Source organism: Diadema antillarum, unplaced genomic scaffold (genome assembly GCF_040938485.1).
Source record: "Diadema antillarum isolate AM-2024a unplaced genomic scaffold, OU_Dant_1.0 seq00000463_RagTag, whole genome shotgun sequence".
Lineage (NCBI taxonomy): Eukaryota > Metazoa > Echinodermata > Echinoidea > Diadematoida > Diadematidae > Diadema > Diadema antillarum.
Window position 1 is genome coordinate 1,184,129 of NW_027271434.1, and position 144,179 is coordinate 1,328,307.

General features: G+C 37.6%; 8 protein-coding genes across 9 annotated transcripts in view; 4 read left to right on the forward strand and 4 right to left on the reverse strand.

Annotated features, from left to right (window-relative positions):
- Window positions 1–6,058: 6,058 nt before the first annotated feature.
- Window positions 6,059–12,334, reverse strand: LOC139733230 (peptidase inhibitor R3HDML-like). Its single transcript, XM_071644068.1, has 4 exons — window positions 12,077–12,334; window positions 9,161–9,397; window positions 7,621–7,730; window positions 6,059–6,167 (listed from the first exon to the last, which is right to left on the reverse strand). Exons 1-4 carry the CDS (start codon window positions 12,332–12,334, stop codon window positions 6,059–6,061), a joined length of 714 nt encoding a protein of 237 aa, XP_071500169.1.
- Window positions 12,335–15,508: 3,174 nt separating this feature from the next.
- LOC139733215 (ribosomal RNA processing protein 36 homolog) lies at window positions 15,509–29,902 on the reverse strand. 2 transcript variants are annotated; one of them, XM_071644054.1, is made up of 9 exons: window positions 29,863–29,902; window positions 27,087–27,102; window positions 26,009–26,069; window positions 25,297–25,377; window positions 23,797–23,863; window positions 20,965–21,069; window positions 20,028–20,102; window positions 16,840–16,957; window positions 15,509–16,254 (listed from the first exon to the last, which is right to left on the reverse strand). In XM_071644054.1, the coding sequence occupies exons 1-9, from the start codon at window positions 29,863–29,865 to the stop codon at window positions 16,109–16,111; spliced, it is 672 nt and encodes a 223-aa protein (XP_071500155.1). In that variant the 5' UTR covers window positions 29,866–29,902; the 3' UTR covers window positions 15,509–16,108. The 2 variants fall into 2 exon arrangements, with proteins under 2 accessions (XP_071500155.1, XP_071500154.1); XM_071644053.1 differs by lacking the exon at window positions 29,863–29,902 and having other exon boundaries at window positions 27,087–27,191.
- Window positions 29,903–30,137: 235 nt separating this feature from the next.
- LOC139733216 (N-alpha-acetyltransferase 40-like) lies at window positions 30,138–40,635 on the forward strand. The gene is made up of 8 exons (XM_071644055.1): window positions 30,138–30,321; window positions 33,082–33,126; window positions 34,078–34,184; window positions 34,687–34,782; window positions 35,390–35,551; window positions 36,988–37,071; window positions 37,644–37,721; window positions 40,155–40,635. The coding sequence occupies exons 1-8, from the start codon at window positions 30,316–30,318 to the stop codon at window positions 40,315–40,317; spliced, it is 741 nt and encodes a 246-aa protein (XP_071500156.1). The 5' UTR covers window positions 30,138–30,315; the 3' UTR covers window positions 40,318–40,635.
- A 6,135-nt stretch (window positions 40,636–46,770) lies between these two features.
- Window positions 46,771–51,305, forward strand: LOC139733217 (5-hydroxymethyl-dUMP N-hydrolase-like). The gene is made up of 5 exons (XM_071644056.1): window positions 46,771–46,802; window positions 48,828–49,022; window positions 49,424–49,480; window positions 50,365–50,475; window positions 51,076–51,305. The coding sequence occupies exons 2-5, from the start codon at window positions 48,872–48,874 to the stop codon at window positions 51,180–51,182; spliced, it is 426 nt and encodes a 141-aa protein (XP_071500157.1). The 5' UTR covers window positions 46,771–46,802; window positions 48,828–48,871; the 3' UTR covers window positions 51,183–51,305.
- An 8,822-nt stretch (window positions 51,306–60,127) lies between these two features.
- Window positions 60,128–87,964, reverse strand: LOC139733219 (MAPK/MAK/MRK overlapping kinase-like). The gene is made up of 13 exons (XM_071644057.1): window positions 87,837–87,964; window positions 86,598–86,712; window positions 83,463–83,552; window positions 79,610–79,680; window positions 78,617–78,695; window positions 77,622–77,670; window positions 75,653–75,738; window positions 73,767–73,859; window positions 72,751–72,852; window positions 71,358–71,534; window positions 63,793–63,946; window positions 61,757–61,963; window positions 60,128–60,565 (listed from the first exon to the last, which is right to left on the reverse strand). The coding sequence occupies exons 1-13, from the start codon at window positions 87,841–87,843 to the stop codon at window positions 60,482–60,484; spliced, it is 1,314 nt and encodes a 437-aa protein (XP_071500158.1). The 5' UTR covers window positions 87,844–87,964; the 3' UTR covers window positions 60,128–60,481.
- Window positions 87,965–105,287: 17,323 nt separating this feature from the next.
- LOC139733231 (coiled-coil domain-containing protein 42 homolog) lies at window positions 105,288–113,702 on the forward strand. The gene is made up of 9 exons (XM_071644069.1): window positions 105,288–105,483; window positions 106,352–106,397; window positions 107,299–107,475; window positions 108,115–108,272; window positions 109,084–109,166; window positions 109,618–109,787; window positions 111,659–111,769; window positions 112,807–112,923; window positions 113,577–113,702. The coding sequence occupies exons 1-9, from the start codon at window positions 105,383–105,385 to the stop codon at window positions 113,700–113,702; spliced, it is 1,089 nt and encodes a 362-aa protein (XP_071500170.1). The 5' UTR covers window positions 105,288–105,382.
- A 9,173-nt stretch (window positions 113,703–122,875) lies between these two features.
- On the reverse strand, window positions 122,876–130,990 carry LOC139733232 (uncharacterized). The gene is made up of 8 exons (XM_071644070.1): window positions 130,897–130,990; window positions 129,360–129,524; window positions 128,077–128,181; window positions 126,498–126,573; window positions 125,341–125,445; window positions 124,264–124,448; window positions 123,635–123,849; window positions 122,876–123,253 (listed from the first exon to the last, which is right to left on the reverse strand). Exons 1-8 carry the CDS (start codon window positions 130,988–130,990, stop codon window positions 122,876–122,878), a joined length of 1,323 nt encoding a protein of 440 aa, XP_071500171.1.
- Window positions 130,991–142,202: 11,212 nt separating this feature from the next.
- The window catches only part of LOC139733220 (radial spoke head protein 4 homolog A-like), an 8,161-nt gene continuing 6,184 nt past the window's right edge, over window positions 142,203–144,179 (forward strand). Inside the window, exons 1-3 of the mRNA XM_071644058.1 lie at window positions 142,203–142,251; window positions 142,408–142,822; window positions 143,815–143,876. Of these exons, the coding sequence (XP_071500159.1) occupies window positions 142,632–142,822; window positions 143,815–143,876 (253 nt within the window). The 5' untranslated portion in view covers window positions 142,203–142,251; window positions 142,408–142,631. The remainder of the gene's footprint in view (window positions 142,252–142,407; window positions 142,823–143,814; window positions 143,877–144,179) is intronic.

A 144,179-nucleotide genomic window follows, 5' to 3' on the forward strand; every position in this document is an offset into this window, starting at 1 on the left:
CTTTAACGTTTCTCTCCCCCCCCCCTTTAAATGACATGATGAAAACTTCATTATGAAATACACAATCGACGGAAGAAAATTGCCTTAGACTTACTGAAACACCAAGGGAAACAATCACTCGACCTTGGGACTTATAAAAGAAACACATAGAGCTTGTGTTTCACAGGTTTCTCAATGAAAATTGCCACGCATATAATATATATTGTTTTGTTTTTCTTTGTCTACATCAATGTAATTCTTGCACATTGAAATGGAAAAGTAAAAGTCATGAAGAGACTAGACACGAGGACAAGATATAAACACACTTGGGAAGAAATCAATTTTCTTAAAACGGGAGATTTTTGTGGATACACATTTTAAACCAAATCTTCTGCGTGAGTATGTATATGTATGTGTGTATGTATATGATTTATTATGTATGTATGTATGTATGTATGTATGTACGTATGTATGTGATATATGTATGTATGTGTCTGTTTGTCTGTGAAAATGAAATATCACCCTAAAATGTCTTTAGTTGATTTTCTTAACAGATCTGGAGCTCCCGCACAGGAATGAATGACGACTGTGTATAGACTGTCCCTCAGAAAGACGCATATTGCAACTCTGATGTTTATCAAATTAGATAATGGGATTTTTCGCTATCTATATTTCAGGTAGTCCAGCCGGTTTTCCAGCTCAAATTCGCATAGGGAGGAGAATGAGATCCAGTTTGATCACCCAACATTGTAGTTCGATAACGGTGTAAACAGCCGAGTGTCCAGTTTTGATCCTTAATAATTAAAAAATATAGGGTACCTATAATGTAGTATATCAGATAACATTGAAATTGATATGAACAATAGCTGAATAGCGTACAATTTTGTTGGAGGTAATTTGAAAATAGAGGCATAAATCAGTCTCGTTAAATTCAAAATTCATTATTTTTTAAGATAGAGGTTCAGATTTTGTTCTATTTTCAACCCTCTGTACAAAACAGCTTTGCACAGGGTGCAATATGTGTGTATGGGAGTTTGTGGTTAACACTCAGACAATGGCCAGGTTTGAAAGCTTTATCATTTATTCATGAGAAATTCCACTATCACAGTCTTTAGTCTTTATTCATCCTGAAATGTAGTGTATGCAACCACGTGGAAAAATACGCTTACTTTTTTGTGTGCATGCATTTTACCTTCCACCATGAATTCAGACCAGCAGTGCCCAGGGCAACCCATCATGAATCATTAATAAAGCATTCATGCGCCTTGGAGCAAGAGACCAGAAGCCTAGTCAGGAGAGCTCCGAAAAGGTGGTATTCATGTCCATTGTTCAGGGTCATTGTAAGCACTCATTCACATACTGTAATACATTGGTTCCTCTGTAAATTTCCAGTCAAAATCTGGAATTTAACTTTGAAATTAATCATGGATTTAATGAAACTGATTTATGTTTTCATATTCTTAATCATCTCTAACTAAAGTAGGCACTATTCAGCTGTTACTCATATCAATGACAGCATCATCTGATATAGTTTTCGAACTATCAAGGATCAGAAGTGAGAAATGCATTTCGGACACCAAGTATCATTGAAGTACATGTACATACATATACTCATAATATTCTGATCTCGACACTGCTGAGTGAGGGCGCCCCTCCGTATCCGGGTTGCCCGCATAAGCCAGTTCGTGTTTTTGTTTGTTTGTTTATTTGCTTGCTTTTTTGTTTTGTTTTTATTTTTGGTTTTTGCGCATTAGCAGAAAAAGGAGATAAATATTTTTGATGTGATGATTTTCTAGTAATTATTATAATAATTAGTGGTGCCTGCCAGTACATCCACCTGACAGCAAAAGTGGTACTTGGCAATATCAATAGAAATTCAATGCACAATGATAGAAATGAATGTTTTCCTCAAGTGTTAATTGACGGTTCATTGTGGTCACCTGGTTTACGCAAATCCATCCTTAGTTTAGATATAGTTGGTTTGATTGGATTATTAATTGATACTTCAGGTCAGCCTATGCCTTATGTTGCTTTGTGAACGAGTGAAGGGCGGGACCATCTACAGAGAAAGATATGTCAGTGTACCTGTGTGCGCATGAGCTAACTCCGAACTGGTTATTATGACGTAACACACCTGCCAAACGGACAGAAACACTTAGAGAATGTGTGAAAAGACAGCAAATGTCGATCACAAGAGGGTAAACGCAATGCTAGAACACTGAAAAATAATACAACCGTAAAGAAACGAAATACGTTTTGAAAAAGAAAATGGTAGTCACAATGCTAAAAATTTCCGCGAAGTTATTATCATTATTATCATTATTAGAAGTAATAGTAATAGTAGAAGTAGTAGTAGTAGTAGTAGTACTTTGATCACATTTTATTGTTGTTGGGTGTTTTTTTTTTGCGTGTGAACCTTTCAAAACTTTCACCCGAGACAACCATCAGATGAATGTAGGCGCTATCTATGTACTCTCTAATAAGTTCAATTTTGTTTTAAATGTGAAAAGTTCACCTGATTACAAATGAAAAGATTTAGTGCTGTGAAACAGAGCAGAGTTTACTAGATTTCTCCTAAGCTGTACATTATTACGACGTGCAAGTGATTAACAGAAGGCATTGTATGGACACTTGCAAGTTATTATAATCTTGATCAGTCCCACCGAGGGTACATTGCAATGTATTTTTATTAATCATATAGTACTTTAGCAGGGACTGATAGGGTCTAGATGATTTTATTAACAAAATTGATTTGGAAACTTTTTTTTGTGGGCGTATAAAAGTAGTAGTAAAGCAATAATTCTCAAACAATATAATATGCATGTATTTACATATTGTTTTGGTCACGAAAGTGATAATCAAGGTATTATACGCCAGCAAAAGTCAACATGCATTTGCATTGCACAGGTCTTACTAAGGCTTGCTAGCAATGAAATATGCAAATAGATTGGACATACAAAGGTTTGACAATTGCTCCAGAGCCCTTTAAAGAGCTCTGAATTACTTACAGACATGGCGCCCTCCTCTGGCAAAGTAACGGTCCGCATACAGTTCCGCAGTTCATCGAGATTAATCTGCTTTTCGGGCCCAGAGTTCCGCAAAATGAGTTTATTACCAGGATTAGGGAAACTCTCTAATTTATTAAAGAGAAAATGCCAACCAACAGAGCAGTTCAAGTTACCTTAAAACTGGCAAATACTATAGTATTGAAAAAGGAAAAAAAAAAACAATTTTCTAAAGTCTCCATGAAACTGTTTCATTCGTAACACACACGATCTTAGGCCAAGTAACCAAGTCGTCATCTTACATTTTTTTTTCTCTCTCTCACCACTCCCCCACCCCCTCTCTCTTCTCCTCTGTATCGCACACACACACACACACACACATACATACACACAAACACACAAACACGCATAAACACACACACACACACACACACACACACACACACACACACACATACCATAACACATAAGCACACATTCTCTCTCAGTTTCTATTTTTCTATCCAAAGCTGACTTTATGTCGATTGCCGAGTCATGTCGGACAGCTATAAAGTGGTTATAAAAGATGTACTCGCTTCTCCATTCATCGTTTCCCACTTAGAGAGGAATGGAACCCAAATAAAAATGTTACTTGGGTGAATGCAACAATATTAGTGATACACATCAGTGAAAATTTGAGGAAAATCGGATAATCCGTTAAAGAAGGTGGCATCAAAACTTTCAAAATTCGTAAATTTTACTAATGCGATTTGTTCTACTAATGTTGATGCATTCACTCATACATAATTTTTATGTACGTGTTTTAGTTTTATTCCCCTTTAAGCCTCCTAACCATGAATCTTGATATATGGTGCTTTTTGATTACATCTATCATGCTTGTCAATAATACACATGTATCAAACTTACAAAACCATGTGTGCACACTGACAGATAATTATTATGAAGCATTTTAATTCACAAAGAATCTGTGCAGCATGCAATAATGCATATGCCAACAAAATAGACAAAATAGACATGATATACCAATATCAATCCCTTATCCGATCTCTTCTTTTCTCTTTTATCAAAGATTATGCACCCTCCCCACCTCCACAGTATAATGATTATCCTCTCAGCGTAAGAGAGCGCCGGCATCTGTATTTCTTCTACAGCTTACATAGAACACAAGAGGAGTTAGTCAAAGAAATATGTATAACATTTGATGAGGAATGTCCTTAATAATGAGACCTTTCACTGCGTTACTAAAAGAAAACATAATGGACTTCAAGACATCCAAACTGTCTTATATAAATTTATTTGATTTTCTCAAACTTTCATAGGCCGGTTACATCGATTTTACATTATATCAATAGTACTCTTTCGTCGTTGACAAAAAAAGTCGTCGTTTAACATTATTTGCCTGACAGGATGATCGCCACCGAGCTCTATTCTTCTCATTCCGCGTCGTCTAGCCCACTGAAGAAAATAAAAACGAGGAAGAAACAAAGAGAGAGAGAGAGAGAGAGAGAGAGAGAGAGATTACAAAAGAAGTATTAATTGGGGGAATAATTTTTACTCTCCCTTACTCTTTGCCAAAATCAATGGAAAGAAAATAGGATTTTAAGCTGTTGTGAGCGGCTCTCAAACTCTGAATTGTTTCTTTTTTTCATAGATGTTTTGGCATCAATACAGTATTAAGAAGATGTTTCCCCTTTCTCATGGTTGATAGGAAATAATATACTTTAACGGGATAAGAGTCTGACTTAGAGTGTATGACAACAATATCATAATAATTATCCTGTGTCATCAACTAGAAATCTCATAATTAATATAAGAGCAAAATGACGCGTAAAACAAACTTTTAATAAAGACGAATAAGGAAGCATCGTAAAAATCAGAGACTCACTGCAAAACAAAAGGATAGGATAGATTATCCTCCATGCTCGAACATCTACCTTAGAAATAAGCAAGGAAACGTACACGGGGAGCTAATGTATCAATTAACAACGTTCACGTGTTTTATAAAAAGCTTTCCAAGATATTAACCCTTCCTGTGTCAGAGACATAGGAAAGTACGTACAACGCTTCTCTCTGCCGATCGGCAGATATATTTAAACAAATATGATGTTGTTGCTTGAAAAAGAAAAAGAAAAGAAGAGAGAAAAAATGGACCCTATCCAAAAAGAAAAAATATATATATGCCCCAGACAATACTGACATAAAATCAGACCATAATAAATCTTCAACAAATGCAACATTACTATTAGATATAAGAGATAATGTCTCGACGAGAGAGCTCATAAGAAATGTCTCCACGAGGAAGCTCATAAGAAATGTCTCCACGAGGAAGCTCATAAGAAATGTCTCCACGAGGAAGCTCATAAGAAATGTCTCCACGAGGGAGCTCATAAGAAATGTCTCCACGAGGAAGCTCATAAGAAATGTCTCCACGAGGAAGCTCATAAGAAATGTCTCCACGAGGAAGCTCATAAGAAATGTCTCCACGAGGAAGCTCATAAGAAAAATCTCCACGAGGGAGCTCATAAGAAATGAAAAAAAAAAAGAATCTTGTTTTATTTCATTCATAATGAGTGAACAGATTTATCAGCGGTCCCGTTGTGTCTCCGGATGGAAGCGGACAGTAAAGCAATTGCGCATGTCCCTGGAGACTCATTTTGTTTTCATTGTCGTCAACTAAATCGTCGTGGTCATTTTATAGTCACTGCTGTTGATAGTGTGGTATCTACGCCGCTTGAAGAGTGTTTGTAAAACTTGGAATTGTTTACCTTTTTATATATTCATAACTATCGCCGTTGAGATTGAACCATGATATTGATTGTCACCACAACATATCACATATTGTTTAACAAATCAATGAAGTCAATGAAATAATTACAGCGACCCGCGTGACGACGTAAAAATAATGTACCTTATACGACCAGCGAGACGACCTGTCAAGCTTATTATACAGTCAACGTTTGATTAAACTGCAAATTAACTCAATGACAACGAAGAACCAGCGGAGCTCACACAGAATCTTTGGGAACTTTGGAATCTCGTATAATAGGAAAAGGGTTAAGGAAGGCGAGAAGAATCTAACACTCACAGGTGCACAAGTTTGAGTCACATCCTCCCCCGTAGCCCCGGGGGCAGCTACTGCAAGGCGATCCGCTGATGTAGGGTTTGTTACCATTGAAGTTCCCTCTGCAAATGGACAATAGAAAAGCACGTTCAAAAAACAAACAAACAAACAAACAAAAACAAACAAACGAACAAACAAACAAAAAACACATTAGACATATATCTTATTGTCAAATTTTATCTCACTGCAAAAAGTCAAGTCGAACACACAAAGTCACGATGGTGTCTTTAGGATCGGACCAAAGTGTATAAAAACCATAAGATATGAAACATTTAAGATGCTTTCGCAAAACTGTGAAATCGGTTACTCTTTAGTAATATGGAAAGTTAAAGTCCCTTTATACGTTCTACGCATATAAATAAGTATTTAAGGCCCGGTCACACCGCCCGAACTTTGTTGGAGCGTTCATTGAACGGTAGGGAGAGGGGGCCGAATTTCGACAACGCTCGTCACCGCGCACAAAAGGGGGAAAATATCGAAAACACGGGCGTTGCCTTAGCGGTGCACCACTGAAGCAGACGTTGGTTTAACGGTAGCGAGCGTTGGTTTAGCGGTGACGCGAGCGTTGATAGAGCGGCGTTCTGCGTATGCGGGCGTTGGCTCGGCGGGGGTTTAAAGTTGGTTTAGCGGCATACCGCTTTTGACTACGGAGCTGAACGGATCGCTTTGGATAGAAGTTCTGATAGATTTTTGATAGAAGTCGATAGTTGAAGTTCATCATGCCACGTGGACAAAAGAAGAGGAAGGCTTGAGAAGGAAGGCCAGCAGCCTCCAATCATAGCAAGTCTTTTAGCATCCATGATAGTACAGTTTTACTGTAACTTTGAGCAAATTCGATATAAATGAGGTCTTCACTCAACGGCAGCTCGATTCCAAATGGGCTCCCGGTCCATTTCTCCCCGTATTTATAGCCAAATTCTGGTCCCGCTCCGACACTTTTGCATACCAACGCCAAACCAAAGTTCTTCACCGCAAAGGATCGCTGCTTCAACGCCCGACACCGTTCCAGCAATCCCGTGTCCTCTCGTAAAGCGCTTACAACCGCGCCACCAAAGTTTGTGCAACGTTTAATCACCGCCCGGGCAAAGCTGGCGAAGCAGCGGTGGTCCAGCGTTCAAGATTTCTGCGTTGGCCTAGCGGACCCAAACGTCCACGAACTTGCGTCTAGCGGTGCCAAACGTTGACTGGGCGTTGTTGGGGCGGTGGTGAACTTTGCCAGAGCGGAAAATTACCCTCTCCTCACCGCTCGCAATATTTTGTGCGGCTCAAAATTTTCGGAGCGGTAGGAGGGACCATCAGCGGTGGCCGAGCGTATACGGCGTTGCCTTAACGGGGGCCAACTTCTGTTAAACGGTGCTGAACGGTTACGAGCGGTGATGATTTTTTTTCACCGCTCCAGGAACGCTCCAGCAAAGTTCTGGCGGTGTGACCGGGCCTTTACATATTCAAAGCATTCATATTCGTGATACACGTAGGCCCTACTAGTATTAGGTTGTGTGATGACAAGTTACTCACCCAGGGCCGTAGTTGCAAACGAGGTAGTCGAAAGGATACGTGACTCCCTTATAGTTGTAGGGACATGTGGCCCATCCACACCCTATGAAGGTCGAGTCAGCCCAAACCACCTGCGTAACGGATAGATCAAATTAATCAGAGCTACTTATTTTGGGAGGATTTTCCCAGACAGGTAACGTAAAATTTGAGAAAAAGCCCCGACAAACACAAACCATTCTAAATTGAAAAATGTTGTGTTGTGTTATGTTGTGTTGTCCTATTGGCGTACAGTATTAAAACGATAGTAGCCAAAATCAAAAGAGGTTTACACATCTCCAGTGTTTCATGAATAGTATACATTCCTATAGACCTGCCAGCGCGATATCATGGCCATATCAAAACAACTCTCCACGCCTTGAATTATAGAACAGCACTTGTATTACGCCATCCAGGTGTAGAGGCCTATTCCGATGCGAAGAGAGACATACAGCTATATAAAGAGAATTACATACATTATGAAAGTGTAAAACAATGGGGATATGTAGAAATATTACTGAGAAGCCAGGTCAAAGTTTGTTGATGCTTGCAAACAGGGAGCACTGGCCATAATAGAATAAGACCCCCTCTCATGGACATTTCCCTTAATCTGCATAAATGACGGTACTGTAAAGAACAATAAACAGACGAACATACAAAATGTACTTCTAACGAACAGGCGAGCGAGCTGCTGTGATCATTGCAACCGGGCCGTGCATACTGGGCGATTATTAAATGAGACACGCCCTCTAAATTCTAGACACAACTGATTCGTACTCTGGAACTCATGAAGGGATTTCGGTATGTGAGCTGGGTTTACCTATGTTCGCCAAAATACGTCATGATATCAGAGCGGATTTTTTTTTTGAGTCGAGAGAAAGAAGCTAGCTTTGTTTGTTCGTTCATTTCCATCTGAGATGGCTGGATAGCCCATATTCAGCTACACTAAGCTGGTCTTTCATGGGGTCCAGTTGGATGTGAGGCGGGACCACTTCACCGGGTTAAACACCCTGTTCTTTGCGATGAATGAATGAAGCGGGATCTTTTTCGTGCATGAGTTGTGACTCTCTCACACACGGGACCTCCATTTTATGTCCTATCCGAGGGACAGATTTGATTCTGTGTATGCATTTTATACACACACTCATGCACATGATATCTAGACCTATACAGGGCCCTGTTTCATATAGCTGTTCGTACAGTTACGCAATCGACTGGTAATCAGTTCTTGTGCTGAATTACTGAAATTCTGTTAAGTATAGCACATCACAACTGATCACCAGTCGCTCGTAAGTTGTTCGTAAGTTTACGAACAGCTTTATAAAACACCCCTGGTATATTATAATATAATTATATGATATACAAATTATGATATATATCATAAACATATTCAAAATGAATTAGTATTGGTATGTGAGGGAGAGATAGGTGAGAAAGGTGCTTGGGAGAAAGGATGAGTGTTTCCGTGTTCATTCTTTTCTCGAGCTTGATGGTTAATTCAATGAGATCACACATAATAATTTACCTGCGTGTAATGACCGCATACAGCACCAGAAGCGCACGTATTCGATGCGTAGTCGTAGTCGACCTTCTCGTCGTTCCACGAGTCAATGTAGCTAGTCATACTGTAGCCGAAACCGTAGGCGATGTTCTGTCCGACCCACCACCACTCGTCCGTTCTCCGGTCCGAAGAATCGTCGTGGCTGAACGTACACTGGTCGGCCCAAGCTTGGGCGGAGGCCGCCAGCTCCGCGTCCCATCGCTGCATGATAGTAAAGATGGTGATAGATTGTGGAAAAAAAATGACATGAATTACGTTATGAAAAGATATTCTTTTTAATCTCCTCTTCAAGTTCCTGGGACTGTAATTGTCTTAATTACAATTTGCAACATCCATAAGAAATTATCAGATCGTGACAGTAACAATAGCTGCCGTAATGATATCTTATTTTGTAAAACATATTATACAAATATACTTGGCCTTGAGAGTTTCTTGTTAAAAATATGGGCAGAGGTGACTCCAAATTAGTACTATTCACTTCGGGGCTGCGCCCCTCAGTGAATAGTACTAGTTTGGAGTCACCGAGGCCCATAGTTTTAACAAGAAACTCGAAACTAGGCAAAGTATATTTGTTTTATATTTTGGATCAAAAATTTGAATAAAAAGTGAAAATCATAGGCTTAGCCTAACCCCGGGACGCTCCGTGTACACAGTTACACTGCAACACTGCGTGTTGGGGTTGGTCGCAGTTAGAATTCGGGACCGGACGTGGACGGACCACGTACACTTGATTGTAGAGAAGGGTGATTGTGACATCATTTTGCAAATAGTATATACTATTTGCAAAATGTCGTCATAAAAGTGACGTCATTTTGCAAATAGTACTTCATGGAGTGTCAAACACACCAACACTCTAAAATAGTTCAAAATACCTATAATCACGTGAAGCTCTATTAACCAATCAATGGAAGACAAATATTTGATCCAAAATATAATACCATCTAGAGTGGACTCCCGTTTATATATGACGAAGTCCTCCAGACCGGCAGTTTTCTTTCGTTATATCGAAATTTCGTGATAACGGAACAAATAAATGTAGGTTTTCCCGGCCAATTTCGCACTTTTGTCAGTCCATTTGATAGAAAGTTCATTTAATTTAGCAAAAATCCTCGTCACTGCACATTCTGTCATTCAAAACTGTAAGCTGTTCGTTCAATATTTAGCATTTCGATCAATGAAATTTGCACATGCGCCTTTCGAATTCGTAAAACGGGCATTCAAATTGGCACGTGCTCTTCAGTCATTCAAATTCGCCAGCACTGGCCGAAAAGGGTATTTCAGTCATTCAATTTCGCGTATGGGCAGTCAAATTCCAAACATGTTCATTCAAATTAACTTCATGTTATTTCTTCGGACTGGAAGACTCAATAAGCACATTGAAGAAAAAAAAAGCTGTTGCTAATATCTCTAAACTGAATACGAAAATATGAAATGTAATGACCGTTGCAAAACAATAAATATGTTGAAAAAAAAATAACGACAGAACAAAAGCATAAACATGCGTGCTAAATTGACTGTAAAAGATGTTAAATTGAATGCCCCAAAATGAATTCGAATGAACGAGTGCAGCATGTCCGCAGGGGCGGATCCAGGAATTCTGTAAAGGGGGGGGGGGGGGGGGGGCGTGACTAATATTTCTGGTGCCACTTCCGGGTTTCATTTCATTTTTTTTCTTTTTATTTTCTTTGTTTTTAACGAAAATTAAAGGGGGGCGTGCGCCGGTTGCGCCCCCCTCTGGATCCGCCACTGTGTTCGTGATCACGTGACTATATCATTCTAAATTGAACGAACGAATAACGAAATTGTGCTTGTTTTACGAATATCAATCGAAAAAGGGTTAATTAGAATGAGACTAAAGGTAATTTGAATGCTCCAAAATGAATTTGAATGAAGAGATCATGAAATTGAAATACCGAACATATATCTACGCTAAATTTTGCTAAATTGAATGCAGCAATTAGGAATTGGACTGACACACGTGCAAAATTGGCCGGGAAAAACTATAATAAAACTACAAAGAGTGGACAATGTTGCAGCCTGAATTTTTACTTCGTTGTAATCGGAATTTAGTTAAAGTCGTGATCGTTATAACGGGAGTGCATTATATAATGAATTTATCTACGTACGTCGGATGATTATTATGAACGGCCTTTTTATACCTAAAATGCGGCAAACCTAGGTGCCCAAAGATACCCGATAAAACAGGCCCCTATGAACAATAAAAAAAAAATAGATAAAGTAATCTTGATGGGGTTGTGGTCGCCCCTCGGTTTTTGATTCATATGCGTGGGCGAGTGTCTGCCTGTGAGTGCGTGTTTCGAAGAGTGAAATTTATGATCTTCTCACGTTTCTTAGCCTTATATGTATTTCGTCATTTCTTTTACATTGATGTAAACACGTATCTTTGTATGTTCCGTGAATATAGACGTTTATTACGTGTATTTTATTTTTGATCCAATCTAGATTTTGAAATCCTTTTCATTTTCCCATTTATAAGCCCTCCATCATAAAACAAGATAACCTAGAGGAATTAGCGAGAACACGTAAACTTTCGCGTTTGTAGCTACATGTATATCATTAAAAAAAAATCATGTTGCATCTCAACTGAAATTCGTTAAACATGGAAAAGAAAATCTGTAAGTACATAGAACGTACATCTTGAAAACGGTGTATCGTTTGTTCTATCATTTGTGCGAACCAAATGTAATCAACCTCACCCTAAATATACATAAATGTAAAAGGTCGGCATGATTACAAGTGGATAAGATTTGAAATATTCAAAACAAATGTACTAAATATCTTTCGAAATTACCATCTGACAAACAAAATAACGAGTATACGCATTATTTCTGGCAGGCGGCAAGAGTGCCATACACTTACGAGAGGAACCATATTGGCAGCAGAAGGGCTCACGTCACCGCGGTGACCATTGTGGGTGGCAAGTATCGTCTGCTGGTCTTGCTCGCTCAAACCGTTGTTTCTCGCTGCTCGCTTCGCTCGCAGGGGGTCCGAATCGAGGAGTTTAGCACGGAACAGCGGGCCAAGGGGTTTCAGTGCCTGGTCCTGGTCGTGTTGGACCGGGCTGGCATGGCCGAAGGAGACGGCGACTACCACGAGAAGACACAGTGAGAATTTCATCTTAATTGGCTAGCGTTTTTTTCTCTCTGTCTTTCGTATCCAGAATTCTCTCTATTTATAGGCCGAGCACAAGGTGTGTATAGTCCGTGACTTGGATTATCCTTTGGTTAATCTTCGGAGAATACAACGTTTGCACAACCACTTACATTTTTGCTACGTCGTAAGCACTTAGGTTTACCAGATGCTTGAATGCTCTCATGTGTGTATAAAAGAGGGTGGGAACGTTAACACATGACATGACTTTAAGGCGTATCTGTAGCGATTCGTATCTAAGCTGTGATAACTGTAACTGTATAATTCAGACCAACAATGGATTCTATGAAGAGAGGATCACCACCAGGCGTGAAGAAGAGAATTAAAACGACCTCGAGAAAGAGATTGAAACGCTGAGATGCGTTCCTTTTTTTATCCTTTCTGGATGAAGATGCGGGGAGGTCTCGTGAAAACATTTCATAATACACATTGCTGTTTTGGACAGGCGGAGCTTGGATTTTACACTTGATGCAAATATTGGTTGATCACTTTCCTCTCCTGAAAGAAAATTTCCGATACATGTAATTGCAAACAAAAAGACTCCTTTCAGGTGCCAAAACAGAGATGGACACAGTGACCTATAGTACTAATTATCATCACTTCTGACCCATATTGAGCAAGTTTATATAGCGCACTTTAATCACCTGCCCTCATTGAACACACACACACACACACACACACCCTTATGCTGTTATAGGTAGAGAGACTGTAGTTTTGCATACATTATATCAGAGGCTATTTTTGAAAGGAAGCTTGCAGTAATTAGCAAGTTGCAATAACCACGTTCATGTACTGCGTCAACTGCGTCAAATTTTAGTCAACTGAACGTGACAGCTCTTGCTCAGGTAGACGTTTTTAATTGTATAATGATTAAAAACATTATGAAATAGGCACAGTAATGACACTATAATAGATGTACTCATAATGACTTTGTATCATGTATTGCCAAAACAGAATCTTTATGAAGTTTGAAAACAAATTGAAAATGATACATACAAATTTATGTGTACATTTTTGTCGATACATCAATGTAAATCATATCCGTCAGTGAAGAAATGTTGTTTTAATGTATATATATGTATCATATACAATATATGTATATATATTATATACAAATATATTTATACAATGTATATGTATATATATACATGTGTATATATATATATATATATATATATATAAATTTATGTCTATGTTTGGTAAGGTTGTTTATTATGAATCTGAAACATCTGTTATGTAAAATACTATGTCAGCTGCATTTCCATCAACATCCGTTACTACATACCAAAAATCAAGGTCTCCCGAAAACTTGCGTCATTGGTCCAAAGGAGTGTTTTCTATGACTGGACATGGGCAATGGTCAGGACTTGATCAGATCTACAGCATTGTGCACGTACACTGTACAGGTCATGTTAGAAAATAAAATGCCAAAGACCATTTCCACAATAGATGGTCATGAAGTTTTATTGACCCCGACTTCTTATCCATGGACTATCAAACACATGCATTAGAGCATGTAAACAAGGAAGATTTTATTGTATGAGTGACTATCTATTGTCTTTGATGGAGCTGGCAAAAGAAAATATATTGTGCCACCACAGTTCTTGTTGAGCAGGTACAGCGTATAACATGTTCAATTAGTACAAGAGTGAGCTGCATAATGAAAACAACTCTATATGTGCAATGACATAATGTACATATAGAGTACATGTCGTTAACTTGTGTATACTGAAAGTTCCTTCATTGAGAGGGAAATTCTATCCTGAAATTATGCTGCTTTGTACGAAAACAGAGAAATCAGAGAAGTAAATCAGTGAAAATTTGGCGGAAAATCAGACACACACACAAAAAAAAATCAGTTGTAGACATTATAGAAAAATGCAAATTGGCATCTATCTGTAATCTTGTGTTGAGCAGTTTTCCATTTGTTTTGTACACAGTATTTCATTACTTTTTCTCAAATACATGTTTTGGGAGAGACAGAACGTACCCACTGAGGAGGACATTAAAAAACACAATACTTATGATGTATGGCATAGATGTACTAAGCAAAGGATGGAAGAAAAATTTTCATGGGAGAAAAATCAACACAACATGGTATTTTTTTTGGTACAAACCCAATGGAGAGTTGCTCACCACCAACATCACACAGACTTGCCAATGTGTCTTGCTCTTTTAACTTAAACAGTTGGTACATGTTATCTTTTTGTTTTCCTTGACCTACTTCTAATTTTCGTGGTTTCATTCAAACCAACTATCATGATGGACTTTTCCTTGAAAAAAAAAAAGCAGGTCATTCTGGCAAAGCATATGTTTCATGCTATCAACAACTACACTTGTAATGATGTATGCATAACCATGGCAACCTTATTTCTGACCCCTTTCAATACATTCTTTTTTCTATAAATGGGGTTCAGTCTATTTTCAGGAATGGATTTGGAATCATCATTTTCAATAATATGTTGGGCAAGTCAACTCTTTAGTACATTGTGTTCTTGTATGTGCACATTACGCACTAAAACACACATACACACACACACACACTGGATAAACATAGCACTCTCCAAATTATAAGCATCTGCACTGGAGTCAAGAGTACACTGAACTATTGTTTTTAATATGAACTGTTGTCTCAACACATACAGTGATAGACTGTCTTGTAGACAGATGACATTTCACTATGTTCGAATCGAAATATTAATGTTTAAACAAGGAAATGTGATAGAGCCAACCACTCACATCATGAAACAAATCTATCTTGTTTGCTGAACGCATGCCATCTGTTTCCAGCTCGCAATATAGATATCAACTCTGATGTTGAACCGAATAGTTAAAGGGGATGGCTGGTAACTAATCAGTGGGAATGCTGGGGGATGATTGTTCCAATCCTTTTGGGATTAATTCAAGACTACATTATATATATCTATTGTTGTGTGAAAATTACTTGCTTCAGAATGGTCTCATATTCAAGTAAAGTGCAGTTTAATGTTTCCAGATTAGCATGCCTGTACAGTGACGGGGCATTCATCTGCACATTACTTGAATATGAGGCCGTTCTGAAACAAGTAATCTTCACACAACAATAGATATATAATGTTCTCTTAAAAGAATCCAACAAAAATGGGAACAATCATCCCCCAGCATTCCCACTGATTCCCACTGATCAGTTACTAGCCATCCCCTTTAAATGAATCCCACAAGGATTGGAACAATCATCCCCCAGCATTCCCACTGATTCCCACTGATCAGTTACTAGCCATCCCCTTTAAACTCATACTGGGTACTCGAGGAAAAAAAAGGGAAGATAAATAATGTAAAACATAAACAAGTGTTAGATTAAATTTGTTGCCTTGTGTCATAAGGATTGGGAAATTACACTTGTTAATCAGTGAACAAATTTTCCAGACCTGCTGAAAATATGCTGTCATTTGGCATGCTCTAGGTTTTTTTTTTCCCCTCTGGGATAATCCATCTTCCCAATGCATTCGGCCAGTCCAGGGATCTAGATGATCCAGAGAGGTAATCAGTCCAGCTAATCAATTACGAAGAGGCAACCACTTTATCCATGAAACGCACAACATTATCATTGATCTGCAGGACAGCAGAACTCAGCAGCACTGTTCACAAAGTCGTGCTTTCACAGCTTCTAAACACTGGTTACCCACGCACAAGAGGGGGCAGCATTCCATCTCCATGGTTACCATAGATCTTCTGACTTCTGCATTTCCACCAAGCTCAATTTCAGCCGTCAACCTGGCTGGCTGAGGGAAGTTTCCGCCTGGCCTTCTGCGCATTTTTCTTCCGCCTCTTTGCCAGGTATCTCTCCATCTTCCCACTGCTCTTCAGTGCTCGGAACTTCTCAGCAAGCTCAAGCTTACGCTTATCAGCTGCATAAACAAGACATAAAGACCAACAAAATATTGCAAAATTTCACTCATTGATTTCTGCCCTCAAGAAAAGGCTTGTGACAAAGAAAATTCAGATTCTATCTAAACCACAAACATAAGCACCTGTATGTTCATGCTAAAATCCACAACTACTCTGAATAGTTTGTAGCACATCTGGCGCCCGATGAGCTTCTGCCAAGATGGATCAACTTGCTACGTGTATAGTTAACTATCAAACATTGCTAGACACTAAAAAGACAGTACTGAAAAATGAAGACAGTAAATGCCAAATTAGCACTGCAATTCTAAATGGTAGGTCGGGTAAGGCTTTGAACTTGTAATCATCATCACAGAGTTACATCACTCACGATTCAGGAACAATAATATTATTTTTTCTGAGACATCACTGTACCCATGACTGATTGAATACTGTTATCACTCCAAAACAAGTACAGGATTCTCAATGTTATATGACAACAGACAGTAGAGTACGCAGCGTGGTGATTCTGAAAAAAAGAATTGCACAGTCAGTACATGCCACTTTGGGCTTGAATCTTTACAGAGAAAACAAAAGTTAGGACTCACATTTCTTGAGAAAGAAGGGTTTCTTCCCTTCTTTCACCAGATCTTTCTCTTTCTTGACAAGTTTCTTTTCTATGTCCCTGACTTTCTGCTTCTTATTTTTGGCCTTTTCTTCTTGTTCCTGCAAAACAAACAAAAAGATGACTAAGCAAGCAAACAAACAACAAACATGTCTGTTAACTTGGTATATTTGTGACAAATCGGTGCCATTACCTTCTAGCATTGTTGATGGAGATAACATCTAAAACACTTAGCACTTGCATACATCTGTCCAACGGTACAGACCTCTTTGGGTGACATCAAATATTGCACTAAACCATTCAAATATTAATTGTTGATAAGTTAGATTTTGTGTACAGCAATTTAATACACAACAAGTATGCATCACAAGATAACGAAACCTCCATGTATGCAGTAAGATGATGCTGACAGAGGTTTTTGGTTTGTTTACATGTTTGTTCTACCTACTGCATTTTGCAAACTGAATCATCTTCATGGAGAACTACAAATTTACTGTAACTTATATGACAACAAATGGGGCATGTAACAAAGATATGTGACCCTGCATCACAAACTAACAAACAGTCCCCAGACATGGATTTTTAGTAAAGGGTAGATTCTGAAAGAACAGACTCTAAGCTTAATAATGATGCACAACTCAATACATATGGACTTTCCTAGCCTATCTTAATAATAGAAAGAAGGTACACACTCTGCAAAAGTATTTACTGAGAAAAGAGGCTTTGAAGTTTAGGGTCTATTCAAGTACTTAATTTCATTAAGCTGTGCTCTGTGCGATGAATGGAACAAAAAACATAATGTAAAACTCCATAGTCACCACAATGAAGGGATTATCTGATTAAGCAGAAATTTGGCAAACTCTGTAAGAACATTCTATTCATGACTACTACTTGTATTAACTTTCATAGCAGTAGCATTATCCCTTCAAAGATGATTAGAGTTGAAAGTGAAGAGTATTCAAAGGAACTTTAAAAAGAAAAAAGGACCTCCAGGACATACATACTCACACTATCCAACAAAATAAAGTATTCTAGAAAAGTTATATCCCCCCCCCCCCACTATTTCCCATTCTTTTCATGATTCCACACTCTAGAATTACATAAACAAGAATTGCCCATTAAGAACATATAGAAAACTCAAGATGGACAAGGTTGACCCGTTTCACCTATTTTGAGTCCTCACATGAAATTGGGCTGTGCAACTTTTTGTTGGTTGTGCAATGTACTGTCAAAACATGTAAAGATGCACTAACTTCAGTACTGTAAAATGAAACGGTTACTATTTTATCTTTGAGGATTTTAGGACATTTTTTTTTTTTTTTTTTTTTTTTTGGGGGGGGGGGGTGTTTTGTTTTTTGTTTTTTGTTTTTCTTTTGTTGACAGCTTACTTGAAATACTACCATCACAGCAAAATGTGGTTAATATACATATTTTTGTACTATTGTCCCCCTGAGGTAATAGTAGATTTTAAGCCATATGATTTTTTCAATTTGACATAATCATTTTACAGTCATGGTTTTCAGGAAGATACTCAAATGGCGTGAAATGAGAGAGAAGGACGGAGGGATCCCAAAATGCCTCACACTCAGAACAAAGTAGGGCATCACTGAGACACCAGGACTCATGCGTCTGAACATTAAAGAGGAAATCCAGTCCAAAAATAAGTTAGTCTGATAAAAAAAGAGTAAAATCTTACGAGTTCAATGATAAAAATTTGACTGGAATCGGATGAAAAAATAAGGAAGTTACGACACTTTGAAGTTTTGCTAATTTCTGCCAAACAGTTCTTGTACAGAGGATATGAATATGCAAATGAGTGAGCTAAACATGTCATTACCTCACAATTCTTCATCAATCGTGGACAAAAAATGATGAAAATTCAATGGTTCTGTCATTGAAGTCTGAAACATGATGTTATTCCTGGTTGAATAACTTCAGAATACAATTTAGTAATCAGTTAGACATATACGAGGATTTGAGCCTCAGGCATAATTGCGTTTCAATGAAAAACTGGAAATTTCCCAATCTTATGTACAACCTATATATGTGACCCTGCACCTCAAAACAAACAAAAAGTCGCAAGACATGAATTTTTAGTTAAGACCATATTCTGAAAGAGCAGACTTTAAGCTTTAAAATGACGTATAACTCAAATCAAATGGACTCTCCTAACCTATCTAAATATTGGAAAGAAAGCACAGACTCAGGAAAAGTGTGAACTGAGAAAAGAGGCTCTGAAGTACAATGTCTATTCAAGCGCTTAATCTTTACCAAACCGTGCTGGCTGTGCGATGAATGGGACAAAAAACAGGAAGTAAACCACCAGAGTAAAAACAATGAAGGGATTATCAGATTACACTGAAATTAAGCATGACTCATTAACACATTCTGTCCATAATCAATGCCAACTTTCAAAGCAGTAGCACTATCTTTTCAATAGTTATTACAGTTGAAAGTGAAGAGTGTGGACAAGGTTTTTCAGAAATGAAAAAGGGATTCTACAGACACAGTTAATCACACTATTCTACCAAAAATGTTCGAGATAAACTGCTAAAAAACACACTTTCCTGCCCGTTTTATGATACCAAATTTTAGCATACTGTAAAAGAAGACCCGCTCTTTCAGAAAATACGAAAAAGTCATGTTCGGCTAGGTTAACCCATTTCACTTATTTCCACTCCTCACGCAAAATCAGTGTGTGCGACTTTATGTTCGTTTTGAGGTGCACGGTCACATATGGTAAGTTGCAAGGGGATGACATGCTCACTTTGCATTTGCATATTCATATTGAGCAATCAAGAACTGCTTTCCTTAAAAAATATGAAACTTCAAAGTGTCATAAATTCCGTATTTTCAATCTGATTTTGATCAAAATTACATTGTTGAATTCGTAATATTTTACTCTTTCTTACCAGATTAACTTATATTTGGACTGGATTTCCTCTTTAAAGAGCCTGTCATGGACATTATATGACATGACAGATGACGCTAGACATTTCAACGATCCATTCGAGGGTAACACCAACCTCATGTCAAATGTATACCTCAAGGAAGAAGTTGCTAAACTGCCCACGTACCCTGGAAGGAAGAGGTAAACTGCTGAGGCACAGCATCTTCTCCTCATGTGTTACACATAAAAAAATATTTAAAAAAAGAGGCAAAAATTCTCACCATTTTGGTTAGTAGCTTCTGAATCTTATGCTGCTTCTGCGAATCTTTTGTTTTCTTCAAAGCTTTCTCAAGTTCCTGAATTAGAACATGAAAAACAAGCAAGAAAAAACAACAACAAAGTATTGATATTCAACTTTCACAATCACAGCAAGCATTTCACTCATTAAAAGACACCTGTGCTGTAGTGCTAGATGAATTTTTGTAGCACAAAATGCTGTATGTATACAGTAATCTCAAAATGATATAAGGAGCATAATCAAACATGTCTGGAAGGACATCTCATGACTCATATTTCACCAAAAAAAAAGTAAGACCTGGTGAGCCACAAATGCACAAATACCTGCATATGAGAAGAATAAAACATACAGAGCCCTCACATAGATGACTGTTAAAAACACTTTCCGTATTTTTATCACCAACATTAATAGTTTCTGAAGGATTAAGACTCATCTGGCAATTATATTCCTCCTATACTGTCATTAGGTGTGAAATTTAAACTTGACAGGGAACTTTGATAGGTTAACAGTGAACTGTTGCCTTTAAGATTACACACTTACCTCCCAAAGAAAATAACACACTCAACATTGCCTTCTTTCTTATTACTGACTGCAAAGAAATCTTTTCTTCACAACTGTTACCCTGCAATTGTAATTTTCAGTGAAATCTGCTGTCATACTGAGGTAGTCCCATAGAGAAATTCAAATTATTTTTTAAACTCCACATTTAGGCAGTTATCACATTTGGTGGTTTTATAAATATTAACAATCAAATTGTGGACTGCCTTTGTGAAATGACACAGAATATCACTGCACATCTGACAAAAGTAAGCCCTGATGTATGGTTCTGCACAGACAATGTTAATATCCAATAGTTTGTAGACAGTTGGTCCACATTCACAGTGTTTTCAATGTCACGTGCAGATAGCTTTCAGTCGCACCTGCTTTTCTCTCTCCCTAATACCCTCGACAAACTTGTAGTTCTTGTCAAACAATTCCTCTCTGAATTTCCCTGAAAGGTCATCAAAACGTGGATCTCTTGCCATCTGTAGAAAACATGTAAAGTAAGAAAGAAGAAAAAATGAGCTTTGGTTTATCCTGACTGGAATAAAAGTTTTATGGAAACCAGTGAGGCGAGGACAATACAAACAATTTTTGCAGCAATAATTAAGACAAGCATCACTTGATAAAAACACAGATAATAAACCCTAATAAGAGACCCGGGGGTCACACGCTCACCTGAGTATCGCAAGTTCACCTTCCATGCATTCTTGCAGACTCTTACCTGAGAACATTGGAAACTTATGGTGGGGGTAGCTTTGAGAATGGGGGCATGGTGTCCATTCACATATTCCATCACACTGGTAAAAATACCTGCCAAGTACACTGTACTTTATAGAATGTTGGATTATGCAGCTCGGGAAAAAAGACTTAGTCCTATCACTTTTGATTAGAACTAGAGAAAAAAATTATTGAATATTCATTAATTTAGGAGGTGTGGACCCCCTGGGGCCCCCAAGGAAAGCATGGTGCCCATTCAAACACTTTGAGATCTTATCCCTATGGGAATGCTACTTGACAAGTTGGGTGAAAATCCAGTATGTTGTTTTCAGCAAGAAGATGAAAATTTAGGCCCACATTTGGACCCCTCCCCCCTCCCATCCCGCTTCCTTGGGTCCCAAGGGGGTGGGGGGGGGGGGGAGGGTCTCCCATGAACAAACTCGAAACAACAGTCATCAATATACTGACTCATTGTATTAACTTAGCTCAATCACTTCCGGTTCTTGAGAAAATCTTTTAAGATTCCTTACGGGGGGGGGGGGGGGGGGGGGGGGGGGGGGGGACCCCTGGGGCCCCCCAGATGGGGCATGGTGCCCATTTGATGGAATTGAGATTCTATTCCCCTAGAAATGCTACCTGCCAAGTTTGGTGAAAATTAGTGATAGGGTTTTCAAGAAAAAGATGAAAATTTACAATTTCGGTCCAAATTTAGGCCCCCTTGGGCCCCCCAGGTGGGGCATGGTGCCCATTTGATTGGAACGAGATTATTTCCCCCTAGGGATGCTACCTGCCAACTTTGGTGAAAATTCATAATGGCATTTTCAAGAAAGAGATGAAAATGTACAATTTGGGCCACATTAGGACCCCTCCCCACTCCCCTCCCCCTGGGTTCCAAGGGGGGCACCCCTGATTCCGCCATGAACAAACTTAAAGGACAAGTTCACCTTCATAAACATAAGGATTGAGAGAATGTAGCAATATTAGTAGAACACATCATTGAAAGTTTGAGGAAAATCGGACAATCCGTTCAAAAGTTATGAATTGTTGAAGTTTTTGTGCAGTAACAGCTGGATGAGAAGACTACTGCAGTGTGTGAATAACTTAGATGTCACATGCGTACAACAATACAAGGAAAATATAAAGAGAATTTCACAAAATTCCATCTTTTGAAAAAAGTACACATTCGTCCGACTTGTTACCGACAAATGTTATGGGTAATATTATTCCCCCTGCCTTTAGAAAGAGGCAAGTCAAGTGCTCTTTTATTATGCGAAAAAAGTGAAAATATGTTGAATTTTCTTTACATTTTCTTTATACTGTTGCACGCATATTACTCACAAGCTGTAGTAGTCTCCTCATCCAGCGGTTCCAACACAAAAATTTAAAAAATTCATAACTTTTGCATCGATTGTCCAATTTTCCTCAAACTTTCACTGATGTGTTCTACTAATATTGTTGCATTCTCTCAATCTTTATGCTTATGAAGGTGAACTTGTCCTTTAAAACTACAGTCATCAATGTACTAATTCATAGTATTAACTTAGCTCTATCACTTCTGGTTCTAGAGAAGAAGACTTTTTAAGATTCCTTAATTTTGGGGGGTTTGGGCCCCTCTAGGGTCCCCCAGGTGGGGTATGGTGCCCACTTGAACAAATTAAAATCCTATCCCCCTAAGGATGCTACCTGCCAAGTTTGGTGAAATCGGTCAAGGGGTTCTCAAGAAGAAGATGAAAATGTATGAAAGTTTATGCACAACGGATGACGGACGACGGACAATGGATGCCTGACGAAGAGCAATCGCAATAGCTCACTTGAGCCTTCGGCTCAGGTGAGCTAAAAAGAGATAAAACCACGCTTTATATTTTTCATTCTAGTCACAAGACTACCACAAAAAAAAGGAAGAAATTTATCCAAGCAAACATGAATGAGATTTTATCCATCCAGTTAGCAACAGCTCTTTCCTAAATTTCAAAGCTAATGACAATATAATTCATTTCACACATAATGCAATAAAGAGTACTAATCCACGTCAGCTACTGTGCTGTATTAAACATTTGTCCATAACCCCTGGAGTACAGCCTCAGGTGTTACTATATACATAAGCCAGCTCGTAAAAGGTGAAACAAATCATTCATATAATTTTGACCAGAACATTTCTGAATATTCTCATGCTCTTTATATGATAAAACTAATTCCTTGTTTTGCTTGTTAGTTGTTTGTATATCAGAAATTTCATGCGTATTCTAAAGTCAAAATTTGTCTACAGATAACCTTATTTCTAGGGTAATTGTTATGGATTTTGAAAAAAAAAAAAAACTTCCTTATTTAACATAATGTCATATTGATGTTGAAAAAATTACATTTCGGTCTTTGAGATAATCCGACAGTTTAGAAAGCTCTTTCATATGATGTAACAACCATTTTCTTACAGTGATTTTTTCAAGCACATAAAGACTCACAGACCTTCTACTGGGCAGGTGACAACAACATACCTGTTTCTGGACTGGAACGACTTCTCTGAACCTCGACACCTGGATCTTAGACGACATCTCTTGAGGTCTACAGAGGAATATGGAAGGACAAATTCTTTATCCTTCATCACCACTGATTTTGATGATTATGATGATGATGAAAATGATGATAAAATTAAAGGAAACCAAGACCAAAAGAGCAATGTGGATTGAGCAGCAACATTAGTAGAACGTATCAGTGAAAGTTTGAGGGAAATTGGACAATTGATGCAAAAGTTATAAATTTTAAAGTTTTGGTGTTGGAACCACTGAATAAGGAGACTACTAGAGATCATGACATCATGTGTGGACACAACAATATAAAGAAAATATAACACAGAATCACACAAAAATTAATTTTTTCATAAAAATTACATTCCATCAACTTGATACTGACATATGTTAAGGGTAGCAATTATTCCACTTGCTTTTTGAAAGCAGTTAGTCAAATGTTCTTTCATTACACAAGAAAAGTGAAAGCATGTTGAATTTTCTCTATATTTTCTTTATATTGTTTTGGTTTCCTTTAAAGCTACAAATGGTGGTAAAGATACAATGATTTGATATACAGCATGATTGTTACCAATGTGATGAGCACGATCTAAAAATGACACCTGGTCCATGGTTAACTGCAAATCATTGGAGTCTGAGCCTCTTACCACATAAATCTTCAGAGAATACTTGAGAATGGTGACTATTATACTACTGTAATGATAACAATACTTAAAGAAAAAAAATTGTGACTTCCTTATTTCAAACCTTTCTGTGGCTGCAAGCCAATCAGACAATACACATGTCTTCCAATTTTCTCAGGGAAGTGCACAAAGTAATCTGATGTGAAATAGTAATGTCATTACCAAGAAAACTCAATCTGTACCTACAACTTGCATTTGGCTGTACAGATGGACAATGATACTTGTCACTAATATGTAAATCAAGAACCTTATCTGAGGTTGGTTGTGTTTAAGTAAAACCATAAGTGGCAAGAAATAAATATAAAGATAGATAGATAAATACATAGATGGATAAATAGATAGATAGATAGATGGATAGATAGATAAATGAATGAATAAATAAAAACATATGTGTCGCCGGAATATGTAATATTGGACACTATAAAACACATATTGTACGAGCTGAAATTTTCGCGGTGGTTTTATTTTCGCGAATTTCGCGAATCACCTTTGAACCGCGAAAATAACAACGCGCAAATAGTTACGTTCAGTTAGACCGTCGCAACCACGAAATTAACAACACGCGCAAATGTCCTCCTAGTAGCAATTCGCGAAAATATCTGTACGCGAAAATTTCAGCTCGTACAGTAATCTCTAGTATACAAGAGACGACTTCTTAATAGAGTGTGGTGCTAATCTTGCAATATCACTACCACCACTAATGACAAATTGTAGTGCTAACAAAAGCATGCCTACAGGCATTCATGATTTAACTTAATTACTATGGACGCACATCTCAAGTACTAACCTATTCTTATTTGCCCGTTTAAACTGCTTCTGAGCAGCTTGGGATGACTGTCTTTTTGCACCAAACAAGGCTTCATTGTACCTGTGCAGAAAAAAAAAAATGTTGATGATATCGTTCTTGTTTCCACATTGGATGTCTGGCTTGTGTTAAGACACTGTCTTACAGAACCATCATAGTTTGTTTCAATGTTTTTACAAATACGCCAACATATAACTTGCTATCCAATGACATCTTTAATGTAATCAGTGTTATTAAGCATTGTGACATGAAGACAAACAAAAAAGTAATGCTGAATTCAGTCATCAGTACTTTTTTTTCTTCTTCGTCTTCTTCTGTCTGAAATATACCAAACTGGAGATCGAATACATCATACTGGGGCAGTCTGGTGTCCTTTGTCCTTTACTTCTCATTCCTTGCAAGGAAATCCGCAGTTGTATGTTATACAAAATGTAACAATGCCCCACATTACTCCTAAATATGCAACTAAATAGAATCACAGTCATAAGATGAGCACTTTATGACCTGTATCATCATTATTTTGAAAGACAATGTATTTTCCCATTTCAGGAAACAATAAACAAACATAAGTTGAACATCAAGTGCCTCCCTTCCAAATAAAAGACATGCCTAGAGCAACAATAACAAATCTCTAATGCAGATTTGGCTAGACATTAAAAGTGAATAAAAGTAAAAAAAGAATAGATGCACTTACACTTTGGATCCAACTCTCTCTTGAATCTTTTGCAGTTCAGCAAAGGGTATTTCAGATAAATCTGAAAAATAACATGAAATGTTACAAATAAACTTAGTGGAGGTAAATACCTACAAAACAAATCAAATAGTCTTAAAGGACAAGTTCACCTTCATAGATATGTGGGTTGAGTGAATGCAGCAATATTAGTAGAACACATCAGTGAGAGTTTGAGCAAAATCGGACAATCCGTTCAAAAGATATGAATTTTTGAATTTTCTGCTCAGTCACGGCTGAATGACAAGACTACTATAGCTTGTGATGTCACATGAGTACAACGATATAAAGAAAGAATAAAGAAAATGCAACATTTTTCCATTTTTCTCGCATAACAAAAGAACACTCGACTTCTCTCTTTCAGAAGGCAGGGGGAATAATATTACCCTTAACATATGTCAGCAGCAAGTCGAAGAACTGTGCACTTTATTCAAAAATTAAAGTTTTGTGAAATTCTCTTTTTATTTTCCTTATATAGTTGTACGCATGTGACATCATGCACTGTAGTAGTCTTCTCTTCCAGCAGTGACTGCGCAGATACTTAAAATATTCATAACTTTTGAACAGATTGTCCAATTTTCCTCAAGCTTTCACTAATGTGTTCATTCTTTACTAAGATAGTGAAATCCAAGGTCATCTTATATTGTTAGTGCATTCATAATGTAGATCATAGGGTGGGAAATTTCTATAGACAGTACCAGACAAAGAAAAACAATAATCATCATCCTCTACTCATAATTGTTTCTGAAATACACAAATGTAGAGGCATCACCATGCAAGAAAATTCAGTATCAACATAAAAGGGGAAATATAAAATACTTAGTAACTGGGAAAATGCCAATACGCCATGGGCCAAAGACATATGAAAAATTGTGTACAAATTAACTTCAAAATTACCTGGACTTAACATCAACAAGAGCAAATGAAATCACTGATACTGTGTGTGATGTGTGTGTGCATGTGTGTGTGTGTGTGTGTGTGTGTGTGTGTATGTGTGTGTAAATGACATTGAAGAAGCATAGATGGCTGGTTGTAAACTCACCTTGTTTGATTTCCTCCTGCATGAAACATGGAAAGAGGAAGAAAATGATTTGCTAATATGCTCAACTTTTTTTTTTCTCTCAGATTTAAACTGAGCAACTTCAAAGAGAAAACAAACACAAAAATAACTTCAAAAGACAACTTCAACTGGTCAGTTTTGTACTACATCAACTATTTACTAATAAACTGAGAAATTCTAACAGAATAAAAAGATATTATGATATGTTATTTTCATTTATAAGTACAGAATCTACATAAGGCCTATAGACATTAATCTCTGCTTGCAAATCCTAGAATATAAGACATTCTAGAACATAGAATCATAGCTTTATTACCTTTTGTTCTAGCTCGCATTCTTTGCTATTCAGTCAAATGGGGGGGGGGGGATCTCCACAAATGCATTACAAGTTCACCTTCATATACATGATGAGGAATGAGTGAATGCAGCAATTATTATTAGAACACATCAGTGAAAGTTTTGGGAAAATCAGACAGTCCGTTCACATTGACATCAGAAGTTATGAATTTTTAAAGTGTCTGCACAGTCACTGCTGGATGAGAAGACTACTACAGTGTATGATGTCAATTGCATACAACAATATACATGTAAGGAAAATATAAAGAGAATTTCACATATTCTTATTTTCTGAAAAAAGTGCACATTTCCTCGACTTGTCACTGACGTACAGTATGTTAAGGGTAATATTATTTCCCCTGCCTTCTGAAAGAGCAAAGTCACGAATTCTTTTACGATGTGAGAAAAGTAAAAATATGTTTAATTTTTCTTTGTTTGGTTTCTATTGTTGTACACATGTGGGAAGGTTAGAAGAATTCCTGAATTTGTTTATGGTGGTTATCCACTTGAGGTTGTAGATGACTTTGTGTACCTTAGAGTAAGATTTAATTATAATGGTAGTTTTAAAAGAGGTAATTTCTCAACAAGTCACACAAGCTAAAGAAAATGACCGCACGAACATCTATGGCATGCCAAATGCTCCATACAATCACTATATCAGTACACTTATGTTTATTGATTAAAGTACTTTAAGTGTTCGAGCGCTAAATTTAACTTCGTAATATTGTGAATGAGCATTTGGCTTGCCATAGACCTTCGTGCGGTCATTTTTCAAACGAAGGCGGCGATGAATTGGGGAGTGCTGCAAAGAAGTGGAGGAAACAACCAGAAAACAGGGGGAAACAGTGGAAGAGGAGAGTCAAAATGTTTACTGATTAATCCTGTATATATTTTTTCCAGATTGGTTTGAAAACCAAGCTGGAAAAAATAATAATAGCCATTTTTATGCAGGGGGAACCGGGTCGAAGTTGTGTTTCAACCAGAACGGTTGAACCGTCGCAAAAATCGTATGTATCAATGGTGTCTGTCTAAGAAGCAAAAAACTGACCCAGCAAATGTCATTATTATAAATGAGAAGTTTTTCGCGGAATTAGACATACTTGTCGGTCAAGGTTACCATAAGTAGTATGGTTGGGTGTTCATGACACCGACCACCTAACGTTTTTCTATCAATAGAAAAGTGAAAAATCTCACAATTTACCTGAAATTTTACTCACGTGTGGAGAAAATACTCCGGATTCACAAGCACACACTGAAAATGCGATCTGAGGTACGCGCTCTAGATGGCGGCTTCGAACGCGTGGGGTGTCATTTTTTCCGCACTCGGTTGCCCTGTACATTTAAACCGACCACCCTGACAATACGTATAAAGCGCACTTAAATGCATTTTTTTCGACAAGCTGCTGCTTTGTTTCTAGCCGTTATTTTTCCCCCCAATAATATTTGAATATATTTTGAATCCTTCGATATTACTTTTGAAGGACTGTTTGATGAATTTGAATTGATCGTAATTGAAATCTATGAGTCGGTCTGTTTTTTCACATTCATTTCTCGTTTCTGCTTCAACTCGTACGGTCGTAGTAAACGACAAAATAATTATGTCATGTGTATGTGTAACGTGTGTGCACGATCGTACAAGCGGCGGAGTTTGAGAGAGCGGCATAATGACAATTTTGCGGTCAAAATCGTCAAATTTATTACGGAAGGATACTCTACATCTAACGAGTCAGCAAAGGTAGGCCTAGTTGTAATATATGTAGTTACACAATAAATCCTATTCTATTTTGCTAAATTTCGGTAATTTAGAGGGAATATTTATTTGTTTTCGCTTCATTTTACTCGGTAGCGTGGCCCAGTGAAGAATCGAACACCGTTGCGCGTAGCAACATGCGTACATTTTCTTTCTGTACGCGCAATGCCATTATAGAGCGCGGTCAGTTCATATGGACCCGGTCGGTGTGTTGAACACCTACCATACTAACATATTACATGTTAGTAGGGCAACTTAACGTTAAAATAACCCTAATTTAGGTAGGTTTCTAGTAACGCTACAGTACTCTTCTCATCCAGCAGTGACTGAGCAGAAACTTCAAAAATTCATTAACATTTAAACGGGATGTTCAATTTTCCTCAAACTCTCACTGATGTGTTCTACTAATATTGATGCATTCACTCAATCCACATGTCTATGTAGGCCTAAGACTAATAGTCTAGAGTATGAAGGTTGACTTGTCCTTTAAATTCATATCATCAACGAACCGCAATCTCTGTATATGGGACTAAGTTTACAGCTGTTAGCGCATCAACTAGCACACAGTGGAAACAAGTTGCACATACCTGGACTCTGAGGTCACTTTATGATATAGAGTGGAATTGGACATCTAGTTGTAACGTAAACGTAAACTCTGGGAATGCCACTTACCATATTTCACTTGTATTCTTAACGCAGGAAGCAAAACAATGAAAGGCGCCGTCCTACTAGACTAGACCTAGATCGCTGTAAAGCCCCCAGCGCAGCAAGCGCAACGTGTGTTGATCAAGGTAGAACGCTGCCATCTAGCGACGAGATAAATATAATGTTCTCGCGCTCTTTGGTCAAACTAGGTACTGTACCACAAGTTGCGGGAGATATTCAGCTCACAACACATCCACGCCATACGCCACGCCGCCTCCACGCACGCAGCAGAGGCACGCAGAGAGAGCTGAGCTAGCCCAATCCTCAATCAATTAACTGTTAGATCTAACGTTAGACCCCTTTAGCTAACAGTTAGGCACGTCAAAGTAGAGTCAGAAGTCGCCTTTCACTCGACACAAACCAGTTTCTCTGGCCGTTTCTCTCTGGTAGTAACTGAAGCGAATCTGTAAAGAACCAAACATGGGAGTAAGTATGAATTATTTTCATTATTTTTACTTTACTGCTACAGCCAGACGACTCCTCTTGACCAGGTTCACTAACAAAAATAAAAACATTTAATTAGCGCTCATGGACCACGGTTAGCTAGAGACCTACAGTACAATGTAGAGGGCTAGGTTACTAAATCCTTTCTGTAATCACAATAATTCAAATCCAATGATCAATCTATTTACTTAGATCATAAGTAACATAATGAGTATCTCACAGCTAACATTTTCTAGTCAAAACTTCGGGTTGGTGAAAGCAAGCATTATGCATGGTTTGTCACGAACATTTGTAAAATTTTAATTTTAATTTAATTTTGAGTTTACAATTTAATACTGCTCGATTAGGGTAAAGTCTCGCACCGATAATATAGGGCCATAAAGTGCATGATTGCTGTTAACGTACTGCCTACTGCACTGCACTGCCTGGTTGTCATTGGTTGCATTAATCCAAACTGAGCTGACTTTAAGAACATGATGTGATGATCACGATGATGATGACATTTGATGTTAATGGTGGGGCGGTATTGCAGTAGATGCCCTGATGCGTCGAATATGCATCATCTGCTGGTGCTACAGACCAGTGTTGTGCTACATCATTTACCATTTTATTTGCAAGTTCACTGGTGGTGTATAGCTGTTGTATACAGCCAACTCAGTGTAGTGTACACTAACACTAGCTGTCTTGGCATGCGGTGAGGTGACAATGGTGTAGGGTTGTCATGGGTGTATCTGTGGTAAAATTTAATGGCCATGTCAATGCAATATATATGTGACACTTCATACAACTGTGTGTTTATTGTTATGTCTATACATTGCATATATACAGTCAAACCTGTCTATAGCGGCCACCCAAGGGAAACGAAAAAAGTGGCCGTTATAGACAGGTGGCCGCTATAGACAGGTTATCCAACTACATGTGTGCATTGCCTATACATGTACATGTACACGTATCATCGTATACATCTATAAGTACTTAGTGTATATGTACATGCGTAAGTATGCACACGTGCCATGTGTTTCATGCATTGAACAATCCCGGTGTTTATGAAGTTGCACAGTAGCATGTTGTACAATCGTGAAGAAAGCTTAACACTAGCGCATTATTATGACTGAATAAGTGATGAATGCAGAGGTGATGATCACTGAACGTTGCCCATGAATGACTGGCACGGCCACATATCAGAAAAAAACTGAATTACCGGCTCTGTGGCCGCTATAGACAGGTTAAAATCTACCGCGGGAAACAAAATTTGTGGCCGCTGGCCGCGTTAGACAGGTGGCCGCTATACACAGGGTCTTTAACAGGGCTTTTCTCTCGGGGGGATTTTTCAGTGGCCGCTGTAGACAGGTGGCCGCTATAGACAGGTGGCCGCTAAGGCAGGTTTGACTGTACATGTATATGCAAATCATGTTGTGTCTAGTCTAGACTCCCAGGCAAGTCATACTGTAAAAGTGGATATTTTCGCGTGACTAATTTTTCGCGCTTGGCCGGGTCGGAAGAGTTTCGCGTGTTTTTAATTCCGCGGAATCAAGACATCACGCACAGGCACATATGGCAAGCAAAAATGTTCGCGTGCTTTTATTTTCGCGCTAGTTTCTGGTTGTGCGAAATGCGCGAAAATTTGAACACCGCGAAAATTTCCACTTTTACAGTATTATGTAACCTCATGCAACCACATGCTATTGGCCTGTTCCATATGTTATTATGCAGATCATAGCTTCAGCATGTGTCTCAGCATGCATTCCAACATTCTCACCTATTTACAATATTGCTCATCATAAAAATGAAATATCTTTATTGGTACATGACTGGAGACAGTGAGCCTGCAATAAAACACTGGAGCTGGAGACTGACACACCTCCTCTGTTCCTTCCTTATTTTGGAGTCACTCGTAGCTATATAGTTATGTTCATGTGTAAACCCACAATACAACATTTATGTATTTTTACATTTTAAAACATCTTACTATGCACAGGTCGACACTGGCAAAATGCTGAAAATTATGAGGCGTAATGCTATTGTGTACTGTAAACATCAATATTTTTGTGTGATTTTTTGCCCTTAGCGGCTCAAAAACATATTCGTGGGTTCTTGAATTCGCGGTGCGCAATTTATTGACTGATTCAGAATTTACAGAGAAAATTTTGAAGATATTTTCATGGGTTTTCAAATTTGTGCTAGCCAGAAGTAGCGCAAAATATGCAAAAATTAATGTACCACAAAAATTAAGAACATGTCATGGATCAATCGGTAGGAATTTATTTTGTTCTTTACACACTAGACAGCCACTCAATTCGTTTAAATCTCAGTGGTCATAATTCTTGATTGGGAAAGACTCTCATATGTCATCCACTATATTATTTTGCCATTTACCACTGTACACAACCTTACCATGTTAGGTAAATCTGATGCACACGGATGCACACACGCACATATATTTGGCAATTCTTTTGGACAGTGTGTATCCCTACGTACGCTAACACAAGCCTGGGGTAGTGTAGAGTGGAATGGCAAAATTAAGCTGGAGTAACGTAAAGAATTTAATCTTTTCCGACATTGAGTAAGACTATAGGCCTATATGTATGTTCAAATGATGAAAAATAACTTCTTTGCTGTCTGGTGATTAGATAGATAGAGAGCTGCAAAATATAACCCGCAGCCAGTATCATTTAATAATAGAAAGCCATCATTTTTTATTAAGTGGTCTGTTTTTCTTCTTTTTTTCTTATTGAAATTCAGCGTAAAAGTGCAAAGGGCAAGGAGAGGAAGCAGAAGCGGAAAGAGGTAAGATGAAGAAAATCTGGATCCTTCTTTTTATAACCTCATAAAGACGAGCTGATATTGTTATAAAAGACATTTCCCATTGACACCTGCCTGAGACTTTGAGTACATTGTACTAGTATACACTGGACTTTTCTTCAAGTGGTTAATGGAAGGAATTCATCAACCATGGAGCTAGTTTCATGCATGAACATTATTGCAAGTCACCAAAATTGAATAAGTGTTTTAATGCACCAATTTTTTAAAAACTTATTTCTCTATTTCATATGCTGTAAAGCAAGATATTTTTGCAACATGAAATTTTCATGAATTGGAGTCAATGGCCTTTTTCATGGCATGAAAGTTTTGTGAATTGCCACTCAGTGCCATTCAGTGCGTATAGTGCAGACAAGAACTATACACTTTTGCAAATCTTGGCTCTTGCAAAATTCATGAAATTACAATGCATGCTATCCCTTGTGGTTTCGTTTGACAGTACCCATCCGCAGTGGCGGATCGGGGGGGGGGGGGGGGGGGGGGTGCACTGGGCAAGCATCCCCTCTTTATTTTTCATTAACCCATCGAGAGCGGTTTGATTTTTCTACAAGATGCATTTCCCATAGACTCCTGCCCAAGTATACTTGGGACTGTGCCTCAATGGGTTAAAACAAAAGAAATAAAGAGAAAAATCATGGGGGGCACATTTATTCCCCCCCCCCCCCAATTTTGTAAAGGTGCCTCCCCTTCACAGAATTCCTGGATTTGCCCCTGCATCCGTTCAGACACTGCCCATCAGTATATGAAACTGCAATCAATAAAAATAAGTGTTCCATATTATCAACAAACTGTTGATGTTTGCCTACACATGTACTTTTCCAAAGATACATTAGACTTGACTAAAGCAAATATTACCATGGTACCCGGCGGGTACCAAGGCGTGCCTAATCATATTGTGATTTCTCTTGGTCACATTAGGAGCAAGCCAAGTTTGCAGCAGCGAGGGTTCTTGTCGATGCAGCTAATCAACTTGATGATCCGATGGAGAGCTTGGCGCCGCCATTCAAGAAATATGAACAGAATGGGTGAGGTTTTTAATCAAGCTAAATTCTCTTTATTTTTGTGGCTATTTACTCATGATTGATGGTGGTATCAACAGGTATAGCTGGGTCCTTGTTGAATGTGTGAAAGTCAGCCACATGTCATGCATATCGATATTAACTTGGGTATAATAAACTTGGGTATATAACTTGGGTAATAACTTGGGTATAAAACTTGGGTAAAATACCATAAGAGGAAATTATTGATAAACTACACTAATGGTGAAGAATTCTTATGTGTGCAACAAAATGAATACAAGTAAAAACAGTGGAGAGGTTATTAGAAGTTCAGTGAAATGATACCATGACCAAAGAATGTGCAATATACTGCTATATAAGCATAAGCTTCCTTTTTCCTAATCACAAAAATCATAAATTTTCAGTCACTATGATCTCTGTTTGTGTGTGTGTGTGTGTGTGTGTGTTTGTGTGTGTGAGGGTATTGGACACTTGTAACGTTAGGTGCTAACTTTTGATGTTTCCCCAGGCTGTCGGTATCCATAGAAAGCAAGAAGGTGACAGATCTGGAGAAGGATGTTACAGATTGGATATTCAACCTCACCAAGACCAATATGCAGTCGTTGTAAGTCTCCTTCCACTAAAAACACAGCAGTCAGCCTGATTTAAAACTAAGAACGATTGTAATACTTAATTCCAACTCTTAGTATTTTCAAATATTTCTTAATCTTTTATTTGGGACAAATGTGTCATGCGAGTTGTTCTGTACATAAGTACTCTTTGAGTCATGATATGCTTCAACAGGCGTGATTGAGAAAAGGTGCTGTACATTTCTTTGTATCTAGACCTGTTGGAAGAGCATATTCTACAAAAACTCTTGCACATTTTTATTTGCCACAAGCAGGTTGTCATTGCGTATGCAGAGCGGCTTTTCTCCATGTGATAACTATTATTTTCTAAAGCTCTGAAGTCGCAAGCTTTGAGGACACAAATAGATGCAGAAACTTTCTGTGTTTTCTTTTCTTTGAGAAATGATGGTCTTCACAACTTTGCATGTGGAAGTGCCTGCAATTGAAAAAGAACTCTATGTAAAAACCAAAGGTGATGAGAAAGCTCTTTTTTTTTCCATCTGCTTGCTCCAGTGACGGCTTGTTACCAGAGTTTGATATGACATGGCATGACAGTGTAAGTTTTTTATCTTGATATCCGATCTCTGCCTGTCCCATCCACAGTTACGAGTCCAGTGAATGGGGATGGAAGGAGCGAGAAAAGAAGGAGGAGTTGATGGATGAGCAAGCCCGCTATCTGGTCGCCAGGACAGTTGACGACGGCAAGCTGGTTGGATTCTGCCATTTCAGATTTGATATGGACTATGAGGATGAGGTCATCTACTGGTGAGAGACCGATGATATCATAATTTTTCTTTTGGTTAGAATTGTATGAAATTTATCTAGACAAAAAACTTCATGTAATTGATAAGCAAGTGCCGTAATAGAAAGTCACTATATACATATTCATGGTTTGCATTATATATGGGATGATATACTCGTAGTATCTGATGATTCTTTGTTACCAATATCATGCATTTGCTCATTTTTGCTTTTGTGATTGGTAATATCTATGGACAAAATGGTGTGTGAAGGGAATGATAACATACAATGAGTTATACCAAATCAGTGGAAACCAAGCGTGTAATTCTCATTGCAACATTGGCTGGCAGTTTTTTTTCTACAGTTATACCTAACTTCTGATAGAAATTTTCATGTTGCAAATTCAAATCTGTGGATGTTAGCAAATACATGTGAAAATAGCAGACTGCTTTCAAATGTCACTTTAAATTCCAAATGCATTGTGGGAATCAAGTGGCTAAATATCTCTTTATCATAATCAGAATTGTGATATAGTCTTTACTGGGGATGTTACCTGTTCCACAACCATGAAAGTATTGTTAAAGCTGTATTATGAATCTATGTGATGTATTGCCATGGGAAGGCAATCAATGTATTTGACCATTTTATTTTTGTGAGTATGATTTTTGAATTAGGACTTGTAAGACAATTTCACAAGTTGTGAATGTGCTCCATTATAATAAAATGCGGGGATCACGTATCAAATTACGTAATGGAACAAACATTAACAGAGCATCTCTGCATGGGTGTGAAATAACTTCAAGTTTCAGTGTTTGAATAGAAATTGCTGTGCATTTCCTCCCTGTTGCACAAACCGTTTCCGATTAGCAAATCTTTCAGAATATTGAACATTTCTTTTATTCGTGGATTAACGAATAAGAACCATATTTCAGTCTCGGACTTGAAAACTTTCAATATAACAAATCTTGGGTATAAATGAACCTTCGGAATAACAAACCTTAGGAATAATTTGACCTTTGTATCACAAACTGTAACAGAGTCCTAAACCATTACTTTCATTCATGTGTATTCATACTAAGCATGAAAGTGCAAATAACTTTATTCTGTCCCTGAATTGTAGAGTCTCAACGAAATTAATGAGATGGCACATCAATTAACATTGATTTTTGGTGTATATAAGCGTTGAATAAACAACATATATATACGCATAGTTTGCGTGTCTTCATCACATATTGTATTTGTGTGGTTATAGAGAAATTTCGATATAAGTCATAACGAAAGAAACCTGCCAGTCCCGAGGACTTTGTTTTAACGGGAGTGCACTGTACTGGTGTTTCTGTCCCTGAATGAGAACACTAACACAGATGGTTTACCTTTCAGACGTGAATCTTGATATTATGTCACTTTTATCAGCTCTCTCGTCTTTTTGCCTTTCTCCTTTTCATCCATCATGGTTCCAGCTACGAAATCCAGCTTACAAAAGACGTAAGAAGGAAAGGACTGGGCAAGCGTCTCATGCAAATCCTTGAACTCCTTGCATTCAGGTCAGTTTTAATATTGAAAAAAAAAAGAATATCACAAACAAAAAAGTTTGCATTAGGATGATCTTTGAATGTATCACAGGAAAGATATATGACAAAGAGATAAAAAATGCATATGATAAAAAGTGTAACAAATTTGAGCATAGATGGTAATTCCATTTTTCCATATTTCTATGTGCCAGTTATGAAGGCTTCCTTTTTAAATCAAAATTTAAGATGGAATTCTGAAAAAAAAAAACAACTCAAAATGTAGAATAGAAGATTGAGAATTGCTTCAGACACACTAAAGCTTTACACCTGGCATGATTATTTTACTATAGTTTGGAAACGAAAATCTTTTGATAATATCAGGGTTAGCTGTATCCACACTATTGAGCAGTTACATTCACTTTAAACTCATCTTCGATAGTTGAGTGTCACATTAAAGAATTTTATTGAAAGGGAACAGTTTTGGTTCACGGTTTTTTTTTGTTCATTCATGTGTATGTGATCTTATCTCTGTGCCTTTCAAAGTCATTTGAAGTTATAACTTGAGTGTGCCTTGATGTTAAATCAATGATGCTTTCTTCCTCCAGGACACAAATGAAGAAAGTAATGATCACAGTCTTCAAGAACAACACAGCTGCAGCAAATTTCTTCACCAAAGTTATGAAGTAAGTTCATGAATGAACATCCCTTGTTTCCCTGATCTCTTGTTAGGAATTTCACTGTTGCATTGTTCAGATCATTTCTGTGCATGACGTGCATTCTGTGTCATTTCCAGCTATTATTGTGCGTGGAATTATCCAAGGCTGCACACTGGCCCAGTCTGACGATCAAGACGATCAAGTAACTATTCAGGAATACTAGTCTGACATGACCAGTAAAAAAAAAGAATTAATAAAAGAAATAAAATAAATAAGTCTTTGTCGGAGCCAGTCGAAAAAGGAAAAGTTCGATGAAGGGAAGATATGGGCTGCGTTTATCTAAAAACTTTCTGAGGCAGAATCACGATCCTAAACGCGTTTGAGGCATTTTCAGGGGTTAGATAAACGCAACCGTGTTTTCAAACGCGTTTTGAAACGCCTTTCAAATGGCGTTTTGAAACACGTTTGAGACCACAATCACCGTTCTGTAAGTAGATAAATGCAATGCCGTTTTGAAACGCGTTTATATCTCAAGGTCAAATCCCAGCTGTTTCCGGTTGTGCTCTCTTCCCATTATTTGTGTGTGACTGAGGAGGCATGTTTGGTGGTATGCAGTTGACCTTTACTTCCCGGGTCAAACGGCGCAAAGCAGCTGCGCAGTGACACCATTCGAATCGCGATTGTATGATGGTTAGATAAATGCGGCTCCCCGAGAATCGCGTTTCAAACCACATTTGCAAACACTGTTCCAAACGCGTGTTGAAACGTGATTCTCTCTCAAGTTAGATAAACGAAGCCTGAAAGACAATCACATTCTCTCACAAGTGTTACGCAAGTGATCGTATCAGGTTTTGCTGGCCCATCAGCGTCTAAATCATCAGTGTCTTGTACAATGCATCAGGCTGGATGAGAGGGAAATTTGACACATATGCCATCATGCCATGCAAGCAGGCCAGGCTTGTGTAGATTTTCATGAAAGTAGAGTCGATCAATAAATGTTGGCTACCAGGCAAAGGAATGCATGTACACAGTATGTATGCATTCCTTCACTCCCCACCAGGTCATAAACCACATGTAAATTGCATGGGGGCCCCATCCCAGGGAACAGGGTATATGCTTTACAAGTCTTGGTCCGTCCCCCCCCCCCCCTCTTTTTTCAGACGTGTACAGTAAGTTTTATGCTCAGACCGGTGAAAATGGAAAAACTGGGTATATACTAGTCCGACAGGGACTTGTTGGACCAGTAGAAAAAATTGGTTTGTGTGCAACCCTGAATTATCCCTTGATACAAACATCTTCCATGTTTTCCATGTATGCACATGTCACAGCTAACCTGCCGTTTGTTACTTGTTAAACTTACGTTTTGTTCTGTATTCATGCCAAATTGGTTGTCAAAACTGACAGACATGTCTGTACTCTGGAATAAGTAGCTGGCCATTCAATTTCTTTTGGGGAAATGTGTCCTTTCCAGTGGATTGAGTGAAAGCTGCAACATCATTCCTGTTTTAATGAATATAGATTTCATTTGTTGACATTCTGTTTCAGATACTGTAAAATTAGAAATTTTCTTGATGTTGAAATTTTCGCGCATTTTGCACAACCAGAAACTAGGGTGAAAATAAAAGCACGCAAATAATTATGCTTGCTATTATGTTATAGTAGTTCATGTCTTTGTTTCCGCGGAATGACAGATTAGATTGATTGGTCTTTTGCTAATACAGTAGGACCTTGAATATATGACTACCAATTATCCAGAATCTCTGTTAGCCGGATGTCAACTGGCTTACTTTTTGTAATGTTTTCATGTTTTTTTGTTCCAAGTCTCACTTAAAACAATCACACGTTCAACCATTATTGTGCAAATACGCAATGCACATACTCCAATCATCGCCGCAGACTGTAACTTTTAAGTCAGTTCATCAGATGATGTCAAAGACTGGTGCTGCGCTTATCACTAGCACCGAGTGCACGGCAGTGGTTACAATACAATGAAGCGGCAGTATTCGATGAGTCGCAATATTAATATCATTGTTGGTCAATATCAAACAAACAATGCATGAAGGGACATTTTACTTGTATGTCGTTTTATTTCCGTATCATTTCTGAAATATGCTTCATGACGATGTCATGCAGATAATCATAATATTGATTGAATTGATAATAACATGTGTATACACGTGTATATCCCTCGCATGATATGTTAGAAAGTGCTGTATTTGAGCTTCTGTATCTCTCTTATCCAGCCAAATTGATTATCCAGTCACCTGCCGGTCCCCATGTGGCCAGATAACGGAGGTCCTGTTATACATGTCATCAATACTAAACAAACAAAGACTCTGATGAAGATGGACCACTTATGTCATTCGGTCCCTGCATTCGAGAAACAAACAAAACAAACAAACAAATGAGGATCACAGGCAGCAATTTATAATCTGTCCTTTCACCCTGTTTTCATGATAGGTATGAGATTGACGAGACCTCTCCAAGTATTTACGACCCCATGAGTGATGAGGACTACGAGATCATGAGCAAAGAGGTCACCACAAAGAAGTCAGCTCCTGGTCCAAGAACCTTTAAATGTCGGGCTAGTCCATCAAGTCCATGTTGTGTTAAGTGCACTTAGCTATGAAGTCAGCAGAGGACATCAACATACTGTAAAACCATAAATGTTTGCATGCATGAAACTTTCGCGAATTTCGAGAGGAGCCACAATTGGCAAAAGTAAAAAAAAAATGTTTGTCTTCACATTATGCATTGAGTAGCAGTGGTGATTGGCGAAAGTTTCATGCCACGGAGTAGGCTGGGGATTCCAATTTGTGAAATGTTCATGTTTCTGGTTTTACAGTATTCTCCATGGAGAAGCTGCATAGCTTCGGTTTGGAGAAAAACAATTCCCGAGCTACATTTGTCGTTCTTGCATGCGAGATGTTTGCAGACTTCTGTCCAGGTTTGTGCTTGAAGCAGACATTTTGGTCTTCCATCCTTCCATTTGTTGGTACCAGTATATCTGCAGATGTACCAAAACATGGATGACAAAAAACCGAGGGGGGGGGGGGGGGGAACAGAGTCAAGCTTTGAGAAGATTTTCTGAAGCCGAAGTTAATGATGTTGTATGTAAGGCAATGGAAGACCTCTCTCTGAAAGTTTGCTTGAGGCAGAACAAATTTGTCATCATCCATGTATTGGCATATCTGCAGATATACTATAAGGAGAGAAACTGTGCTTGCAGTGTGAAGGCTAGTACAAGTTTCACACGCAGGTTGTGCTTTCTCAGTATCTCATGAAATGCTGGCCTCCTTCAGTTCACAAAAAATTGTACACCAAAAGGGGTAATTTTTGAAAATTGTGGAAGCTGTTTGAGCATCCTTTTGGAATTTCATCATGGTCGCACAAGAAAAAGAAAAGAGAAAGGTGCTTGTGTGATACGAGCACCTGTTTTTGCACCCTAAAAGTCATTCATGCTATGTACATGTATATTTGAAATATTTCAGTCAATCTTAGCCGGGACAGTTAAGTGGCAGCCAGAGATTGATTGTTTGCATTGACAAAATATGTGATTGGTTCAAATTCATCTGTCAAATATTTATAGAAATGAGAAGTCATGGTGCAGTTCAATCTACAGAGTATACTCTGATTTTCTTAGTTAATTTTGTAGTGTTCTCCAATTTAATTTATTGATGGGACTTTTACTGACAATGGCTCAGGAATCAAAATTTATTCTGTAGTTTGTTATACGGGAAACTCAAACATGTGGCTCACTTGTTATGTAGCATTATAAACACAATGCATTGTAATGAACATTGTAAGAGAGGCACAATGTGCATTTTTGCCTTACAGCATGTACTGTATCATGATCAAGACCTTGAAGCCTTGTTCAAACTTTTATCATTGACATAATTATGTTCTTGTATAAAACAGTCCATATTAGTTCACTCTGTAACCTCAAATAGTGTGTACATCTGTGTCTTTTTTCAATTTCTCAAAGTTTATCACTTTTTTTTTTCATTCCTAGAAACTTATCTTGTGGTGTGTTTTCTTGAGAGTCTTTACTTCACTACATATATAGAAACAATGCATGTTGACATGGTGTTACATATTCTGCATCATGTCCATAACTCAATAGCCATTGCTTGAAATTAAGTCAAATCTGGTTAATGAAAGCAAACTAAGTTGTGTTAGAGATGTTTAATATTGGGTCACATCTAGAATGGGCTGGGGCGGTGTAAATTTCCCATCGTTGGCATTACACATACTCGGGGAAACTCACCAAGTGTGCATAAACCTAAACAGTTTGTGTCAAAGTTCAACAGTTAGCGGTCAAGAACAAATTCTGAGGGCATACTTTCTGTAGGTATTTGCAGATTTTTATTTCTTTTAATGAAAGTCAAACACTCCACTTGAACAGGCCAGCTATGATGGGCTAAGGGTTGGTTTGTGAGTAATACTCAAAACATCCAAGGATCAAATTTATGCATGTGGCAGAGAATACGTATGTAATCAATATCCACCAGTAGACAAGTTTAACATGCAAAAAAGTGGTCAATGAAATGAAAGCAATTGACATTCCGATTGACACTGAGGCTCGTTTCTCGATAATGTGGTCTTAAATTTCTTTTTTTATTGTCATTGTTAGAAGCATTATTCTGTCCTGTTGTGGTTTTGCAGACAATTGCAAAATTGACTACAGAAATTCATACTGACATACACATATCTCATATTTGAGATTGATTTCATCAGGGACAAGGTGACGAAAAAAATTGAACTGCAATCTCATCTTTAGAATCGTCACCCATGCCGTGTGATGTCTGCATAATATTATGTGCCATATTTTGTTTTTTGTTTGTTTTTTTGCATAAAAACTGATTTGCAAAGATGTTCCTGATGTACACTGAAAATGTCAAACAGTTTGTTGGATAGAGAGAGTCACCTCCATGTTCAAGTTGACCAAATAACATCAGTGGAACCTGAGTAAGACTGAATAAAGCGAAATAGCTGTTTGAAGGGTTAATTTTACAGGCCCGAATTCCTTTTATATTCTTTTGTTTTTATTTGCTGTATAACATTACCCAATTTAATGAGGAAATTTCAGGTCCAAGCAGCTTGTTGCAATGAGGTTCCTCTTTTTAATAGTGACTTGAAAAATTATTTGCTGATATCAAGATATGTGTGTATGTGTAAGGCATGTTATTTTCTTTGTATATCTGAGACTAGTGTTTCTTCAAAAACATTCTTAATTTTAATGAATCTGTTTAGAAAATGAAATTCAATGTTCTAGATACTGTTTTCCTCTAACGTCTTCAGGAATTGTTTTCGTTTTAGTTTAGCTTGAGAAAAAAATATCAAAAACTTACAAAGAAGTCATGTAAAGGTGAAATGAAAATATTGTAATGCTGCTGAAACAGTGAAAGAAACATTGCTGCAGCAAATTAAAGTAGATTTATGTACATCATGTGGTGACTTCATTAAAAATTGTACATAGTCCTTTACTTGAATGAAAATACACTACTTTTTCCTCTTCAACATTGGTCTCTGACTTTAAGACTTCCTTTTGATGTTGTGAATTTTAAGGACTACTGCTTGCACTGCACACTTCTAGGTGATCATGGTATTCAGTCTTGTTCATATATGGTCGCTAAAGTTAGTGTAAGCAGAAAATTCAATTAAATGTATATCCACATATATGTACATGTTTATAATCAATAGCCGGTGAACAGTAAAGATGCTTTGGAAACTTATACTAGACACCAACTCGTAATTGTCAATGCAAAAATTTTTTAGGCATATTGCCTTATTGTTAAGAGATTTACAGGCTGAGAGAGAATTATAATAATCATCGTAATATATCACCAGTGGTTGGTGTACACCATGATGAGTTTCCAGAATAAGTTTTCTGTTCCGCTGGTGATATTTTTGACCAGCACGTAGACAACAGATTCCTTGAACACACACACACACACACACACCTATATATGTATGAGTTATATCACAGCTCAACACTGACTTTTTTCACTAGAGATGTTGTGGCCCAAAATAAATGGAAATATAGAATATCATTTTGGATTTTTGGAAATTTGGTGGCCCAACAACAAGTTTAGTGGTCCTGTGCCACCACTAATGTTCACCCCTGTACACACATACACACACACACACACACACACACACACACACACACACACACACGCACATATATGTATGTATGTATGTATATATGTATATATACATTTATACGCACAATGTATATTTACATATGGGTAATTGTGATGGTACAATGTAGTTTGATGTCATACTTGCCTTAAAGTCCAGTCTCGGTTTTTGGATGGGGTAGAGCTTCAACTTTCAACTTTATTTCCATTTCCATTGATTAAACAAAGAAAATAATATACAATACATTAACAGAACATACATGTATTTGTGACAATTTCAAAGAAAACGTATACATGTATGTGATCACGAGTAACAACAGGAATTCCTTTTCTAAGGTATATACAAATACATAATACAAAGACTAGAATGGAAATGGAGGGTCCCACCAAAAGGCAAAGCTTGTAGGGTAAAGTCCCTGTAGGGTAAAGAGCTGACAAGTCCAGGTCACTTTTTTTTTTTCAATGATATTTTATTGATTTCATTCAAATCATTCATAAATCAACCCATTCTGGGTGTAACATGAACGTAGAACGGTACAAATGCCATTCAAAACACATGTCCATTATCAGCTTATACTGTGCGTACATAAGTGTGTACTTATACTGCCAATCATCTCTCTTCAACATAACTCGATTATAAATCAATCCTACTGACCATTTCTTCACGAGGAAGTATTGACATGTACAAAAAAATATATATATATATATTCTTTGACTATACTTAATCATGTTACTCACACTCACAAGGGTTTATACATAAAAAGCAACAAAAATATGTTATACCAAACTAAAATGAAATCATTTCATTGAAAATCAAATCACACACACACACACACACACACACACACACACACACACACACACACACACACACACACACATATATATATATATATATATATATATATATATGTATGTATAATACATAATACAACATGTTGCATGCCTTTAACATCCACAGTCACAGTCCACCTAATACAGATCTTTTCCATAAACTAGATGTCTGTGGGGATAAATGATAGTGTTCTCCAATCTCACATTCACAACAGTCATGCATAAATACGGAGGTACACACAAAATGCCCTTTTGTTTGATGTAACAGATCTTTGTGAAAGTCCACGACATCGTAAATAGATAATATATGTAGGTTGCAATATGATGCTAAGATAAATTTTGTGGATCTCAAGCTTTAGTTCAACTAAGAGAACATCATTTACCGGTGCATTAATTATCATTGTATTATTGAAAAACGGCAAAAGTGTAATTAAACGAATACACTGTAGAACATTAAGGTTAAGCAGGGATCTTTAGATATGGAGAAGAAAATAATTTCACTCCTTCAGTGTCATATTCATCACAATCTAGAAGTGGTGCAGAACTGCTACGTCACTGATATATTATAAGGACAATAAAGTGCTCTCACAGCAGAAAAGACCACCTCTGCAGCCCTGCTGCAGTTATGGTTTCGATGATTTTTTTTCAATGTGCTGGCAACAATGAATGTGTGTGCTTTACATCGAAAAACAAACCAAATGCAGCGTTAAAAATACACTTAAAGGAAACAAAGCCCAAATATCAATGTGGATTTAGTGAAAGCAGCAACTTATTACTATATAGAACACATCAGGAACGTTTGAGGAAAATCGGACGATCAATGCAAAAGTCATGCATTTTTAAGGTTTTGGTGTTATAATGACTGTATAAGGAGAATATTAGAGTTTATGGCGTCATTATTGTGTGGACAACAATACAATGAATATAAAGAAGACTTCTTCAAAAATTAATTTTTCATGAAAATTACGCATTCCATCAATTTGTTACTGACATATGTTAAGGGTAATATCATTCCCCCTGCATTCTGAATGAGGTTAATCAGCCAAGTGCTCTTTCATTAAGCTAGAAAAGTGGAAGTATGTTGAACTTTCTTTAGATTTTCTTTATTATTGTTGTCCACACATGATATCATGAACGCTAGTTGTCTTATTATTCAGTCATTACATAGCACAAAAACTTTAAAAATTCATAACTTTTGCATCAATTTTACTTTCACTGGTGTGTTCTAAATGTTGCTGCTTTCCTTCAATTCACATTGCCCTTTGGGTTATGGTTTTCCTTTAGCTACTAAAGCAGAAAATCACGCTAAAACACACTCAAGTGGAATACTTTATCTGATACTATAGATTGATTTCAACCCCGGTGCAAAAAGTATTTAAATGTGCTCATAATGGGGAAAAACATTATATTTTTAATGGCGCATTATAGGGTCAAGGAGAACAGATATATGACCCAAATCTTTCCTATATAAGCTGTTCCAAACAAGGCCAGGATTCCATTCAAAATTCAAAATTTAAAGAATTTCGGGGCGGAACAGCTCTCTCTTGAGACCTAGGATGCGACGCTTTATCATCTGCTTGGAGAGATCAATGATTTACATCGAGTATAGAAGCGCCGGCAGTTGAGACGCAGGGTATATTGACCTCGGCGAATGCAAGTTGATTAATATGACCCACTTCACAAAAACTAATGACTATCTGGTGAGGGCTAGGTCACTTGGATACACCATCGATATGATATTACATCAATGGCAGACCTACTGATTCTGGTAGTAGATACTCTTTGGTAGAGATTTATCAGCAGAAGACGAAAATAAGTAGCAGTGCTCTTTGGTGGGTGGTGGAGTGCCGATAAACCTCTTTGAGGGAGACACGTACCTCCCTCCGCGCGCGTTTTAGTGCGCTGTTTTTAAGTGGCGCGCGGAATTGAATCGACCCGCCGAGCCGTGCATGCCGAGTATGATAGCAGAGCATTGCACCACCACTGGCCACCACCTGCCATACCACCACCGCACCTGTCAGTGCACAGTGACCTCCTGTCCCTGTGTATGTACCTGCACCATTCAAAACCGCACATTCAACACTCGTAGAAAGTCGTACCATCCAGAGAGTTTTGAAGTGTATCTGTTCGAGTGAGTTACCATTTTGTATTTATATTTCATGTGTCTGTTGTAGTCTGACGATGACCTTCCAGTTGGTGACAGCCCGGTGGAGCTAGGCCTAGTTTCCTAGTCATACCGCCCGACCGGTAATAATGACGTTTAATGTCCTTAGTCCCATGCTGGCCGTGGCCGGCCGTACGTCGTTATGCCCAGGCCCAGGCCATGGTGTAAACATTAATACCCCTCCGGCCTCCGGCCTTGTGAACCCCTACCTAGTTCTAGTCATTGTATTTAATTTGATTAGATGAGCATTAGTTAGAGCCATGCAAAACGATTCTTGCCTTAAAAATCAGATTTCTGTGGCTATTCCTAAGCCCGCCGCACACTAACATGCTAGATCTACACGATTTTGCCCCGATTCACCGGTCTTAAGACCTTAAGACTAGAAGTGTGACGTCACAGTCTTGCCATTTTCTAGTCGTACGACTGGGTCTTAGCGCCAGTCGTAGAGATTTGACATGTTGAATTTCTACGACTGGTCGTAGGCTTTCAGCCATTCACAATGCAGTAAAATGCAGGCGCATGCAGTGCGCAGTGCACGCGCTTTACAGTCGGGTCGTATAGACCGATTCTGTGACGCGCTATGTGTATTTTTGGCATGGGCAGCGCCATTAACGCGGTGTCTTAGCCGACCCCCCCATCTCTCTCCCCCACCCCCTTCCGCGCGCCGAATGAAAAACTGATGCATGGTCGTTTTAGCCAATAGGCCTCTCGTACTGAGTGCGCGAACGCTTGCTTAGTGCGCGAACCTTTGTTACAAGTGCGCGATAAACATGTTGCCCAGGGGTGGGGGAGAGGAGGGGGGGTTGGCTAAGACACCTCAAAATGAGCTCATGGCTGCGCCCAGTGCCACAAATTGTCTGCTGCCCTCAACGAACCCGAATCGGTCTATAGTGTGCGGTGTCCGGTCGTACGACTGGTCTTAAGACCCAGCTTGGCTGAAGACTTAAGACCAGTCTGATCGTGTAGTGTGCGGTGGCCTTTAGATCTACAAAGATACCTTGAATTTAGTGACAGTTGAAATCGTGTCAATTAGATATGTGGCAAGTGGGTTTGTTGTTGCTTTCTATTCTAATTTGAGATTTTTCACTAGTACTAGTCTAGGGCATCCTACTCTTCAAAGGGGAAGATACCCGATACACAGCAAAAACATATCTATCAAAGTTTGAAGAAAAAAAACTTAGGACAACCAATTTAAATGTAATGAATTTAAGTGTTAAGTTTTGATACTGCCATCATTGGATTAGGAGTAACTACGACCAGCAGCCCCATACGCATATACGTATTGGGCTGCTGGTCGTAGTTAGATTAAATAACTACATTTGTCATTGTTTGTATAGCTAAGTAGTTTATGATGTCACTTACGAAAAACAGTAGGTACTACTGGTATTTATGTGACTACTGTAAAATGAGAAATTTTCGCGTGCATTTTAATTTCGCGAATTTCGCGAGCGTCGAAATTCGCGAAATTAAAATGCACGCGAAAGTTTTTGTCTACACTACATGCATTGAACGCCAGTAGCAGTTCGCGAAAATTTCATGCCACAAAAAAGGCTGTCGGCTCCAATTCGCGAAAATTTCATGCCGCGAATATATCATGTTTTACAGTATATAATTAAAGAACATAGAAAGAAAATTAAACACATTTTTTCTTTTCTCACCTAATAAAGAGCACTTGACCTGCCTGTTCCAGATTTCGCAGAGAATATTACCCAATGTTGTTTTTTCCGTGTTTTTTCCGTGCTTTTCCGTGTTTTTTCCGTGTTAATTTTATTGTCTCAGAGATGGTCTGAATATTACAAAGGAAATAGAAAATGAGACTAAAATGTCCAAGTAACAGCAGAAAAGCTTGCTGTCATGCAGACAATTCTTAAAAGTGTTGTACTATATTTGTTGGTCATTTTCCATGAGTACTGTATATTAAATTGATGTTTTGTAATGTCCCCCCCCCTCCCCCCCCCCCCCCCCCCCTCTGTACACAAAATTTGTTGGTAGCCACCTCAAGAAGCCTCAGCATACTGGGCAGCATACACTGCAAAATGTCTTCCCGCCCTCTAAAAATCTATTTCTGTGGAAGCATCCGGGGCGGCAGGCAGGATGCAGAGCTCTACGCCAAAATCATCAAGCAACTGGAGCATTACGGCAAGGTTCTGACCGAGCATGTTGGCCACAAGGATGCTGCTGTCACATGTAAGTGGAATAGATGATAACCTGCAGACCTAGCAAAACATAGACCCTCTGATTGAGGCCACTCAGGCCAGTGCTGTTGGAAAAATTTGAGTCTCCTGATTTGATATACCTGACTAATGAATTCATGTGTTTTGTGTTACTGGTTTCTACCCAAAGTAGCATCTTCAAAATAGATGACAGTAACAGTGTATACATCTTGTGACTGTGGTAAGCATATTGATTTTTGTAGGAACACCAGAGCTCCTCAAAATGGATGGATGCATATTACAAAATAAACACTGAGTTTATGAATAAGAAATGAATAAAGAGACCATTTACATGTTGTACCCCTGGTGTTTCACATCGTACCTGCATCATTATATTACAGTAGTATGTTTTGATACCATTTGCTTTACTTGCAGCCAAAACGGATGTGGAGATCTACGAGCAAGACATGGAGTGGCTTGAGGACTCTGATGGTGAGACAAATCTTACGTCACCTACTCTCTAAAAAAAATTGAGTGAAAATATTCACTCTTGAAGGAGTGAATACAAAAAAGAGTGAATTCAGAGTGAAATTGGAGTGAATTTAGAGTGAAAATTTTCATTTTCACTCATTTTGGAGTGACCTCAGGGATCACTCGAAGATTTTGGAGTGATCCCTGACGTCACTCTAAAACAAGTGAAAATGAACATTTTCACTCTAAATTCACTCTAAATTCACTCTTTTTTGTATTCACTCCTTCAAGAGTGAATATTTTCACTCAATTTTTTTAGAGAGTATGGCTTTAATTAACTCTCATTTGACCTTACTATGCAGACATGTAGTACAGGCTCATAATGGGGGTGGGGGTGGGAAGTGTTCAGGGGTTCCGCAAAATGTCTGCATATTAAGACACACTCTGTATTGGACACACTAATTAGAAATACTAGTATGTTAGCCAATTATAATGCAGAGACTATACTTAACATACCAAACTCTAATAAACAAATTATTCTTGTCATTGCCATATTGCGAGAGTGCATGCTAATGAAACTGTAAACTAAGAAAAAATGGAAAAAAGCAGCAAAAGACAGAATAGATCAATCCCAATGAATTGATGCTACACTTTTGTATTTCAAGCTGGACCTAACTCCTTGCTTATAATAACTTATATGATTTTTTTTCCGTCCCCCCCCCCAAAAAAAAAAAAAAAAAAATCATAGAGATTGAAAGAAAACAAAAGATAATAAAGATGAATATGGTAAAATTTACTTCTGTTATATCTTGGTCATTCAGTATAAGTGTAATTCATAAATGTAATCACATGTTAGTTTCCAGTTCATGATTATCTCGGTGCATCACCATTTATTTCACCACCAGCTGTTGTGGCAGAGGTGACACAGACGTCAATGGGAGTCGGCTTTGAATTAGGGCGAGCAGTGGCATGGAACAAGAGGGTCCTGTGCCTCTTCAGACCTGGAGATGACAGACGTGAGTCAAATGAGTTACTGGTACTTTCTCTGAGCTAGGATCACAACTGGATTCAGTTACATCCACTCAATAGCAATGTTTATTATGATTTATCGCTTGAGGAGAATAGATCAAATTTTCATTCAACTAATGTCCAGAAAAGAAGCATAGGAGACAAGTTTTGGTGTCTGTCTGAAGGAATTTTTAGGGGCATTTGAGACTTTATGGCTGATCTTCATATTTTCATGTATTACTTGAATATGACTGATGGTATGTAGAGTGCAGAAATATTGTAGTCAAGCATATTTATTGCAAATCTGCAGTTGTGATTTTGGTCTAGAAGTGAATTCGAAAGATATCTCTTCAAGTAGAGTGTATTTCATCATCAATATAGTTAATACAGATCTACTTTTAAAGCATTGAAAGTCTATGGAGTATCTCTTCTATGATGTATGGTGTAAACTACATTTATTTGAAGAATGGTTTCAAAATTTTGCTCTTAGTTTACTGTATATTTGTTGATATTTTACCTTCCAGAATAACTTTTATGAAACCCCAGTATTTGGAACATTCCTTGTGTTTTATTCAACCCATCTGTCACTGTCTTTGTTTCACTCGCAGGATTATCGGCCATGGTGCGAGGGGCACACGACGGGAAAAATTTCCTGGTAAAAGATTACAAGGAGGAAGATGTCCCAGGCCTCCTCAAAGAATTCTTTGGCTACTAGTCGGCAGGAGTCAAAAACCACTTTCAAGATTGCCAAAGTCTTCCACATCCTTTTTCATCCTGTGAGGGGAAAGTCTTCTCCCAAAAATGCATTTATCAGTGGGCAAGTCAATGCCTGAATGTGATGAGATTGTGGGTAAAACAGCAGGGAATGATTTTCCAACTCAAATTTTATTAGCAGTTTCAGCTAATAAACAATATTTCAAAATAGCATCCTGCACACTTCTATGAAAGAAAACTGCTACACAAAAATTAGTTTGTGTAGCAGTGGTGTAAAAGTGCATAGCAAACTGCGATGCGATACCAGGAAAATTATTCCCTGAACAGACAACTAGAATCAGAAGGCTTGTGGATGTGATTTCTCTATCATTGAACATTCCTTTAATTTCTTTGTTTTACTTGTACTATACAGTCTATTGATTTTGATTACTCTTACTGCAAAGGTATGCCACATATCAATCAACTATTGGCTGTAAGAAAAAAAGTAAGTTAACATGGTATTTAAACTAGTTATTCCATGAGAAGGGAGGACAAAATAAAAATGATACAGGGTATGCAATGATATGATGAATTGAATCATACCTTTGTTTTGGTAACCATGAATTAATATACACTCTCACACATCATTACAGTGTACCAGTAAATTGTAACAAAATTATGATTAATCTGCCAGCTGTAGTAGGTCTACATTTGACAGTGTACTGGATTTGTGTTATCACCCTTACTGCCAAAAAAGATCTGTTAAAGATGATTTACCTGGATGCCAGACTGTGTAGTAGAGGTAGGCATTCTGTGTACTCAAGGCTGCAAGATGTGTGAAATTAGCACATTCCCAGATATGATGTATTTTCATTACAAATTGTAGTGGATTGGTTTTAACACTGTCGGGCAGCTCATTCCAATGTAGACAGGCATAGTTATAGTATTTCATTTGCAATCAGATCAATATTATATTTATACCTCCTACAGAACCATCATGCCATCCAACAGCGCTCTCTTGAGTCCCCATTCCATGTGTCTTTAAATTGTGGAGAAGGAAGGTCAAAAGATGATCTATGAACTAGGCAAAAATAAATACAATGTACACACATACGAAGATGCCACACTTTGCACACTTATACATACACTTGCAGCCGCAGAAGCAGTCGCAGACAGTTCAGGGGGCTTGAGTATATGGCAGATATTTGTGTGTAACGTATATGGTGATAAACGAGTGTGTGAATGCAACCCCCTCATTTTTTATACCTGTACATACAGATATGTATAAGTTCATCTTATTTTCTTCAAACCAACTTCTTCAATTCATAGGTTATCATACAAAGCGTACTGACAATGAGCTATCTGTTTCATAATACATTGTAATTTGTTTTTCAAGATTTGAGACACATTTACTAGGTACATGTATATGTAGTGATAGGTTAGGCATTGGTGTCCAAAAGTCAGCAATAGTTATTTGGTAAACAATTACCACTTTCCTTCTATGTCCCACACTTTGCTGATGATTTCCTATTCACTGTTGAGCTATGCCTTATATTTGAAAAGTTGACAATTTACGGTTGATCAGTAATTAATATTTTGCATGGTAAATCTTTGTTTATTGCAGAGGAAGTAAGCATTTCTGATTTCTCAGGATTACAGTCATGAGTTGTTTAGTATTACATGTTGTACATGTATCACATATGGGTCATGCTTGGATGTATGACAATGTCAGTGATTAGTGAAGGCTTTTCAAATCATATATGCAGCATTGACGAAAAGCATTTAAAGAAAATTAGCAATATCTTCAATCAATAACTTCACATTTGAGATGTTTGTAAACCTATTCAGTACAAAAGACTGCCTCTATAGTGTCATCTTGCAATAACTGAACAAGTTGTTGACTGAAAATTGTGTATGGTTTCAGTGTAATTACGTTGTATGTTGCTGAACTAACAGTGTGTGAGTAGTGTTCAAGTATGCAATGTAGTTTGAATAAGACACTTTATGCTTCAAATTCCAGCATGAAAGTACACTAGCTCTTGCACAGTTGTATATCTTGCTCACATACAAAGTTTAACTTCTCATTGGAGTGTAGCAATTTGCACTTCTACAGTACTTCTTCAGTACAATTGAATGATTGTCATGATGCTTATTTTTAGAAAAATTCAGAAAAAAAAAAACCCTGGGGTCAGTCTTGCACAGAAATTAACATATTTTGTACTGACTACTAGGCACTTGTGTAGAATAGCATTACAAGTGCAAATGATGATCAAAATATGTATTTTACCAGACATTTTAATCGTCTTTTTTTAATCCCCAAAGCACTGTTACTGAGCATTAGAAAGACTGTGAGAGAGAAAAAAGTGAAAGCTGAAGGAAAAAAAAAAGACTTCAAAAAATGATCATCATTTGTCAATGACAGAATTTTTGGTACATGTACAAGCTGCTACAACTCTTTGTCATGAAAGTTTGTGAAATAGGACAGCTTCTAAACCGGCTCACAGATTTGGCTCTCTCACAACTAACCAACTAAACTGCTGTAGATGTCAGTACTACTGTACTTAAAAGTTATACGTGTAGTCTACAAGGGGTAAACATGGTTTCTTGTTTGACCTCTGCTGATGTACAGAATACAACACTTTACGAGTCAAATACAGCAGTTCTTGATGTTTTCATGTATGTCCAATCTTTATTGTTCATATCAATGCAACATGATTTGTACACTGGAACAAAAGATTTGTTAAAATGGCTTTGCTAAGATAAAAAAATGATGAATAAAACAGAAATCTGCACATTCATTGCTCTTTGTTATTTTGTCAATTCCAAACTACATATACTCAGTCACACATCCATGAGAAAGAAAAAAAACACATTGTCATCAACATTTCAGCTTGTGGTGAACGGACATTTTGTGAATGTGGTGTAACAAAGCAGGAAAGAATATAACGTTTGTTCTCATAGTCATGACACCAGTTTATCAGAACGGTTAGGAAGTAACTCTCATTTCTTTTATATGAAAAATCTCCAGTCTTCCAAAGTTTTTTTGCTTGCTTCTTTTAGTTTTGTTTGTTTTACTAAATGCTTGCCTAAGAATTCCAGATAGTGCATGTCTAAATTGGGGTAAATGGTTATAACATGGTTACATCCACAGACTTATCAAAAACAAACCAGAAAACTGTCCATGATTCGGGCATCTGTGGTTTGTGACATCATAACTTCGTTTCTGAAGAAATCTTTCAAGGATTTGACAGTATTAGGCAATACAGTGCACTCCCGTTACAACGAACACGGTTATAACGAAATTTCGTTATAACGAAGTAAATCTTCTGGTCCCAAAATTATCACCATTAAAGTCTATGGTACAAAATTCGCTTATAACGAACACGGTTATAGCGAAATTTCCGTTATAACGAAGTCTTTTCTGAGCGCCACACACAAAGAAAAACAAAAGTAATGTGCTCCGTCATAACGAAATGAGAATTGCTTTCGAAAATACGTAGCGGAACAAGCATATATAGCGTCTCTGCATGGGTGAACGCTTCACACCACTGTGTATTCGCTCCTTGTGTCACGCACAGTTTCTGAGGGGAACTTGCGTTTATTATTTTAATACAGTTATCCCATCATATTTCACATAGCTTTCCAGTGTATGATGACTATTCAGCAAACAGAATATGATGTATATACGTGGTTTCCTTGTTTTCGTTATATATTGTATTGTTCAGTTATAACGAAATTTCGTTATAACGAAAGAAAAGTGCCGGTCCCAAGCATTTCGTTATAACGGGAGTGCACTGTATAACTCGATTTTACAAATACATTTATAATATACAAAAGTGCAAACTAGAATTATGTCCACACAGGGCGGCATAGGGATAGATGTATTACATAACCAGGATAAAGATGGTAAACATGGACTTTGACTTAAACCCTTCGTGAATTCTTGGTCACACACTAAACACTCCTGGTAAAAATATAGCATTGTGTACCACAAGTTAAACATCTCGTGCTCAATATCCGTACATTTCCACCAGAAAGAAACTCAAAGTTCACCATTTTAATCTATTTAATCTTCCTATCAGATTATTTCATTTGCATGTTCAGCACAAACCATCTGGCCTGAAACAATAATTTCACACTGGTGGCAGTGATTCTGAACTTGAAGAACCATGTAGTACAAAACTTACATTCAACTTGCAGCCTTATCGCTTCCATAAACCAACAAAAAGCAACAAGGTTCTAATACACTTGACCATGAAACACACATTGCTGTTATTATGCCCAAAGAATCAAACAATTGCTGCGATGTCCAATATTTCCCTATAAGTCATCATGAAACAAGTCTTCCATGTTTTGTTTTGTTTTTCAAATTACATATGTAATTTATGAACTCTCTTTTTTAAACTATATTTCTGTGGTGGGAAGGGGGGACTGTTGAGCCTTTTCATGCAATTATTTTTCAAAGATACTGCACAGTGTATACGGTAACAAAAACTTTGGAGTCCTTTAATAATGTACATGCGTATATGGGGGAAGTATTTGAATGGTATATAATATTAATCAGATTTCATTGTCATGGTATAAACTGTGACAAAATACAAGCATAAATGTGTATTTCTACCATCCCTCAAAGGGAATCATACTATCCACTAGTACACTGTCAAATATACCAATGGAGTTTTCATCCACTGCATAATGGGCAGACATCAATTTGGAAAAGTCTAGACTTGTATCTTTGTCTGTGTCAATATTGCGATTAAGCTGAATAGCAATGCTAAACATTTGCAGCAGCATATAAAAAGGATAATTTCCACAATGTACAGATCTGTAATAAAAGAAAAAAAAAATCACTCAAATGCATTGCACAGTACGAGGACAGCCGACCTCTATAACAATCCACTAGTACAAATGTGGATGATACGGCTAGACCTGTTAATAAGAACAAAAAGGTGTATTAAAAGGTATACACTATTTACATATATATTACGTACCCTCAATCTTTATGAATGTGTGAAAAAGAATACTGTTGAAAAGTACATTTGTATAATTGAAAAGACAGCAATAACACACAATAAATGGTAAGCTTTGTTTGAAACACTTCTTAAAATTGAAATGACATATAGATGCCAATCAAGACATCTGATCGAAAGTAGTATTTTATGTAATGTACCATTTCAGACAGATGCAAGCCACTAAAATTGAGTGATATAAATAATTGAGGGTCATATACAAACATATTCATGCATATGTCAGTGCCCAATTATCAACAGCTGATATTTGTCAAACACCAATATTGTCCAAGATATTTGGTGCTATTGTCCCAAGAGGCATTTTCTCTGCCATGGATGTCAGCAAATTGTGCTGTTTGTTCTTATTTTTTGTAAATAAAGTAAAATGCTAGTTTGATACTCATGTGTCAATAGCTGAAGTCTACTTGGCAGCAGATAGTCCAGTTAATACTGTAAAATTAGAAATTTTTGCATGTATTTTCAATTTCACGAATTTGCCATGAACTGGAAAATGAAAATGCATGTGAGAGTTCTTGTCTACACATTGACCTGAATTCATGTAGGTGGTACAAATGAAACCATGGACAAAAACCACGGAGCGCCAAGTGTCGCACGGAATATTTCTTTACGAAATTGGTCATTTCTTCGACAAAATGACCGCTTCGTTAATGAAATTATCATTCCATGGACGAAATGTTCATTTAGTTACAAAATGTTGTCATTTCGTTACAAAATAATAATTTCATCATCGAAATGACTGATTTCTTAACGAAATATTCAATTCGGCAGTTGGCGCTCTATGATTTTTGTTCATGGTTTAAATCATGGTTTCGTTTGTACCATCTTCGTGAATTTGGACCTATGTGCATTAAATGCCAGTGGAAATTCACCAAAATATCATGCAGAGAAAAAGCGGCTGGCTCCGATTCGCAAAAATTTCATGCCACAAAAATTTCATGCTTTACAGTACTGTTTTCAAGTCTTATGCATGCCTTTAAAAGCACAGGAGCTTCCGGAAAAACAGACCAGCTTGTATCTCAAAGCAAGAACTAATGCATGGAAAATGGTTCCAAATATCGAAACACATTGAACATGTACAGGTGGCTAATACTGCACACATAGGTACTGCATCTTAAGAGAGAGAGAGAAAACTAACATTGGTACTGCATCTTAGGAGATATCCATACATTTAAATACATTGATACACCAGCCTATGTGTAAAACAGTCATTCTAGCCAAAACAAATGATATGGAATGTTGACAGAATTTTCAGCACAGTAGCTTAGGGAAGTTAAATACCATGCTTCAAGCATATACTCTATCTTTTTGAAGTCAATAGGCAAGAATACATTTGGAAGTATTTAGAATTCAGACTAGCAAACTTTGATAGGACTTTACTTCGCACAGAGAAAAATGAAGATACAGGACTGGCACAGGTACCTGAGAGTAGATGGCAATGCTGCAAGATTTATTACAATTATTTTTTTTTGAAATCATAATCAGCATAATTTTGATAATTGCCTCCACTCTGTACGAGATATTTGATTCAGGGAACAAAAATTCCATTAGCACAGCATATGAATGTGAATGTATGCATGTATGTGAATATGCATATACATGTACTTATTTTTAAATGTGTTACTTCTCTTTTTTCTTAATTCAATCATGCACTCAGTTCTCTCTTTACTCATAAAGTCATACTTGGAATTTTGAATAAAAAAGTATGCAGTTGGCATTTGGTGCTGTGAAACAGAACGACCCTAGACATACATCAATCATGCAATGTTGCGACAACCACCTTGCGTGAGAAAAAGAATTTTTCTTCATGACTTGTGTGCCATGGCAGTGTATCATTGCATCTTCTGTCTACCATAGGTACCTGTACCTGTGCCAGTCCAATTGAGAAATGTCATTTTTCACTGTGACAAAGCACTTGAATTACAACTACAAAATGAAGGTGGGCACATGATTTCATGTCTAAAGTTAACATACTCACAATGCTAGAATTCTTTATATGTCACAAACTATAAATCTTTAAACTTGGCAAACATCAGCAATGACTGTTAAAAAATATCATTACAATAACAAAATACTTCATAGTTCTGTCATATATGTCCATAACTGTACATTATCAAAGATGAATATATACATACACACACACATAAGCGCATTTATAGAGGGTGCATTCTCGGTGATAGATTCATGGACGGAGGTGGGACACACAAACTCTTTGAGACAATGCAATTTCTACACCATAACTACACTCTCTTTTATGTAGTTGCCCTTTGCTTCTTAAGTCATCTATTCTTTACAAAATAACCTAGTTTAAAGAAGACACCTATCTTCTCTACCAGAAGGGTGCAAGAGACTTATCCAAAGAACCAAGACAGACTTTGCCAGTTTCAGTTGTTCATGGGGGAAAGTGCAAGCAATTGTAACCTTAGAAACTGTGACATCACATTACGGTGTATATTTTTTTCCCCAAAGCAAAACTTGTCTTTAAAAATTAACATTGACAAAAGTGTGCGGAGCAAAACCAGAAAGCGGCCTGAGGTATATGTGTTTTGATATAAATCTATATTCATAGTTTGGCAAAGTTAATTGCGATAAATATACTCTTCATCCCTCTCAATTTTCATTTTCTGCTGACAGTGAACTTTAAAAAATGCCACCTTCAGTGAGAAAATGGTGCAATCTATTACTTCATGTGTCTTTTGGGGTTTAAGTTAATGCAAAATAATTTGTGGTCTGCTTTATCATGTCAAAAACTTAAAGCTCTCATACCTTTCAACATGGAAAAAAAGAGAGACAGCCTTTATCTCAATTCACATCCCCTTACTGTTGGTAACATAGTGGCAGAAAGCACTGATCCATTCATATATATATGTAGCAGCACGGCTAACTCAAAATTTATTTTACAACCATTGTGTATTGGGATGCTAACGATTAATCACAAGGCTTGAATAATAAGATGGTTATTCATCCTGTCTATAAAATCATACCTTTGCAGTCATCAGAGCAAAATTTTCCCGCTGCCTTAAGCATGGCTCGACATTAACTATTTTGTCTGGTTGCCCATGTGGACCACTTAAAGTCTTTAAATCTGAAATTCTAGTGATCCCCAAAAGATATGTAGTGGCTCGAATGGCAAAAGTGACTATCCATTTTGAATCTCAGTTGCCCAATTGGGCCACTCACAGATAAATTTGGTGGTCCAATGCCAGTTTTTAGTACCCCTGCAGGCCACTGAACCACCTGCTAATGTCGAGCCCTGCCTATACGCTGGCAGAAGAATGAATCAGCCAAAGGATGCCGAACCAAGCCAATTCCATACTTAATCAAATTATGCAGCAAAATTCTACATAAAAATTGCCACCTTGTACCAGCATTCTGTGCCAGCATCTTGAGGAAACTAGAATTGGATGGAGCAGATTGTGGATGATGAATATGTAATAATTCAAGATCTCTCTCCTCTGTTTTAGTGGTCTAGATATCAGGGCAGAAGGGCACAATGTTCCTGTTACTAAATTGATTGTCCACAGTTATTAGTTAAAACCTTATTTCAGAGAACAAATTTAGCACTGAAATCTCTACACATGATTAATTCACTGATTCTACAGAGGCTACAAGAGTGACTTCACTTGAATGCAGGACTCGCAGTACTGCAATGTTCATTTCGGGATGACAGAATGCTAAAACCATTGTAAGGACAGTAGATATAGCATGGATATATATTCTTAGTGTCCATATTACCTATAACTCATTTCCTGAATGATTATCAAAAATCATCCTGACCTCTAACAGTGTCACATGGTCAAGGGTCAGGGGTCAACTCCAAGGTCAAGGGTCAACTCCAATGTCATCTCTCCAACTTGCCTGTCTCTACGAGCCCCAACATGTTGGCGATGTCACTTATCTTCACGCGGGGAAATCTACATCCTCATTCCTCAACATCCTGATCTGAGGGGATGCGAGTGAATCCTATATAAAGATGACTACGTCCAGCTGAAGTCACAAGATGGAAGGTCAGGCAAAACTCCATGTGGATTCCCTTTGCAACTGATATCGACCTTTACAGTCTGACGGGTATTCTGTGGATCCCCCTCTATCAAGGCCAAGCAATACTCAAACATAATATGCTGTCTGCTCCTCACATTCAGTACACCACTCCTTGGGGGGCATGCTTCACAAGAACAATCAACAGTCTTGAAGTCGTGCCCAACATAGGCACATCATGGATAAACTTTGTTCCTTTGAAAAGTAGTCCTCTTTGTATAGACCCCTGTCAAACCATCGCACCTTTACTGTCCTATCAGAATTGAGCTCCTTTGCTCTTATGAATTTGAGGCAGCTGAAAGTGTCCATACACATTCTTGGAGGCAGCAGGCTGGTATGTCTGGAGGGGACAATCAAAAGAAAAAAAAAAGAAGACAAATCGATATTTTTAACTGCAAAGTTCCCAAAACAACTCTGAAATTAACATATACGTACAAACACATCTGCACATAATATCTAACACAGTTCTTAACTAATCCATCTATTTCATATCAGAGTGAAAATCATTTGCAATTTGTAAGTGTCAAGGAGGCATCCAAGTGTGGCTTTTTTGTTTGTTTTGTTTTGTTTTTCTTCAGACTAGACCCATTCATGTTCAGTGCATGAATCTCTAACCCAATGAGTCACATGATATGTGCATTGTACTGCCCTCTTTGGCATGAATGAGAAAGGTGAGGACACCTTGAACATTTGTGTATATGACCTCTGTAAACACACCTATGCTATTTCACATCTTGTGTATAGTATGACAGTCAACCACAACAATAGGTCCCAGGGGAAGCTGCTGATAATACATATATATAACATTACTGAAAAAATGTTCCTGCCAATATAATTCTCTCAGTACTGAATGAGCCATATAATGCAGAGGTCTCTAATTACTCAACTTCACTAACTTGTCAGCAGGACTTTTTGCTGATATTGGTGGAGGAAAAACCACTCGCCTTAATTGAATATGAAATATTCATCAGCTGGAATTAAAATTATCCCATAATTCTATAAGAACACAACTCTCCACTGCCACCTCTATATTTCAATATACCAGGGGCCCGTTTCATAAAGCTTGTCACCAGTGACAACTGCCACATTTCTCTGACAAATTTGCTGTCAGTCAATCCTATGCAAGGATTTCAGTAGCTTGTCACATCTATGACAACTTGTCACTGATGACAAGTTTTATGAAACGGGCCCCGGTTGATGCCTTAATGCTACATTAAATCAGACAGAATTTTTTGCAAAAATTTGCCCATTCGCAAGAGAAACAAAAACTTTGATGTTGTATGCAACATTGCCAATTTAAGAATATGTTATGACTCCAGCAAATAAGAGGTTTTTGAAAATCCTGCAAACCAAACAAACAACTATAAATGAACCCCCCTCCCAACAAAAAAAAAATGGTTAAAATGAAAGAAGACGTTCACTCTACCTAATGAACTTTAATGATAGGACTTGATAGGTCAAATTATGCAGCAGATTAAGACTATATTTGTAAGAAGAAAAGGTCAAAGTTTAGGACTTGTTGGGACTATACCTTGCCAGCATGGTGTTTATTGTAGTGGGTGTTGGCTAGACTGGGCAGCATGCTCTGTCGGTTCGTGTGCAGCTTGGGGAAACTGGTGGTACCAAAGGACTGCGTCGGGTAGGTGCTGATGCTGTGAGCCACCTTGGCATTCTGCACCTTGGGCAGCACTGAGTTGGAGAAATTCTCACTCTCGTGGAGCTTGCTACCAGCTTTCCTCTGGAAAAGTATTAAAAAAGACCCAAATATGATGAAACATGATGACCCTAATATCATGACAGCCAGCAACATTTCTAAAATCTATATCTACTGTTAAATTTTGCAGTACAATGTACCACTGAAATCCTGCAAAGATGTCTACTCATTATCTTTCCGCAGGGGTGTGGGAATACTTGTACGTGTAGAAAGAAGAAATCTGACAATTTTAAATTGAAGTGAATTAAACTGTCAACATTTCAATGCATTTGAATCCCAGAAAGTCTGAAAAGAGGGTTTTGGGCAAAGAAAACAAAAACATGAAATCAGAGTAAACTCTGAACTCTCACATCCCTTTTGCTGATACAAATATATAGTTTGAAAATGTTTTACAACTCTTATTTTGTGACACTGTTGTAGATATATGCACATACCTTTGCTTAGAAATGCATTACTGTACGAGCTGAAATGTTCATAGTGGTTTCGTTTTCGCAAATTTTGCGAATCGCCTTTGAACCTCGAAAATAACAACACGCGAAAAATAACAACGTGTGAATAACTAAGTTCAGTTAGACCCTCACAACCACGAAATTAACAACACGCGAAAATGTCCTCCAAGTAGCAATTCGCAAAAATATCTGTACGCGAAAATTTCAGCTTGTGCGATACTTGCATCTTGAATCATCTGGAAAAACTTTTGGAGATTGCATTCAAAGAAGAGTCAGAGAGTCTTGATACCAAACATGGATATAGACAATCCAAATATCTACTGGTTTTCTGAATTTTGTGTCTTAGTGAGGGACAAAACAAACAAATGAAGAGGTACCATCTCAAACCGGGCAAAGTGAAGTGTTTACTGAACATCATATTGACTTTGGGGTTTTTTTTCCACTGGGGGGCAAAGAAAACATTAAAAGATAATAAATTTATCATGTATGATAACATTCGCTCATTAGTCAACAACTTATTGTATGCTTATGTGTGCTTACGTGTCATTATCCTGGCGAGCTCCTACTGGTGTTAACAAAGGTGTGAAAAGGTAATTGGAATACAAATACGACAAGGCTGTTTTTTCTGCACTTGTCGCGGCACCTCCCAAGCCTATGGGAGAACTAAAAAGGCGTATCTTCATCTTGGAGACGGAACATTCCACATCAAATGAGTGAGACATAATGGGACAGAACAGAAATGTTGTCATTTATTGTAAAACCAGAAACATTTATGGCATGAAACTTTCAGGAATTGGCAATGCAATCCACATGCATTGTGTAGACAAAAAAAAAAAATTTTCATGTGAATTTTACTTTTGCCAATCCTGGCTTCTTGCAAAATTTGTGGAAGTTTCATACACACAAATATTTTCGGTTTTACAGCATTGTCCTTCAAAGGGATGGTATAGTTTTGGTTGAGATGGGGGATTCAGGTTTTTACTTTATGTGAGATTATCAGAAACCACTTAAGAAATATGACAGAGCATACAATTCTAAGGGAAATTTAAAGTTTATTTGATGAAAATTGGTTTTGAAATGGCTGCAATATAATGAAACAAAGTAAATAAAAACAAAGTGGTCCTAATAAAAGGTGGGTCCCACCTTTTATTAGGATATGCTTTTGGATATCTCATCCCTTTTAAAACCAATTTTCATCAAATAAACTTTGAATTCCTCCTAGAATTGTATGCTCTTTCATACTTGATAAGAGGTTTCTCATTATCTCAAAAAGAGTTGAAAACCTGAAACCTCATTTCTTTCACAACTAAAGGCCTACTATCCCTTTAAAGGGGAAATGATTCACTACAAAAAGACACATATCATTCAGCTTAAAGGGAGAATGTTGAATTTGTTTGGCCTTACCCTAGCCTTCCTTCCAGTCTTGTAGGTTTCAATCTCTGTCTCCTTCCCCTCTGGATGACTCTCCTTTGCGGTTTCCTCGGAAACCACAGATGCCTGGTCTCCCGCCTGCGCTGCCTTCTTCTTTTCCGCATGCTGCTTCTTCTTGTCCGCATCTCTGCATGCATTGGAATTAAAGGCAGCCCAAGTTTTATGCTACGTGTCTTATTTCTGGTTGTTGTTGGTTTTTTTTTCTTTTCACACATTGACATGATAACATTGACATGATACTGCATATCACCTCAAACAAAGTCTGCAATATCTGGCTGCACGGGTAAGGTCTCCATCATAACCAAAATCAATTGAAAAGATGATACTGTGGTCATGATAAAACTCTCTTTATAACACATTCCTTTTAAACTTACTTTGGCACATTTTATATCTTGTAACAAAATAATGGTATGAAGCTACTTAGCCAAAATGGCTTCCTGCAAAATACCTCTTGCACATAATTCATCTCATTCCGGTGCTCTACTACATGCAGTTAGGATTAAAAAAGTGAATAATTAATTTCACCCTCACATGCTCACCATATTAAACTGCCATTTCTAATGTGTACAGACAGGTTACTGATAGTACATGTAGTAACAAAGTTAAGTAAGTTCAGATTTTTGGCAAGCCTTTCTGATCACCACATCTCTATGGAAAAAAAAAGTTGATATTTGGTAATAAAGAAGTGCTATTGTGTTTTCTTGTCATTGTTGTAAATTGGAGTCTTTGAATTTTCTTCCAGTCTTGCCTGAGTGTTAAAAGAAAAACCTAAAAAAAGTTCAATCAGCTGATGATTAAATGGGCATCAGATACATCCAGATGTATGTGTACCATGTGATCTGCCTTTGCTCTTGACTTTTGCAATTCTTGTTATAAAATCCAGGTAAGTTGGACATATCTACCTCTTAAACACAAACACAATGAAAGAGAAAAGGGGGTCAAGCATATATCACTGTGGAATAGAATCCTCCAAACTTAATAAGTTACTCAATAATTTAGCTGAAGAGGGAGACCCACATACTACAAGCTTAATCAAATCATGATTATCTAATCTAATCTGCATTACACATTGCTCTTTTTATCACACAAGTGTGATGAATTACAAAGTATGAAAGGTGTTCAATGGGACACTATTCTGAAAAATATGTCTGATACAACAAATTCTTATCTCTTTGTCATTGTGATCATGCTCTTCTTTACATCAATCTATGACCATAAGAGATCACGCATCTTTCAAAGAATTACATTAAAAAAGTCAAAGGCATAACTTTAAGAATGCATGACGAAAGACCACATGTAGTGTTAAGTATTTGATTAGACATATCTACTTGATGTGATAATGAAGTCACTATTTGCTGATTCTCTTCTGCTGTCACGTTTTGCTACACAACTTTTAAATGCACTTTCCAGACTTCTTCGTTTATAGCAAAAAGGACGTAGGTAACATAACCATTTACTTAATTGCTGATCCTACTGGCTTCATTTAAAAAACTATTATTTAAAAAAGAATTCAAAACAGTAGAATTATACATTTTTTCTTCCCAACGAACTCAACGCATATCTACTTGATGTGATAATGAAGTCACTGTTTGCTGATTCTCTTCTGCTGTCACATTTCACTACACAACTTTTAAATGCGTTTTCCCGACTTCTCTGTTTACAGCAAAAAGGACGTAGGTAACATAACCATTTACTTAATTGCTGGTCCTACTTACTTTATTGAAAAAATCTAATATTTAACCTTTTTCAAAACAGCAAAATTATTTTTTTTTTCTCCCACAAACTCATTTGTGGTTTCACACTTTGAGGCATAACGGGACTGAAAGAAACGACAATATTTCAAATAAAAAATTCTTGACAATGACAAATGACATTTAAATGAACTCAATGTCTCAAAGTTGCGATGAAGGACAATGGAATCATTTCCATATTCTTATCAAACTTTGTGACTTTATCATAGACCAGTCAGATAATCAGGTCTTGGATTGTGCATTCTTCCCAGATATTTCATAAAATCTTTGCATACTGTCACTGACAGACTACTACATGGTAACTCACAATTTCTGCATAATTTCTGGATATTTTTTTTTTTCTAAATCACTTAAAGGCAGCCGATCGCCATCCCTAATGGTACGTAAACTCCGAACGACCGAAGTTTGTGCATGCAATTGCGCAATGCTACCACTGAGACAAGTGTGTGTGTGTGCGTGTGTGTGTACGCATCATACACAAACATTGTCACCGCGAGCTGCGGTGATTGGAGGAGAGAGGCCAGAAGACGCTGCGGCGTGTGTGTGTGTGTGTGTGTGTGTGCGCGTGTGTGTGTACGCATCATACACAAATATTGTCACCGCGAGCTGCGGTGATTGGAGGAGAGAGGCCAGAAGACGCGTGGCTCTTTCGGCCTCTCTTCATGTGCATGCGCACTGAGAGTGTGCGTCCATTCGGAAGCTCTCGTGGCTCGCTGGGACAGCCATTTTGGGTTAGGAGATAAGCACAGGGAGCTCTCTTGTAGCCTACCGTATTTTCGCTGACCCATTGAGCCAGCGCTATTCTCATTCGGGGGTCACTACATTTGATACAGAATGGGGGAGGCAGCGTGTTGCGTTCGTCTCCGTGCCGCACAAACCACTCGCCACGACTGAGTGTCTTTAATGAATAAAAGTCTTACCCTTTGTCTGAACGAGCACTGCCATCACATTTGAATTTAAAAAAAAATCTTCATCGCCTTCCCCTTTCTCTCTTAATCTTCTCTCCATGATTTTCCAATCATCTCCTAACCCTCTCCTTCTCATTTCCATTTCATCTTTTTCCTCACCCTTTCAAACCTTTTTACTTGATTCTTACTCTATTCTTCCTCACAGATATCCCTGTCTCCTATACCTATATCCTATGTGACTGTATTTATGGGAGGGGGGGGGGGGTGGGGGGAGGAGGCGTCGTACTTCACTGGGCTAAGACCTCCTTATTTTTTTTTCCATTTCAATGTATAGTATTTCCTGTGTTTTATGTACAATTTCAAGCAGTTCATTATTTTACTTCATTTAAAAATTCTGTTCACTTCATCATGTACATGCACATGCATTCTCTTTACCATTGTAATCTGGGGGCTTTACGCCTTTTCGAGCTATCGCTTTTTGTAGTCCCCGTTCTCCTCATCAATATTTCTTTTTCTTTTTGCTGTGTTGATCTCACAATGTATTTGTTTTTATGATGATTGAGATGAATAAACGAATTGAATTGAATTGAATTGAATTGAATATCCATCTCCCTCAGTGCAACCTCAACTTCCAGCTCACCACCTCCCTTTGACCATCTTTACTTCTAGCTTTCCTTATACTCTCCCTGTTACTTTCATTCTCCACTCTCCTCTTTCTAGCTAATGTTTTCTTCTGCCCCCCACCCCCCCCCAAAAAAATAAAACAAATCGCTTTGAGGACTCTATTCACATGGTACTGCACACCTCTATTCCTGTTAATCAAATTTATTTCCCACTGAGGAATGCAGTAATATTTTTGCATGATTAGTTTTTCGCGCTGCACAGCTCAAAAAAACACATTTGCAGGTTGTTGAATTCGCGCTGGGGAATTGTCAACCCATTCGCAATGTGCAGAGAAAATAATTGTGAAGATATTTTCGCGGGTTTTAGAATTTAAGCTAACCAGAAGTAGTGTGAAATATGCAAAAATTAATGTACCAAGAAGATTTCTGCATTTACAATAGCATTATTCAACAAAACATTTTAGAAGCAGTGCTTTCATTGATTATGAATCTATGGATATCTGAATATATACCTTTATCTATTGCTGTATATATCCAACTCAACTGGTGCAACAACGACAATAACAAAAACTCTCATGGATCATTGTTTCTTAATTCAATCGCTTGCCTCCCTAATTGTTATTTCTTTCAAATTCATCAGTTACATCTGCTTGAATCCCTGTTTTCATATACTCTGACATATATCACATTTAATGAAATATATAGAAAACATCTTGCAAATTTACAGGAATGGGTGACAAATTCATACAAACTTTTTCAGATGTGCTTTACATGTTGAAAAACACTCATTGAATCAATATGAAAAATATTATCCTACTCCATCAATATCACAGCTAAATACAAGATAAAATTTCTTCCAGTCTTATCATTAATTCATTTAATTCAAAACTATTTGTTATCATTATACTTAAACTTCTTGCATATTTGCAATTTTAGACAATCAGTCTCAAATGAAGGTCTCTCAGTGCAGGGATATCAACATGAAACTTGAAGTTTTATGGAAAAATAGGCAATATATCACAGCAAGGTTCAACACTACTGGTGGCCCCAGATGTTGCATCACCATTATTTAAAAAATGATGTCTTTTGGTGGCCCAAGTGAGCCACCAAAAATTTGCTATGTGTATTCATTGTTTTCATATGTTTTTCTCACCCAGCAAAGGGAAGAATAACTCGCAGCTCACAGACTGCATGCATTTCAGCTAGATGCCTCTGCAAAGGGTTGCTAGGTCACCACTTTATAGTCTTAATGGCCAAGCTGAGTCTATTTTACTGTCAAAGTTGGCCAAAATATACATTTTTTGATGGCCAAATTTAACTGCCAAATTTAATCTATATAAACTTGATGCGTACATGTAAGTGTACCCTACAGTCTCTGTATTTTAAATACAATCATTCTATGAATATGTTGTGTCAAAGGAAACAAAATCCTATTTATGCCTCCATTTATAATTTTGATATGTTAGACTTAATAAACTTAGTCACAGTACATACCATTTGATGCCCTTTATCATACAAGCCAATTTCAACACAATCCATAACATCATGGTTTATAATTGTCTGAAATCTTTATTAAATCAGTTCAGTTTGTAAATTTTTTTTCTTGTATTTCCTTGTCACAGTACATCATTTTTGAAGCCCTTTAATACACTGCAAATTTTAAAATTATCATGATATATAATTATCTAAATGCTTTATTACATTATTATATTTTAAATGTTTTTCTTAATTTTGTGGCCACAAAATTTCATTACTGGGTCGCAAAAAAAACACACACCCAAAACAAAACAAAAGAAAACAAGATTTGATGATTTTGGTGAATGGGCAGGGAAAAGCTTAGAGCCGTGTTACTAGACATTAAATCTTAAAAGGACTTAGAATAAGATAAATTGCCTACAAACATGAACAGTTTCTTTTCTAAATATCCCAAATATCCTAAATTCTAAAAATGTGGACACGAAGAAGGAAAACTGCAAATACAATATCAACCAAAATACTACCAAACATCTTATTCATGAAGGTGTTTTTTTTTAATTCAATATTGTTTTAAGTTAAAATGCATGCAGTCACATTATTTTCACACTTTGAATGCTGAAAGGAAGTTAAGTGAAAAAAAAATGCAAAACATACAGGGTCTACGAAAGCAATAAATTGTTGGAAGTGTAGAAAACTAATATTCAAGAAACAGTGGAGGCATAGCAAATCCCAAAACATCAGTATTTTTAGGAAATAGTCAGTGTCATCCTTCAAGGCATTACATTTGGAATTGAGAAAACAGTATAAGCATATTTTTTATGCTTATCAGTGTTGTGCAAAAATGGAAAAGCTTGCTCTTATTAAAAAAAATGCAGGCAACATGAGTAATAATAGAATTGTGGGTCTTACCTACAGTAGTAAGAGAGAATGTGTGGTTCTTCATAATTGTATCCCATTGAAAAAAAAAAAAACAGATCTGCCTGACGGAATCACTCAAAAAGTATGACAATCACGCCAACAAAAGCTGCCCATCACACCATCCTCACAAACCATGGCATTTCCACTGTCCAACAAAGGGTTCCGTATGCTACTACTGTCAAATCATAAATCCATCGGAGGGTAGAATTCACATCATTTAAGTCCAGAGTTGATAGAATACCACTGAGAAACAATTCAGAAAGCTGAGATAGATATAATTATGGAGAGTCCAAGATATTTCAATGCCACATGCACGAAGAGGAAAGAAGCGATGCTACTGAAGCAGCGACCAAAATGCGAACTTCCAAACTATTCCTCACTGATAGTAACTCTTAAATGGGCAAACACTGGGGTACTATGGGAAACCGTGCCGGGTTCACTCCCTGCGGTACTATGGCAAGAAAAGCGGACGCACTGTCACCTACTTTGGGGGGAAGCTGGGGAACGAAAATGACGCGTCCCTTCACAACAAGGTCAATGAGTGTGGGCAGTAACCATTATCTGGCGGTATCGCCCAAACACAAGATAAACATTGGATTTATCTAGTATTGATTCAAGCATGGCCAGGAACCCATCTGAGGAGATCCCATGAGATGTTCACTAATACAGTTGTTGGTTTACAGGAATGACGCAATTCATGTAAGCTGCTGTTAGTCATTAAGCTAGAGAAATTCAAAACATAGAGTTTTTCAGGTGCATCATATTCAAATAATATCACAAAATATACAGAATTTCAAGATAAAAGATCCAGATCAAATAAAATTAATTCTATCGTACATATATGTACATAAACACTTGTGTTTGGGCAGATTTGTTATTTGAAAAAATAAATAAATTTTAAAAAAAGGAACCCAAGCTTCAACAATACATTGCGGAATGCTGTTATGGAAACAAAATAATGCAAATTTTAAGAGTTGTAGTAAGTGGCAAAGTCCGATTTTATTTTCAATTTTAGCATACAAAGTTAAAAACTCTGTCATAAAATGCAAGAGTTCTTAAAAGCAAATATCAGCATTACCCCTGCCCCAACAGCTTTCCGGTCCTGGGCACCTTTATAAATGCTCCATCGTTTCCCTCTATGTTTGGCAGTTAATAGGCTGTACTCATTTATCAACAGCAAGCAGGGGTCTTATTCTCAGTCTGGTGACCCTCTGGCTATCTTTAGACAGAACAATCAGATGCATGTATGTGTATCTGACCACGAGCCACCTACTTAACACAAAATTGCATGTCCATCGTCCCCAAAGCAAACACAGAGTCTTGTAGCTGCACAGTGATATCTTGTAAGTGTGTTTACTCAGCACTGGACACTCTGTCACCTCATTACTTGAAGCACTCTGACTATTGGTCTTGATACTCAAGCTTAGCCACCAACCTGCCTGTAACCATACACCCACCCCCCTCCCACCCTCTCAATCTAGTGGGTAGAATTTTAAATCGTAACCTTACTTCAATCTACATCATATATGACAATTACAGAGATCTATTTCCATGTGAGATATTCCTTCCTTTTGTGGAGGTCAGTAATGCGCAATGAACTCGCATGAAATTACATAACCACATCAAGATTGACAGCAACATCTGTCTATCAACCAATCACTTCCTCTCAATCTCTATCTCGCTCTCATATATACATCATACACGTACATATTCATAGAACATAACGAGATATATATGATAAGACGGTAGATAGACAGATCAATGCAAAGAGAGACAAATGAAGAAATAGATATGCATGCAAGGGATTCATGCGTCTCAGACACTCAATCAATCAAACTGACACAATGACACTGCGATCTCACCTGAGTTCCTTGAAGTAGTGGTGCCGTATGACCTGCTTGGCGGTGATCCTCTCATCGGGGTCATACGTGCAGAGTTTGTAGATCACCTCGACGCTCTGCTGCGAGGCGTGGGGCAGGAGCTTCTCAATGCCCGTGCCCTTCTTGGACGGGAAGTTGTAGTTGATTCCTCTCGCTTTGCTGCACGGGCACAAAAGCGCAAAAATTTGTGATGACAATGCTGCCAATACCAACTTGAAATATAATAAATAATAATAATAATAATAATGATAATAATATTAGTAGTAGTAGTAGTAGTAGTAGTAGTAGTAGTAGTAGTAGTAATAATAATAATAATAATAATAATCATAATCATAATAATAATTAAAAAAAATAATAATAATAGAGAATGAATAAACACTACTACTACTACTACTAATAATAATAATAATAATAAAAATAATAAATAAATAAATAAATAAATAAATAAATAAATAAATAAATACTATTACTACTACTACTACTACTACTACTACTACTACTAATAATAATAATAATAATAATAATAATAGTGGCTACTTGTATAGCGCACAAGTCCACCTTTCAGTGCTCATTTTCCCTACTTAAAATTCCTACTAAACATTCTGGAGGAGCTCTCACCAACTTCATGTCAGAAAATAATTCATTCTGTGCATGGTCTACTGAGTTGGCTACATCACTGTAACATTTTCCTCAGCAAACCAAGCTTTATTACTTTTCCTACATCGGTATTATCTAATGAGGTGTACACATATGTAACCATTCAAATGATCTGAAAGAACTGAGATACTAGTATCTTGATATGTCATGCATAATGTTATTAACCAACTACAATTGTATTCTTCAACAGAAGTCGCTTTAAATTGGAAGAAAACTACAAACCGACCGGCTAATATACCAGTAAAATGTAAACACCTCATCCATTTCTTTTCTGTCAACAGTTAACACAGAGACTCCAACCCCAAGCACCTTCTGATCTGGAGATTCTCCCGCCTGAAACCCCTAGCAAACGGGAGACTCCAAGTTTATGTGTGCAAAGCGCGAAGTTCCTAGGGTTATAGATGCTCTCTGGTGCTATCTAAGGCTTATTTTTGCAACATACGATAGAAATAAGTAAGAAATCCTTTCCAACAGGAGACATTGAGCCAGGGCGGGAGAAATTAAATCTCAAAAGGGAGAACGGGAGATTTTGCAAAAATGGGTTTTCGGCGGGAGATCTCCCGTTGAAAACGGGAGAGTTGGAGTCTCTGTTAACATATCAATTTTGTGAAACATCTTAGCTTGACAGAATGAACGTCATTCATGCTAATGCAGCAGATTATTATATAAATGCCTGTGAAAGAAGTTATGAGTACATTTTGCACAAAACCGGACTTACTTCCTGAATTTGTTGAGAAGGGTGGTGTCTGGCGTTCCCATGACATCGTGGATCTTGGCAATCTGGTCCACTTCATTGGCACCAGGAAACAGTGGGTGCAAACTACGAGGATAAATCACAAATTGTGACATGAGCCTCTAGGTCTTAATTGCCGCAAGTCTCACAAACACATTCCTGTCATTTCTGGGACTGTGTTCCTTTTATTTCTCTATGATGATATGATATGACTTTTTTTATCATAATGTGTATTATTTATTGTAAGTGTTTGATAACGTAGAGTAAATAGTTCTCTTTCATTGAGCCCTTTATATGAACTGAGATAAAAAGTAACAATAAATTTTCGTTCATTATACTAGTTCTTCTTGGCAGCACAATATATAAGTTCCTCTTTCAAATGAATGAAAAAACAATAAATATATATATTTCATATTATTTTTGGGCAAACTGAAAGACTTTAACTACTTTCAGGCATGGTAATATTTCTCTAGTATTGCATATGCAGTAGACCTCTGAGTTGCCAAATCATGGATGAAAAGATGATTTATAACTTCTATCTTATAGCAAAATTGCTCAAAGACTTGATAAGCTACCTTACACCGAACTCTATGACTCGCATATCTTCAACTATGGAAGTTTTACACATATTCCACATTCTCACCATAAGAATTAAGGCTTTCCATTTAATAAACTCCATATGATCACACAGAATTTTTACATCTCAGCATTCTTAACAAGATTTCTGAAGCAGGTCTTATAATTACATCAGTTTTTTTCCTTCACTTAATATAATTTCACAAACTTTCTCTCTTTCATAAACATCACATCTTCACTATTTCTTGGTCAGATTCTGATTTCTTAAAACATAAAAGAGACTGAATGAATTCTCATTTTCAAGGCATAAACTTTCACACTTGATATTGGTACTATAATACTGGTATAAACAACAAAACATGTTCCATGCTTGATCTTCTTTCATTTTCAAAATAATTGCATGATACAAATAACTGGACAATCACCTTAGAATTTCAAAGAAGACACAGCCTACGCTCCACATATCCATTTGGTAGGAGTAATACCCGTCTGTTAATAAGCACTCTGGAGCACGATACCTGTTGTCATGGAAACACACAAGGGAAGTGACGATAGGGGATATTGTGTGTACATAGAATTGAATCAACAGAGTACAGAGTATGCATATCAAAATTGCTTTTGGCAAACTGCTATTCTTTGATACCGAAGCAACAGGGGTCATGTTTGTATCCATGGCAGGAAGTTGCCCTTGTGAATTCCAAATCAATAGCACTCTTACAACCGACATTACATTTGCATTATGTTTATAGAATTGCCATTTTCTTTTCTTTCCCCCTTATCATGCTCACTCTATGTTGATTGATTTTTCTGCTCTGCATGCATGGTTACCCTCCAACTTTTTTTTTGTCCTACAGCTGTACAAGTTTGCTTTTGTCTCTTTTGCTTCATGTTTCTCTTGCTCTGTTCTTCTTTTTTTTTCTACACAAGCGACTGGAATAGAGCTGTATCATATGTCATAATTATTGATTTTCTTTTCTTTTCTTTTCATATCATGATCATCTCAACTTTACCATATAGATTCAAAATATAAATTAAACCTTTTGCACAGATGACTCATAAAGAAAACACATTAAAACATTAAACAATGTCATCTTTTACACATTTACATGCAGAACAAAGCAATGCCTCTATAAGACGAATGGATGCTTGAAAAAATACCAGAAATTCATCCTTTTTTTTTTCCATATTTTATCTTTTCTATGGTACATTGTAGGAAAGGAGCTGACCAAATGATACAACTTATTAACAATTTTTGATTTTGCACCATCTTGCAATGAAACATAGCAAAATCTATCTGGGGTTTCATTGGATGTTTTTTACATCTCAGTGGTGAACTTTCAGCCCATATGTACATTTTCTTCATGCAAAAGACCTTTTCTAAAGTTTCACAATGTTGTTAAAATGAATTGAGATCATTATATATGACTGATAATAATGCCATCTTCATAGCAACCATGTGTTGGAATGTATATTCTTACATTTGGTATCAAAAATAGCTCATGATTGCAACTTTTATATGGTACAAGTAAGAATACATATTAATGATTTGTTAAACCAGAGGGCAAAAAATGGGTGGATTGATTTTTTACATTTCCTTCATGCAAAAGACCTTTTCTAAAGTTTCACAATGTTGTTAAAATGAATTGAGATCATTATATATGACTGATAATAATGCCATCTTCATAGCAACCATGTGTTGGAATGTATATTCTTACATTTGGTATCAAAAATAGCTCATGATTGCAACTTTTATATGGTACAAGTAAGAATACATATTAATGATTTGTTAAACCAGAGGGCAAAAAATGGGTGGATTGATTTTTTACATTTCCTTCATGCAAAAGACCTTTTCTAAAGTTTCACAATGTTGTTAAAATGAATTGAGATCATTATATATGACAGATAATAATGCCTTCTTCATAGCAACCATGTGTTGGAATGTATATTCTTACATTTGGTATCAAAAATAGCTCATGATTGCAACTTTTATATGGTACAAGTAAGAATACATATTAATGATTTGTTAAACCAGAGGGCAAAAAATGGGTGGATTGATTTTTTACATTTCCTTCATGCAAAAGACCTTTTCTAAAGTTTCACAATGTTGATAAAATGAATTGAGATCATTATATATGACTGATAATAATGCCATCTTCATAGCAACCATGTGTTGGAATGTATATTCTTACATTTGGTATCAAAACTATCTCATGATTGCAACTTTTATATGGTACTAGTAAGAATACATGTTAATGATTTTTTAAACCAGAGGGGAAAAAATGGGTGGATTGATTTTTTTAATGAAACTTACCATCTTGTTGAGATGTATTCTGTGAATGGCTGTTTTGAATACACACTCCGACATGAACCAAAGTCAGCGAGCTTCAAGTGGTCGTCCTGTGGTAGTGGATACGGCAATAAAAACATCAAGCTCACATGAAGACATGATGGATGAAATACATTGGTATTACTCCTCGAGGACCAAAAACACAAATATCTTGGTTGTCGAGCAACCACAGACTTCCGTAGACTAGACTCTTCACTCGGTCTTCTGAAAGCATTACTCGATTTTTAAGTCAACACTGGCTCGCACGCACAGTAATGACTATTTTTCTATGTTCTTTTGTGATGTACTTGTATGCTTGATATACTCCTCATAGAGATCCAATATCAGCGTCTCAATAAAGACTGTCAATTGAAATAGATTGCACACACACAAAAAAATCACAATATCATGATAAGAAATTGTATTTGTAAATATTCTTTTAGAACAAAGTGTGTCATGGAGGAAGTACAATTAACAACATCTGCATGAAAAATAAAATTATGAATAAATTATACCATGTACAATGATCACTCTTCAAGAAACAGAGAAAGAGGGAGAGATAGAGAGAGGAGAGGGACAGAGAGAGGGAAAGATATACTAGTAGTCATCCATCAAAAATCCCCAAACTAGAATTTGTCAAAATGTCATTTCCCCCAGAACAAAGCATTCCACATACACATGACAAATGTTGTTTTCACATTCAAGAGCATTACATTTTTTTCTTCAATACACATCCCTTTGGCAAATAATGCGCTTTATTAGTGTTTATTGAGGTCTATCGCAGATCACTACATCATGGCCGGGCAATCAATAAAAGTTGACGGCAATCAACACCGCTAGCACGGTATTGCTCATGCACTTAGAACATGCAGGGATAACACAATTTGTTGTCATGGTGACCAACGTACCATTTTCCCCCCATGCGGCGAAGAATTTGAGAGAGCACTTATGTGATCAAGACAAGGGTGTGTTCACATTTCAGCTGCGGACTGTAGCATGTGATGTGCTCACTCGTGCACAGAATTGGAGAGTATTGTGAGGCTCTGTAATTGCATTTACCCTTCTAATTGCTAAATTGATGCAAGTATGGCTTTTGACTCGCATCAAAAATTTACTTGCAAGTCAATACAAAAAAGAGAGAGGGATAGATGCACACAGAACTTTATGCTACAATAACTACAAGTTCCTGGTTTTGTGTATGAACATGAATGCGACTGCACATTAAAAAAAAACCACACACACACACATGCACACATATTGCATGTTTGAATGGCTCTCTCACTGACAAAAATGACATGATATGCAACTATATCAATAATGTTTACTTTATATCTGTCATGAGTGCATGAAAAGGGACAATACTTAGTTACTTATATTAGTTTACTAAAGTCAATACCATTTGTTTTACAATGATAATGATTTAATAATTAGCAGAGTGTATGACCTTGATGTCACTGCAATAGCTACTGTAAAAGCTTTTAATTTTGTAAGGGTTTAGTTTTTGTGAATTTCTTGAATCGCTGTTGGGCCACAAATTTAACAACATACAAAAATATTGACACCCAATGCACTGTGGAGTGAACAGACCGGCATTAGTGCACTTATGATAGCCTCGGTATCAAATCACAGAAAACATCTCACGAAAATGTCTAAGACCTCCTCATTCGCAAAAATATCTGTAAGTGAAAATAACAGCTTCACAATATATAGCACATGACATGCAGTGTAAATGTCCCCATGCGCTCACATCTGCTCAAACAAACACTGTCAAAGTAAATATCCTCAATCTGTCAGTAACTTGTATTTCAGTGAGAGTAAACACCACATCTTTTTGGGTCATTAAAGACTATTTGTCTTTAAACAGATTTGAAGATCCCCCTTGGATCTAGTCTCTGATTTCACAAAGTCACTCTCATCGCTTTACATCCAGTTGGTTCACACAAAGTGCACTTACTCGTATAAGGACGTTCTCTGGTTTCACGTCTCTGTGAAAGATCCCATTTCTACAAAACAAATACAAGATTTAAAAACAAATAACAGTCAAAACGCTAATAGCATCGAACTGGCAACAAGAGTGCAAGTCGTGGGCGCAGACTTGCCATCGCCATGGCAACAAGACATCACTTGGTATATGGCAAGCAGTGGAGTATAAAAAATGCAAATGGCACACAGCGGCAAACACCTGATTCAAGTGTAACTGGGTGATGTACCGGGTAGCTTCACAGAAACAAAGAGGATCAATCGTCAGAGTACAGTAACCCCTTAGAATTTTTTTTTCTTAAAATGTGTCTCTTGTTCCTGTATAAGTTATTTCGAACATAATTGTTGAAGAATAATTTTTGTCATATAAAGCGACAGCACAAATGTCATTTCAATGAAAATTTGATTGCTATCAGCTGTAACATAAATAATCATATTCATAGTTGTAAAACATTAACTTAATCATGTACTTCTAATCTTCATTTAAAATGCTAATGGACTTTGTTGAATACCTATGTAGTAGCACACATAGAATCAGCCACATTCAAGTTTCTTAATTGCAAGAGATGCAATATGAGTCAAACTGATACAAATTCACATCAACCTATTCACAGAAGATCCCATTAAATTCCACACATTTCCATGCAAGGAAATTCCTTGCCTAAAACTGTATACGCCATATATTTAGACTAGCGAGTCTAAATTTTTGCAAAATGGGACTTCCCTCCAATTTCAAGAGTGGTTCATTTTGCGATCATAGAGTACTGTACTGAATGGAGAAATGTACAATTGTATACCGGTATGTGTGCGTCATATTCATATCGGGATCAGAGTCATTATTTTCGCATGTCTTTAATTTCGTGAATATTTTTAGCACCTGACTCGTGAAATTCGCGCAAATAAAAACCTCACGAAATATTTGGCGTATACAGTACTATATAGATGCAGTACTCTCCAGTTATCACTTACCTATGCATGTGTTCTAGTGCCTTGATTAACTGGAAGATGTAGTTCTTGACTTTTTGTTCTGGTAAGTAGTGCCTCCTCCCTAAAAAAAAAAAAAAAAAAAAAAAAATGTATATATGTTTGGAAAAAATCAGATTACAGTGTATTTTCAAATCAGATTAGTACCCAGTCTAAGATGAAATGCAAGGAGAAAGCTAATGCACTGCTCCAATTAAGATTTCCCCAAGTGCACTTAGCCTTGCATATCTGTCATAACAACATCAACACACACCATGTCACGGATAGGATAAAGCATGCAATATGTTTGCCAAGTGTATACAGCCTGTTCCATTTCTTTCAAAATCTACATTTCATCATGCTTTACACACAGTATATTCGTACATAATATCTTGACCTGAAGTTCAAAATGTGCATACTGTGTTTAAGATCTAATATTTTCATCATCATTACACAATATTTGGATGATAAGTCATCTTCACTTTAAATTCAGTAATGTGATTATCTTTTCCTTTCATTCTATGTTCAGCTGTACAAGTTCTAAGTACAAAGTATTCTATTTTATATGAACAAACAACAATTTATAAAATTACATACATTGTATTATAATCTATCCTTCTCACTCATACTAATTAAGTACACAAACAAAGTAGGAAGCACAGGCAAATGAGATTGGCACTTTATGTACTTGGAACTGCTCACTTTTCATTAAAAAATCTAAGAAATCAAGTCATTGTCAGTTCAGCTGAAATTACGGATACTGTTCTCTTGTCAGTAGCATATCATCATACAAATCATTCAATGTTCTCATATTTGTAGCCATGAAAAATTACAATAATGACTGCAAAGCTGTATCACATTTCTCTGGTGGTTTTCTGAAAGTTAATTATTGCTTGATCAAAACATTGGCCAGGAGCAAAAAAAAAAAATTGTTTGATAAAATTTTTTTATTCTCGGTTGGCTCAAGCCTTCTGTCACTGCTTTGTGACATTAACTCACCTCGTATTAGTTCATAGATGTTCATGTCCATCAGTTCACATATTAGTGAGAGGTTGCCCGTTTTCCTGTCACTGTTAATGTAAAAATACAGAATGAAACATTGTCAAGCATATTTTGAAGCAAACTTAAAACACGTAATTCAAGACAGGTTAATGCCAAACTCAGGTTTGCATAAAACTTTTTCTTTAAAATCTACAAAGCTGATAATTTAAACATGACCAGCAGAATCACTCTACACCATATTCATGTACAATATTTTCATGTTCTATGATAAAATTACTTTTGCTCAAGTTTAGGAATAGCATAAGACATTCCTAACATTGTATATTATGTAATGAAAAACTACAACTTAAAGATTTCAATTGCAAATGCTGTATCTTTCAAATACCGCACACCATAAAATGATCACGCTTATTGCAAATAAGTTCACTTACATGAAATTCCTAAAGAAAATATTCCTAACATTTATAAAATATTGTCAAGCAACTACATGATTGCTCTTTACTGGTCATACATACAGTACTACAAAGAAGTGAATTAAACATGCTATCTACGAATCTGGCATTAAGAGGACTATGTGGAAGCATTCCAAATATTCAATGAGGTACAACTGCAATCACAAATATCACAGTGAAAGTCTACAGTGTATATTTTTTTAAGAAAAAGAAGAAGTATAACACATACAGTGAAGATGGTACAATTGTATGAGATATATTTTCCTGATCTGCATGGAATGATGAAATAACTCAGGCTGTACGCAGATTGTACTGTGCATGCCATGTTTGAGAAGCTTGAATTTATACATGTACCAACATTGCACCAATGTTCATGTCTACAATACACAATGAGCACAGACTTTTAATATCATGCAAAGTAACTTGAGGGTAGGAGTTGGTGTTTACAGGAGACTTTAAAACTATGTGAACATTTAGACCAGTAGCCTTCTCCTCCAGGAAAAGCAAATATTGACCACGGTTCTTTCTTCCATCAAACATGCTTATTGGAACATACAGTACTCAAACTGTCTAGATGAAACATCACACATTGTAAATATCATGTATTCTTCTCTTTTGAGCACATCAGCTCTCATCACACCATTATAGCAAGTATGCATACTGTTTGCTTGTAAATTATTCATACGCTTGTTGATTTGACTTTAGATGTCCATTTTGCAGCAATGCAGAATATCTGTTCTTGCTTCTATTGTTTTTCACAGCAGGAATTAATCTTTTCATCTTTCTCTTACAGTACAATGGCAAAGAACTGCCTGTATACTAGTAAGTACAGCATTTTCACATACTGGTGTACCATAGATTTGTAGTGCTAGTAGACAAACTCTTGCAAACAAGCTATTCTCATATAAGGGAGCCTATAAAGCAATTCATCCTTGGAATTACAGTACATTGTCCACCAAAAAGATATGTTCACATCTAAAAATTCATGGAAGCACTTTCATAATGATCAATAGTGTAAAAGCATTTTTCTTGATTTACATCTCATCATTATGATTTGTCTTAATTCTTCATGCAGTTTACAGATATCTAAAAAAATTATACTGCATTACTTTATTACAGTGAATCTTTCTTTTTTTTCACTGTACATATCATGATATCAATGGAACAAGATACATGCATTTAATATTACATAGATTTGATAGGGCAATAAACTGTCTGCCATTGCAATTGCTTTTCTTTTTAATCAACAAGGATGGGTCCATCTTAAAAAACTTTACAATTCTTATCGCATATATATGCCAGTGTTAACTATAACTGCCATGGAACTAGAAAAAACTGAAGCTCCCAAGCCAAATACAATACATTTGAAAATATTCATTGCTCTTAGGGACAGAGCTTACATAATGGCAAAGGCAGGTGGATTATCACACTTTACAGGAAAACTACAATACCAGCCTTTTGTTTTGAACCTGCCTGGAAGGACTGAGACATCTCTATTCAGCACTTTCCTGTACCACAGTTTGTGTAGATGCTTTCTCTGACAGAAGTGGGCTTTGTTATTCAAAACAGAGTGGCTTTCTTTTATCTGCCAGGTAGTGCCACCGCCTGCTGCGAGGATTTCGCTCCCTTTGTATCTAGGATCAACTGGTGTCATTATTTCATTGGCACTAGCCGCTGGATATCTATACCTCTTTTCTTGCCAGCTACGTACAGCTTTGATGAACAAAGCACACCTAAATTTGCGCTTCAGTATTACTATTTTGTATTTTCTGTCATGCTCAGCTGCAAACTGAGTCTCAAAGTTATCATGAAAATATATGCCTTGAATTCTATTACAAAATGGCACGCTTCTGCGAAATTGCAAAACTCTATCAAAGTTGAATATAATATTCGTGGTTAATTACTCAAATATTTCTGATGCCTTTTTTTTTTCATTACATGAAAATGTTTGTCATATCATTTGTCAATTGTTGTACATGTACACTCAGCATTGATTCACTGATGTTTGTCAGACAGAAGTTTATGCTACATGCTGGCTACATGCATATGCACTGCTGTAGATGTATGTCCTTTGGATGCATTATCACTAAAAAAAAATCATACAAATATAAGTACATGAATTTAATAAAAATGTACTTGTACTCCACTTTTACTTGCTTCTACATGGGAATAAGATATCAATAATAAATAGAAACATCAGTATCAATTGGTTTTGTCACTAAGTACTTGTGCACAGTATAATGCTAACCTTTTTATAGTGCTGTTAACACAAGTTTCATGAAATCTATAATATCAAACACATCACACAGTAAATTTTACATTCCTTCTGCTTCAAAATTTCATACACTAGCAAAGTTCTTTCCTCTCCCAAGACATGAATGCCACAGGACAAGAGGTACAATTGTACTTAAAAACAATCAACATTGCCCAAATTAAGCATGCAGTAATATTACATTGAGCTGGTCTTAGTATCCCAAGCCTCATCTTCCACCTGCGTAATATCCTCTAGAAACAATTTGTTTTCTAAATTGGCAGCCTTCTTGCTCTCAAGGTCTAGCACCTGTAAATAAAAGACTGAGCTTCCTGGCCTCAACTCACATTGCAGAGCAAGAGACAAAAAAACAAAACAAAACAAAACAAAACAAAACAAAAAATCGGGGGGGGGGGAGGGGATTACAAGATAAAAATATCAAATGCAAGCTTTACAAGAACTGCAATGTACAATATGTAGTTACTTGTGGTTGATTAAAGCATGGAGCTACAAGGTAATCCCTCTACAAAATCCATCCAACTGGGTGCACAACTTGCTTTCCTTCAAATTTAGAGGGACTAAACTTTATTGGTGAAGGGGAAAAAAAGAAACACAATAAATTTTCACCAGTTTGAATAAAGTAGCACTGCATATGGTACTGCATGGTAGTCCTACGATTATTAGGTGCATGCACATAAACACATGCACACACACAAATCAAAACAAATGTTTTTTTATATTCTTTTTTATTCATGCTCCATATTCCACATTTCATATTCAGGTTTTATATTCCATTTGATTTCGAAAAAAATATGCTTAACACAACAGTCAAAATTGCACAAATGTATAAGAACATATAATATAATGATGTGTAATATCAGGAACTAAAACACAATGGTACACTGCAGATACCGAACTTGGGAATGAATGTGCATCTATTTATTTTATTTTCTTAAATATACTATAATTTTAAATACTGCTCATCTCTATGGGAATTCTGTTTAACCCATTGAGGATGGGCTGATTTTGCTACAACACGCATTTCCCACGGACACCTGCCCGAGTATACTCGGAACTACAATGTACATGTAGTATTCAACAGGTTAAAATGCAGGTTTGGGACTTCTCAAACTGTTCTGATACTCACAAGATGACTTCTTTGAGTTCCAAGATGTTGGCATGTGGACTCAGTCTCTTCATGGCCTGGATCTCCCTTAGATTATTCACCTGTTCCAGGCTACAGATGGCAGAGGAAAAGAGATAAAATTCATTACGATGTATGAGAAGTACACCTTGGTTACATTTTCTTCTCACATGCTTTTGGTACTGTCTGCACAAAATAATCCACCACTAAAATAACTGCAATTACATTAACAACAGAAATGATGATGATGATGACGATGATGATGATAATGGCAATAATGATAATCATAATAATAACAACTAATAAAGCACCCTTCCACCGATCATCTTGCTCTTCCATAGAGATCAGTGATTACCACCCACTGAAAAATCACCCAATTTCCCAATATAAAAGCCTTTGTTACGTCATAAGCCCTCAGCTACGCGGCGCGCCTCGCCCTAGCAGAAACTAGAGCATGCACTTTAGTGGGCGCATAAAAACCTAAAAAATGCGCAGCTTGAACTTCCAAGTTCATTGACCCTACCTGCCAAAATATTGAAAATCCTTCATAAAATCCATCAACATTTCCGCATCACTACCAAAATTTAATCATCTGTTCCTGTGTCATTCTCAACCTTTTCTGCAAGTTTCATCCAAATCTGTGCACAATTTTTTGAGTTATTTTGCACACAGACAAACAAACAAATAAACCAACAGTAATGAAAACATAGCTTCCTCCCTTGGCGGAGGTAGAAATAACAATGCGCAAAAACAACTTTGAAACAGACAAATTTCAAAAACAGGATCCAAACTTCTTTAAAATTTGAGGGAAATTTCCCCTGAATTCTAGACATCGATTGATGCCTTAATTTCTTCATGGCGTCTCTTTAATTCATATTTTCACATCACAAATCTTATCATACGCAACAGCGCTCTCAAGGACAGAGTGCTCAAGCATAAATACATGTATATTGAAAAGCTCTTTGTTACTATGACAACAGCAAAATATAAGTGTAAGTTGTACACCTGGCTCTAAACCAAGTTTCATAAAGGCCATTGTCATGAAACAACTGTGTGCAAATGGGCATGAATAATAGATACATTACATTTGAGTATGCACATATAATATGATGGGAAGCAGAGAACTGAAAAAGTGCACATGTGTGATGGTGTACACTGTAACTATTCTTGAGATATACAAAGAGATGCTTGGTGGTACAAAACTTCAAAATTGCGTTAAACAAATACATACTGCTACTGAACGTTTTCGACGTGCACTCTTCATACGTGCGGTTTCTACTCCGAAGAGTGCACGACGAAAACGTTCAGTAGCAGTATGTATTTGTTTTAAAACGCAACTGTAACTATTGTTACAGTGTACATGTAGTTACACATGACTCCAAGTCAGTTTCATGAAATCAACATATAAACCGTTACCTTTTGAACATGCACTGTATCATTAAGACTGACTAGCTGAAAACAGCAGGGGTTATAGAAGGGGCAGTTGCTTCTTTCCCCCTTTTTAAACTAAGTGCTTTTGTTTAGAGATAACAACGCAATTATCATAAAAGATGAAGTAGAACTTGACACAAAATGTTATATCTAACTATCTAATACACTGTACTTCATATCACGACATGTTAAAATGTTAAAAAACCAGAGGGAATATGGAGCATCAGAAGAGTACTTGTACTTTTGCTCGACCCCATATATCACAGAAGATTTTCTGTCATGCAGCCTTGATTTCTGGTTAAGACATCAAGGATCTTTGCGTGCCAAGATCAATGCTCTTGGGAGAATGTGGCATTGAGGCAGACCAGCAAATGCTTGCATTATTGATCACCAGTTGACAAAATGGAGGACAACAAAATTAATGATGAAATGCAGCACAAATGGATCTGCAACGCTGCGCGAACTGATTGCACCTTCAATACAAAAGGGATGTGTGATGGACTCTCCTTCCATCAATTTGTGTAAAACGAAAACAAAATAATTAATCATAATCCCCAAACTTACAGTATTGTCTCAGTATTGAATTTATATCAAGTCATTGATGATCAATGAATATTACAGAATCAAAACATACAGTGTGTACTTCTAATGTGCACATGATTATACTTCTGTATTGACCCTTGAATACAACCATCTGCTATAGGAATCCATGGTATACCAGATGCCATCAGTTAATCTACCTCATAATGTACACTATAAATGAATGCAATATACAAACGACTTTGATATGTACAGCATTTTAGATTTGTATGTACAGTGTACATAACTATTACATACTGTATATCACAAGTACAATATATATATGCCTCTGAGCCTGTTCACTACAGGGCCGGCGGAACGTTTTCAAAAGCGTGGGGGCCCACTTCAGGGTTTCATGAGCTAACAAGCAAAAAAAAAAAAAAAAAAAAAAGGTCCTCAGCTCCTCTCTCCCCTCCTTGATGTTAGTAGCCAATGTCCACAAACTTGATCCCAAAATTTGTCATACAATGTAGCCAAACAGTAAAGTGTGCTGAGATATACGAGTGATAATTTTAGGGCATTTTTGCTTCATTTTGAATGAGAATTTCATTATAACCCTGTCAGTTATAACACGGGTGCACTGTATCAAGTGAAAAGTGAACCCCCCACCCTGAAAAAGGACAGTACAACAGGGCCGGCGAAGTGTTTTCAAAAGTGTGGGGGCCCACTTCCGGGTTTCACGAGCTAACAAAAAAAAAAAAGGTCCTCAGCTCCTCTCTCCCCTCCTTCCATTTCCAGGTTTTTTCAGCTGACAAGCAAAAAAAAAAAAAGGTCTTCAGTGGAAAAACATAACCTCATCGTGCTCACACTTCAAGATCTCTAGCTAGGGCCTATTTTACTTACGTACTTCCAGGTTAAAAAAAGTGTGGGGGCCCAAAGTGATAACACCTTATGTATTCCTTTGTATGGTGGCACAAAATGTGTGGGGGCCCGAGCCCCCACGGTTCCGCTGGCCATGATACAAATATACAGTTAACTGTATGTTCTACAACCACTAGCCAAACCTGTCATCATCTGGGAAGTATTTAATGAGGCACTGTTATTACACCCTTCAATCCACATGTTACAGTACAGTATACAATGTATGTAAACTGTAAGTATAGCATGTACAATGATAAATGGGCATACCTCTGATAATTCTGCTTCATCTTTTTACATGCATAATACGTTCCATCTTGTATTTGCTGGCACTTCAGCACTTCTGAGAAGGTGCCCTCACCTTTCTTCCCCAAGATGCGATATTCTGTTTGAGAGACAAATACAGTGAGAAATGTATCCAAATATACATAACAATTCATAAACATATACAGATAGGAACATAGAGGTATATACATAGATAGGAACTTAGGAAGCGCAAATCAAAGTCGAAGATAAACAAATAGATAAATAGATAGACGGATGCATGGATGACGGAAGATGACAACATTGTGAGTATGATACTCACTTGGTCCATCAGAGGTAACAGTATAACTTCAGCGTATCGAATACAAGATATCAAAGCAGTAATACACTGAATGACTTCATATACACCTCTAGGAATATACTGTGTGACCTTATCCGAGATTCTTGAAGAATGCTGAACATTGTTTCACGAGCTTCCAGTTCTTGCTCATCTACATCTGGTCTACAACAATCTCATCCTTCCTTTTCCTTTCTTTTCCTTTTCTTTCCTTTCCTTACTGAGTACAATGTTCATACATAATCTAAGTTAAATTTTATGGGCATATAGTTCTCCCACATTCATTATTCTATCGATGATATTTGCAGAAATATTCTTTTATTATGTCACTACATATATATTAAACAAAACATTATTTTGACAGTGATTTGGTTTTATGGGAAGGCCATTTTTTTTTTCCAAATTCAAAACAATTCTGAAAGAAGCAATATTCACACTACAATAACACAGTTACTTCATTGTGTTTACATAAAGAATTTAATAAAGAATTCAAGAAAAAATGTCGACTGCAACGAACCTTTAACTTGCATACTCCACCCTCAACTGATTAAGATTCAATCTTTGATCAATATACTCTATCAATCAATCAGTGACAAAATGCTGAATATCCCTTTGAACTTATGTGTCCACGTATGCAAACTATATTCGGTGATCTCTTACTCTATAGCAATAATTATGTCGAATTTGGCAGGATCATTCCGAAAATCTCTTTGACTAAATCACACATACACCTGTAAAACCAGACAGACACATCCCCCTTCAGCGCGGGGGGCCGTGCCAGCCATCGATCTCCATTCACGGCGAAAACACCGGTGCCACAACGTTCAGTGTGTACACTAGATACAGTGATCTCCACGAACAATCTCAGGTAAACAGTATACATGTAACAAAGTGCGCGAGAAACTTACTGTGCATGTTTTCAGTGATTAATATCCACTGGCATGGCAGAAAAAGGACAAGATGGCTGATCCTACGGCATCTAGCGTTAGAATTCCGTGGAATCTAACGTCAAGAAGATATCGACGGTCGTCTAGATAAATGTAGCTCCATTTTAGCGCGTATCCTGAGACATAAAATCCGTCTTCCGTACTGAATCTGTTCGTTCCCCTATCCCCTGAACACATGTTACAGCAACAGCATCTTATCTCCATTCACATTCACTGCGTACATATTAGTTAAATGGGCGAAGCACTTGGTACGAGTTGTGAGATATCCATGCGCGTATACTTTCCAACGTGTTTGCGGGTATGATAAATTGCTTTATTTACTAAAACTGTATTTATGTGGCAATTTTGATAGATATGTAAATATCAACGATTTCACCACTTTCAACATTACTACGATACTTTTTCATGATATTTTGCTAGTTTTCTCTTTTCTTCAGCGAACTTGTGCTGAACTAGATTTCAAACAGCGCACGATTATTCTTTTAACTCCTCCTAAACTTGGTTGCCTGTGGTTACGAGGTACGCTATCGGTTTATCGAGGGAACTTTTGTTCCAGACCTAATTGTTAGCTTATTGATTTATCCTCCAGCTTTATGTGTTTGTAAAAGCTCCTTTAGTGCCCGATTTGAAAGGTTGCGCAGGTTTTTTCGGCTATTTTGGGGGGTTCGGGTGACGGGGAAAAAACAGCAACAGTGACATTGCGAGTAGCGTTGCGGGGGAAGAATTTACCCATCGGCTACTGTTGTGATGGGCAGTTCTCGATCCCATCACGCGGCGAGTGAACTGTAGGCATCATCTGCCGTTGTCCGTCGTGAAGTCTTGTCAATTCAATGAACATAATGGGAAACGCGACAACTGAATTTCAATGAGCAATTATGATTTGATACAGAGAACAATGAAATTATTTGTTGAACGTACAGACCAACAATTATTATCTTGTATTTCATATATTTCATTGATTTGCTTATTCATAACATTTGCCTGTGCATAAAACAAAATATAGCTACAGTTTTTTTCTATAAATCATAGAAAAAGTGATACACTGATTCAAGAAGTAAAAAAAATATCGTTTATGCCCAAATAAAAAAAAAAAGATATCTGGAATTACGCCAATTTTCATGTGAGTTCTTCTGTTGATGACGTCAAAAATAACCTTGCTAATTTATACAAAACATAGCGATATTTGCTATATTACCATATTATTGAATATATGCCCACATAAAACATATACCCATAATTCATACACACATACATGCACACAAAACATACATACATACATGCGTATGTACACCCAAACACACATGCATAATTACATACACATCGCATGCATATAGTGTTATATTTCACTATAGAAATACATTATGATATACATACAGTACATACATGCTACAGGGGCTTACATAAACACATGATAATAATATGAGTCCATCTGTGAGCACTATTGTGTCTGTGGGCGTGATGCAGTGTATGATGAGTGATGATTGCGCACTGTCAGTGAAACACGAGTAAAAGAACAGAGAGAAGTACTCTATAGGGGAAATATCAAACATAGTCCCTTTCCTCAAAAAAGCCAACAATTCAATTTAATTCAATTTAATTCAATAGTTTATTTATTTCCATCATCAAAAAGAAAAGAAAAGAAAAAGTTGACATAATCCAAAGTGATACAATTTTTTTCATAAACATAACAGAACAACTAACAAAGACACACACAAAGACGCACACACACACACACACACTTATCCAGAATCTGCTCTTGATCAGACCGTGATCTACCGCTCAGTCTAGTCTTGCCAAGATTCTTTTCTTTAGGCCTCCTGATCTTACGTATTTAGATAACTTCTCTTTGCATTTCCTTTATAATTGTATGGTTGCATGCCCTATACTGTGATCTCACGCATTGTTGTCGTTTTGTCGTCCAGCGATGACGGGGAATTTGGATTTAATTAAAACTTTGGAACTTCATAACTTCTGAATGGATTGTCAAATTTTCCTCAATCTTCACTAGCGTGTGTTAATTATATTTCTGCATTTACTGAATCCATATATATGCCCTTCAAGAGTATCTGATTTCTGTTTATAAAAAAATAGAATTAATAAAGATGAAAAAAGAGTGTGTGAATGAATTAATGAATATGTGCGTGTCCGTTAATGAGGTTTATTATAATCTCTACATAATCATTATGTCTCTTTTAACTCTTTATCTTTTTAGATATATTTCTGATAATCTTGACGCACGGTACGACTTTAACCGACATCACATAACATCACTTTATGCTTCATACATAAGTATTATCATCATTGACAGGTATCTGAGTATACCAAGATATTTTAAGAATAGCATTACCTGGCCAACATTGTTTGCATGACTACATGGTTATCATAGACAGATTTTATGTCTTTTTTTTCTCTCGAAGTTGAGAGAAAACTGATCTTGTAGCAAGGCTTTCAAACTAGACGCAGTGACATTGATATTTAAGTAAATGTCTGTCATATAAGTTGCTTGTCAGTTGCGAAAAGAGGTTAAATAGTTTTCAATTCATGGTTACCCAGGTCGGCGGGAATCGGTATAAGGAATCCCAACTATTGGTTGAGTTGTTTGTCTAATTGTTGTTTTTGTTGTTGTTTTTGCTGCTATTGTTGTTGTTGTTACTTGGTTCTTGCAACTTCTCATTAAATTGAAATTATTATTTCTTCGTGTAGAAGAAGATTATTACCTAGTCCACTAATCATTAGGGGCAGAGAGAAATTGTAAGCTTTTTTTAATGTCTTTCGTTGACATTTGTATCGACATGATAATGATTTCATTTTTTTTTCTCAAGAATTGCGTATCGAGGAATTCTTTTGTTGAGTGTGGAGGTATAGCGCAATATGGCAAATCTTTCCGAAATTGATAATGTTGTTTCCTTCTTTTATTCCCCATCGTCATTACGCTTCTCTTCTTTTTTTTCCTTCAGATTATCTCTCTCTCTCTCTCTCTCTCTCTCTCTCTCTCTCCTGTCTATCATTTCTTATGAACATACACACCCATCCACTCTCTCACTTGTGTATACGATTTCATTCTTTTTTCCTCTTTCGTGTTGACCTCTGCTTCTCGATCAGTGGCTATGGATGGCTTCTGTTTTCAAAAATCGCCAGATAGCTATAGCAGCTATATATGGCTTCACAACGAATGGAAATGTCTACATTATCATTCTCGTTTTATTTTTCTTCAACTATTCAATGGACTTTGTAGGCCTACTGTATATAGGGTGACAAGACATTGCTCCTGCGACATTTGCTCCGGTCTTAATTTTTCTCCGAGGACTTAGGGTTATTATAGGTTTAGGGTTGTGATTGGGTTTTAGGCTTAGTTTGATGTGGAGATTAGGATAAGGGTTAGGTTTATGTTTGTGGGTTGAATTTATGTTTGGCTTATAGAGTGGTATAGATATTTCATGGGAACAAATGTCACATCAGGAGCAAATGTCATGGAACCTCACTGTAAAAACGCGTCATCGGGTTGTACAGTGAGTGTTAACACCCTCGCGGTTATTGCCAATGACAAATTGTCGTAACTGACATTTTGTTTGATTTCATTTCATTTAATTTATTCATTTTCATCTTCAACAAAGAATATAAGTGTACACAACACATCGTGCAAAACAAAAAAGTTGAAGAAGAAAAAGAAGAAGAAGAAGAAAAAGAAGAAGAAGAAGAAGAAGAAGAAGAAGCAATAAACAGGCGGGTACCTTCGAACGCTACCAGATACAAAGCCTACTAGCATAATGTATTCAAATTTTACTCATATGCTTAATTCCTGCACAAAGGTATCGATGACAAGGGATTAGACAATTGTATTTCTGATTTTGTGTGACTCTTGTTTATGTAGCATATAGATGTATATTCCTCATTCAGTTTCTTTCTCTGTTGAATATACTTAGATGTCTGGGGTTGTTTGTGTGTGTGTGTGTGTGTGTTTATATTTTATCATCGAAGTTTATAATTGTATATAATTCACAGCTGAAATACTTCTCTGAATGTTTGTATTTTCTTCTTATGTAACCACGTAGATGCCTGTTTTTTGTGTTTACATATTTATCATTGAAGTTTATAATTGTACATAATTCACAGCTGATATATTTCTCTGAATGTTTGTATTTTCTTCCTATGTCACTACATTGTTTGTTTATATTTCTCATGTAAGGGACCCCTCTGTAAAACAGCGCTGTTACGATAACAGTGCTGAGTAGGGTCATCCCTCCGTTGAAGATCTATTTTATGTAATATATCTTTGTTTGTATATCTTTTAATGACGGAAAATAAATACAATACAATACAATACAATACAATACAATACAATACAATACAATACAATACAATACAATACAATACAACATCAGTCCTTCTTCGAGATATGTCCAACTTCCAAAAATCCGAATTTTAGCTATAGAGACATTACAAAACCTGAAGCTTATATACTACAGAGCATTACAAATAACGTCAAAGGATATTGTGCACTTGCAGATTGATATTCTACGGAATTTCAGCCATATTCCATTTGATAAGAGAGCCAAAAACCACCACGGTGCCAGGTAAAAATGGCAGAGGTAAAAATGGCAGGGGTAAAAATGGCAGAGGTAAAAATGGCAGAGGTAAAAATGGCAGGGGTAAAAATGGCAGAGGTAAAAATGGCAGAGGTAAAAATGGCAGGGGTAGAAATGGCAGAGGTAAAAATGGCAGAGGTAAAAATGGCAGGGGTAAAAATGGCAGAGGTAAAAATGGCAGAGGTAAAAATGGCAGGGGTAAAAATGGCAGGGGTAAAAATAGCAGAGGTAAAAATGGCAGGGGTAAAAATGGCAGAGGTAAAAATGGCGGAGGTAAAAATGGCAGGGGTAAATATGGCAGAGGTAAAAATGGCAGAGGTAAAAATGCCAGGGGTAAAAATGCCAGGGGTAAAAATAGCAGAGGTAAAAATGGCAGGGGTAAAAATGGCAGAGGTAAAATGTTAGAAGTAATGAGAGCTATTTCGTTAGAGATAAACGTATGAAGAGGTTTTTAATGGCAACCTAGCCAGAGCAAACTCCCTGTAGTAACAGAAACAGTAAAAGGTCCCTGCCAATTTTTCATACCTGCATGTCTAGTATCAAGCAATTTTCTTTTCAGAAGTTTGCATACTTATTAAAATACCCATTAGCATAGCGCATAGAGACCTTACCAAAGGTATTATGCGCTATATAAGAACGGTGATAATAATAATAATAATAATAATAATAATAATAATAATAACAACAACAATAATAATAATAATAATAATAATAATAATAATAATAATAATAATATAGGACCTACCAGACCTATAGTAAGTTTGATATTTCACTGTATAGTGGTTAATATGTCCATTTTCAGGTGTACCGAGGCTCATCTTTTTACTGATGTAATTGGATTGTTGACTGGCCAAGCATATTTCAAGTTACATGAGTGTCCCATATTTCTCCCTGTGTCTCATTTCTCCCCGGTCTCCCCCGTGCTTTATTTCAGGAGAAGAAGGCACGAAAAGCGCGTATTGCGAGAAAGGTGTCAGAAACATGAAGAAAAAAAAAATCTGTCACTTTTACCTCGTCCTCTTTATCAATGGCATTTTTATCTCTAGCATTTTGACCACTGACATTTCGACCACTGACAACATTACCTCTGACATTTTTACCACTGACATAATCATTTACCTCGGACATTATACCCCTGCCATATTTACCTCTGACATTTTTACCTTTGTCATTTTTACCTCTGCCATTTTTACCTCCGCCATTTTTACCCCTGCCATTTTTACCTCTGCCATTTTTACCTCTGCCATTTTTACCTCTGCCATTTTTACCCCTGCCATTTTTACCTCTGCCATTTTTACCTCTGCCATTTTTACCCCTGCCATTTTTACCTCTGCCATTTTTACCTCTGCCATTTTTACCCTTGCCATTTTTACCTCTGCCATTTTTACCTCTGCCATTTTTACACCGAACCAATACCACAAAGTCTTCAAGTTTCAAGTCAATACCAATTGAGCTGAGCGGTGAAAATTTGCCCATGTTGCTTTCACGATCTCTTTGACTAGTTTTCAAAGAACACCGAAAGAGAAGTTTCTACTCTTACGGGCAAAGTTATGATCAGCAATGCAAATCTATAATGCTAAATATGTATTTCTTAGAAATGTTCTTAATCTATGATCTAAGATAAGCCATATCCTTATCTCGAGCCTTATTTGCAATGCTCAATTCCAATGTGAGCTTTCTTTGCCGTAAAATGTTTTACTGTCATCTTATCAGGGGAAAGTTGTGTGTTGTTTTGTTGTTATTGAATTGTTGTTTTATTTGTTGTGTGATATGCTATTCTGATTATAATTATGTCTTTTTAGGGGAGTATAATCATCCCTCGCGAAAAGGTAGGCAAAAACCATTCGCTTTGATCATATTGTGCTGGGCGAGTCTGACGCACTTATCAAGGTGGATCCTCTATAATTGCGTAATTTTAAATTTCCAGAATATGACATGATATAATCGTATATGATAGCCTACAAAGCAAGATTCTATTTATCTATTCATATTTTTTTTATTGCCTTCAGCAAAATAATGAGAGATTGGTCGCTTTCTGCCATCCAATGTGACTGGATTTATCAATTAATATACATAGAATCATGTCAAGGTTCGACATTAATTGTGGTGGCCCGGTTGCCCGTGGCCTCCAGAAGTGAAAGTCGGGCCACCACTTAAAGAATGTTTTGACCCGATCAAAATATTTTCATTTTCATCATTTTTCTTTCTTACTTCTTATTCATAGTAATGAAAGTATATGGTATTTGAAGCACAATATCTGCCAATTTTTACTTGATGATCATGAATCTTTGTTTATTCATTTATTTATTATTTTGTAACCATGCGCCAGACTTTAACTAAAAGGAAATATTTCAAAGATATTAGATTTAATGATTTTTGATTACCCGAACGGGCCAACAAAAGAAAAAGATGGAAATATATGAATATACATATATATATATATATATATATATATACGTACATGCATACATACATATACATAATGAACAGATAAACAAAGGTGTCTGCGATGTCGTTGTTTTCATCTGCCACCTGACCATGTTCAAATCTAAAACTCGTCTTTATAGTTAGAAAATTGTACTACTGATATGATATAATACATAGAGGCCGCGGAAGTGGCTTCAGAAGCGGGAGTGGTTCAGAAGTTATTTGAAAGACAGAAAACAATTTGTTTGTATAAACAATGAAAAATCTTCTTTGCGCTCAGTTGATTGTGGAGTTCCACAAGGAAGTATACTAGGGCCGTTACTTTTTATTATCTACATCAATGATTTTCCCAAATCTTCAAATGTTCTTTCTTTTATATTATTTGCAGATGATTCTAATCTTTTCTTTTCTCATTCAAATCCTCATACATTAGTTGATGTCATGAATATAGAATTGAACAAGATAATGCAATGGCTAAGAGCAAATAGATTATCGCTTAATTTGCAGAAAACAAATGTGATGTTGTTTAGTAATACCCTTGATAAATTGCCACATGATATAATTTTTGAAAATGAAGTGATAAAACAGGTTTATTCTGTTAGATTTCTTGGTGTAACTGTAGACAGTAAGCTTTCTTGGAAACAGCATATAGATTGTATATGCCGCACTATTTCCAGTAACATAGGTGTAATTAATAAAGTAAAGTTTTGTTTTTCTGTTAAAAAGTTGCTAATGTTATATTCAACGTTAATTTTACCTTATTTAACGTATGGAATTATAGTATGGGGAAATACACATTCAACTTACTTGGATAAATTATTATTGTTACAAAAAAAAGCACTTCGAGTAATATGTAATACCTCCAAATATTCCCATACTGACTGTTACGACCAAAATCACTCTGAGAATGATCGCACAAAAGAAACAATCAACTGATGTTCAGGCGGTTTATTAACAGTGACATTGTGGGTACAGACTGGTAATCGGCGTCACATCAATACAACAATGGTCAATAGAAACAGTTATAAATCGGTAGTAGAATCACTTACACGTATTAAATAATTCTTTGAAAGTGTCCAAATACGATGTTCGATGCACAGACGAATGATCCTTGACGCACCGATGAATGATTCCTCCGACGTAACTCCAGAGGCGCAGGTTACGATAGTCCACGGTATAGATCCGGGGTAAAATCCACGAAATATGTCCACGGGGAAACGTGCAGAATCCAAACGTTGTGACGACCACGTCCAGTTGAGGCGTTGAATGACGATTCACATAATAATGTCCAGCTAAGAATCCAGCCCGTCACAGCTTTGCCGTAGCAATGTCCGTTGACATTAAAATATGGAGTCCAATGAAGGCACATTAATTCTCTGCAGGCAAAATGTCTCCCAGGCCAAGTATCTCCACAAACATAACAGGTCAGCAGGTAACATAGGACTGACTATAACAAGTCGCTTCAGAGCCAGAAGTGACGTAACTCTCAGAGCAGAGGTGTTGGGTACTCTGCCTACTGCAGAATTTCTCTAGCTTATATACTATCTATTCACCCCTTCTAGCACATTCTATAACTCTCTCCAACCTACTAGCCAGTCTAAGTTCCAGGAAACCTGGATGACTCACTGCCTAACTATGTACAAAACATCACTGCCAAGAATAACTACCAATCACATTGGGCTACAGGGACAGTGCCTCACTCAGCCAAATATGTTAGCACTTCCCAGAACTTTCTGGAATGGGTGAAATCATTCTAGATTGAGTGAGCTATAATGTATTTCCTGTTACATGCATGTACTGTATAGCTACATTGTATACCATCTAGAAAATTCTCCACTTATCTGGTCAGCCTGTATGTACTATATCTATACCACATAGAATGTTCTCCATTAATCTGGTCAACCTGTGTACATACACATTAAAACAATCATGCATGCAGTACATCATACATGTACATAACTACTAGTGTGTACATTTGTGACACCATCCCCCATGGGAAAAAGAAAGCCTTGCTGTAGCAAGGGTTTCTTTTACCTTCACAATTTATCATTATTATTTATAGTGAATGTGAGGTAAAATCCAAGTCAAGCTACAATAATCACATACTATCACATGCCTTTTGGATAGCTGTATTAATTCCATGTTCTCTTTTCATGGATACTATTTACAATGATATTGCTTGGATTCTCGGAGCTTATATAATCATATCAAACTGTTTTGCACACATTAATGAATATGCTAAACACATACACTGGAAATGATACGCGGTGAAAACTTTTCACCTTTGATACTCTCTTCAAGTTACACTCTTGACAGAGCGTCGGCAATTACATTGTTTTTGCCTGCCACATGTTTGATTTTGAGTGCATATGGCTGCGTCATCATGCTCCATCTGAACAACCTGTTGTTCTTCATTTTGAACCGGTCTAAAAAGACCAAGGGGTTGTGGTCAGTATAGACTGTGATCTCCCCTTTGCTATTTGTCAAGTACACTTCGTATTGCTGGAGGGCAAGGATGAGACTGAGAGCCTCCTTCTCAATTGTGGAGTACTTCTTCTGGTATGCGTTCAATTTTTTGGAGAAGTAGCTAACTGGTCGTTCAGTGCCTTCTTCATCTTCTTGGAGCAAAACCGCTCCCACTCCTACATCGCTAGCATCTATTGCCACCTTGAATGGCTTTGCGAAGTCAGGAGCTGCCAAAACAGGCTCATTAGCAAGGACTGCCTTTAGTTTCTCGAAGGCTCTTTGACACTCATCAGTCCAGGTGTACTTTGCCTTGCCCTTCAGCAGGTTTGTTAGGGGGGTGACTACAGTGCTGAAATTCGGTACAAATTTCCTGTAGAAACCAGCCATGCCCAGAAATCTGAGCAACTCCTTCTTGGATTGGGGAATGGGAAAGCCTAGTATAGCCTCTACCTTGGCTTCTCTTGGCAATACTTGTCCCTGACCGACTACATGCCCGAGATACACCACTTTGGCCTTTGCAAATTCACTCTTTGCCAGATTAATCACCAATCTGGCCTCCTTGAGTCGATCGAAAAGTTGCCGCAAGTGTGTAATGTGCTCCTCCCACGTGTCACTATACACTAGGATGTCATCAATGTATACGACACAGTTGTTAAGTCCGGCAATGATTTGGTTTGTCAGCCGTTGGAAGGTGGCCGGAGCATTTTTCATGCCGAATGGCATTACTTTGCATTGGAACAAGCCATCTGGTGTAGCAAAGGCAGAAATCTCTCTGGCTTTGTCGGTCAAGGGCACTTGCCAGTATCCCTTTAGAAGGTCTATTTTACTGACATATGCAGAATTTCCGACCCTGTCAATGCAGTCTTCAAGTCTGGGAATGGGGAAAGAATCTGTTTTCGTCACGGCATTTACCTTGCGGTAATCTATACAGAATCTTTGAGACCCATCCGGTTTGGGCACCATGACGATTGGGAGCTCCAACTGCTTTTACTCGGTTCTATTATGTCATTGTCTAGCATGTATTGAACCTCTTCCCTTACTTTTTGCAATTTGCTTGGGTTTAGTCTGTAAGGGTTTTGCTTGATAGGGTCAGCATCTCCTACATCAACATCATGTACAGCCAGAGGGGTGCAACCTGGTTTGTCTTTACACAGTTCTTTGTACTCATGTAACAGACTAGTCACATCTTTCCTCTGATTATCAGGTAGGTAGTTCAGTGCCTCATCTACTTTCCCTAACATCTCTGAGTTAGACAACCTGGCACTAGAGGGCTCACTTCCATGCTCATCTTGAGCTTCTCCCTCTTCCTCTACTTCCTCTTCTACCACCTGAGCTACGCCTACCGGCTGACCAGCCTTTCTCTCATAGTACTCTTTCAGCATGTTTACATGACACACCCTCTGATCTTTGCGTCTGTCTGGCGTACTGATCACATAGTTCACATCATTGAGTTTCTTTTTGACATAGTATGGGCCACTGAACTTGGCTTTCAGTGGTTCACCTTGTATGGGCAGCAGTACAAGAACTTTGTCACCTGGGTTGAAAGTTCGGGCTTTGGCGTTTTTGTCTGCCTTTCTCTTCATAGAGTCTTGTGACACTTTCAAGTGATCCCTAGCTACCTCACAAGCCTTTGAAAGCCTTTCACGAAACTTTGACACATAGTCAAGTAGGTGGACCTCATCATCCTCAGTCATGAATTTCTCTTTGATGAGCTTCAGTGGGCCCCTAACTTCATGACCATACACCAACTCAAATGGGCTGAAACCCGTCGACTCATTTGGGGAGTCCCTCGTTGCGAACAGCAGGAAAGGGATGCCCTTATCCCAATCCTCGGGATACTCCTCACAGAATGCCCTAATCATTGTCTTTAGGGTCTGGTGGTAGCGCTCCAACGCACCTTGGGATTGGGGATGATAAGCTGACGACTTCAGCTGCTTGACACCCAAACGATACATCACCTCTTGAAATATGCCTGACATGAAATTTGACCCTTGGTCAGACTGCACTTCCTTGGGCAACCCATACCTAGTGAAAAACTGCACTAGAGCATCTACCACAGTCTTAGCAGTGATATTTCGCAATGGGATAGCCTCTGGAAACCGTGTAGACATATCCATGATTGTCAAGAGGTACTTGTGACCCGACCTAGTCCTAGGCAAAGGTCCAACACAGTCAACTAGAACCCGACTGAATGGTTCTTCAAACGCAGGAATCGGAATCAATGGCGCCGGTTTCACTGAATGCTGTGGTTTACCAGCCACCTGACATGTGTGACAAGTCTTACAAAACTCAGCCACATCCACATTCAACCCTGGCCAATAGAAATGCCTCATGATCCGATCCTTTGTCTTTCTGACGCCTAAATGGCCGCCAACTGGTAACTCGTGAGCAATCCTCAAGATCTCACCGCGGTAACTAGGAGGGACAACAACTTGACGGACCACCGTCCAATCCTCATCAGCTGGCCTATGGGGAGGTCTCCACTTCCTCATCAAAATGCCATCTTTGACATAATAGCACTCAGGGACCTTTTCAGCTTCAGCCTCAGAACACGCCGTCTGAGACAAGCCTTTCAACTCAGAGTCTGCCTGCTGTGCTTCAACCAAGGAAGACTTGCTAAACAGCCCATCACTGTTAGCCTCGGAGCCTAATACAGCAACCCCATCATTTAAATCCTTGAAAAAGGTTTCTGCCAACCAAACACCGGAATTCTCCTCCACATCAACAGAATCCGCATCATCTTGAACAGCTCTACGAGCCTGAGACCTAGTCACAACACAATCTGGGAAAATCCCAGGAAATTCCTCCTGCAACTGCTCAGTTTCAGCAACCACCACTGGTTTCTCCGAAACAACTGGAGACGCAACCACCTTGTCCCCAGCCAAGTCATTCCCCAACAAAAAGTCAATGCCTACCATGGGCAACTCAGGAACAACTCCAACAGTAACAGGACCAGAAACTAGGTCACACTTCAAATCCACTCTATACAGTGGCACTGACATATAACTGCCATCAACAGTCTGAATCAAGACTTTTGCATTCACTGCACTATCTGGTGGAAAAGTCATACCACCATCCACCATCAACGACTGAGAGGCCCCCGTATCCCGCAGGATGACCACTGGCTTACCTGCCTCACCAGAAGTACATGGGGTCACCTCACCATCAAACAAAAAGCTACGATAGCTCTCATCCACCTGCTTCAGCCTATCTTTGAATTTGGGAGATTGACTTTCAACGGCCTGTGTTTCACTGAACGGGACACTGTTTTCGGGTAGGACACTTTTTGACATGACAAATCCCAAGTCCTTCTTTGTTTTGTTTTGCAACTTCCAACACTGTGACTTTACATGCCCTGTCTTGTTACAGTGAAAACATTTGATGACATTTCCACTTGTACTGGACCCTTTGTCAGATTGAGACTTCGGTGCCGATGAAGTTTCAGAACTCGTGCCTTTTTCAGGACCAGCATTCTTTGGATTGCTCGACTGATTTTTGTCTCTCTTATTTCCAGAGAAATTCCTGAAAGGTGGTCTGTTGTCATTTCTGTGGGTCAGCTCATACTCATCAGCCATCAAGGCTGCTTTATGGAAACTTGTCACTTTGTGATCATCCAAATGCGACCTCACACTGAAAGCAACACTCTTTTTGAATTCTTCCAAGAGAACAACCTCACGTAGGTTATCAAAATCCTGATCCACTTTCAGGGATCTGTACCACCTATCGAACATCATTTCTTTTTCACGAGCGAACTCAACATGTGTCTGGCCTGGTTTTCGGTACGAATTTCTGAACTTGTGTCTGTACGCCTCTGGCACCAACTCATAAGCATTCAACACTGCTTTCTTGACTGTAGCATAGTCACGTGATTGCTCTTCAGAGAGAGATGAGTACACATCGGCAGCTTTGCCGACAAACACACTTTGAAGGAGCAAGGGCCAAAATTCCTGTGGCCAGTTCAAACTGTTAGCCACCTTCTCAAATGACACAAAATATGCATCAACTCTGTTTTCTTCAAACTTTGGCACCAATCGAATGTTCTTGGCCAAATCGAATTCAGGGGGAGCCCTTTCATGATTTTCAACAGTCTGTGCATGAGTCAATTCCATCTCACGCAATTTCAGTTGTTGCTCCACTTCAAATTTCTTCTGTTCCATTTCAAGTTTCTTCATTTCAATTTCTCTTTGTTTGTCCCTTTCCTTCATTTCCATTTCTAGTCTCATCTTCTCTTTCTCCATTTCCATTTCTTTCTCCTTCATTTGCAATTTAGCAAGCTCAAGCCGTGTCTGATCTGAAATTTGAGCTTGATCAGGAGTAACAATTTCTTCTTTGAGCTCCATGTGACCAGCTACTAAGTCAAGAATCTCTGCCTTTCTAGCACCTTGTGGAACATCAACATTTAAATGCTGTGCAACAGCAGTCAAATCACATTTGCGTAACCTTTGCAAATCTTTGAGGGACAAATCTGTCCTCTGAACAAATGCCTGAACATCCATTGTACTGATTGACATTGTCACAATGTATTAGACACAATATACAATTGAACAATCAACTCAACCGGTATTTTGTCTGTACCAATATTCTGGATTCCGGAACGTTCCAAATTCTAAGTTTTGGCTTTAAATTCACTTCTCGGACACAAGCCCCCAATTTTGTTACGACCAAAATCACTCTGAGAATGATCGCACAAAAGAAACAATCAACTGATGTTCAGGCGGTTTATTAACAGTGACATTGTGGGTACAGACTGGTAATCGGCGTCACATCAATACAACAATGGTCAATAGAAACAGTTATAAATCGGTAGTAGAATCACTTACACGTATTAAATAATCCTTTGAAAGTGTCCAAATACGATGTTCGATGCACAGACGAATGATCCTTGACGCACCGATGAATGATTCCTCCGACGTAACTCCAGAGGCGCAGGTTACGATAGTCCACGGTATAGATCCGGGGTAAAATCCACGAAATATGTCCACGGGGAAACGTGCAGAATCCAAACGTTGTGACGACCACGTCCAGTTGAGGCGTTGAATGACGATTCACATAATAATGTCCAGCTAAGAATCCAGCCCGTCACAGCTTTGCCGTAGCAATGTCCGTTGACATTAAAATATGGAGTCCAATGAAGGCACATTAATTCTCTGCAGGCAAAATGTCTCCCAGGCCAAGTATCTCCACAAACATAACAGGTCAGCAGGTAACATAGGACTGACTATAACAAGTCGCTTCAGAGCCAGAAGTGACGTAACTCTCAGAGCAGAGGTGTTGGGTACTCTGCCTACTGCAGAATTTCTCTAGCTTATATACTATCTATTCACCCCTTCTAGCACATTCTATAACTCTCTCCAACCTACTAGCCAGTCTAAGTTCCAGGAAACCTGGATGACTCACTGCCTAACTATGTACAAAACATCACTGCCAAGAATAACTACCAATCACATTGGGCTACAGGGACAGTGCCTCACTCAGCCAAATATGTTAGCACTTCCCAGAACTTTCTGGAATGGGTGAAATCATTCTAGATTGAGTGAGCTATAATGTATTTCCTGTTACATGCATGTACTGTATAGCTACATTGTATACCATCTAGAAAATTCTCCACTTATCTGGTCAGCCTGTATGTACTATATCTATACCACATAGAATGTTCTCCATTAATCTGGTCAACCTGTGTACATACACATTAAAACAATCATGCATGCAGTACATCATACATGTACATAACTACTAGTGTGTACATTTGTGACACTGACGGATTATTTGTGGAGAATAAGGTTTTAAAAGTAAGGGATTTGTATTATTATTACCTTGGTCAATTTATGTACAGTTTGTATAATAAGTCACTTCCTTCAGTTTTTGAGAATATGTTTAATAAGAATAAAAATATTCATAAATACCCCACTCGTCAAACAGATGAATATCATTTGCCCCTTACCCGAACTCTATTTACAAAATCCACGTTTATCTACAGTGGCCCAAAATTTTGGAATTCCCTTGAGAAAAATATAAAAGATTCCATTAGTTTGAAATCATTCTCTAGTAATTTAAAGAAATATTTGATTAGCTCATGTGTATGTACCCCATGATTAGTTTGACTGATTGGAATTGTTGTTCTTTTTCTTCACCCTGTATCGAGAATGTTGACCTGCCCTTCGCTCTCTCTACTCCCCCTATCCCCCTCCCGCCCTCTCTTTCCCTACTCTCTTCTGTGTGTGCACAATGTATGTGGATGCATACATGTATGTGTACGTGCGTGTGTGTGCGTATGTGTATGTGGGTACGTGTGTGTGCTTGTGTGTATGTGTATGTGTATGTGTGTGTGTATGTGTATGTGTATGTGTATGTGTATGTCTATGTCTATGTCTATGTGTATGTGTATACATGTGAAAGCGTATACACTGTACTTCATGTAACCATCCGATTTGATTGAATGAAAACTGTATACTTTCAATGATTAGCTTGTACGGTACATGTATCGTTGTATTGTGTTATAAAGTCATATATAATTAATGTATTGTAGTAATGTAACGTAAGTGAGGGGACTGCAATCTACAAGTTCGCTTTTTAGCAGCCCCTCAATTTCCATTTCCATGAAGTTCTTTTAAGAACCAATATGTATTATTATGTTCCAATATATGTAATCATGTCAAAGTGTATTACCTGTGTTTGATTGGAAATGAAATAAAAAAACATGCATGTGAACATGCATGTGTGAAATGAAATGAAAGGAGGGAGCTCTTTGAGTAAGGAAAACAAAAATCGGAAAAATATAAGTAAAAATAATCCAAACTTTAAAAAAAGCAACAAATACCATGACTTTCCGAAAGTGTCGTCCTCAGACTCATTCCGTCACTTGTGTGGTTGTAACTTTGACCGTGTACCTTATTGAAGGTCCCCACTGGTACTTCACAATCGTACGATTCACATCATTGGGCTCAAACATTTCTTCCGTAATTTCTATTTTCTCTTAACTCAAATTCCTCAACAATCACTGCCGCAGCCATTACCGATCTTTTTTATCATCGTAAACGTTGTCCGATGTAGTCATCGATATATTCGCCTCTTCCTTCTCATCACTGCTATTTTTATTTATTTTCTTTTGAGGGGTTAAAGAGGACATCTTTGCATGCAGGTGTGCCGGAACAGAAGATATACCGTACAACGCTGATAAGTCTACAAAATACACAATTTATGTCCAAATTCGGAATTGATGGCTGTACAGAAAAAAAAAGTACAAATGAGAAATGTGCAAGTCGAAACACTTTTCTAACATTCTCTCATTCATCCTTATTTTCATGAAATTGAGGCCACAACATTCTGGTCAAATATTCATCTAAGAATGCCATATTAGGACGATTTTAAGTTAGAATAAAAGTTACTGACATTTTGCAATACGCTATGAACGATTTAAGAAACCATTCAGATGAAAGTGCAGTCGTCACTATTCGTGACAAGAAATCGAAGTAATTTTAGAGCTGTTTGCGTTCCAAATTGCTATTGATCAACGTGTGATTGATAGTAGTTGCGCAACACTAAACAGCGAAGTGGAAATTACAATACAATTCATTCATGACAGCCGATGGCTTCTTTGAAAATGAAGGTACAAAGGAATCTATCCTGAAATTTCTCTTTTGTGAAAATTGATTTGGGACGATTTTGTTTATCACGTCTTGTTATTCGCCTATTCTGCTTCAAATTTGTGTCTGCGTATACTTCACTCTAAATTATTATTACCACTTGTTCTTCACGCAGCAGACGCTGAAAACGTTTCTTACAGATAATACACAGTTATAGGATGTCTCCCTCTCTTGACTAAAAAAAGCGTGGGACGTCCCCTTGACGACAGCAAATTTGCATACATAATTGAAAAGCGTGTGTGTACACTCTACTACACACCACTGCACTCGATTCATGATCGAGACAGGTTCATACGGTTGAACCGATACGCGAGAAAACCTCGATGGAATGTACACCTAAATTTCTTTGCTGCATTTTCCCTTGACCTTGAGACGACCTGTTCTAATGGCCAACATGACATTCTCAGGAACGACAACTTTTCCGTACAAACTTGACCTCGAGCCTCAAAAACAAAGTGTCTTTGTGACACAACTCGGAGAGAGAGGGTAAGTCTTGCTTGCGGTCGTGTAGATATTTACGTGAGTACATACGATGTGTATTCCATTGAATATCTTCACCACAGCGCGGGTGACAACTCCACACACCAACACTGCAACAGGTCTTGACTTTTGTTGTACATCAAGTATCAAAATCAACAACAAATAGATTAACGAAGCGTCGTCGAACGCCACTTCCAGAAATATGACCTTGAACTTCAAAGGTGAAAGCGATGAGTTTGAGTGACTGATATAGCGATCTCTTCAGTCTTACTGCAACAGTGTGCAAAAATTGTCATAGGACTGCTGTAGAAAATTGAATTGACCAGGCACTGCACACACACAGTGGGTAACACAATATCAAGAAAAGTAGATTGAAGAAGAAGTAAACTTACCATCTCATTAATGAACTGAGGTGCAATCTATGGTAAAATCATCTGAACAGCTAGAAATGTCTATGTCTTTTTTTTATTTGTTTGGCACTGCATATTTTGTGGTGTATGTGAATGACAGATAATTGAGAAATTAAATGATATCTTATTATCTATATGATGTAATATGGTGGTAACTAAAACTTACAAAATATCTTGAGAGATTGGATGGCAAAAGGAAAGGAATATATAAAGTCAGACTTTTACTAAGTGATATATTAAGTTATATATATAATTATATACATATATTTCCATTATGTATGCACTGTATGGTAATTTCATTAGAACTTAATGATTATACATGTATATATTTATATTTTATACACATTTAACATCCCTTTATTTAAAAAAGAACATAGGAAGATATGCATGCATATGAGTAGGCCTATATATAAGATTGCATTTTGAGAGTACAGTTTTTGTCTGCTTTTGTTATCATTCTGCAGTGATGAGGAAGATGACAATGTCAACAGATATCCGATTGTGAAAGAGGTGAGACTGGCTTGCATTTGAACAGATGTACTGGCTTGCATTTGAACTGATGTACTGGCTGTATATACTGCCTACCGTATAGCATGCTAACTTATTTGTGCAACTGTGTATCTATCTAAGTTGCTAGCTGTGATTATTGACACATTTTGCATTATAAGCCAAATTTTGTGAAGTTGACAGTGAGTTTTAGAAGAAAAAATGATAATAGATGACTGATTGTATTAAACAGGCATGTTTCATATTCTGTAGATTTAAATCTGAATTCAGATTTTTCCTCAAGTATACTCACATTTTGCTTTTTCCATTTATCAAAATCACCTGAAAATGTTGATTTCTGATTTTTTCAACAAACCTCAATATCATCCCTGTTGTAAAGACACTTATTTTCATCAACATAATATATATACATATCAGAATATTATACATGCATGTATACATGTATGTGTGTCTATGTATACATGTGCATAAGTACATTAGTGTGTCTAGTGTGTATTTTGGGGTCTCTGTTTTCATAGTAGACATGAAAGTGTTCCATGTATTTTGAAAGTTTGATTAACCCTGATTCTTACTGGCTCACTTATGTTTCAAGAAATTTTGCTTTGAACAGACAGCTCTACTTTTTAGTTGAACATAGCTTCTTTCTCCAACTAAACTTCATTATTGTTCAATGTACCTGGTAGATTGTGTCATCTAGAGGATGCTGAGCCAGGCATTTTAGTTAGAAAAACTTATAATCAGCATCTTTGTAGAAAAGTAAATGAGAACATAATGTGCAGTTATTCAAAACAGACATTTGAAGTTGTCGAAGAATCATAACAAGGGGCAACAGAAGAGCTGGGAGATGTAATGAGAACACACTGATGGTGTATGTTGACTTGCTGTTTCTCTCGATTGGATGCAGTCGGCCGGGAAGCTGATTGAGACCGGACTCAACACTTTACAGAAGACGCTGCTCCTGAAACGGGAAGTGGAGGTGGATGATGTCACCCAGGAGCTCCACACCAAGCGGATCCAGTTCCAGAGCCGCATGGAGGAGTGCGAGAAGAAGAGGGCAGAGCTGCAGAAGAAGCAACAACTGGTGAGGATTTAGATTATCCCAGAGTTCCATTTCATGAAAAAGGCTGTCATGATAACAACTCTTGCTGCAATGGCAAGTGTCCTGGCAGTGACAAGAATCCTGTCTCTGGAGTGGCTGTTAGTATAAGAAGTTGCCATTCTAGCAAGACTTGCTGTCGTAGCATATTACATGAAAAGACACCCTGGTTAAAGTCCTTACAAGTTTAGGGAATAATTTTGGGTGTTATGGAATAGGGCAAAACGTCTGCTGAAGGAGACCTTGTACGCAGCCAAATTAAGTGAAATAATAGGCACATTGTTGTGTATAAGTTGGTTTCATTTTGAAAAACTAAAGAAACATCGAGTAGAAACTACACCTTATTGAGTTGCCTTTGTTGGTAAAATTACTGTTTATTCCACATGAAGATTGCTTAGTTTTTCAATGTATACTTTTGTACAATTTTGTTGCGAGAAATGGCGTGAGATACAAAATGCAGCAAATGTAAACTGCACAAGTTGAATATGGATGTGGGGATAAGAGAGTCAATATTGTCATAGAGGACGGAGAGTGAGAGCTAGAGGAAAGAAATGGTAGAGATGATGACTTTGGCATCGTAAGCATAATGTGTTGCTAACCTCACCACATCAACATTTTTGACAGATGAAAGACAGGGTGGCCAAATTCGACAAGTTTATCCAGGAGACGGAGGCCAAGAGGCGGCGTGCCATCCACAAATATCAGCAGGAACTCAAGTTAAAGGAACAAAAGCAGCTGGAGTATGAACAACTTGCAGAACAACTAAATGAACTCAAGAGCATGTAAGTATAAATTCTACTTTATGTAAATTTTCATTACCATTTGTAAATAAATTAAGTGATTTCTTCTTGTATATCATATTTCTCTATGTGTGAAATACTGTATATACTTTTATAATCTAATTCAACCTCAATTCATAGTGATACTAATGGACAGTGACATAGTAGCAGTATCTATTAATACTTTATGAAATGTTCCAATAACACAGATGTCATGTATGCACAAAATCTTGACCTTGACAATGTACATATACTGGGCTCAATACTATTTTTTTGCTGAGCCATAAAAATCTATAGATTTGAAATTTTGTGGCCTGAATAGAAGTATATTGGTAGAAGTAAAAGGAAAAAAATTAATCAATTTTGAATCATAGTGGCCCAATCAAGCCACCAAAAGATAACATTTTTGGAAAATTTGATGGCCCGACACAGTGGCCCCGGACCACTGGGTCACTGGTAATGTTGAGCCCTGCATATATATCCCTACAAATTATTCGTTGTATATATTTTTGAAGGTGATATCTTGATATAATTAGCAGAAATTAGTGTCAGGTGTGAAACCATGCTTCTCTGAATGATCACATGCAGTAATCATTTGATATTTTCTAGCACTGATCCTATCTTTGGAAAAACTATACATTTGAGATACCGCATCATTCTGCTGGTTTGTGTGTGACTGAAAGTCTAAGCTTATCACAAAGAGGGCATATATTGCTTTTGATGTTTATTCATGCTAAATAGATTGTCATAAGAAATATGTCAGATAGCAAGACTTATCATTTGCTATGAAATTGTATACTTTTCTCTTTCACAGACACAACAAACTCAATGAGAAGATCAAAAAATACAAGAAATTTGAAGAGTTCCTGATGAAGGTCCTAGACAACATTCCAGAAAGTGAGTATTCATGCAGTTACAATATATTCTCAATTTATAAATGGAACAGCATAGGTATGATTAACATATGCCTGCTCCTCTATTTCATTGAAATGTTTCATATGGACCATCAGTAATTGCAACATGGATCTGCAGGAAATATAAACAAATCAAAATCATGTTTTAAAATTGTCATGAAGAGATCATTGTTCAGTCAATCCCACACTGTATGTTTAGCTCTGTCATTTTCTCCTTGTTATAAGTGTAAGATATTTTGTATGTCCATGCTTGTTCCATGAATATGCACAATATCATCCTGGATTGATGCTCATGTTGTATACAAGTGTATGGCTTCCATGTGTAGCTGACATTTATGATTTATGTTTTATGTCAAGACATGATTGCAATGACAAGATGTTTGTGATGACATTATTGTAAATGGAGGCATGGTTATGAATACTTTATTTTTCAGATTACCTGGAAGTGAATGATGACATGTTAAGGAGCATCATGGACAGGCATCGGACGCTGAGTTTCACCAACCAATCACTGGTGGACAGGGTCCAGTCTATGTACGATGAGGTCGAGGACAGAAACTTGCAACTGGACGAGCTCAAGTATGGTCACAACCAGAGCAAACTGGTGAGTTGGTCATTTTGTTCAATTTCTCAAAATTCTTTATCCAGGGGTTCTATCAATAGAATATATTGCACATAAACGGGGGCGGATCCAGGAATTCCTTAAAGGAAGGCGCCTTTGTAATATTAAAGGGGGGCGCACGCACCCCCCATTTTTTGTTTTTATTTCTTCTGTTTTAACCAAAACTAGAGAGGAGCGCGCGCCCCGTGCGCCCCCCTCTGGATCCGCCACTGCATAAACACACACAGTGTTACATTGTCAGGTACAAATGCCTAATATATAATTGTCCTATATGCCCAGTTGTCTAGTACATTCTCAAATTATGATATAATTATATAATGCAAAATGACTTGATCGGGGATATTCAAGTGACAAATCATACTAAGTGAATGTGTGACTTCAACATTCAGTGTATTTGTTGATATATTCAAGTGAGGAGATGTTTCTGATTCTGAAAAGAAGAAATGTGCAACCAATGTATAGAATTGCATACCTATTAATGTGAAGCATTTAAAGATTCATTAGAACATTGTGACACCTGCCATAACACGACCAGAAATTGTGATATATTCAATGATTGATTGTACAGCAGAATTCAGCACATCAACAATATGATTACATTCATTTCAAAGCAATGTTTTATCACAATGCTAACCTGTAAGATGAAATCCATGTACAATTTTTTTCTAACCAAGTGCACAGTGTCATATTTTTTTCTCTCCTTTTTTTTTTTTTTGTTATTCGCTACTGTAAGAAAAAAAAATCACTAGTGGCAAAGTTTCCTACCTTTTGACACTCTTTAGTCAACCTAGGCACACTGACCGTCACTCTAGTGGCAATGCAGGCAACAAATCAAAAAAATGGCACCCTAAAATCAATTTTCTGATGACTCTGGGCTCCTTCCAAATCACCGGCACATTGAATGCAAAACACCTGTCATATTTCCTGTCAATCATCACTCTGCAGTCAGTGAATGCAATCAATAAATTATCACCTGTTCGCAGCCACTCATGCACCTGTTCGTGGCTTTCAATGAATTACACAGGAATTTCATGAAAGGGAGCATGGGTAGCTACAGTGTACTTCACAAGACATTTATTTTGTCTGAATTTGCCATTTGACATTTGCCTCGCTTTTTGGCATCATATCAAAACAGTATGTCCTACAATGTGGGTGTACAGCAAGTCACTACAGTGTTCATGATTGATCATGACTAGGAAAGGAATGTATTTTTACATTTTTTTGTATGATGGCAGAAGTGGCAGATATGACCTTAGCAACAAGGGACAGTGTGCTTCAGACAAAGCAAACAAAATTCAAAAAACAAAATGGAGAAGAAACAAATGAATGACCTATTTTAGAAGTCTCTGAGGTTTTCTAGTGAGGTTTGACCTGTTTTTGACCAAGTAAGATTTTTATACCACACATTTTATTGCTGATAAAGTGCACAAGCACATGTGCATGAACACACACACACACACACACACACACACACACACACACACACACACACACACACACACACACACACACACACACACACACACACACACAAACACATGAAATTTACATTCTATTCCTAAAGCTGCAATCAAGAAGTATAATCAATTAATCAATGTATTGGAATTGATGCATTGTCAGTCGATGTTGAGGCTGTACTCAGCATTGATTAGGCTACAGGAGGTATTGTGTAGCTAACTTCCAACCATGAGGTCCAAATATGGTCATACATCATGTGTAGCTGTGGTCATACTTGCGATATTCCTTGTGATAGTATGGTACCAAATGCTAGTCTATACTTCAGACCTCAAACGCACTACTCTGACACCTAAACATTTAAAGCACCATCCCACTTATCTTTGTGCTGTCTTTAGGTGATCAACAAAGACCTTGCCGAACTGCAGCATCTTCAGGAGGAGAGGGTGGACATGAATGCACAGCTGGAGGAGATGCTCTTCAATGATATCTTCTCCTACCGAGAACAGGTGAGAAACATGATGCCGCAAAAGTTGATGAAGTGACAAGAGTGACTGCAAAAGAGACTACTTGCATAGTAGGTACGAACAATGCTGTTCATGTTGTTGTTTGCGTTGCCTCAAACACAGCAACAACAACATGAACAGCATTTTAGAGCTTTGAGGATATCATACTCGTGGGAACATTTCTTTTTCCTTTAGTAAATTTATACACACCAACATGGAGGATTTCCATCAAGCAACATGGAAGTGTGCATAATTTTTCTGTGAGGCTTGTCTTGTGTACCAGCACTGTAAAAGTGGAAATTTGCGCTGTGTTGAAATTTTCACGCATTTCGCGCAACCAGAGACTTGCGCGAAAATAAAAGCACACAAATATTTTTGCTTGCCATGTGTTCCAGTAGTTGATGTCTTGATTCAGCAGAATTAAAAACATGCGAAGCTCCTCTTACCCGGCCAAGCGCAAAGAATTATTCGCACGAAAATATCCACTTTTACAGTATATAAGAGCATTAAGTTTTAAACACTTGTACTCTGCATCCTGTCTATAAAAATTGTTTAGTACTGTAAAAGTGGATATTTTCACACTCAGCCAGGCAAGAAGAGTTTCATGTGTTTTTAATTCCATGGAATCAAGGCATCAACTACTGGAGCATACGGCAAGCAAAAATATGCAGGTGTTTTATTTTCGTGCTAAACGCGCTAGTTTCTGGTTGCGCAAATGCGTGAAAATTTCGGCACAACACTACAAAAATTTCCACTTTTACAGTATATGATATTTATATGTTTACACATATGTTTGCACACCATAGATGTATGTACAGCTAGGGAAAAGTTCCGTGCAAGTGCAAATTTAATCCTAAAAAACGTTTATCTTGTGAGTAGGTCAATTATTCATTTGCTGCAAACTTCCTCAGCTCCACAAAAATCATCTCAATGCAATATACTCTGTGTGCAGATTATAAATGTCAGGTATAAATCACCACAGCACATTGTAGATCGTACAGTTTCTCTTGTATGACTGATCTCTTTCCATCATTTTTCAGAGTGAAGTGCTGGGAAGGATAAAGATGGCCATCGACAACCTGGTGGAGAAATGCCACAAAAAGCATGATGAGCCACAGGAGATGTTATCCTACACAGACAAACTCACTCTCATCATGGTGAGTAATGTAAATGTGAAATATATTGCCTTGTGCATATACCTTGTGAACTTCATCTTCCACAGAACTTGTACCATAACAAGATGTCACCTTGCAAGCTTTCAGTCACTGACTTACATATGCAAATACTCTCTTGAAAGAAATGATTTATTATAAACAAGCAAAGTTCACCAGAATCAGCCTAAAGTGGATCCTCAATGTGGTGACAGTTCCATTTTTACAATACATTCCGTAGCAGGCAGTGTTTCTGGTCTTGTGTCCTTGTAGGTTCAAAACACAGAGTTTCACAGAACACTCCACTGAGTAGTTTAATAGGAACCTGTATAAAAAGTGCACAAAATGTAAAATGAAAGAAGAGTTCTGTAGGGAGAGGGAGTGCAAAATGTCCCTCTAATAATGCTCGTAGCACTACCTTTCTTTTTTCTTTTCTTTTTTTTGATGGCAGGAGACCTCAATTCTTGTCAATCAGAGTTCTTATTCTTATTTCATAGCTCTTGCTACACAGAGATTTATGTAAATACGAGTCAGCAAACAATTAGATTCTTTACGTAACTTTCCAAAACCTGAAAAGAGGGATCTTTAGTCTATTTTGTTTTGTCCTTATTGCGATTGTGATTTCCTCCGGATACCATATTTCACATTTTGAAATGCAGAACTGCGTGGTCGACACCGTTCACATCGAGAGGATGGCGAGACAGGGCCACGACATTTCATCAGCTACGTCATCAGCCGGGAAGCGAGAGAGATCGAGAGCGAAACAGTCCAGTGTCACCAAGTGAGAGGTCAATGCACTGATGTGGACGTGATTAATAAAAATCATCATGCACCTTAAATGCCCACGAGTAAGCTACCCAAGCAAGTCTAAGGACGTGCTCAATCGTGCCTCCGCTTGTTACACCTTGAGGCAAGCAATCGTGATAAATGTGCTGACACTGGCCAAAAACGAGGAGATTGTCTGCTCTCATCATCCACAGGAGAGCAGAAGTCTTCTTCATTTAGTCGCACATGTAGACTTCATCATGATGGCCGAGCAAGGCAGCATCTTCCCACAAAAAGGGAATGCAGATTATCTTGCTAATGTCCTATGGACAAAACTGTTTCAAGATATTTCCTCTTGTGAAGGTATTTGATCTCCAACTCTCCCCTTCATTCCCCACTCTCTATCTGTGCTACCATCTCTTGACTTCGATGGCCATTCCGTGCCTTAACTTTCAATTCTATGCTGCCTGCAACAGTTTCCTGCTCCCTCGTCATACTATTTCTTTCAACCATACCTTTCTGATACACATCTCTGCCTTATTATCACATTATTTTCATTATGTATTTCATAAGCTGTGGTGCGACTGGCACAAGGGCAGAAGCACAGCTACAAAATTGGATGCACAAACAGGTCACCAGGTCACACATCATCCAACCAAGAGGAAACATCTCATTTCTTTGTCTTGTTGGATGGACTGATGGATTGCACCCAATCTGAGTGACCCTCTGAAGTATTCCTGCAGTATATTTTGTTGTAATCTGCTGCAACATAATATTAATCATGTTTTAAATCTTATTGTTGGTGTTATTGTTCTGGATGTACACTCTGCTACATGAACAAAAGAGATGACATATATATGATATTTCAAGCAGCTAAGACAGTGACCAATCAATCATGTGTCATAAAAAGTTTTCATATCACCTTATGAATGTGTATGTCTAATCACAGAGATGCCGCTCAGATAACTCCATGAAGTCACATTCTGTGTTTGTGTTTTTTAAAATCTGCTAGTGCAGTGAAGATTTGGACAGTTCGTAATGTATTGCTGAATCATGTTGGACAATGATTATGATCATTATCATGCCCTAACCCTGAGACAAAAGTTGTGAATAGTGGTAAAACTAAGATTTGAGTATTATGACATTGGACACAAGGAGGAAAGATATGTTTCCTGACTGATTCATATATCCACATATTGATGTCGAAAGCATACCCATAGGAAATTCAATGGAAGTACAACAGATATAACAATGATACCTCTCAAATCACCTTTACGTCTGTATAATGTGAATGTGAATGTGTACTGGACTAAGTTTCAATCAGGAAAAACTTTTACTGTCACTCAAATGTTTGATGCTATAGTGTGTCTTTGATGTTAGAATTATGAGTTCCCTCAAACTCGGACTACTACGGTGTTGGATCCGTCAATATTTTGAAAACGTGATCCTGATGATGGGGATGATATAGTGAAGATTTTCTGGTAAAGTTTTCATGTTTGACTGCTACCGTTATATATCTTATATGCCAGATGCATAGAGGATTAGATATTTTACGCATTGTCATCTTTAGCTACATTATCAAATACAACAAAAGCAAGAGAACAAAATTAATGTAGTTTACCACTATCAAGAGGGAGAATGTAATCTATGAATGATAGAATGTCCAAAGTAGAAGAACATGACATACAATATTCATGGTGGCTATCATATTCTTCTATGAAGTTTGAATCAAATTTCTGCCACTGCAACAAAAAGACCATGTACCGGTAGCACACATGCACAAAGAGGTGATGAAGTTCTTCTAAAATGGCAGGGATTTGGATTGGATATATGCAAAATTTCACTTCATCTACCTACAGTGGCTATGAAACTCTACGTGCTTACTTTCAATAACCTATTCAGCTAACTGCCACCATCACTGGCGATAAAATGGATTCGAAAACAGTTTTGCTTGATAGAACATCAGTGCCCGTGAAACCTTGATGATGTGGAAAAAGATGTAACGTTATGTAACCCATGTGTCCAAGCACCCAAGGCGATCACAGTACAGATGTTTGATGAGGCAAGAGACAATGCAGGTAGTCAGTGATAAAAGATTTGTGTGCTAATGTGCAGGTTTGTCAAAACTGGCATCTGCACACACTGTCATATAATCTGCCTTAATATAAGAAGGAAAATGGCCCATAATGCTCCTTTTAAAAAAAGCAAACTAAAGATCTATCAGTCAGAAGTATGTCTTAAATATGCCATGAATTTGGGATATATTATAGCTTGTGGAGGACAAGAATGGTGCCATTCATTAAATGTATTTTTTGTCTTTGCGTCTTTGCAAAATGCAATTATTCAGTCACCCATGTTTAAGTGATTTGGAGTGTGGGCACAAGTCTTCTAAACTATACTGTTACAGCTGTGAATAGCAAACTTTTCAAAGAATGAGAGAGGAAGAGAGATAAAAAGAAAAGAGACAGAGAGAGAGATATATATATATATATTAAGAGAGGGAGAGAGAGACAGATAGAGAGAAAGTGAGAGAGAAAGAGTTGGAGAAAGAGTAGATACTCTGTAAAAAACGATTTGATGATCTCTAATCAGTGAGTAACAAATGTTCTTTTATGCTTGACGTGGAATAATGTGCCACAGGCAGTAGAAGCTCAGCCTCGTGGTGCAGCTTGTAATGATCTCGAGGTTTAAGATGTGCTGTAAACAAGCATTGCCCAGGGACTTTGGCAACTGTTATGGAATTACCAATGAAAGACTATATTTTATATCTGTACATAGCTTTAGAGACATGCATGGCATGGTCACTGTAGTGTCGTAATAGATATGCATTACACACTTTGTGTTTCATAGGCAGTTAATCGTAGTGTTGTAATAGACACGCATTACACACTTGGCGTTCCAAAGGCAGTCGGAAAGCATGGCGTCGAAGTTATGATTACAACGAGTACACCGTACTGTCTTGAACTGTAAAGCAATGCCTTTCACTGTGTCCTTGATTCAACACTTGTACTCTACAGTCACACAGACAAGGGCTAGATTTTGGGGTTTTGTGTGTGGGTGTGTAGTTGTTTTAGAACTGGATTAGGCTGGTGAGGACATATTTGTTGCTTAGATAGAATACTTTCTTTATATCAATGTGTATACTTTCTCAGACAAACATTGAATTGAGGGGAAAAAAAATTGTGCACTCGTCTTGGACATTTGGTATGTTGCACTGTGAAAATATCACTGTATCTACTCACGTGTGAAATGCGGGCAAAGTAGGCCATTCTATGCAAAATATAAAGTGATTTTAAAGGTGTTTGAAATTCTTGCCAGATATGCATTACTCAAGATGATGTCATGCAAATAAAATGTTTCATTATGATATGTTTGTATGTTTGTGTAATGTGCCACTGTGTAAAAGCCTTTGACAAAACGTACAAACAATTTTCATGTTTTTGTGTTATTTTGGTTTATAAATATTGTACAATGTATGCATGTATTTGCGCAATGGGGAAAGTGTGAAAATATCAGGAACAGTTTATTATTCATTAATATTATTATCATTTTTTTTTTTTTTTTGGGGGGGGGGGGGAGTGGGGTTTGTTTTGTTTTACTATTTGTGCCTTCTTAAACCTCAGCTTCAAATATTGTTACATTTATGAGGCAGAGATACACACACTTGACAGTGATGTTAGTGGCCAATGTCCACAAACTTGATCCCGAAATTTTGTCATAGCCAAACAGTAAAGTGTGCTGAGATACTGTATACGCCATATATTTCGCGAGTCTAAATTTTCGCGAATCGGGAATTCCCAATGATTTCGCGAGTGGTTAAATTCGCGATTGTGGAGTCCTGTACTGAATGGAGATAATGTACACGCGTACGTCACATCCACATCGGGATCAGAGTCAATATTTTCGCGTGTCTTTAATTTCGCGACAGCAGCATCTAACTCACGATATTCGCGAAAATAAAAACCTTGCAAAATATTTGGCGTATACAGTATATAAATGATGATTTTAGGGCATTTTTGCTTTCATTTTTAATGAGAATTTCATTATAACCCGGTTAGTTATAACACGGGTGCACTGTATCAAATGACTCTTCTGACTTTAATTTTGCACTATGATAGGTTTGCATTCTATCTAAAAAATATATCAGTTTGAGTGAACCCCCACCCAGATGAAGGACCGTATATGCAAGATCTATCCCTCCGTCCAAAATGTCTATAAAGGAACAAAACTTTGCAAGGTCCATTTCCTGAGTGATATCATAATCACATTTTGCAGTTTGGATATCATAATGATGTGTACTTGTCATGTATTTGTTGTGGACATTACAGTACCTATTTGTATATCAGAATATTTAACGAGTGGAATGTCTATGCACAATAAAGACTATGATGAATATGACTATATTTGGTGCTCAGTATGTTTCAATGAATTGTTTTTCAGAAGCGTTTGCTTGCGTGATTGATTATACTTTCGATTTTGCCTGACTTCACCTGGAATATGAAACAAAGAACTTGAGTCTTATACCTAGACAACTCTGTGTACGTCGATCTTGACAGAACTGAAGAAAACTTGATGACTTGGGTAAAATTTGACTTCTGTATATACCAAGGAATAATACACATATGGTTATGTCTGTAAATTTGGACATTTCATATTCATTAACTTAGCTGATTATTCAACATATGCACTGTCAACTTATGCAGAGTAGACTGTATTTCATAAAACAGATTTCAGATTGGTACTTTTTTTTTTGTGAGATACTGAGTAACCTCTAATGAAATGTGAAAGAGCAAAGTTTATTCGATGAACATTGGTTTTGAAATGGTCAAGATATCCAAAACAAAGGGATCCTAATAAAAGGTGGATCCCACCTTTTATTAGGATCGCTTTGTTTCACTTTGTTTTTGGATCTCTCGGCCATTTCAAAACTGATTTTCATCAATGAAACTTTTAATTCCCCTTAGAATCGTATGCTCTGTAGCATTTCATAAATGGTTTCATAGTACTAGTACATGTATCTCGCAAAAAGTTAGCTTAATCCTCATATCAATCAGTACTATACCATCCCTTTATGCATTAGTATGTATCACACACATTTAGGTCTGTAGAAGACACATGACTGATGACAACAATTTGGTGGAGGTCAAGGCACATAGAACAAAATATTTTTTTTTTCCCTTGAGAAAATGATGACATCTCCATCAGACACTGATGTGAGACACACACAGTCAAAATACACTATCAAGAAACCCAACAAATGTGCATGAACCTTTTTGGTTTTAATCAGTTGGCATGTATATGGAAAGATATATCTTTATGTATATATAATATATATATGTATCAGTACTAGTATTTACAGTTAATAATGAGGTTTATTGCCTCACAGTCACCTTCCAACACAGGTGCAATAGGTCTTGCCCTATGTTCCAGCATCAATCTTGAATAAGAGTCGCACATCATGACTGCTCATGCTGATCCATTAGGCACAAACAAATGTTCAGCAAAGGCAGTAATAACACAAGCTGCTTCAATTTTCATACTTCTTTAAAAATCCTTGGAAAAAACAACAACATTCAACTTGGAGATGTTGGAAAGCTTTACACTCAACTCTGTCAACATGGGGGTGAATAACATTGAAGCAGCATCGAAATCCATCTTTAAAACATCACGGTTCTCTGCGATAGCTACAAAACATGTTGATACCATGTGCAGCATTCCACATGCAAATATTTCTCTGTTTACAGAGTGAATTCGCTCTGAGACATTTATTACATATTGCTTCAAGCCATGCTGAGTGAATGTTTTTGTCATTTCCGTGTTTTTTTTCACAGATTCTTCTCATCTTATTTGTTCAACAATATACATTTTGTTTTGCTACAAGGTAATCTCTAAATTTCTCACCTACAGCAGCTCTATGCTTGTGCATTCCAAATGTGGAACCTGTGATTCTTGTTGACGGAAAAACTGCTATCCTTCAAAATGATGTTTGTCTCGCACATAAATTGATAAATCTTGCATTGCAACAGCTAAAAATCTGAACTTCAAATTTTCTGGTAATATCACATATGCATAAGAAGAAATCTCTTGTCAGGATGGGGGGGGGGGGGGGGCAGTAAAACAGGACAGTCTCCTCAAGACATTGCCTGCATAAATATGTGATGATGATTTGTGAAATTCACATGAATGTTGCAGATTTGTTAGAACTGATTACAAAACAGATTCAAAAGCACTTCACATTAGTAACCTCTATGAGTTCCAAGAACATATGGACTCTTCCTACTCTAAGTCATTAGAACTCAATGCTAACAATCGCTTTTCAACTCAAAGGCAGAGTTGCGATATTTGTACAAAGCTATGCTTTGGGTTGACGTGAATACGGTTGAAAATACAACACAAACAACAGCTACTTGAATGCGCTTTGAGGAAAGCCCTTTTCAATGAAAGCCCACGTGAATTGGTAGACGACGCAAATACACAAACATATGAATTGCAAAAGGAAAGGCTAGGCAGGTGTAACCATATGTTCACATGGCACTTTAAAGCTATAGATGATACAAGATTTTAATATGCTTGATTTTGCTTCATAATCCTTTGATGAAGCTAATTGCAAACTTGCACTACACATTTTAAAAGCAAGGTGTATATTTCTAAGGCATTATTGTTGTTGTTGGCATTGGTATGGTTGATGCATGAATTATCATTTCACAAAGGAAAGCTGTTTTTTGTTTTTGTTTTGTTTTTGTTTTTTAAGCAGATGGGTATAGGATGCAAGATATACACAAGCTAGGCAACAAAGCTGTCTTTGAAATCTGACGTCTGCCATGCATGTATACAGTGTAACGCAATTTAATCAGATAAGCAATGTACTACTTTTGCAGAACCACTAACAAAAAAAAAAACAACAATCTTGGATTATGCAGTCCCACATCACCATATTTTTGGGGGTCATTCTCTGATGAGCATGGTCTTCAGTAAGCTTTTTCATTCCTCTTTTTTTTTCAACTGGCCCAATTTGACATCATATGATCTTGAATACTGTAAATGAATATATCCACATGCTGAATAAATATTGCTAATCATGAGCTAAAATGAACTTTACTCAAATCTGACACATTTTTTTTTTGTTTCCAAAAAGACTACCCCCCAAAAAAAAAAAGAAAGAAAGAAAGAAAGAAAAAAGATGAAACAAAATTGGATAGTTTGTACATGAAAGACTATTGTCATCACCAAACTGCATACTTAGGGCTTTAGGTGAAGTGCTATGAGATGTGCTGAGATGACTGGAAATCAGACATGCTGTCATCTCCACCATGCTGGAATATGTGTGACTATCAATACATACCAACTATGGTGTTGTTAGAAATTTGATGCCCATCACCTTATCTCAACCTTTTATTAATCAGTCGGAAAAGTGCAAACCAGCTCTCCTTATTCCATGCATAAATTGCAGTGTAAGGCAACCCCCATGTAAACCTCACAAGAGTTGATTTTCAATATGGATAAAAAGAGAGTACAGAAGCATTGTGTCAATACAAATATAAATATGGAAGAAATATGTACATCTTTGGCACTGAACATTGTATGACGTGTCGAGCTATTTACATATTGAAGGGCACATAAATATGATAAGCTAGAACAGAATTTAAGAGGCTGTCTGTGCATAATCACTTATTAAAGTCAATCCCTCGGTGAAACTATTTAGAGCTGATACGACGAAAAACACTTAAAGAGCTAACCACAAACATTACATCAAATATTTCTGCTTGTTAACAACCAACACCATTGCATCATATTCCTACAATAAATGGTTCTACCGAGTAATTGAAGTCATATTGAAGCAAGATATTGAACAATCCAGTTTTAAGATGAAACAAGGAAACCTTCCAATTTGTTGAAGTACTGTTGTGACAGGTCAAATGCACTATTAGATGCACATCTACCATGAAAAAAAAAAAGAGTTAGAGTTCAAATGCACTTAAAAGAGCAGAATTCCCACAGTAAAGATGGCTTCAAGACGGTCCATACAAGTAAGTAGCACCTTGGCATTATGCCTTTAGAATTTACATATCGTCTGTTGAGAATGAGAAGGGCGTTAAGTTGTCTTGAACACTATGGGTTTAGTGGCAACTTAACGCCCTTATCATTCTCAACCGACGATATACTCTAGACTTTAAATGCTCATGTCTTATCCTTAAATGAATCATATTCATTCAAAACAACAGCTGAACAAACATATCAAGACAGAAAGGATCTAATGAAAAATTACAAAATAAACATATAAATAATGACGAATAAATTCAATGAATGAAAGAAAAGGTTGATCTACAAGAACCAGAAGATGGTTACTGATTAAGACAGAACAAGAGAGGGGTGCACATACAAGCAAGGACTATACGTTAATATGTGGGGCGTTAACTCAAGAAACGTACTGTAAAAACTATGGTTGATAACTCAGGTTCTAACTTATAAATACAAGCACCAATGCCTTTGTTAAGAGCCCAGAATGAGGTGGGGCTTTTCTTGCATTTTCAAATGGATAGCCTGGGTTTGGGCCATTACGCATATCACTGGGAAACTTACAAAAATAAAAACTGCCCCTCCCCCCCCCCCCCCCCCCCCCAAAAAAAAAAAAAAGAGAGAGAGAAAGAAAACATAAAAAGAAAAAAATCAAAGCCTTTGCATTCAAACGTTGTATGTGCATGCATTAAGTCTGCATTCATTTGAGACTCCTCACTTGCCTCTGTACTAAACGATAGCTGATTCAATTCTCTCTTCTCAAGAGACATGTTGGCACCGCAAAATATCATTAATAGGAATACACTCCATATTCCCTGATATTCTGTTGGAATACTTTACATGGCGTGACTGAATGACACTTTCACTTACTGTTATCCTTTCAAGAATGATATATTCATCACCATGCATCATACGTGGCCTGCTTCACTCGAAGGGCATTAACATCTTCACGCCCTGCAAGGCCAAGCTTTGAACTGTGCTGGAGGATTGTGCCTCCAACAAGACGTTTGTATCAACGTCACAAATACACAAGTCTCCTTTCTTCATAGCAAGTTCCAAGACGTTACTGTTTTCTGCCAATTTTCAGAGAGCAAATGTGCCCATTTGTTTTGCCCACTGGAGGAGGGTACGAGTTCAGCAAGCCCACATAACGATCATCTTTCTACCACTCAAGTCATCATATCCTTGTCTCTCTCCCGTCCTTGCTGACAACACCCTGCTTCTGCTTGTGATGGAGTTGTTGCTGTTGCTGTTGTTGTTGTTGTTGCTGTTGTAGATATTGCTGGTAGATGTGTTGCTGCAGGGCGAGTTGTTGCTGCTGCTGCTGCTGTTGCTGGTATTGCAGTGCTTGTGTCTGGTGAGTCAGTGGCTGCTGCTGCTGTTGCTGCGAGGGATGTTGTTGCTGAAGCACACCATGTTGCGGCAACTGGCCCAACTGGCTCAGCGGCCTGGCTGGCTGCTGTGGTAGCTGCTGCTGGGGACGTTGGCCAACTGAGTGGCTCCTCACAGCAGGGGCATGGGTGTAGCCGTGTGGCTGATAACCCATATGTTGTTGCTGATTGGTACAGACAAGTAAAAGAAATCACATTTGTATATCAGCATGACACAAGAATGAAATTTGACAAGGTGAGATAGTCATTGTGTAGTTTGGATTACTCAGTATGGCCTCCCTTGCTAATTTCAAGAAGTCAACCACATTGTGCATGAGACATGAGACTTTTGGCAATAAGTGCTTCAGTTACACATTGAATTATACCTTATTTTTTTCACAAAGATTGAAAAATAACAAGTTATTGCCTTTCCAACATCATAGACAAATTTCCTCTGACCAGCACAAGGGCTGGTTGTAACCTACATGTATTCATCATTAATGTATACATATCAATTCTTGCTGCTATGGAGAATAGAACTGCAGTGAGGCTCTCAGAAATGGTACCTGGTATTGCCGAACTAGCTTCCTCTCAATTTCCCGTATCAGTGACTGTCGATACGCCTCATAGTCCATGACCACTGACCGCAGGTCCTCCTTGTACAGTCTGGTCAGCATGGCCTGGAATGCGTCCAGCTCGGGCAGGCGGAACAGGTCCCACTTCAGCTTGTGGTCGTGTTCCGACGACGCTTTGTAGTACACATCAAGCCACTTGGGTATTTCTACACACAGCAAGACAGAGAAAAGGGTGGAGAGAAAATAAATACTTAATACACACTTATGGCCTCATCTTCTTATATCTACATCTCACTATGGCTATCACTTCCACAATGCGACATGTCTATACCACAAGAGATCCAAATGTCAGCTCCGACTTCTGTTCAGGACTCTACAACATTTTGAAGACGAGGGGCTACATCCTCATAAACATGAAATTCTAATACTGATGTTTAGACCTGAAAGAAATTCTTGAACACTTTTTGCAGTGTTCTAAATTGACAAGTATAAGCCCCTACATCATATTTTGCTAATTACACATTCCTACGATCACACAATCTTGAAAAAACAAAACCACATCAACGGCTAACACGTAGTTCAGTGACAAGCATCACGTAAAATCTCATTGTCCAACTCACCAGTATTGAGGTAAGGGTTTGGTGGCACCCAGACGTTGTTGGCATGCCCATGCTGTCCAGGTGGACGGGGCGCTGAGTGCGTGTGGGTGGGGATCGGCAGGTTCTTAGGCAAGGGTGGAGTTGGGTCATAGCGCGGGATCTTAGGGGCATTCGGATGCCTGTACTGGGCTGTCTTGGTTCTGTGACTGTGTTTTCAGAAGGAAACGGCAAATTAAATCATTGTATTGATAGACTAAATACATCTATCATATGAATACAATGTACGTTCTTGACTGGCTCACATACTTGATATTAACTCATAATATACTCATACAGTTATATCTTGGGTTTGTTAAAGGGGAAGGCTAGTAACTGATCAGTGGGAATCAGTGCGTATGCTGGGGGATGATTGTTCCAATTCTTGTGGGATATATTTAAGAGTACATTATATATCTATTGTTGTGTGAAATTATTTGCTTCAGAACGGTCTCATATTCAAGTAATGTGCCGCTTAATGCCCTGTCACTGACCAGGCATGCTAACCTGGAAACATTTAACTGCACATTACTTGAATATGAGACCATTCTGAAGCAAATAATTTTCACACAACAATAGATATGTAATGTACTCTTGAATGAATCACATAAGGATTGGAACAATCATCTCCCAGCATTTCCACTGATTCCCACTGATCAGTTACTAGCCTCCCCCTTTAACTTTATGGTGCAAAGGACAGAAAGGAATGCTTTTGGGGCTTGAGGGAAATATTGAAATAAGAGATGTATTTAAACAATATTGACAGCCCTTGTTGCACTAACACACACTAACAGACATCTACATATGAAATTCCTTGAATTTGACGAAGATTTAGTTGTGTAGTTATTCAAATCCTCATTGTCCAAAGTATCTCCTTAAAAAAGGGAAAACAAATACAATGAAAAAGAAAATAGAAAAACCAATGATGACCAACAGAGGATAAGCCATCTTAAAATCTGGGACAATTTCTCACTAGACATTTGTACGCAAACAGGAAAAAAAAAAAAGTCAATGCCCTCCAGCACAGGACAAGCATCCATCAAATCTAGGACAACATCTCACTTGACATAGTAGATGCCATGTTCTCTTGATTCCACTTTCTCCCAACCAGGAGGAAGGCCCTCTTTCTCCATTGGATGGCTCCAGTGGGTTGTTTCTGTATTGTGACTGTATTTAAAACACAACAGACAATCTTGTTACTGAACAATACAATGTGCCGTCTATGTGTTCATCAAAGACTCTAAATAGCAAATGAACCTACAAACAGGATCTTCACACGCTTTTATTGGCATGAAGTCAGGTCATTACAACAAAAATAAAAATTTCACACACATCAGTATATGCTCATTAATTTCAGTGATCTTCTTAATTGGTGCATCAAACTAGAAATATAAATAAACATTGGAAAAAAAATTGTGAAGAAGTTTTTCGAATAACAATTTAAACGGCTTATCCCAATTATGACTGAAAGAATAACAAGCCATTAAAGAAGATCAGATAACTTTTTTAAAGGCCAATTGTATTGTTAGCATACAATTTAAGTAAATTTCTATTGGTGAGAGCTGACATGTTTATCAAGTCAGTCAATCCTAAACTGTTTGATTCAAAATGTATCATTTCTACCGCATCTTAAAAACGTGTGATATACAATGCCACTGATTTTTATAGAGATTGAATGAAGTACCAGCAGGTGAAATCAAGAATAGTCAGCATGCCCCTGAAGACCGGTAGTGAAAAGCTACGTTTATTGTTCTTTTTGTAATCATTATCCTTGGCATGACAAAGGACTGTAAGCCTTTGTGCCCTTGTGCCATGTAGAGTCCACACGGAACTTTCAATTACATCTTATTATTCCTTCCTTGTATTGGACTGTACCCTCTGAATACCATTCCTTCATTTCAAGTAGTACCATGACTGCCGTAACTGCTACCATATGGCTAAATATCAACAACAGCCATCACCTTCAATGCCACAGCACAAGATACAGGACTTCGTAAAGAGATCTGAAACATTTTTGCTTTTGTTGTACCATGCTGTCCACGAGAGGAGAATTTGTCCTTCCGGTGTTTTTCTTCACACATTGCCACATACGTGCTTTGCTTGCAAACACACAAACAAGCAAAGGTTAGAGCACAGCCTACACCCTCTTATGCCCTGTTACAGTCAATAACGTCAAAACGACTTGTATGTGAGGATTTCTCAGGAGGTTGTTGACTCACTCGATATAATACTTGCGACCTCTCATCGTCCGGTCTACTGTCCAGCCAGGGGGAAGTGGCAGCTCCGGCATGTTACCTGAAAGTAGCAGATTAAAACCATGCTTGGTTGGCCAAGGTGAGGTAAAGAGTGCACAAGGATTAAGCTATTGTTGTCTTCGGTCAGAATGATGAATCTAGTCTACCGAACAAAAAATGTGAGACTTTTGGTCGCCAAAGTGATTTCTTCTTTCTTTCTTTTTTTCCCCTTTTTTGTCCATTGACTTGAGAGGATCCTTAAATGCAGAAGACTCAAGAGGAAAAAGAATGTGATTGCATGTAGGAAGTAACATTGACTGTTCTCCATGAGATGTGCAAAACATGAAATCCCTTACAAGGTGTAAACCAAAATGTGGGACAATATGGCATTATATGTATAGCCTGTTCCTTACAGGAACCTGGTAATGTCGCATCAACATACAGGAACCTGGTATACCAGATTTCCAAAATGAAGACAAGAGTGCCAGCATCTGTGGCCTAAATTCACATTCATTTGTGTTATGCTGCCCAGAAAAATGGCTTTGATAAAAGGTTAAAAATTCCTCGTATCAATATCAGTTTTCTTTCTGTATGAAAACTGCATGTATCACAACATTAGCCTTTTCCAATGTAGTGTGTGCTTATTTTGCTATAATACTTGTATGAAGATTTACAGATGTACATAGCGATCAAGGCTGAGCTCAGTAGATTTTCACTTTCAGTGACCACTATTCAGGTGCCTCTTTTGTGTAGAACAAGAGATTTTGTGAGCCCATCAGCGCACGCTCTATTTATATTTCACACCTGATCTATACTTTGCATTGTTTGATGGCACATGTAATTGACCGTGGAAAGGAAAAACATGGAATGCTCGACTGCTTTCACACAGGTGGATTACAAACCTGTCTGTTTTCTGATGACCTGCAAAAAGAATCTTGTTTAGGGGCACTGGAGGCTCTCAGAAAATTGCAGGAGGAACAGATTAATAATGGTATACTATGTCATATGAAGTGATTGAAGGTGTAACATGCACTGAAGGGGAATGATATGTACCTGGCGAGGTTACTGACTTGATTCTGCATCGTTAAGACTGAAATACAGATTTTTGTGTCACTGAACTTTTGTAACACTCAGAACTTGAAACATGCCCCAATCCCCGTTTTCCCCTCCCCCACGCCCACGCCCAGTGGACAATAGGGAGCTTTAGATTTTAGATGCGCGGACGTTCAAAGGAAAAAAAATGCTCTGAGCGTGCGCAGAAGCGCGTGTCGAGTCGATCTATTTTTAGCTTGCGTCGTCTGAGTTTTTCACTACGCGTACAGGGCTATTTTTACGTCCGCACAGTTTGCAACGTAGAGAGCTACTTCATGCACCGATCATATGGGGGCACGATCTTATTGTTTATACGTTGCGTCCCAGCTTAATCTAAAGCTACTTTTCAGCACGACGCAGGGGAGAGGAGAACGGCCAGCGCAAGCGTTGTCTCAAACGTCTGCGCGTCAAAATCTAAAGCTCCCTATTACTTGGTTGGTATGTCTTGACTTTGACAGCTACCCAGACTCACCTATATGAGGATGTTTTTCTGCCTGCTGGTAGGCACTGACTGGCAGGACGGGAGACCCACTGTGTGGGTTTGTATGACCACGCTCACTGTAGCCACCATGGTGGTCTAGAGTGTATAAGTATCAAAACAGACATTTATATAATAATGATGATGATAATTATGATAATGATCATACAGTAAACACTGAAAATAATTTAAAATATGCAACCTATGGTAGCTTACAATAAAAACATACATTTTTACATATATGTGAAACTTTTGTGAATTTCAAGTGGAGCCAAGATTCGTGAAACTAAATGCATGGGAAAGTTTTTTGTCTACACAATGCATTGAATGCCAGTCGCAAATGCACGGAAGTTTCATGATGCAAAAAAGGCTAAACTGGCTCCAACTGGCAAAAGTCTGATGATAAGAATGTTTCTGGTTTTATAGAATTCTGATGACTGATGCAGCTGTAAACACCAAAGTCAAATACACAAAATTGGACCTGAGGCTTCAAATGTTGAATGTGAGTGAGAGCAAAATTCATCACCAAATCATAGCTTTATTAAAAAGGGTCCACACATCTCAGGGGAATTATTAAAAGCTATAAACAAGTTTTGCAGCATAAGTGAACAAAGGGCATAATATGAATGAATGGTGTAAAGAAGACAACACACAGATTACAGGTTTTGCAATTTCACAGATCACAAACATTTACAATGTATATATGCATTAGCATAACTATGCTCATTTCTTCTTCTTGTCTTAACCTTTCCTTCCTAAACTTTTATGACACATTCATGTCTGTTTGCACAAAGTTACACAGTATTTTTGTATAAAATTATATACCTTTAAAGTGTTACAAGAAATAGTTTTGTTTAACAGGATGGTATAGCACTGGTGGAGATAAGGATTGAGTTTTTAACTTTGTGTGCGATACTAAGAAACCACTTATGAAATGCTACAGAGCATGCCATTCTACGAGGAATCTAAAGTTTATTTGATGAAAATCGGTTTTGAAATGGCTGAGATGTCCAAAAACACAGTAAAACAAAGTGATCCTAACAACAGGTGGGTCCCACCTTTTATCAGGATCACTTTGTTTTGGATATGTCAGCCATTTCAAAACCAATTTTCTTCAAATAAACATTGAATTCCTCTTGGAATTATGTGCTCTTTCATATTTCATAAGAGGTTTCTCATTATCTAACCCCCAAAAAGTCAGAAACCTGAAGCCAGGTCTCCACCAAAACTATACCATCTCTTTAACATCCTCAGAGTCATCAATATTACAATCTCACCTGTGGGAGCCTGCCCATTGTCCTTGTTAAAGTCTGGGAGGCCCAGCTGAGATAGGCCAGGCCTGCGGCCCACCTGGGCCTCCGTGGGCTGGCCTCCTTGACCACTCCCGGGCCCTCCTGGCCGCTTGGAAGACTGGGCACCACGGACCACTGGGTTCATATAACCTGTGTAAGAGCAAGTTGACAATGAATCTTCAAGCTTTATCTAGTGGTTTATATGTTTGAATATTATACACACATGTCTGTGGCAACTAGACAGCAATGTGAATACTAATCCTGTAGATGAAGATCAATTTAATGCCAACAATTCACCACTTGTTACATTGATTTGTAAAAAGTCTGATGGTCATTCTCTGATAAAAATATACAACATCTTAACAAACAATTATCATGAACAGAACATGTGCAAACTATGATGGACATAAATTTTTCAGGAAAGCTACATTACAGATTATGTCTGTTCTTGGGAAATGTGCCATTTTTTGTTATAGATAATCATACAGATGATAACAATAATGAGATAAAGAGGATGATGATGTCACTAATAATGATAATAATGATAAAAGTAATACTTATTACTGTAATTCTTGGTAGATTTTACATTATACTAAACTGCATATAGATGAAGGAAAACTTCTGTCCAAAATAGAAGTCCTTTAATTCCATCATAGAATTTAACAACATACAATGTATCACGTGAGATGGGTAAATTCCTATTCTTCAATATCAGAAGGAAGCATTACATTAGCAAGCATTAGCATCGAATGTGATTGAACAATGCAAATACACACTTATTAAATGGAAAATCTCCAATGGCATGAGACATGCTTTCACATAACTACATAAAAGTTGTGACATCATTACCATGACGAACACTGTCCTTTTTACTCAACCCACAACACGTCTACAGAGCTGATGCCCTTCTGCCTCTCTAAATTGGCAACGCAACATTCCAATACGTTCATGTCAGAGTCAAGCTCAACATCTGTTAGTATGAGTCAGAGACAAGCTCACTTGTGGGGTCTGGCCTCCCCAAAGGTGCTTCAACAGTCTATCTCTACCAACAGCTGCATGTATAGTATCTTGGAGGCATGCGGTTATCTCTCACAAAATGTACTTGAGGCACATGTACACACAGACTGCTTGAACTCTTACAAGATAATGCCACCTTTGACTAAATGACGCCATTTCTTATGAAGACTATATTTCTACTCATTTTATGGGTGGGAGACAAAATATGTCATCTTAACTAGCCATTCAGCCATAAAGTATTTTCTTGTAAAGAACTTTGATTTTGAAGCTACCAACCTCCCACATTTTCTGGTTAGGTAGAATATGCAATTGCCATCAATTTATTGCTTTCTATAGTTACATGCATTTTGTCCAGATTGAAGACACTTTTATAATATTGCAGAAAATGTACCAGTACATACATATGTAAAACTGTCTATATATTGAAAAGGCAGAACCAGAGGGTTACAAACATGATTCCGGGCAACAAATGGTAGCGATATCACAATAAAGACAAGATAATTACCCTGTATCCGTGGCGATGTATCCTTTTTGGTATACTTCCCAGCAATCCCCTCAGGTGGGAGAGGCTTGGAAGAGTCTTTCTTTCTCAGAAGCATCCTCTACATCGGTGACAGGCTGTCATAAAAAAACAAAAAACAAAACAAAATCATTTGACACATGTATGATTTTAAAGAAAGTCATGTCATGGGGAAACTTTTGATCATTTTTTGACAAGTATACACTTTGGCTCTCATTTCATAATATTGAAAAATGAGATGTATCTATAATCCATGACACTCTCTATACGCCAAATATTTTGTGAGATTTTTATCTTCATCAATTTCTAGAATTGGACGCGACAATTGTATATTCACAAATTGAAGAACACGCAAAAATATCAACTCTGATCTCAACATGAAGTATATATTTCTCCAGTCATTACTGTAATCCACAATCATGAATTCAACCACTCACAAAACTGTCGGGAAGTCCCAATTCATCCGAACAACAATACTCGCTAAATATGTACAGTAATTGGACCAGCTAAAACAAAGCATCAAAGGATCAATATGGATAGATAGAGACATTTGAAATCACTAGAATGATGTGAAAACAAGTATCAAGAGCAATAAATGGATTGCACACACATTTAGTCCTCAGCTAATTTTTGTGTTTCTGCCTTTCTCCTTCCAAACTTTTTGGGACATTTATTTCACTTTTTGTAAAAAAAGAATATAGATACAATGTGACAAAATTGTGTTGTTTTGTGTGGGGTTGTTTTGTCTGCTTCCTCTAGTGGTTGCTTACATCTATGAACTCAAAAGAATAATAAATAAGGAATCCCTTGAACTTTGAAAGTTCACAAATTCTTTTCTCTGGATATTCTAAAATTCTGACTGCATTGCTATTGTGCAGTTTCTACTCCCTGAAAAGATAAAGGGTAGGTTTGTTCTCGCAGAAATTTGGCTGTCTGCTTGTTCAAGAATTAAACATAATCATCATCAATCATTAATAAAAAGAGAATCTGTGAAAAAAAAAAACCCACACCATTATTCTTCTAACAAGAGTTTGTACATGACCAGACTTTTTTTTTCAATTAAAAACTCAGTAGTCTATTAAATGCAATTGCTGGTCTTTGATGATTATTACATAACAATGAACACAAACGCCTGCTACAAAACTGAACTCCAAATGACATTGCCAGCCACTGGGCCATATAACCACAGACCATCAATGTACCATGTCAGTACGTACACAAGTTCGGGACGTCAACAACTGCGGAATGGCTGGAATGCCAATTACCCATTCGGAGAGGTACAGAGGTTCATTGCTTTCTGCATGAGAAGCTCCAGAATTTCCAGTCTTTGCAATGTGTGCTCGTGGCAATCCTCTGTCCATCCAAGCCACAGCACAATACAATCACATCTATACACACAGCTTATATGACGGTGAAGAAGCCTTTCAAACGAATGCTTTCTCATAACAAACAAGGGTACAGTTTGAAATATACACAGCTGCACATGTATAATGTCTTTGTAAACATGCATGTGCTGCAAGTTTCTTATGCTAGCAGAACTCTGATATCCTTGTCTCCTACATTGCATGTGCTGAAATCCAAGAGCAAAACCACTCAAGATACAATTTTACTCCAAAAATTAGGGAAACAAAGACATCATCCTTTAGAAAAAAGAAATCCTATAACTAATATACTGCCTCATTTTCATATCAGAGTTCACTTTTCTCCCCAGTTTCTTGTGATCTAGAATCAGCGTTATATCTACAAAAGATTGCTTGTTGTCAATACTGTGCAAACACAGAGCTGCCAGCAGTCAGCCAGCCATTCATCTAAATCAGAAATGGTCCACACAGGCCATTATAGACAGGCCCACTCTGTCATTGATGGACGAGTGTACAGACAATTATGTGACCGAAGAGCTCGTCTAGGGCGTTGAGAGGAATGTCTGAAAGGATTCTAGCTGTTGCACGGACTCACTCAGGTGGAACAGACCTCAACAGAACTGCTATTGTCAAAATTTAAGGCAGTCTTTGCAATGTTGACATGACTGAAGGGGTTAGTTGCAGTTGTGTTCAAACCTCTGTGTTTCCTTGAACAAGTCACATTTTGCAAAAATTTTTACATATTAATATAGCATGTTCCATAGATCATGACAATCTCACAAAATTGAACATATGATAATATCATCATTTACTTTGTATTCATTCATATGACAAACAAAAATTATGTCGCATGCAGTACAACTCAGAGCAAACACCGCAATATGACAAACTAGAAGAGTCAATCCACTGTGATTTGCACAGGAATCTCATCATAAGACTGTAGTACTGAGTTTTTGGATGTGGTTCCACTACATAGGCCTATATGTAAAGGCTATCTTTGGAAGTGTCATCAGCCACAGAAACAAATATTTGCAGGGACACATGTATTTCCAGAGGATTGTTATAAAAACTTTGCTTGGCTGTTCAGCGGGATATGATCATGTTAGAGAATAAACCATGTTGAATAAAATGTATGGCACCATTATCATTTGATGATTTCAACAATGTTTGGAGAGTGTTGAAATATGAAAGTCTTAATTTTCACGAAGATTCAGTAAAAAAAAAGTCAAATATATTTTCTGCAAAATTCAGAAATTCAGAAGGCTTGGGAGATCCACTTATAAACCATTGAATTAACAAGTGGAGAATTCTCAAAATCACAAATACATGTTGTAGTGAACATACTGTACAATTGTACGTGGAAATGCACGCTGACACAGAATAAATATATATATTTCCCACTGTGGATGGAAACTGTCAACAGCTAGTTATATCACGTCAATCTTAGCTCTAATTACCTCTTGGGGGGGCTGCTCACTGGTTAACCATTCATACTAACTCAGTTTATGACTACCTGCACAACTCTTCTTAATTAAGTTCCCCAGTCTGATGATTTGAAGTGAAAGCCTCATTAAAAACAGAGGGGAGTGCTCGAGAGTTCCTTCTAGTACCATAGAGATTAAAATATTCCAGTTGCCATTGTATGTACACAAACTAATACACATAATGAAAATACTGTAGAAGTAAAGCAAGCAAGTTATTTTTCTCTCTAAGCAGGGTAGATCACAAATTTTGCCTTTTTTCTTTTGAATCCCACAGAATCAAAACAATAAATAGTGTTGCACGCAATGAGCAGAAATATTTGCATGCTTGCATATTTTTGCCCTAGTTTCTGGTCACGTGAAATGAGCCAAAATTTCCACTCTTAAGCCTGCTGTACACTATACGACTCACGACTATACGACCTTATTAAGACCATAACACCCAGTCGTACGACCTGCAAACGCACACTATACGACCTGACCTTACGAGTAGGCTTACGACTGTTCTGTCTTCAGTACATTTTATCAATGAGTATTAAAGCTCACGCAGTGCGCACTGCGCGCTTGCATTTTAATGTATCTTGATTGGCTGAAAGCCCACGACCGGTTGTGGACATTCAACATGTCAAATCTCTACGACTGGCGCTAAGACCCAGTCGTACAACAGGACACTGGCAAGACTGGTGATGTCAAACTTCCGTCTTAAGGTCGTAAGACCGGTCGTATCGTATAGTGTGCGGCGGGCTTTACAGTACTGTAAAAGTGGAAATTTTTTCGCATTTTGCGCAACCAGACGCTAGTGCAAAAATAAAAGCACAATGTATGAATATTTTTGCATGCCATATGTTCCAGTATCTAATGTCCTGATTCCGTGGAATTAAAAACATGCGAAATCCATCTTACCAAACCGAGCACGAAAAATTACTCACGCAAAAATATCCACTTTTACAGTAACTTAGCAAAAAGAGGCAGAATTTCTTCTTCATCCTCTGTGTCAATGCCTGACTAATCTCTCACTAGTGTGATCATGAACTGCCTCTACTTGAAGCTTTCATGATTTTTAGCAAGAATTAGATTGACAGGAAAGGGCTAATATTCTCCATGTCTTGGATTTTCCATTGGTTGCAAATTACAGTGTATTTAAAATATGTCACTTGCCACTTCTGAGATGGTCTTTGCAATGGTGCCTTGGAACATTTAGTTGCATGATAAATATCCCTGACCCAGCTTTAGAGCTAATATTCTCAAAAAGTTTAACAGATCTGCAAAATATCACATTCTCCGATTACAAAAATAACACACTTCCTTCTTTCAATTACTATACATGAGAAGTATGGCACCTTTAATTCAAGAGTGTATAGAAAACAGACATTACTGGTCAAAACATACCAGGATTATGAATGTTTACAGTGCATTATCTTTGCTTCGTTTGGTGTTCCCTTCTTTCCCCTTCTCTTTCATTGTTTGTTTGTTTTTCTCTGTAAAGTATCTTGGTGGCGGGGCATTCTTCACTGTTCCACGAACATCAGTCCTTTAAATTGATTGTTCATTTAAATGTGTTGTCAAGCATAACAGCTGCTTTAATCTTTTTTTTTTTAATGCTCCTGTGTAGTTTAGACAGCAAACTTTGCTTCACACAAACGGGCTTTGTTTGTTTTTAATAGTTACACAGACAAGTTAATGTCTTCCTGATCATTCAGACTGGCATCACTAAAACTGTCCATAGAAATGTCCTGAGGACTATATTAAGCCCAAAGGTTATACAGCTATCTGTATCATTAAAAATGGGGAGCAACAGTGAATTTGCCTTGGTTATTACAATTGGTCTTTGGACTGCACATAAATCACATACAACCCTGTTATTAGAGCGATTTGAATATCATACATAATAGACTGAGATGCCTCCAAATCCATGCAATCACCATGTGCAGCAAGTACAACATGTCTCTGGGCTATACAAATTTGTATTTTCCAATTTATCCCTTTCCAATAAACAACTGGATTATTTTTAGACTTACAGTACCTAGTGGAATTCATGCCTAGAAAGCAAACATTTCAACTGCATTTCTTTTCCTGACTAATTACCTCCACCAAGGAAGGAGGAGGTTACATCTAAGTGATCATTGGCACTGGTTTGTCTGTTTGCAAAATAACTCAAAAATTTGTGAATGGATTTCAATAAAACTTGCAGGAGAAATTTATAATAACACCAGGAACAGATCAAATTTTGGTAGTGATCCTGGAATTTTTTTATGGTTTTTAAAGGATTTTTAAAAATCTTTTGACATAAAAGGTCAATAAACTTAGGAGTTCTTGCTGTGTGTATTTGTGGTTTACATGTACATGTACATGCACTAAAGCTTAGGCAAGGCACTGTGCAGCTGGAAGCTAATGATGTATGAAAACAAAGATGGGGAAATTGTGTGCCTGTATGGGTGGAAATGAGTTGCTGGCTTGGCGGAGGTCTGCGCTCTCTGAGTGCTTTTCTAGTTAACAAATATATCAATGGATTTGCCACATAGAATAGGCGGCAACATTTCGACTAAATTTTGCTGACCTTCAACTTTGAACATGTCACCAAATTCTATTCCTTAAATCACAATAACAAGATGTAAGAAAACAACTCATAATACATCACATTGGTAACTTGTTTCTTGAAGAAACATCTCCCTCCAGTCCTTGAACAGCTACACTGTACAATACATTGTATACCAGAGGACAGAAAGTAATTTGATGGGATCATTTGAATACCCAAACAGTGTATCCAAAAATACAGACACCCATTCTACAATGTACTCTTATTTGTGCAATGGCCTTGGGAGGAAAAAATTAAATCTTGCAGCACTGAAATCACAATGAGCTACAATCAAACAGTCAGTTGTTGTTTTCATCCTAACAGCAGCTACAAGTTACAAATTGAGCATGTCAGCTACATCTGTACAAGTACAAGTGTGTTTAACAAGTTTCATCACAATTTCCAACAAATACTGTATATGTAATGCAATGTTTGTAGTTGCTGATTCAACAAAATTCCACAACTTGCAGAGAAATATTGCTGATATGTTCTAGTTTGCTTCACTTGTGTCGAAGGCAATTTTAAATATGAATTTGTCTAATGACTGTATTTATAACTCATTAAACACCACATGCTGCTAACGCCATAGTGCTAAAGAAATTGGCAATAATACATTTACAAGTAGATCACTATGTACAAAGCAACTTTCATGTATAGTAATATTAGTGGACATTTAGCAAAGTCTTCAAGTCCATGGGAAGAGTATCAAACACTATGACAGATACAGCAGTTGCTAACTTTAGTGCAACCAACAAAGTTTGATAATGATGATATATGATGATTATAAAATACATCTAAACTCAGCTCACTGCAGAATATTATGATCTTGGCTTTGGAAAATAATGAAAACAATATTGTATAGTGTATACCCATATCATTTCTCATGTTGTAGGGTAATGGGTAAAACGATGGGATATAACACACCCTGAGACTCTGGATTACCAAGGATCAATCTTTGTAGGGATATATGGAACTACTACTTTTACATACCAAATGCTTTTCACAAATGCATCCATGGAGAGAAGATAAAGATATCAAACATTTTATAACAAGATACAATAGGCATATATGCTTTCACTCTCCTGTTCATAAATGTGATTGTTGATCCCATAGCAAGTATTTCAGCAAGAACCTCTGATACAAGTACATACATACAGTGTATCAACAGTGTATCTAAGCATAACAGAAAGACAGATCTATAAACATCTCAAGATTCACTTAGAATCTCATCAAGGCATCGCTGTACAGCATCATTGTCCAGGGATAGTGCTCCTACTGTGCAACGTGGTTGTTGTAACAATTCATTAGGCCATTTGAAATGTTTGAATACATACTCTTGTTTTTTATCTTTTTAATCTTTTTAGTCTATGGGTAGATTGTTCCAACTGACTTTGGTTTAAGGCAGATAGCTGGAAGTGTGCACTGATACAATTGAGTTCTGCATCAAAGCATGTAAATCTGCTGTCATCTCCTCTTGCAAGACTGGCTTCGTTGACATACGGAGGGATACACATGTACATATTGTGCTTTGTTGGTGAATTGCTTTATAAAAGCAGGTGAGTCAATTATTGAATTATGTTGTCTTCTTTGTCCACTGGAGGCTATTCAACATGGTGGTCATGCTTGGTGTAGAAATATCCTCACTACAAAGTGATCTGCTCTCACTGGAACCAGTTTCTATCTTGTTGATTCAGGTATCAAAGCCTGATGAGGATCCTACAATGATGCTACACACTGATGCTGTTACACACTTAGCCCGACCAGACGCTTAAGTACGCTGTGTGAATACAGCGTCTGACAGGCGAGGCATGCAGCTTCAAAGTAAGGAACCTCAACACAACTAAAAAACTTATGAAAATTTATACTTTTATTCTACAAAGAATATGTTACTCACGCTATATGCATGCTTGTATTACAGAAGAATTGTTCACCACACCGGGTCCATAGAGAGCCCTTACGATAAGTCCATGGAACAAAAAAATGACAATTTCCGGCGCAATTTGACCGTCCGGGTGCCGTTTATCGTTGCAGAATTCAAAATGGCGCCTTCATGCTCCAAAGCGAGCGCAGCGTATGCGGTGAGAACGTACTGTATTACAGAACCCATATCGTATTGCATAGGGCCTACTGCCTAACGCCGTCTGCTGCGGAGAGATCTTATGCGTGCGTGCGCTGCTTGAGTGTAGCAGCACGGTCGATAGCATACAGCTGTATGGGGCATTCACATCACGTATACGTATGCCGTGTATTCAAATTGGCCTGGCGTGAAAGACAATGTACCGTTTGGACATGTTGGATATAATCATCAATTTCGGTAAGTTTCATAACGTAAATTTGAATACTGATAGCATAGATATAGAGCCTTATTATTGAAGACTGTAGTAGATGAAATTGAGGTGACAAAAATGATCTTAAGTATCAAAATTGAAAGCGATCGGAATCCGATTACAGAGCTCTCTTCGTGGTTGGTGGTCCCGCCTGTACAGCCCTGTCGCAACATACAATATGTACCTACGTACAGCGACTGGGCTGTGTATAGTTATTACACACTGTGCATGTAATTTGGGACGGACTAAGGCAAGATACAGGCGTATGTATGCAGCCTTCTTTTAACAGAGCTAGGGGCTACAACCAATGTCACACTTACACGTAAACAGATTTCATTTCTCCTTACTACTCTTAAAATGTTATCAGCATCATTTACAATCTGGTTTACATGGTTTCCTTCATGACATGTTGCTCGAGAAGTGGACTCCAAGGCAACAACAATGGTCAATATTAGGGTTAAACTCCCAGTAGAAGATAGGTTAACAGTTTGAGTTTCCTTCTCCTTGTGGTGTATTTGGCTTTACACTTCTCTGGATTGTAGTTCATTTCCCAGGGCAAAAATACTGCAAACTGGAAAAAGTATCTCAACTCTAAAGGCCTTACAGGTAGTACAGCTGTAGTTGTGTGTATTTGACTTACATGTCAAAATCTATCCGGTGACAATTTGAAATGTTATGTACATCATGTTAAGGGGGAGAGGTCAAATAAAATCGGTCACGTGTGTGACCTCGCATGGAATAAGATATTTCATGATCAACACTTAACTTACAAACTCTGTAAATTTTTAAAAGCTACTGTAGAATGGTTATGATTCTAGCAGAGATGCATAAAACAGTTTTATGAATAGGAAATGACCCATGAATAGTATGAATCTCTTAGTAGTCTTACAGCTATTTCTAAATGTACTGATTTAATTTGTGTTAATGTACGTGTGTGACATTTGGGTGGTCCCGTGTCTGACATGATATTGAGCACTTGCCCTTATGTACCTTTCTGTAGTATAAGCATGCACTTTACATGAGTAAGTACAATTTATGGTGGAACATATAAATTTTCATTAGCTTTGTAGATGCATTGTGGTTTGGCAATGATGGTCAGGCCCCATAGCCCCATTGGTCTGACGCTGTGCTTCCCACAGCGTCTGGTCAGGCTAGTTGGATAACACAAATGTGAATGGCCATACAACTGTATACTCCATGCCCATGGCCATCACCACTGGCATTGGGCATGCCAAAACACACACACACACACACACACACACACACAAATTCAATCATGTAGAGAGACACATTTATGAATTAGTTAATATATTAGATAAAAACAGACAGAGCTGACTGCACATCAACATATGACATAAATTTAGAATCTAAACAAAAAGGGAAAAGAGATATTATTTGCTCTAATTTCTAAATGCAAATATGGTTTCTAGAAAAAGAAAAACAGATACATTACATCTCTCCCTCTCTCACTGGGCTTACAACGACAGGTCTGGGGGTGTATTAACTGCGACCGGCAGCCCCATTCGCACAGCGTAATGGGGCTGCGCACTGTAGCATTCACGATCATGACAAGCAAGTATCGCGGATAAATGTCAACTTAAAATCGAACAATTCTTTCAATTTGAAGACTCACCAGTAAAGTTGAAGTATTGACAACAGGCTTCGGGCAACGTTCGGTTCTGCTATTCCCTTTCTGTTCGAATTGATGTCTTAAAGGGAAGATAAACCCTAAGAGCAATGTGGATTGAGTGAAAGCAGCAACATTAGTAGAATGCATCAGTGAAAGTTTGAAGAAAATCGGACAATCGATGCAAAAGTTATGAATTTTTAAAGTTTTGGTATTGGTACCGCTGGATGAGGAGACTACTAGAAGTTATGACGTATGAGTGGACAACAATACAAAGAAAATATAAAGAAAATTCTACAAAAATCCATTTTTCATGAAAATGACAAATTTCGTCAACTTGATACTGACATATGTTAAGGGTAGCAATTATTCCCCCTGCTTTCTGAAAGCGGTTAGTCAAGTGCTCTTTCATAATGCTAGAAAAATGAATTTTTGTTGAATTTCCTTTATATTTTCTTTGTATTGTTGTCCTCTCATATGTCATAACCTCTAGTAGTCTCCTCATCCAGCGGCTCCAACACCAAAACTTAAAAAATTCATAACTTTTGCATCGATTGTTCGATTTTCCTCAAACTTTCACTGATGTGTTCTACTAATGCTGCTGCTTTCACTCAATCCACATTGCTCTTAGGGTTTACCTTCCCTTTAATGTGACTCGGTCGATAGGAACCTGGGAGAGCTACACTGAATTGACGGTCAGCGCATGCGCACACAAACATCTTACATTCTTAATCCGTCATGGATTTCATGTGATGTGTGCGCATGCGCTGGCCGTCAATTCAGCGTATTTCTCCCAGGTTCGTCTCGACCGAGTCACATTAAGTCATCAATTCGAACAGAAAGGGACCATTGGCAGAATCAAACGTTACCTGAAGCCTGTTGTCAATACTTCAACTTTACTGGTGGTACATGTAAGTCTTCATCAAATTGAAAAAATTATTCAATTTTAAGTTGATATTTATCCACGATATTCGCTTGTCATGATCGTGAATGCTACAATGCGCAGCCCCATTACGCTATGCGTATGGGGCTGCGCATTGTTGCTGGTCGTAGTTAGGGGTGGTTCATCAATTTAGTCAGCGCTGACAAGTTGTCAGTCTCTGACAATTTCAGCAAAATCCTTGGTTTTGATTGGCTGAGATGCTCTGGTCACTGACTGTTAGTGTTACTATGGTTATTGTCAGGGACTGACAACTTGTCAGCGCTGACTAACTTGATGAAACACCCCCCAGATCAGCGATATCAAAACCTCCACCTTGACCCTAAATTTGTACCACCAGCAGCATGCAGCATCAGCAGTCGGTACGTACTGGGCCGGTGGTTTGCGAGCGCTAGCGAGCACTAGCCACCTCCCCTCCACCAATCAAGGCCTCATCGTTCCCGTTGCGCTGCGGCACCTTCACTGACACACAGGCTAGGCACACACGCGAGACTGCTGGACTGTCACTGACTGTTGAGTGCAGTCGCGAGAGAAGCAACTTCATATGCTATAAACTTGCGTTTTGGAACTGTATAGTGAGGAATCAAATATCCATGCAATATTACGTCAAATCGACCGCTATGTTTATGTTTACTTACGTTAGATCAATCGTAGAATTCGATGTGATGGCCTCAATTTAGACGTCTCTTCGTTCTCCAGCTTGTAAATAAATATCGTAAATGCACTCAACCGTGAAGTCAGTGGTTGAATTAAAACTGACAGAAAATATACTTTCAGTGGAATTTGTTACCTTTATTTTTCAAATAAAAACTTTTCGTTCAATCTTTATTAATTTGCTGAAATTTAATGTATTTTTAATCATAATATTGATGATTATTTTTTACCTCTAGATAGTATTACTAAAAGCCTAAAATCGTGCCGTTCGCTCGACAGCAAAGTGACGTCGATACGAGGTATTTACCACGGGCATCCCTTAGCAACGACACCGACGAGAGAAGACATACCGTGCACGGAGTTACCCAAGCTCAGGTACAGTACAGGTACAAAAATATGTTTTTATTATGTTTTAGTCGTCACTTTCCAGCAAGTAAGTTTCTACGTAGACATGTAAACAGTTCACTTTATAACTCACTTCGGCATAATCGTGATATTTACTTCCCTGCCTTTGATTGTTTTTCCTTGCAGCATAAACCCTCATTAGCAAGTGTTGCAGAGCGTCTGCAGAGATCGAGACTGCACAGCCAGAAAGTTCTGCTGCTCCATCCAAGAACTCTTCTCTGACGATGAAGTCTCACTGAAAACAGGAGCAACGTGCAAAAAGAACTATCTCTACTCCCCAAAAGAACATTCGGAAGAATATCAGCAAAACTTACTCAACTACTTGTCAGCACTTCGTCTTTTAATTCAGCATGGATGAGCCCCAGAATAATGAGGCAACTCCAAAGGAAGGCACACCAAAGCCACAGACTCCAACAGGAACCCCACAAGCAGCAGTTGCAACTCCTCCAAATATGGCCATGAATCTGACTCCCAAAGAAGAAGCACTCGTGAATGCAAAGTCATACCTGCTGAAGTCTAGCTCCAAATCAAATCTGAACTTGTAAGTTTGTATAAACTTGGCAGTAGAAAATAGGTAATGTAACAATTAGAATGGCCGGTGTTTGCATATCTCAGTGAGTAAATGCTGTGAATAAACACAAACAATCCATTTGAATTCAGGCATCTCCCCATATAACAAAACAAAAAGTCATTGGGACCAGCAGATTTTGTTCATTGTATATAAATTTTCTTGTCGCTGAACAGTAAGGTAACGTTAGACGGTAAAGATGTCTAGATATCTAACGTCAATTACCATAGGGCATAGACGGTCTATAGAGGTCTATAGACTTACTAGTTTACTACTTAGCCAGGACAACTAGGTTTCTAGTCGCCACTTGCGTGTATTTCCTATGCACTCCCGGGTTGGCGAACTAACGATAGGCACTGAATTAGTTCGCCGCCCATAGCGCGCCATGTATTATTAGTGCATGCGTTATACACACACTTCAATGTAGGATGCATTGTGCATCATCGCGTTTGAAAAACTTTGTTAATCTGCCACCAGCTGAAATCCATTTGAAATCAAAAACATTCTCGCATTAAAAATGGTTCTGTCACCTTTTACATATAGTAAAATACATAAATTGGATTACAATTATTTGTGTTTAGACTAGACCCGATGCTTCCATGATGTTACCTTGGTTAGGACTGCATAGAGTAATATGCTGCCCTTTAGTTTGAATGCATCTAGTCTACTTGAATTGCAATATAGTTATGCTGAAGCTGTCATATGTTTTATTGTTCCTCAGTTTTGTTCAAACTGCAAAAACATCCTGCCAAATTGCAACAAAGAATACATAGAAAATGAAATAGTCTAATTTCTTGTACAATTTGTGCTTTAATGTACAGTTGCATGACATACCTTTGGTAACTTGTAAAAAATACTGTTTAAATGATTTAAAACTTTTGAGAACTAGGCTGTTCTGCAGGAAGATCAATTGGGCTTTGCTATTTTGCATGAAATATGTTTTTCACTATTTTCACTTTCCACAGATATGACCATTTGAGCAGAATTCTCACAAAAGTTCTTGATGAGAGACCAGAAAATGTTGTCGGTGAGTACAATGCACACATTCCAATCTGATCCATTTTATTGTGTGTTTTTTTTTTTCAAATTGTGTATTATAAGGGAACATTAGTGCATTTGTGATGACTCCGTAGACTCTGGATACAGTATAAACTGTTGTGGGTTTCATACAGTGGGGGGGGGGGGGCGATGGGACTGTGATGTTAGGTTATGATGGTTCCTTATTGCAAAGCCGAATAAAGGTTTTGAGAAGGCAAACCCTGTTTTTGCAAAGTTCCACCCTTTCAGTTGAAATGTAAAAGCCACTTATTGCATAAATTGAGATTACATT

Coding starts and splice junctions, on each gene's coding strand:
- LOC139733219 (XM_071644057.1), bottom strand. Junction 77,671..78,616: donor GCACTAGAACACATGCATAG/GTAAGTGATAAC, acceptor TTTGTTTTGTAG/AAATGGGATCTTTCACAGAG. Junction 60,566..61,756: donor ATAAACACCATGCTGGCAAG/GTATAGTCCCAA, acceptor TGTCCCCTCCAG/ACATACCAGCCTGCTGCCTC.
- LOC139733215 (XM_071644053.1), bottom strand. CDS start 27,108: ATGCAGGAGGAAATCAAACAAG. Junction 23,864..25,296: donor AAACGGGCAAATAAGAATAG/GTTAGTACTTGA, acceptor ATTCCTCTGTAG/ACCTCAAGAGATGTCGTCTA. Junction 21,070..23,796: donor TCGTTCCAGTCCAGAAACAG/GTATGTTGTTGT, acceptor TGTTTTCTACAG/ATGGCAAGAGATCCACGTTT.
- LOC139733231 (XM_071644069.1), top strand. CDS start 105,383: ATGGCCAACATGACATTCTCAGGAACGACAACTTTTCCGTACAAACTT. Junction 109,788..111,658: donor GTCACAACCAGAGCAAACTG/GTGAGTTGGTCA, acceptor TGCTGTCTTTAG/GTGATCAACAAAGACCTTGC. Junction 111,770..112,806: donor TCTTCTCCTACCGAGAACAG/GTGAGAAACATG, acceptor ATCATTTTTCAG/AGTGAAGTGCTGGGAAGGAT.
- LOC139733232 (XM_071644070.1), bottom strand. CDS start 130,990: ATGCTTCTGAGAAAGAAAGACTCTTCCAAGCCTCTCCCACCTGAGGGG. Junction 125,446..126,497: donor GGTCGCAAGTATTATATCGA/GTGAGTCAACAA, acceptor TTTTAAATACAG/TCACAATACAGAAACAACCC. Junction 123,850..124,263: donor AAACCCTTACCTCAATACTG/GTGAGTTGGACA, acceptor TGCTGTGTGTAG/AAATACCCAAGTGGCTTGAT.
- LOC139733216 (XM_071644055.1), top strand. Junction 33,127..34,077: donor GGAAGCAGAAGCGGAAAGAG/GTAAGATGAAGA, acceptor TGGTCACATTAG/GAGCAAGCCAAGTTTGCAGC. Junction 37,072..37,643: donor CTTGAACTCCTTGCATTCAG/GTCAGTTTTAAT, acceptor TTCTTCCTCCAG/GACACAAATGAAGAAAGTAA.
- LOC139733217 (XM_071644056.1), top strand. CDS start 48,872: ATGTCTTCCCGCCCTCTAAAAATCTATTTCTGTGGAAGCATCCGGGGC. Junction 49,023..49,423: donor CAAGGATGCTGCTGTCACAT/GTAAGTGGAATA, acceptor CTTTACTTGCAG/CCAAAACGGATGTGGAGATC. Junction 50,476..51,075: donor CAGACCTGGAGATGACAGAC/GTGAGTCAAATG, acceptor TTTCACTCGCAG/GATTATCGGCCATGGTGCGA.
- LOC139733230 (XM_071644068.1), bottom strand. CDS start 12,334: ATGAAATTCTCACTGTGTCTTCTCGTGGTAGTCGCCGTCTCCTTCGGC. Junction 9,398..12,076: donor CTGCCAATATGGTTCCTCTC/GTAAGTGTATGG, acceptor ACTATCATGCAG/CGATGGGACGCGGAGCTGGC. Junction 7,731..9,160: donor TATGCGGTCATTACACGCAG/GTAAATTATTAT, acceptor TCCGTTACGCAG/GTGGTTTGGGCTGACTCGAC.